The sequence below is a fragment of the Macaca nemestrina genome, chromosome 9, assembly GCF_043159975.1.
Source record: "Macaca nemestrina isolate mMacNem1 chromosome 9, mMacNem.hap1, whole genome shotgun sequence".
Classification (NCBI taxonomy): domain Eukaryota; kingdom Metazoa; phylum Chordata; class Mammalia; order Primates; family Cercopithecidae; genus Macaca; species Macaca nemestrina.
In genome coordinates this window covers 10,768,985-10,885,610 of record NC_092133.1, presented here as the reverse complement: position 1 = coordinate 10,885,610, position 116,626 = coordinate 10,768,985, and the positions used below count along the sequence as shown (strand labels likewise).

Sequence of the window (116,626 nt, the reverse complement as noted above, 5' to 3'; positions counted from 1 at the left end):
GACATGGGACCCAAATAGAAAAGCTGTCAGAGGCCCCTGAAGACAGACATGAATCACACCGAGCCAAGGAGTATGAATGTGTGCTAGGGTCATGGGGCCCTCACCTTCCAGATCCTTGTTTTGATTATGTCAGTTCCAGGTTCCAGCTATTCCTGATGCTGTCAGGGGACCGATTCTAAATGACAATCCATTTTCCATTCTTGGATTATATACCAAGTGAGTCCTTTGGACATTCACTCAGGGGTTCAGTGAACCTAGCTGGCCATGCTTCCTGGGCTGGGCTCTGGGGTACTGTCCTGCCTTGCTTCTGAGCTGAAGAAGACTGATATCTGCAAATTACATCTTTCCCAGCTTGAGGCTCCAAGTCTGTTGTGTGCTTGGGAAAGGACACCAATCAGTGTTCATACACAGGATAGCATTATAACTTTAGAAGCCATGTGTCTGCCATTCTCTTGCTCCAATAAATCTTGGAATTGATGACACATGTATTCTCAACTCTAGTTCACATATGCCAGGCTCCAGCTCCATCAGGAAGCCCTGGGCCCTCCTTTCCTTTGCATGCCCTGGAAAATTCTCATGCCACTGTACCCCGGTGATCCCATTCCCCTACACTTCATGTCTACTACCAGCTACATTATCCTCTTGCCGTTTTCCAACACAGTTGACATTTGTTTTCATCCTTCTCTCACCAGGTCCGGCTGACTCTCTTGTGCCTAAGGACAATGGTAAAGTCTTCTCCCCTCTAGGGTCTGGGGCTAAGGATGCTGATGGGGGAGCTAAGAAAGCAGCCAAGTAGGGGAGAAAGAACAGGCTGTGAGAGGGACCTGCTTCTGTGTTTCCACTGAGATCTCTGGATTTCCACCCACTCGCTGGGTTTTAGGAGGTTGGGAAAAAGCGCCTTTGTACCCAGGCTCCGTTTCTCCAACTAATTTCCATACAAAGACCCAGATAGATCATGTTCAGGCACAGGGTTCTCAACATGAGAAATGAGCCATTCATGGAACGTGAGCTGTGGGTAGGATTCCCCATGGGTGTGGTGTGACCTCAAAGGTTTCTTGGAAAAGGATGGGTATAAGTAAAATTAATGAAAGTCAGGTCAAGGGTGGGATGTGAGGAGAGCTGAGCCAGCCCCAGTTGAGGGCATTGTTCATGGTAGTTTAATGAAGTAAAGATATACCCGCACCCAGGATCTACATGACCAGTGAACCAGTTTCTCTTTGTGAGGATTTCTCCATCTTCCCCTTCTGCAGCCCAGCTATCCTGCTTGCCTCACCTCTTCCAAGCCGTTATTGACCGAGGCTATCTCCGGAGGCTGGGCTACTCCTCCTGGGACATCCACTTAAATGATGAGCTATGTCGCCCCAAAGTCATGGGACGCTACCTGATCTTCAACATTCCCTATGGCCACTGTGGCACTATCCAGCAGGTAGGACACTTCCCAGGTGGTGCTACCCTTCTGTGGTGAAAAGTTTGGGAAATTCAACCACCTATTAAAAACCTGTGTAAGGACAGAGGGAAAGTGCAAACCATAACTTCATTTCTGAGTTTGGTGAGACATAGAGCAGCTCACTAGTTTGAAACTTTCCTTCCTTTGGGGAATTTGGGATACATGATAACAAGTAGTGAGTGCTGATGGGCTGATGGATGTGTGGAGGGGTGAATGGATGGATAGATGGTATATTATTTTCACTCCAGAGGCAATGTATTTTCCACACATGCCTCTTGATTGAGCATTGGTGCACACCTACCACGTGCAACTATGGTGACAGGCATGCGGGAAGACAGATTGTCCACTTGCCCATCTGACTGCTAGGTTTCTAAGCAGGTAACTGCATTCCATGATCAAGAAAGCAAACCTTTAGGACATTTCTAAATCATGGCATACATATGTTTATTTAATTTTCCTTAACCACTGTTTTATTTCACAAAACAATGGTATTGAAGTTAAGGAAGCAAGTACACCAGAGATATAGGGAGAGTGTATAACCACAGAAAATTTTTTTCTCAGTATTTAAACAGGGTAACCTGCTCCCAAGCAAGATCCCCATACTGCTTCTCTATTCTTTTACATCCCCTGATTAGAAACAAACATGAGGCCAGGAAACCCTTGACATTGTTAGAGGTTCAATTCATTCACATTTTGTCTATTTCATTGTACAGATCATAGTCATTCTTATCCTTTTTGCTTTGAGAATTCTACTTTTTAACCTCAGAAGTTTCTGCCCCAGAATCCATGCCTCCTGTGTCTGGGAAGTGGGCACCCCCAGGGAAGCTTCTGGGCCATCAGGGAAGACCCTGCAAATGTTCTTTTTGGCCTGGCTGGCTCAGCTTCCCCTGAAAACCCCATGAGCTGACCAGGGTGCTGGGGTAGCAGTCAACAGGATCAGGGAGCACTGATAAGGAAAACACTGCTGCACAGAGGTCCATGTCTGCTTTCAGAGTCAGTGGATGGGTCACCTTCTAGGTACTGGGGACACAGCAGCCATAAGACCAACAGAGCCCCTGCTCCATGACCCTTACATTCACGAAAACGGGGACAGGATTGGACCAAACACAAACCAGGGTCCTTTTTATACCAAAAGAGGTTAAGAAGACAGGAAAACAAGGGAGGGGTAGAAGAGTCATTTGGGGGTGGAAGGGAAGCCATGTGGAGTAGGCTGGTGGCTGGGAAGCTGAGCCTGCGCTGGGGTGGGGCAGCCAGGCAGAGGATGTGGGGATCAGCCAGGGCCAAGGTCCTGTGGCGGCCGCAGCCTTGGGGCTTTCGGGAAGAGACCAGAGGCCAGGAAGCCCAAGATTAGAGTGGAAGGAGGGCAGGACTGTGTGGGTGAGGAGTTTGACTTTTATTCTAAGTCAGGGATTCTCAAGGAGGGTAATGTCACCTTTATGGGTGGCAGGGGAGATAGATACTGGATCTTAGAGGCAAAAATAATAATGTCTTTCTTTCTATCTTTCTAGCTCAAGCGCAGATACACATCTGGTATATAAGCAGTGTACTTGTATTACAATTCATAGACAGGGTTTGAGAGTGGCCAGGATGAGTAAGACGTCTACAAAGGCTCCTTAGTGGGGCCATGGTAGAATAAAGTTGATAAACATTGGCTTAAGCTGACAGGGCAGTTCTTGGAGGTTCCAAGCAGAATATCACAGGATCTGAGTCCCACAAGCTGAGGCTTCTTTGAGCAAATGTTCCTGGGCAGGCTGAGCCTCTAGGCATCTGCACAGGGCATGAGAGGCAGGGACCCCTCCCTGTTGGCCCCAGCACAACCTTACTTCCTGCAAGTCATGTTGGATTTGAAGGCTGGGAGTGAAGTTCAGCAGGGCCAGGCTCACAGCTCACATGGAGCCAGTACTGGTCTGGAGTCGAGGGCAGGGAAGAGACCGAAGAGAGGACAAGAGCCCAGGGGGCAAGGGGGTGTTGGCCTTCAGGAGCCTGCAGGAATGGAGCTTGTGGAGAAGGGGAGCTTGGAGCAGCTGGACCTGCCACCCCAGCTCACAGCTAGTACAACAGCTTGGTCCTCATAGGATGGAAGGGACAGTCCAGACTTGCCCACTGGGGGCTCCCTGCATGCACCCCACATGTCATGTCACCCTTTTGTGGTGTTAAGCACCACAGAGGTCTGGCCCCAGGAGGTCCTCCCTCCTGCAGGTCAGCAAGCTGGCACCAAGTAAGGTGGGAAAGAGAGGTCTCAGCTCATGGAGGCAGGTGTTTGTCAGGGAGTCAAGAGTGCTGCTCACAGCTCTTCTCTCATCCTCACAGGAGCACCTCGGCTCCCTCAGCTACTCCAACTCCATCAGAGGCCGGACACGGGGCCATCCTGGCCAAGTCATCGTGCGGCACAAGGTGCCCAAGCTGAAGTTCACCTGTAGGGTGGACGGTCCATCCACAGTTGAAATCATTCATGGGGATGACGCTCCGACGGAGGGTGCTGGCTACACCGTGTCCATATCCTTCCTCCAGTCCCCCGAGTCCCAGCCTGTGGGAGGCATGGTGCCCTACTACGACAGCCAGAGGAAAGAGGTCTTCCTCCAAGCCACCCTCCACAGCCCCAATCCCAACCTGATGCTCTTCGTGGATACCTGTGTGGCTTCTCCAGATCCCCAAGATTTTATAACCATCAAGTATGATTTGATCCGGCAGGGGTAAGGAAGATGGAAGGCCCTCTGGGTGGACTGTTATATTCACCTGGCATGCCTTTAGGGAACCTGTGGCTTCTCAACTGGTATTCCTACATCAGAACTTTGTGCAGAGTCCTCACTCTGTCTCAGAGGCGCAGTGGGGACCCTCACCATCCTCTGCTCACAACCGGGGACAAATAGTTATAGGCAGGCAGTCACAGACATCCTCCCTTTACTCCCCACAGTCCTGCGGGGGAGCCCTCGCTACCCTGGGCTCTGCTACCTCACCTCACCCTTTCACGTCCATGCCTCCTTCCCTTCCAGTCCCTTCCAGCCGTATGACTTCACTGGACTCCCCATTCATGGTGTAGGCCCTCGAGGCATTGACCTACACTAATGAACTAATAGGTTATCCCAAGCTAAGATCTTAGTTATACTTGTGAGACTTATTCTGGCTCCTTTGGTTAACCAAAAGATTTGCCAAGTTAGAACTTCGGCCAATTGTTTGCCTGTATAGCTCTCTTGTCCCCTAACAGAGGCAAAGTGCTTATGGATGGGCAGTTGGCAACAAGTTTGAAAACAACAAAAATCTATCACTTACTATTCAATGGTAGCTTTAGAGTGGTGAAGACCACAGCACCCTAAAGTCCACCCTGAAGCACTGTGGTACCTGTTTCCAAAAGCCAGGGGAGGGACAGGACACAGCACCTTCCACAGGGAGCGTGAGCCATGGTGTGAGAGGTGCAGGGAGGTGGCGCTAAACTGCATTGAGCCACAGAGGGAGAAAGTTCTTCCCTTTCAACCCCCCTTATAAAGATGTCAGGCAAGAGGCTCAGTTTGGTGCCAGAATTTAATAACTGACGCTTTTTTTCCTTCTGCTTTCTTCAGGCTTAATTTGTTCTTCTTCCTCTAAGTTTTCAAAGCTTAGACTATAGATTTTAGATATTTCTTCTTTTCTAATATATGTATTTTATAAATTTCCCTCTAAGCACTGCTTTAGCTGCATTCCACAAATTTTTGGTAACTTGTATATTCATTATCACTTAGTTCAAAATATTTTTTAATTTCTCTTTTGAGATTTATTTGACCCATGGATTACTTAGAAGTGTGTTGTTTAATTTCCAAACATTTGGGAATTTTCCAGGAATTGTTCTCTCATTAATTTTTAGTTTAATTCCACGGTGATCTGATAATGTATTTTGTGTGATTTCTGTTCTTTTAAATTTGTTAAGGTGTCTTTTATGGCCCAGAATGTGGTCTGTCCTGATGAATATTCCATGTGGGCTTGAGAAGAATTTGTGTTCTGCTGTTGCTGGATGGGGGGCTCTATAAATGCCAATTTGATCTAGTGGATGGAGAGTACTGTTTAGATCATCTATATCCTCACTGGTTTTCTTCCTGCTGGATCTATCAACTACTGTTGGAGGGGTTGGAAGTATCCAGCTATGATAGTGGATTTGTTGATTTTCTTTGCAGTTCTATCTAAAACTGTGTTACATGCTTACACAAGAAAAATTATTGTGGCCAGGCACGGTGGCTCACGCCTGTAATCCCAGCACTTTGGGAGGCCGAGGTGGGTGGATCATGAAGTCAGGAGATAGAGACCATCTTGGCTAACATAGTGAAACTCCGTCTCTACTAAAAATACAAAAAAATCATCCGGGTGTGGTGGCGGGCGCCTGTAGTCCCAGTTACTTGGGAGGCTGGGGCAGGAGAATGGCATGAACCTGGGAGGCGGAGCTTGCAGTGAGCCGATATCACACCACTGCACTCCAGCCTGGGTGATAAAGTGAGACTCTGTCTCAAAAAAAAAAAAAAAAAAAAAAATCATTGTGTCTTCTTGGAGAACTGATCACTTTCTTTTCATGTAATACCCCTCTTGCTTCCTGATAGTTACCCTGGCTCTGAAGTTTATTTTTTTCTGAAATTAATATAGCTACTCCACCTTTCTTTTGATTAGTATTTGCATGGTATATCTTTCTTCATCCCTTTACTTTTAACTTATTGGAGTCTTTATATTTAAAGTGGGTTTCTTATAGATAATAAATAGTTGGGACTTGTTTTTTAATCTACTCTGCCTCTAAATTGGTATATTTAGACCATTTATGTTTAAAGTGATTCTTGATGTCATTGAATTAAAATCTACCATCTTGGTAACTATTTTCTATTAGTTGCATTTGTTCCTTGTTTCTCTCCTCACACTCCTTTTGCTGCCTTCTCCAGTTTTAACTGAGCATTTTATATGACTCATTTTATCTCCTCTTAATGCATCACTTCTTTTCTTTCTTTCTTTCTTTTTTCTTTTCTTTCTTTTCTTTTTTTTTTTTTTGGTGGTTTCCCTAGGGTTTACTAATGTACTTTTAAAAAAAATCTAAGTTTGTCTTCAAATAAAACCACCAACACTTTTCATCTCTCTTTGGACAAAATACAATAGGCCTTTTGAAGGCAAGAGTTCTACCTAGAATTTAATTACTTTTTTTGGTTTTATTGTGTTTATTTTCTAGTTCCTTTCTATTTATGTCCAGGAATAGTAGTTTTTCCACTCATAGTAGTGTTAAAAAGTTTCTTTATGAAAGAAAGAGTGGGTAGTGGGAAGAACTCTATTTGCAATTCAGAGATCTGGGTCCATGCCTGATTATCTGGGTTGCAGTGAACTCATATCATGCTTTAAGTTAATCTTTTTGTCCTGGGGTTTTTCTCCCCATCAGGTGCATCAAAGACAATACCTACATCAACCTCCATCCCCGCCAGAAGAACATGGCTCGGTTCAAGTTCAATGCCTTCAGCTTTCTTGACAGCTATGATGTGGTATATCTGCAGTGTAAGGTTGCAGTGTGCAAAGTGGGGGACTATGCCTCTCTCTGCTCCCGGGGCTGTGCAGGACAGAGTAGGAGAGGTGCAGGCCCCATGGAGACCAAGGAAGAGCAGACTGAGCATTTCCAAATGGTGGGGCCACTGGAGATCCACAAAGTCACTGCTCAGAGGAAGACTCTTGAGTGATTTCTGCAATTTCCATGTGAATCTGTAGAAAGCAACGTCTATTTCTCTTCAGTATGTTTGACCAATCAGAAGCTATCCGCATAGAGACAGGTCAAAGAAACAGCCAGAGGGGACTGTTTCTCTGAGGTTTGTTACTAAATAAATCTTCTCTGATTACTAAACTTCTAAGGCAGTTACTCTCTGTGCCACCACAAATGCTACATTTTCTAATTCTTGTCTTAAAGTGTACAAAATGTTACAAAGAGCAGGGTTTTCTCTCTATACTGCATTGTTCATTTAAAGATTGTCTTTTTAAGTTGACTGTTTAATTATCAGATGCTATTAAGTGGATCTCTGTTTTTATCCTCTGATGGTACGAGGATTTATTTTCAGCTCTTGCCAAGAGTCTTATGAAAAATAAACTGTCTGTCACTCATTTTTTTAAACTTCACTCATTTTTTTAAACTCTACTCATTTTTTAAAATTCTAACTGGCTGCTCGAATCAAGCATGTCATTTACTCATCACAACAAGCTTTTACCATTTTGTTTCAATGGGAATAAATTGGACCTAGGCTTTGTTGGGTTTGGGTTATAGCTTGCAAATGAAAGACTGAAATGCAATCACAGGAACCACATATCTGCTGTCTGAGCTGCTGATGCAGGGCAGGTGAGCCCCAAAGTGGAGCTTAGCCTGCGAGCGTTCTTGGTTTTGCCTATGGAAGAACTCAAGAGCAAGCTAGAGGTAGAAGAAAACAGCTTTATCAAAGAGGCAATGTTACAGGTCCAGCAGTGTGACAGCTCCATGACTGCTCCTGCAGAGCAGGGCTACCCTGTAAGCGAAGAGTAGCAGCTCAGGGCAGTTTTGCAGTCATATTAATATTAATACTCACTTTTAATTGCATGCATATTAAGTGTTGGTTTGTGCATAAATTTCTAGACAAGGGATAGTAACTGTTGAGTCAGTGGGTCATTGACATGGAAAGGGGCAGTAACTCCCAGGTGCTGCCGTGGCAACAGTAAATTGACATGGCACCCTGGTGGGCATGTCTGATTGAAAGCTGCTTCCACCCCAGCCCTGTTTTAGTTAGTCTCCAATTTGGTCCAGTGCCCGAGCTCCACCTCTAGAGTTGAATCCCGCCGCCTCCTTCACTACCAGGAGTTCATGTGGCCATGTTCTCAGTCTGTTTCCCAAATCCTCCAAGCATTTGGGAAACTTGAAAAGTACACATAAAACCTGAAAAGCAAACAAGGGAAGATTAGCTTATTCCAGCATCCTCCCAGAGAAGGAGAGCAGCATCCACTCTCATCTCTCATCTAACTTTCTACCTTAATAGAAAGAGACCTGTGCTAGACTCACTATCCTTGAAGGTGTCTTTAAAGAAACAGACTTGAACATAGTCAGATTTTTATTTTTGCTTGTCAAGAAATATTCAGTAGCAATATTTAAAAGATGGGTCCCCATCTCCAAGGACTAGTTCCCCTCTTAGTCAATAAATGGCATGCACAGGATGGGATGACAGTATTATCAAGTCCCCGATGGAGGAGGGCAGCTTTTGGTAGAGCCTGGGAGATAACCCTGAGGTCCTCAAGGTTAAAAATCTGACAAATGACCCAAGAAAGGGTGTAGCCTGTGAGCCGAACATCTGTTTCTTTACAAATTTTCCCTTCATCAACAACTGTCTTGGTAAAATATACTGGTATTTATTTTAATGAAGTTCCCTGCTTATACATATAAATTGATGAAATGTGATTACTGGACAATTCGGTGAAAATGATGTCTTTAAATCAGAGTTAATTATTTGTCCCTGAGTAGCTCCAACTTTAGTCAAATGAAACAATGATTTTAGTATTTGATGTGTATTTCATGCAAGTGCTTCAAATGAATAAAGGAGCTTTTCCAAGTAATTGTAGGCTGCTAGAGTTTCTACTTTCAAAGTCATCTCCCCATTAACTGTATTTATTCATAGCCCATAGCATGTTGAGGAAGTAGAAGCTAACATCTACCAAAACCTAGCGTTTTATGACTTTTAACAAATCCCTAATATGAAAAGTGTTGACAATGAAAGAACTAACATTTTAATAAACAGGGGTCCAAACGAACTTCCAGATCAGTTCCTCTTGGTGTGTGGTTCAAAGGATGAGATCCAGGAAGCAACCTCCAAAAGCATTCCAGGTGATTCTCAGAAAGGCTGAAGTTGGAAAGCCATGGATCAAAAATACACTTCACAGGAAAAAGCCTGCAATCAGGAAACACCAAGGGTACAGACTAAAAAGAACCAAGAAAAGCCTGCTCTCTCTAGCCAAAGGACCAGCAAAGGAGCAACCTAGCAAGACAGAAAACACTTGGATGAAAACTGTCCTACTCTAGCTAACTGCCCTGGGAAACACTGTGGTCCCACCTTCATCCCAGCCAGCAAACGTTGAGTGGAAAGCCTAGACTTCTGCCTTCCCCCAGCACTCCTTCTCTTCCCCTCCCTCATCCAGAGTGATGTCAGAGAAGGCAAAGCGGGGACTGGGATGCTCATCACCTCTAGGTGGTAATGAGACCCTCACCTGCAGCCCTCATGTCAGGTGCAGACCAGGTGGTGAGCCTAGACTTCCATTTTTACCCCTACTTGGAAGGGATAAGACACCCTTTTATTCTATCCTGGTTAGAAGAGGCCCAATGGAGAGCCAGGACTTTCACCCCAGCCCAGCAGTAATGAGGTGACCCCACCTGCCTCAGGAAAGCAGAGGCAGCCTGGATTCCACCCCGCTGTGCCCCACCCCGCCCCTCTAGTTTGCCTGTGCCTGGTATTCCATTGCCCACCTCTTCGTTTTTAGCTTCTCCAAAACACTATGTTAAGCGAGTCTTTTGAATACAATATAGAGTTACTTTGTAAAATATTCTGAAAATCCATCCCTTTTAGGAGGTGAGTAGAATGACTGCTCTAGGGTGACACCCAGATGTCCCATCAGAGAAAGTCACTCATTCTCCAGGCTGCTGGGAGTGTTGGCGGCTGGCGGCTCTTGGTGCCACCGCTCGCCAGGAATTTCCCTTAGCTCAAGGCTGTTGTCTAATCCAAGTTCGCAGCCCCTCCACCCTCAGGCAGCCCTCAGTCAATGACTGATCCACAGAAGCATAGAAAGGGCTGAGCACCGTGCCTCAGTGGGGCCTCTCGGAAGGACAGAGCGGCCCCAGGACACCCTGGGGGAATGGCTGGGCCCCCGCTGCTGCAGCTACTTCTTTGTGCACCAACTCCCCTGCCTGCTTCTGCTTCCCTTCTGGGACACAGGCGCTGATCCCGAGCACACCCCTGAGGAAGTCTCCTGTATACTAGCCTCTGTGTCAGAGTCTTGTTTCCCCAGAACCCAACCTATACCAGGTGTGGCCCAGGCATATTAGAAGCAGATTCTGGAACAGGATTTTGGAGCTGGCAGTAAGAACTTCTCGCTGGTGGTAAGTGGAACATGGATGGCTCCTAACTGCAAACACATTCTCTTTTTTAATCCTCACCACAGGTGAGGATTAAAAGGTGACCTAGCTCATGTAACCCACCAGGTAAGTGGGAAGAACTAGAACCCAGGCCACCCACCCCAGACCTAGGAACATTTATCACTTCACTTCTCTGGAGTCCTTTCTAAAGAAAGAAAACTTAAATAGTAGCACACATATTGATAATGCATATGCACTGATATTGGAGATATACCTCAATAGCTCCACTACAAATGATCTTATGATTCTTGGTAATATGATTTTACACCATCTAGTGAGTCGCAATATTTGATCATTTTCTCAGCATTACACTTTTGTGCGCGCTATGCATCTGAATCCCTACCATGTTGGCCAGCAGAGAATGTCCAGTCATTTCCTGATAGAGAGATGACTGAAGGGCTGTGACCAGACCAGACTGTTTTACAAGCATTTAACCTGATTTGCCCATTCTAATTAAATGTTTAGGGGTTTTCACGTTAGGTTAAAAAATAACTTTGCAGTCATTCAACTTAGGCTACCTGGATGAACATAAAAAAGAGTAACTGTGTGGCTGCCTGAGATATTAATATTTAGGAGATTGACATGGAGATATTGAAAAGAAAATGGGGAAGATCTGTTGTGATTTGGAGCTAGAAAATCAATCAGTGTCCCAAAGGCATGTTCTGTGAGGGCAGAGATTCTGTCACATCCACCATGTATTCTCTTCAGCATCCTGTAGATGCAATGCATGTTTAGAAGGAAGGAGAATGCCTTTGGGCATTTGGGAATGTGGTTACCTGTTCGGATGCATATTAGAACCTGAAACCATGTGTGTTGTTAGATGATAAGAGAGAGTTATGTTGATCATCTAGGGTGATTAGATTCTATGTTTTCATGTGTAAAATCAGTGCACACTGGGGTCTTCAATTGTATTTGTTCAGCCACAGTAAATGGGAAAGTGTAAACCCAAACTGGCTACTAGTTGAGGACAATGAACCTTTGGCTTTGGCGCTTGATGATGAAGGGGAAGAAAAATGTTTTCATCTCATTAACCCAGAAACGGTATGAAGTTTCTCATTTTATGCTCACATTTGTCTATCCAGAGCCCTTTCCTGAAATGCTTACAGTGAGAAATGGTGAGGCTCTGCATGAAAGCAGGAAGGCATGTGGATCAAGGAGACTGCGGTTCTCCTCATGCTTTAGTTTCAGAAATTGTAACTTTTGATGTTTCAAAGAGTAGCATATTTGCATCTAAAAAATAAACACATCTATCTTTGAAGGCTACTTTTCTTAAGTAAAAATAACCCTTTTCACCTAATATTTGGTTTAAAATGCTTTGTATTTATAAAAGGAGGTGTTAATTCGTGTAAAATTTTTTTTTTTTTTTTTTTTTTTTTTTTTTTTTTTTTTGAGACAGAGTTTCGCTCTTGTTGCCCAGGCTGGAGTGCAATGGCGTGATCTTGGCTCACTGCAACCTCCGCCTCCCAGGTTCAAGTGACTCTCCTGCCTCAGCCTCCTGAGTGGCTGGGATGACAGGCACGTGCCACTGCACCCGGGGCTAATTTTTGTATTTTTAGTAGAGACGGGGTTTCACCATGAGTTCAGGCTGGTCTCGAACTCCGGACCTCAGGTGATCCACCCACCTTGGCCTCCCAAAGTGCTGAGATTATAGGCGTGAGCCACATGCCCAGCCTCATATAATATTTTTGTATCTTTAGTTCCTAAAATGAGAGCCAACTGGCGTGGTATTTATTTCCATCGTCCTGTAATGAAACACGCTGACACAGTGACATGCAGGCCTGTGTGTCACTTTCAGGCCCTTCCTAATTTATTCATAATATATGTAGCCACGAGGTAGCATTTCCTTTGGCATCCTGGAGGAACGTGTCTCACTTAGGGTTGGACCGGTTGGTTAACAGTTCTGCAGCTTCTGGTATTTGTAGTATGCCCGTTGATTTACAAAATGCCTCACTGTGATTGTGGCTACAATCACTACATTCAGAACTAGAACCATGAATGAAAACAGATGCAGACTGTTGAAAGGCTGGTTTGGAGTTTCTTCTGCATGTGTTTCATGCTGAAATCCTAAAATGGGAAACAAGATGAAAATCACTTTTTAAGAAGTGTTAACATTATAAAATGTTGGTAGCTTTTATAATACCTGTACATATCCTATGACTCATATATGAGTTAATGTATAACACACAATGCCACCACAATATAGAGGAACCATTATCAAATATTTGAATTCATTTATATTTATATTTAATTTTAAACTCGTTTCAAACAGTTGACTTAGTTTGGTTTCTTGATATCACGTGAAAAATGTGTAAAACTCAAGCATAACAGTCTAATGGAAATGCAGCTTCACTTACTAATGGTCACTGTTGCTCACTGTTGCCGAAATACATTTTGTCAACAGAAAAAAAAAATTTGTTTGTTCCCTTGAAATAGGAAAAAGATACTTTTCTCATATTGATGGTATTTCCATAATGACTTCCATTTATAAATTTTCAACTAATTTCAGACCAGTGTCTATAGATACACTATGTAAGCCACTTAGTGAATGAGTTTATAAAATTACTGAATTTAACTTCTGTTTGTTTTTCTGTTTTTGCCATAGAAATATTTTGTTACAAATACTTCTTTATCGTGCTAATAATAATGAATAAATACAGAGATCATAAGGTCCTTTAATGCCATTTTCAACTAAAATAACTTCTTACCGTTTTTCTTTCATTAAGGCTTATCTTAAGCCATTTAATTGTGAACCTTCCTTGAGTATTTACCATCATTCCTTTCATGTATCTGGGCAGATCTCAGGTTTCAAGCCTTTCAAAAGAAGCAGGGCTGGCCTATGTTAATATAATAGATTCTTTGTTTTTTTAAAAAAAAAAAACTTTTTTTCAAATAGGCTATTATGTGGAATGCTGGTTCATTTTATTTTACCCATTTAGGAGTTAAAATACATTGCTTTCAATTCAATTATCTGCTATGGCATCTATAATAAGGAGTCAGGAAACTAAAGGAAACTTGTTTTTAGAGATGAGGACATTATACTTAAACTCAAAATCCAAATGAATGGCAAACTATCAGTGTATCATATGCTTACACTGTACATAGTATGCATATTATCAACTGATGGAAATAAATACTAATCCTGTATACTTAAAATTCAACTTATTTGTTAAAGCTCCTATTATAAATCTCTAAACTGTACATGCTTAAGAGTTACTGGATTTAAGCAGCATTTTATGAGCCATGATGTGCTTTTTGATCATGAAATAGCTTTTTGTCTTACCTGAATTACCACTTGCACTTCGATCCCTTTTCAGACGAATGGGTCCTATGATGGAATCTGTTTTCCATTTATATGAAGAAATGTCTCGTTTGCTTCTGGAGACACAACCTTGACTGCAGCGAGACTGGTGGTCACTGCTATCACATATCAAAACTTTACATTGCAGATACACGGAGTTCAAACTTCTCAAGAATTTAAAAGCATTAAACTGGAATCTCCCATAGTGTCCAAATAAGGGATACACCTTACAAGTCTCATCTCGACTACATCTGGAACAGAATTTATGAGCATGTTTAGAAGATACAGACAAATTCAGTCTTTTCCATTCCAAAAATTTTCTCTGAATTAAGTTGTGAATCCAAAAATCTCTCGTGAAAGACGGTGTCTCTAGTTTACACTACAGTGTGTTAAGACTATAGATCTGATTCCTGGGTGAGATAGCAAGGTTCTTTCTAGCTCTAAAATTCCTGGTCCATATAACTTAATCAGAAAACCAATACTTATGTATTGGAAGTCAGACTTCTTTCCTTACATGCTTATCATTAATGTATCAGTACAAATGACATAGTTAAAATCCAACAAATTGTAAGGAAAAAAGGAAATTGTTCCTTTCAAATAAGAACTTTCTACATTTTTTCTTAAGGATGCTACATGTGTTTTACTGATGGTGTTGTATTTTAAAGATAATACACATGAAATAATCTTCTAGGTTTTGCTTCACAAAAACCAAAATGTGCAAAAAACAAAAACAAAAATAGAGCTTTTATAACAAAAATAAATTTGTTTCTACCAGCAAATATTTTGTAAATTCACTTAAAATTCTAGAGGATATAAGCTGTATCTGCATAAATGTTTAAATTTAAATTATTCATAATCGGTACATAGTAATTGTATTTTATAAAATGATTAGAATAAATTTAATGAAATTTCATGTAGTACTAGGAAAAATGTATATATATACAACACAAAAAATTACTTTATTGAAATTATTATTCCACAGGAAGAAATACCATACATACATCAGTTACATTAATACATACCCACTCTTGATTAGGTCATAGGTTGGAGACGCAAGGTCAGAGGTGGGAGAGGCTCTACAGGTATCCAGAAACACCACCAAATTTGGATCTGAGGTGTGCAGACTAACTTGAACAAAAAGAGTTTGGTTCAAATCCACATAATATGGTGACTCGAGTATAGTCTTTTCAAATGAATCGGATTCAAAAAGAGCCATGCTTGTGTTATATTTGCCCAGTGCATTTTGATTTTGTATTACATCATCTTCTGTTATGTATATCAACCCCACTGTAGAATTATGTTCCATTTCACACTTCACAATAATCTGGAGTTGTTTCTGACGGGTGATCACTTCAGAAGGTGAGGATGCAGAAAAGGTGATTATATTGGTGTAAGTAATTGACTGATCTTCTACCTGCAGAACAAGATAGAATTCAATTTTTATATTTTAAATCCAGTAATATTTTAGAGCATAGATGTGGATAACATTTGCAGGTACAGATATAATTTTCTTAAATCACGAGGTAACAGCTTTCATGTCAGAATACTATAAACCTTAAATGTATTTCACTGAAGAAATATTCTAGGAAAGAAAGAAAGAATGAGATGAGAAATACAGCTTGTATTACAGAGACCTGAAGATAGAATCAGACAGAATTTTTTTCAGTTACAGTAAAATCCATTTTGAATGCAAATTTCCAGTCTTGAGAAGACATTAAACCTTACTATATATTGCTTTCCTTAAGGAGCTTTAAGTTAGTGTGGCTAATGGGGCAGTTTCCAAAATATATGTAGACCAAGGGTCTGCTGCAAGAGGAAGGCCCTTAGCTGCCTTCCCTGGGGGTTCACAGTGTAATAAAGCCTACGTGTTCATTTTTAGCAAGATACGATGATTTACTTCTGTCTTTATCAATCCCTCTGGATTAGCCACCATTCTTTTCAATTAGGTTATTATTTAATGTCTGAGGGAAAAGTTTATGGTATGTATCCTAAAGAGACCAAAGGTTGAAAATGTTTGAAATCTTGAAAGGGACTTCTAGAAAAATGTAGAACAAATCACAAACTTCCAGTAATATCCTTCAGGTTTCATTTTTTTTAACATTTTATTTTCTGTCTTTAAAAGGAAAAGAAGAAGATCCTAAAAATTCAGCTAGATCTTCACTAAACACAAGGTGTAAACATTTTGTGCATAAGTGTTACTGGAAGGTTATTAAGCCAACTGCATATAGATGTTCAAACTCTCTTTAGTGAGTTTTCAGAGTTCTTTACCTTCTGGGAAAGATAACCCCACTTGTCCTGAAAATGAATCCAGCAATTTAGCAGCTATGTATGAATGGGTATGTGCACTAATATGTCTTCACATGCTTCTCATGTGGTTAAGCCACTAAAATTTGGGGGCTGTTTGTTATAGCAGCTAGCAAGCATTACTCTGACTGCATTGCTCAACATGCACTCAGCATTTGACAAAATCTAGCTATCAGTATTTCACTTTACCTTTCTGATTGTACCACATCCATTAAGAGGGATAGAAAATTCCACAACATTTGATAATTTTGGTCTGCAAGTTGGGTCTTTTAGTTGTAAGGTATTCCCATTAGAGTTAAAAGCCTCTAGGTAAGATTTGCTTATAATAACTCTCATCCTGTCAGAAGAGCAAGTTAAAGATGCTGTCAGGGGGAAAAAAAAAAAAAAAAAGAATGGTCATGTTTATGCCAGCTAGGAATGTTGGATCTTGAAGAGCTATGTGTACAAGTAAATATATAAGAAGTCAAAAACATTTTGCCCTAAATAGTAACCATAAGTTTGAGATAGCCAAGCAGTTGATTCACATTTTACTGTGTTCATTGTGACCTTGTTTAGAGCTAGAATCTGCAAACCTGATGTTTTTAATTGTGTCTTTGCAGAAAGAATTAAGGGAAACAGTCCATATTATCTGCATAAATTTTTTTCAGGTTAATAAAATCATTAATTTCCTCTTGCATTAAGCAATGCACAGAAATGATTGTCAAGCTTAAGATTATGAATATGTTCCCAAGTATATATGACATGCTTGCAAATAGGAATAGCCACAGGTAGGCTAACAATTAACAGTTTCTATGTATGCAATCTTCAGAGGGCTCAAAATAGCTAAGAACATAAAACATGACTTACTAGTGTTGATGTTTTCTGCATAAATTGAGGTGTAGGAAGCAGAAAAGCCCCGGTAAGAATTGGCATAATCTGTAGACAACACGACAGTCAGAGAGTTTGATGACGATTCGAAGGTGGGAGTCACACGGCCACAGACTTGTCCAATCAGGCCAGAGTTGGTGGAGGGGCCATCATAGATGGCAAGAAAGTCAAATTTGCATTGTTTGTCTATTTCTAGGCTAGAGAATGAGGGCCTCTGGTGAAAAAGAGTTTCAAACCAATTCAATTCTATTTTCTAACATCCCAACAATCCTACTCTTAAGTGATTATGGATTTTTTTTTCCTTCAATGGTATCTCAGGTTTACGAGGACAAACCTGGGGTTTTGATAGTCCCTGACAAGGACCTCAGAATCTTCAGAAAAATAGTCAACTTAGTTCAGTGGAATAGCATCACTGTTTTCCTTTCTTCATCAGTTCTTTGAAAAGGGCCCATATATGGGAATTACATATGATAATTTCTCTTCCCCAAATCCCCCAGTTGCCAGGTGGGTTTACTGCATTTGTTCCAACAGAATTGGGCAGCAGTACTTACAAAATCTCTTTGAAGTTTAGTTTTATCTTGTAACCTTTCTCCACTTGTATGTGCCATACACAATAAGCCAGCTCAGGATGCGGATTTGGGTAATTGGGGCTGGTGAAGGATCCTTCCAAGGTATCCAGGTAACCGCCACAGTTTGGAATAGCTGAAATGGATGTGAAGGTGGTCAAGAATGAACATCAAAATAGTGACTGCTTTTAATTTCTGTGTCGTGCATCGAGCTTAACACGTCTCTCCTGAGTATGATTCCATCTCCGTCTTTCCCATGGGTCACATATTGAGGTTTTCATCCTTTTTTATCATTGAAATTTCTGCCCACTGGTGCAGAGCAGAGAGGGAATCTTTATACTATTGCCAAATGAATCATATTAAAGTTGTGCTGTAAGATGTGTTGCATCTGGAGAGACTCCCATTACCTGAACTGCACCATAGAAAATAAAGTCACACCCTCCCTTGAAGGCTCTTCCTCACTCTCACCAGCTCAGCTTTCCAGTCTCATCAGCCTCTGTTCTATCCTCCCTTTCTTCCCATGACTCCTCAGCTGTCAGCTCCAGTAGAGGTGAGTGCTCTTCCCTGACTCCCCCTCCACCTACCTCACCATGCTATTGTTCAAAGCTCAGCTCAGAAACAGCCTTCATGAAGCAGCCCTTGGTCTCTCCTTTCCCCAGTAAGTACATAAGGAAGCAGCTGGACAGATGAAATGGGGAGAAACAATGCAGAGAGCTCTTTTTGGAGATGGAAATGGTTTAGATTGGCTGAAGCAGAGGGTGCATGCCAGGCAGCAGCTAGAGGCAAGGCTTGAAAAGGTGGCCTGGGTCCAGCTTGGGAAAACCTTGACTGCTGCACTCTGGAGATTGGATGGTACCAAGAAGTCAGTGGTTTCAGGAGGAGAGTGACATGGTCAGCTCTGGGCCTTGGAACGAAATCCACAGTGGAGCTCTCCTCATGAACCCACTTGCAGATGTTCTTGGCATTCTGCTTTGGATCACAGTGGAATGTAGGTGCCGTGAATGCAGAGCCCTGTAAATGTAGCCTCCAACCACCTGACGATCTTAAATTTCAGTAGTGAGACCAGAGATTTCCAGCATGCACTCTCCAATCTTCATTGTCAGAATCATCCGAGGGACTTGTTAAACATGAAGGTTCAATAACCCCAACCAAGATCTAAGGAATCAGAGCATAGGGAGGTGCGGTCCCTGAAGAAGCATTGCAGAAGATACTAGGGTTACTATTAAGCAGGCTGAATGTGGAGTCTCTGCTTTGGGACTCTAACACAGTACCCCTCAACATGTAGCCATCTGATCAGCCCCTTGTCTCTGCCTCATCTGGGAACTGGTTAGAAAGGCAAGATCATGTGCTCCACCCAGAACCAATGAATCACAATATCTGTGATGGGGCTGGGATCTACGATTTCACAAGCTCTCCAAATGATTCTTATGCACAGATGAGTTAGAGAACTACTGCTCTCTCAAATAGAAAAGACTCTGAGAGAATATACTCAGACTGAAGATTATAAGAACCCAGACAGGAGAGGAGAACCCAGACAGGAGAGTGTGTAACCTGTGCTTGCAGGAGATGTGAGTGAAGGCTGTGTAAATGATGACTTACAGGTGTTAGGAGAGAAGAAGTAGTAGAAGACAAAGACAGTTCGTTGAATTCTTGCCGAGTCAGTAACTATTTGAAACGTCAATGTACTGGCTGATGATTCAAATACAGGAACATAGTTGTTTTTACTGCAGACTTGCCCTAGCAGAGGCCCATTACTGGAGGTTCCGTCAAAGACTTTAATGTTTTCACTTTCACAGCTTCCATCTGGATCAAGCCTGTGGACAAAACACAACTGTGGCTGGAGAAGTGTCACAAGCAAAGGGGGTTTGCAGAGCAGAGTCAATTGCTCACCTAGGCATGTAAATTTACAAAGTAGTGGCACATCTGTTTTCATTTAAATGTCTCCAAGACCAATCACCAACCCCACCATCCTCAACATCAAATCACAAACTGTCAATTTTAATGGGCACAGGGAGGTGAACTGCTTTGCCTATGTCTCGTATCAAGTAAATGATGAGGATGGGCCTGGAATCAGAATTCCTTTCCTTCTACCTATTTCTATCTCTCCTATTCCCCATGTCCATGTAACTCTTTAATGAACCTTCTTGTTTAGAATTGTTTCCCATTGACGCTTGATATCCAAGGCTATTGAAAGGTGAAGCAACTCTTCTTCCACAGCCACCTTTCCCAAACCTTAGCACCACCTTTTCCAAACCTTAACCTCCCTAGTTGCTCCTTCCTTCCCTTATATCACCACCACTTCCTCATTCTGAAGGGCAGTCCCATGCCCTGCATTGGACAGGACGGCCCAGGGTTTTAGTTTGCTGCCCATTCTGACAGGGTCTCCCCAAATATCCTCAGAGGACATATGTCCAAACTTACAGGAAGTAATACAACAGTAGAGAAATCTGGGTTCTCTTTCTACTTTAGTCACTTACCTGCTGTATAAAATTAAATCAGTGATTTAACCTTTCTTGGCTTCAGTTTTCTCATCTGTAAAATGGGGATATCACAGCCTACTTCTCATTATTGTGTGAGGTTTATAATATTCTGAATATGAAGCACCTGCCACAGGCCTGGCACACAGGTGTGCAATAGATGTTAAATGTTAATTTCTCGCCTCCCTTGCTCTACCCACACTTTCTCTTCCCCTCTCTCCTTACACAGCAAGAATAGCATATATGTTTCTCAGCAACCATTCCAGTAAATTTGAGGGCTCTTTTGCTTTTTGAAGGATAAGTTAAATTCCAGCTTCAGTGGTACAGGGCTACTATGGTTCTCAAAAGTGTGGTACTTGGACCTGCAGCATCAACATCACCTGGGCATTTGTCAGCTATGCAGATTCTCAGGTCCCACACACTCCAGCTGAATAAGATAATAGAGACTCCAGCTATGGGGCCCAGCAGTTGTGTTTTAACAAGTCTTTCACATGCTTCTGATGTATGATCAAGTATAAGAACCACTAGGACAGGCGTAAGAGTGGGGGCTCTGGAGCCGGGCTGCTTGGATTCAGTTTCTATCCCATTTTTATTATTTTTTAGTCTTGGACCTGGTAAGTGACTTCTCTGGGTTTTCTCATCTATAGAATGGGGATTAGACTGCATCTGGCCAGAGGGTTGTTGAGAGGATTAACTAGAGACAGAGCTCAGGAAACACTGAGTGTCTCTGCAGGGCAGAGTCACGTTCTTAGCTTGGCCTCACACTGGGGTCACCTGGGCACTTATAAAAAGCACTTATAAATGTATACTTATTTCAAAATAAAAACTATAAAATAAAAAATATTGATGCCTGGAGTCTACCTCCAGAGATTATAATCTAATTATGTAGTGTACAGCCTGGGAGTCTGGGTGTGTGAAAGCTCCCCCACATATTCAAATGCATAGCAAAATTTGGAACCAAAGTTTAGTGTTTTAAGGCCAAGAAACTGGAACTAGACCAGCTAGGTTCTAACCGTGGTCATGCTATTCACTATTTGTGTGACCTCAGACAAGTTCTCAACCTTGCTGTGTTCGTAGTACTATTATAGTGCTGACCTTGAAGGACCTCTGTGAGCCAGTGCCAGGCACACAGCCATTATCAGTGACTACCAGCCATCATCCCCATCACCATCATCATCAGGATGGTTGTCAGTGTCACTACCAGCTCTAGCAGCAGCTGAATTCTTTCTACAGAGAGACCCCTACCTAACCCAATGTGGTCAGAGCTTGATATCCCTTATTAGGAAACTAAAGCTTCTACTTACTGGATATAGGAAAAGATAATTCTGATGCTTTTGTTTTCTGGTCTTTCTATTGTCCAGGTGCAGTTCTCACTGGGATTGAGTTGCAGGATCATGGCTTTGTGGGTCTCTGCCATATTGGCACCCCCTAGAGTGACACTGCAGCTTGAATTGCCTGTTAGAGACCACAGATGGCACTGAGGAAAGTCAACAACAGACCCTTTCCCCTCCCTGAGAGATTAAGAATCTACCTCTCACATGTAATATACATAGAAGCAGGCAGCTAATTGTGGATGGCACTTAGCTTACTCCAAAGTAAGTCAAAAGCAGTTGATTTCTCCGTCTTGAACCGTTTGAGGAGAAGTATTTGTAACTTCTCTACATATAGTCCATAAAAGAGACTATATTAGGACCTGAAGAAGGATGGTTTGTATTTTTAATAGGTTTCCATATGAACATGTGTCTTTATTTCTCTAGCACAAATACCTAGGAGTGATATCACTGGGTCATATGTTAAGTGTATATTTAACTTCATAAGAAACTGCCAAACCATTTGCCAGAGTGGCTGTTCTATTTCATAATCCAACCAACGATGTATGAGAGTTCCAGTTGCACCACATGCTAATCAACACACACTACTGTCAGGTTTTTGTATTGCTTTGTTTAGCCATTCTAACAGATATGTAGCAGCATCCCATCATGGTTTTTTAACTTGCATTTCCCTAACAGCTAATGACATTGAACATCATTTCATGTTCTTATTTTCCTTCTATATATCCTTTTTAGTGAGTATCTCTAAGTCTTCTGCCCTTTTTCTAACTTAGCTTTTTGTTTTTATTATTGGGTTTTGAGTTTTTATATATGCTGAATACAAGTCCTTTGTTGCATCTGCAATTTGAAAATATTTTCTCCCAATCTGTATCTTGTCTTTTCATCCTCTTAACAGTGTCTTTCCCAAAATAAAAGTTTTAAATTTTTTATAAAGTCCAATTTAGTAATAGTTTCTTTTATGGGTTGTGCTTTTGGTGTCTTGTCTAAGAACTCTTTGCTTAACCCTAGGTTACAAAGATTTCTCCTGTTTTCTTTTTTAAAATAATATAGTTTTACATTTTACATTTAGAACTATGATCCATTTTAAGCTAATTTATGGATAAGAAATGAGGCTTAGGTTGAGTTTATTTTTTGCATATGGGTGTCCAATTGTACCAAGACCATTTGACGAAAAGACTCTCCTTTCTCCGTTAAATTGCCTTTGCACTTTTGTCAAAAATCAATGGACCATATTTGTGTGGATCTATTTCTGAACTCTCTATTCTGTTTCAATTTTCTGTGTCTATCCTTTTGGCAAACCACACCTTCTTGATTACTGTAGTTTATCAGAAGTCTTAAAATTAGGTAACATGAATGTTCCAACTTTACTGTTCTTTTGCAAAATTGTTTTGGCTATTCCAGTTCCTTTGCTTTTTCATGTAAATTTTAGAGTCAGCATATCTTTATCTATTTAATATTCTTACTGGGATCTTTATTGAAATTGCACTGAATTCATAGATCAACCTGGGGGGAAAAAAAGGATGGTTTTTAAAAGACACTTGATTGCTAGAATGTATAAATAATTCTTACAATAAAATAATTAAAAGGCAAATAATCCAATTTAAAAAGGACAAAGAACCAGAATAGACATTTTTCCAAAGAAGATCTATAAATGGCCAATATGCACATGAAGATATACTCAGCCTCATTAGTCATCAGGGAAATACAAATCAAAACCATGAGATATCACTTCATATGCATTAGGATGGCTAGAGTCAAACACAGAAAACAGCAAGCATTGACAAGGACATGGAGAAACTGGAATGCTTATACACTGCTCATGGGATTGTAAAGTGGTACAGCTGCTATGGAAAACTGTCTGGCAGTTAGTTCCTCAAAAGATTAAACATACAGTTATCATAACCCAGCAATTCTACCACTAGGCATATCCCCAAAAGAAATAAAAACAAATGTCCACACAAAAACTTGTATACTATATTCATTGCAACGTTAGTCCTGATAAGTCAAATATTCATCAATTGATGAATAAATAAATAAAATGTGGTCTATCCATACATTGGAATATTATTCAGCAATAAAAAGAAATGAGGTACAGTTGTCCCTTGGTGTCCACGAATGATTGGTTCCAGGACCCCCTGTGGACACCAAAATCCATGGATGTTGGAATCCCTTATGTAAAATGACTTAGTGTTTGCATGTGACCTATATACATCCTGTACACTTCAAAATATCTCTAGGTTATTTATAACACAATGTAAATGATGTGTAAATAGTTGTTATACTATATTGTTTAGGAAATAACGACAAGGAAAAAAGTATGTACGTGTTCCCTAACCAACTATTTTTTTTCAAATGTTTTCAATTCATGGTTGGTTGAATCCATGAATGCTGAACCCACAGGTACTCAGGGCTGATTGTACTGATACACGCTACAATATATATGAACCTTGAAAATATTATGCTAAGTGCAAGACCATATATTACATGATTTCATTTATGTGAAATATCCAGAATAAGTAAATTTATAGAGACAGAAAGTAGAGTAGTGGTTTACTTGTGCTGGAGACATCAGGAGAAATGGAGAGTGACTGGTAGTGAATACAGAGTTTCTTTATACATATATATACATATATATATATACACACACACACATATATATATGTCCACACAAAAACTTGTACACTAATATTCATCGCAACATTAGTCTATATATATTAGTCTCTATATAAAATATATAGTTATAGATATATTAAACATTGGTCTATATATAGAGACTATATATATAGACTATATATAGAGAGACTATAGACTATATATAGAGACACTATATATATATAGAGAGAGAGAGAGAGACAGACAGACAGAGTCTTACTCTGTTACCTATACTGGATTGCGATGGCACAATCATAGCTCACTGCAGACTCAAACTACCGGGCTCAAGTGATCCTCCCACCGCAGCCACCAGAGTAGCTGGGACTACAGTCATGTACCACCATGCCCGGCTAAAATTTTTTTTTTTAATTTTGTAGAGTCGAGGTCTCTGTTGTTCAGGGTGGTCTCAAACTCTCAGCGTCAAGCAATGCTCCCATGTCAGCCCCCCAAAGTGCTGGGATTGTAGGTTTGAGCCATCGTGCTGAGCCTGAGACCGTTTCTTTTGGGGGTGAAGAATATGTTCTGGAATTAGATAGTGGTAATTGTTGCACGATTCTGTGTATATACTAAAAAACACTAAATTGTATACTTTAAAATGGTGGATTTTATGGTATGTGAATCATATCTTAATAAAGCTGTTATTGAAAAGGAGAAAGAAGAGAAGAAAGAGAAAAGGAGAAGAGGAAAAATAACTGGATCCTAAAGATAAACTGTTAGCAGTGAAATTATCCAGTAAGGGGCTGGGCGTGGTGGCTCACACCTGTAATCCCAGCACTTTGGGAGGCCAAAGCGGGTGGATCGCTTGAGCTCAGGAGTTCAAGACCAGTCTGTGCAACATAGTGAAAATTCTTTTCTATAAAAATTTTTAAAATTATTTGGTAAATTCTTATATTTTTATGTACATTGTCAGATAGGCACACATAAAATTATTACTAATTCAAAATCCCACCAAGATTTTGACTAATGGTCAAAAACCCCACCTACATAGGAACAAAGGTTTATTTTTATTTATTCTCCCATATACTCTCATAACCCCATCCACCCAGAAACAATCATCACTAAAACCTTGGTGTAAATTCTTCCACACCTTTTCCTTTCCTCTTCTATTTCTAGATGTGTAAAACGCTTGAATGTATATATTTCAAACATAAGAACCATCATATGATACAAACTTCAGATCTTTCTTTTTCTCTTAATGTGATCTATGGACACATTATAGATCAGAGTCTTTTTTTTTTTTTTTTTTTTTTTTTTGGAGACAGAGTCTTGCTCTGTCACCCAGGCTGGAGTGCAGTGGCATGATCGCAGCTCGCTGCAACCTCCATCTCCCGGGTTCAAGCGATTCTCCTGCCTCAGCCTCCCGAGTAGCTGGGTCTACAGGTGTGCACCACCACACCTGGTTAATTTTTGTAATTTAGTAGAGACAGGGTTTCACCATGTTGGCCAGGCTGGTCTCGAACTCCTGACCTCGTGATCCACCCTCCTCAGCCTCCCAAAGTGCTGGGATTACAGGCGTGAGCCACCACCCCCAGCCATCATTTTTTTTTAAGTTGCAAAAACCAGTGTTCCATTGTATGGATTTACCATAACAGATAATGAAAATTCGTGTTGTAGTTTACAATTATCTAAGTGCACATATTTATACAGATATCTTTGGACACTTTTATGCTTATTTCCAAAACATAAACTCTTAGCAGTAAAATTACCCAGTAAAATTCTATACGCTTTTGATATGTTTATGGTCATTGTCAGATGAGCCAAATAAAATTAGAACTAATTTAAAATCCCCCCCAGGAGCATTAGAGTACATTTTTCTCTGAACTGGGGCCACTTCGAAAAATTTTGAAAGAAGCCTCTTAAGAGAAGAATTTCTCTGTTTTGGTGAATAAATCTGGTTCAATTTTCTTACCTTCAGCCTCTGCCATTGTCAACTCCGCCAAACAGGAGAGAATTAAGAGGATCAGTGGCATGAGCCTTTTTACAAGCTCCATTTTGGCAAGGGACTGAGCAGCCTTAAAGACTGGCAGCTTTTATAGCCTCTGTGTTACATCAGCTTTCTGGACACCTCCAGGGAAACGTCAGTTCCAGCCATGCAATGGGGTAGATTTGTGTGAGAATAGAGCAGCTGTGTGACTGGTTTCTTATCAGCAGTCCCCACAGTGAGGGTTCCCTCTCCTCAAATCCTTCCCGGAAGGGTTGACACCCAGTGGAAGCTCTTTGTGGGGATCTCCAGCAGCTGGTTCCTAGCAGGCACTGAGTTATTCTCCATGAAACTGATGGGGAGCTGTGCCTTTCTTCTGTGCCTGCACATCACAAACAGGTGGCCTCATCGACATCATTGAAGTCTTCAGGGCTCTGCTTTGAGAAGAGAGCCTGTAGCAGAACAAAGGCCAGTGGGGCAAGGCAGGTGGTGCAGCACCTGGGCAAAATCTGGGTCCAGCTGGGACATTCAGATGCCCTGCCAGTTGGCTAACCCTGTGGGGGAGGGGAAGAGGGTAGGGATGAAGAGAAAAAGAGGACAGATCCAGATTCCCCTACGGGGATTTCTAACCAGTTATGTCTGGAGAGGCTGAAGCAGGTGAATTAGTCTCTCAGGCATGGTGTTTTGCAGCCGAGAGAAAGAAATCCTAGTGTCTACAGTGAGACTGGGAGGAGCAAGTGGTGGTGGGTGGGGGCTGCCCTCTTTTCATTCAATCAGTAAATATTACTTATTGATCTAGGGCCTAAGCAATATAGAATTGAATGTGAGAGACGCAGTCCTGCCCTCATGAAACTTGTATTCTAAGTGGAGAGTTAGACAACAAAAATAAATGAAGAATTCAAATGGTGAGAGGAGCTATGGATACAATAAACAGGCTGACTGCATAGATGGTGGTTGCCTTGGGGTGGGGAGGAAACCTGACAGTGAGAAGGAGGGCATCTTGAGAGATGAAATCGGAACAAAGGCAGAAAGATAAGAGGGAGGCATTCATGGGTGATCTGAGCTTGGGGCTTGCATCTTAGGCAAAAGAGAGGGCAAGTGCACAGGCCCTGAGGCAGGGACCAGGTGGGCACACCTATAACAGCACGGAAGAAAGAACAGCCTGGCTGGACATGAATGGGAGGAATGAGCTGGGAGGGGAGGATGGAGAGGAGCAGGTGAAGGTCAGATGGGGAAGGACCCATAGGGCAAATGAGTCTGGGTTTCACTCTAAGTTCAGGTGGAACATATTGAGTGGACAATGCCAGGACTGGCTACTTTCTGAAGAACCTTCGTGCAGCTCTGGGGAGGTCTGACGCCCGTGTAGGCTGAGTCTCCTAGGGTGAAACCTTCTGGCTACCATCAGCCCCTCTGTGTTGTTCTGACGGTGCTGAAGCCCAGGACACCTCCCTAGGGAGAGCACAGTCCTACGCCGTGACCCAGGGGATCCATTCCTTGTTGGGTCCTTGTAGGGGAAAGGCAGCATCTGGGATGCTCAGGAGGAGCGTGGACATTCCCCAAAGCCCCTGCCTGGCTCTGCTCCACTCCTGTCTGCCCGGGCTGGTTGTGGATGACGCAGGACTGGGTGTCCTGGGGTGAGTTAGCAGGGCACAGGTGTTTGAGACTGGGGACCCTTCTGGTTACTAATCGCTTGCAGTTGTGTCCATGAATACCCACCCCTACCCTGGGCTCTCCCTCTGAACCCCTCTTTGTCACCCATGGCTGGGATCTCCAACATCCCTAATCCACCTCCACTGAGTGTGAGAGTTTCGTGGCCACACTCTTCAGGTGGCCCTGGTAAAGGACCCAGGCTTCCAGGTCCAGTCAGGAGAGAAGCCACCTTGAGGCCTCTGGCAATTTCCTGGGGACCATGGGGTGCTGTGGGGTCACCCTGCATCATCTCACTGCTTTTTCCCTGTCACCTGTGCAAGTCCCCACCTCACATCAAGGACACAGCGGCTCAGATGAGTAAAGGGACTTCTCCTGGTGAAGGCCAAATTGGGATGGGAACTGGGTCCATAGGGCTCTAAAACCCATGTGTGGTGCTCTGTCCTCCTGCTAATGGGGGTATCCTGAAGACCTTTGTCCCACCTGCCTCCCTCACAGCCCCTGCAATACCTGCACCAGGAGTAATCACCCACATGGGGAGGCCCTGGCACAGGCGTCCTGGGTCCAGGCACTGGGCCACCCACTGTGTGTGGTAACAGGGGATTTGTATGTGCTCCATCTGTCAGAGCTTGCTGGTGACAAGAGAAAATCAAAGGCAGGGGACAGAGACAGTGCCCAGAAACTTAAGGGGGACAGGTGACCTCCGGCTGGAGGCTGCCCGGATTTGGCCTCTTCCCAAGCATGCTGGGGCTGGAGGCTCAGCCTCTAGGAAGTGCTCGGCCTCTACAGACAGCTCTTCCACCCACATCTGGCCCGTTTCTGTGCCTAGATGTCACAGCTGTTTCCTTCATTTGCGACTTCTGTTTTCCTTTTTACCCTCTTTTAGTAGATTACCATCTGTTACTAGCTAATAATTCTTCACATTCAGTATACATGTGAAGGTCACAAGCAAGGGTTTAGTTCATGAGAGGAGTGGACATGCGGTTACAGATGGGGAATCATGCTTAGAAAGGGGTTCCAGGAGGCTCAAGCGCAGGAGCTGGAACAGAAGGCAGCTGGGAGTAGAAATGGGGAGTGGTGCTTCCTGTCACCTGTTGTGGTCAGGGAGTCTGGGCTTTGGCCTTTGGCTGGTGGTTGGTGTTACAGTTGAAGATGTTGATGGCTGGATCAACACACATCACTGTTACTGTGATCCACGAAGGAGTCACATGCTCTGGAGATTTGGGGATTGCAGTAGGATGAAACTGGTTTTCAAAAGGTCCTTTTGAGGTCACTGAGCTCAGGCCTATCTTACACAGGTCAGACAACTTTAACACAGGGAGATCCTGCCTGGCTCCTCTCACTGTCTTGGATAAATGGACAGGACAACAGGACAGGTGTCAGGACATGACACCATTTTCTGCAGTGGATGTCAACCATCCAAGCTCTCACGAGAGCTAAATGAGTGACTCCAGCTGGACGAGATCAGCTGGGCGGAAATTGGAAACGTCGTAAGAACAGTGTGCATTTTCCTTCTCAGGTGGGAGATGTGCTGGACACTTTTATTCCAATTCTCTTTCTTCTATTGCAATGCTACAAGCTAATTTCCGCCACATTCCAAAGTGAGTAATAAATATATTTAAACAAAGAATGTTTATAATTAATAATCAAAAAATATTGGCGGCAAAGAGGATTATTTTTAATAGTGTACATTTATTCAAAAGTATATAAAACAACACTGTAAATTATATAATCTCACATAAAAACTCTAGAACTTGATTTGAATAACAAAACAATCTACTAAGAAAGAAATATTGCTCATGAAGATTTTTGTGCCCACCTTTCCCAAGTCAGAGGCCCTCATTTATGTCACAACAGCAGGGTGGCAGGGCATCAAAACTGGCATACATTCTACATCCTTCACAGCACTGCAGGGCAGGACAAGACTCCATGGCAATGGTTTTGGCCTGGCTGTTCTTGGCCCACCACACCTTGTCTGGGTTGTGATTTTTTACAGCCACAGCCTCAGGGTCCTTTGCAGCTCTTGAGAAAAGACACACACAAAGCATAGGCTTAGAATTTTTCTTCTCAGTCCTTTTGTTAGAACTGTTGGGGGTATTGGAAGTTTAGTGCTGAAGCCAGTGAAACATTAACACCAGTCCTACATTAAGGCTCTCTCCCCTGTCCCAAGTTCCTCTCCAATCCTTTCCTCTCCTATGATTGCTATAAACGTAAACTGAGGTTACAAAAGTAAGGGTGAGTGAATTCGCAAGCAAGGTCACCCAGCTGGTCACTGCAGGCCCCCGAGATGCAGGAATGATGGGAAGGTGCTGCATTCAGCTGTGTCCTGGGCTCCGGGATGTGCCATTGTGAACTCCTTAGAATGGGGACACAATTGCATCTGACAACCAATCTTTCTGGTACTTAAAGGGTCTTCTCCCCAAAAATGCAATCTTCTCTTATCTGATCTACCCTCCCTTGTCCACTGTCCCCCAGGTTTTTCACACAGGTCAGCTGTCCCTGAGATCTAGAGCCCCAGTCATTTTCCCCAAGGCCACCAGAAACAAATGGAGGAATACCCTGAGAGCTCCCAACTCAGGCAAGAAGAGATAAATCCAGCCCGTCCTCCACATGAGTACAAGGCAGAGCTCATTCACGCAGTCTCCCCAACAGAATCTGCAGCCTGCAGTGCTCAGGACAGAGGAAGGCTTGGCCAAGGTGCTGAATTAAACACCTGATGGTAAACTTAGTGAGATCCAGTGACAGCCAAGCAGTGCTGACACTCACAGGCCCATGCTGAGAACATTCTAACCACCCCATCCAGAAAGAAAAAACATAGCTAGACTCACCTGTCTTTTTGCCTTTACAAAGCTGCCTGTTCTTCTTGACCTCACCCAGGGGTATGGCCACAGCAGCAAGGAATGACCTTGCTCCAACAGGGAGCCCGGGTATCCCATTAAGGGAGTGTTATCTATCCCCTTTTCTCCATGTGACTCACTTTAGTGCATTGTTTATTTTGAACATGTGACTCACTTTAGTGCGTTGTATATTTTGAAGTAAAGACAGAGCACGACAACTATCAGCAGGAGCAAGGCTGCCAGGATACCACCAGCAATGACAAGCATAATCACTGTACGGAGGTCAAAAGACTTCGATGTACCTAGGCAGAGAAGTACAAGCAAGCACTGAGCCCACGTGGCCTCCCTCCCCACACAACCACCAAGCAATGTCAATGTCAGGGGAGGAGGAAGAAACCCCAAACACAGATCCTTATGTGTGTAAAACACAAATGTCTTCCCAGGGCAGTCTAGGATCCCAAGCTGGCCCAGAGATGGAAAAAAAGAAAAAAAAAAAGTCCATTTGTCAATGAAAAGGAATGGAAATGCAAAGTCCAGAGAGAAGGCTATCAGAAGGACAAACAGTGGGAAGAATCGTTCCCTTTCACAGGTGTGATGTGCAGCTGGCAACAACAAGCAGGCCTGCAGTGGAGCTGATGGCATCACTCCCCAGCGTCTGGGCCTCCTGAGCTATACTCATTTTCAGAGTCAGAAATGACCCCTCACTGGATGTCAGGCTCAAAGCTCTTCTGTGGAAATGACTGTTTTCAAATGTTACTGTCCCAACAATACTGAGAATATGCAAATCCATTTTGTAAATGATGCATATTTTAGGAAAAGAACTTTACAATTCTTCCTCTGACAACCGACATTTTTCCTCCTAAATCTTAAATTCTCCCAAGAAATCCATTTGAGATAAAAAATTAGTTTAACTTTCTGAAACTGGGAAAAAGTGAGCCAGAGGAGAAGAATAAACAATCTGACTGCCAAAGCATACTTACCACCTTTTAACTCTTCATGGCTGGGTGAAAGCCAACAGTAAAAAAAAATTACAATCAAAGTAAACTTTAGGGAACGGGACATCTTATCAGGAATTTCTCAAACTTTTAATTTGAGAAAGAAAATTCTAATGATTAACATCCAAAGTTGAAGACCTCGCTTTTAGAAGCAGTCTTCCAGTAGAGCTAGCAGAATGGATATCCACAATCTAGTTCCAACTTCTGTGCCAATCAGGACACAGGCTGTGTGACATCAACACTCTGGACACCAGCTCTCTTTCATGGAGTTCTGAATTCCATTCCACTTCCAGATATATTTTAGCACCAATGGAAGTAGATATATCTAAATACTCTCTTAAGCCATGTAATATTCAATCTCCCCTTTTCAGGCTTTGTTTCCATCAGAGAAAAGTTTTAGTTAAGAGTCTGATTCCCAGAGATGCCACGTTATATTATTTTAAATGTCCACTTTTCCAAAAAGCCTATAAGAAAGTATGGCCCATAAAGGAGTAGGGGAGCAATAAATAAAAACTTTTTCTAGAAGAAGCCCAGACATTGGCCCTACTAGAAAAGACTTTTAAAGTCTTTTAAATATGTTCAAAGGAATCCATGTCCAAAAAACTAAAGGAAAATATGAAAATAATGTCTCATCATAAAAAATACCAATAAAGATAAAAATTATTAAAAAGAACCAAACAGAAATTATGGCATTGGAAACTACAATGACTGAAATGAAAAATTCACTAGAAGGGCTTAATAGCAGATGTGGATTGACAGAAGAAAGAATCAGTGAACTTGAATATAGTTGAGATTATCCAAACTGCAATATAGAAAGAAAAATAAATGGGTAAAAATGAACACAGGACTTCCGGTTTCTGTGCCAGCATGTGAAGGGCTTAGGAGTCATCATCCCCATATTCACAAGTAAAAAGCTGAATAAACTGACTGAAGAATCAACAACTCTTAAGTCAACCAGAAAACTGGTCACAGGGCAAACAGCCACCACCAAAACTAAAGAGAGAGGTGAATACAGAGAATCTCAGCTTAGGAGCAGAAGCCATTGCCAGAGCCAGCAACTAGTAAGAACACTTACATGGTAACTGATGTCTTCCTGGATGATGAATAGGGACTAGCATAATATTTTAAAACTCCTGAGGGCCAAATTTTGTTTTGTTTTTTGTTTTGTTTTGTTGGGTTGTGGCTCCCTTTCATGAGTCATATCTCCAGGAGTATTGCAGGAAGTCAGGGACCCCGAATGGAGGGATGAGCTGAATCCATGACAGATGAACATAAATTGTGAAGATTTCATGGACATTTATTAGTTCCCCAAATTAATACTTTTATAATTTCTTACACCTGTCTTTACTACCATCTCTGAACATAAATTGTGAAGATTTCATGGACACTTATCACTTCCCCAATCAACACCCTTGTGATTTCCCATGCCTGTCTTTACTTTAATCTCTTAATCCCGTCATCTTCGTAAGCTGAGGAGGATGTATGTCACTTCAGGACCCTGTGATGATTGCGTTAACTGCACAAATTGTTTGTAGAGCATGTGTGCTTGATCAATATGAAATCTGGGCACCTTGGAAAAAGAACAGGATAACAGCAATGTTCAGGGAACAAGAGAGATAACCTTAAAATCTAACTGCTAGTGAGCTGGGCGGAACAGAGCCATATTTCTCTTCTTTCAAAAGCAAATAGGAGAAATATCGCTGAATTCTTTTTCTCAGCAAGGAACATCCCTGAGAAAGAGAATGGCCCCTGAGGGTAGGCCTCTGAAATGGCTGCTTTGGGGGTGGCTGTCTTTTATGGTCAAAGGAGAAGGGATGAAATAAGCCATGGTCTCCTGTAGTGCTCCCAGGCTTATTAGGACGAGGAAATTCCCGCCTAATAAATTTTGGTCAGACTGGTTGTCTGCTCTCAAACCCTGTCTCCTGGTAAGATGTTATCAAGACAATGTGTACCCGAAACTTCATTAGCAATTTTAATTTTGCCCCATCCTGTAGTCTTGTGATCTTGCCCTGCCTCCATTTCTCTGTGATATTTTATTACCTTGTGAAGCACGTGATCTCTGTGACCCATATCCTATTCGTGCACTCCCTCCCTTTTTGAAAATCGCCAATAAAAACTTGCTGGTTTTACCGCTTGGGGAGCATCACGGAACCTGCTGACATGTGATGTCTCTCCCGGACACCCAGCTTTAAAATTTCTCTCTCGTACTCTTTCCCTTTATTTCTCAGACCAGCTGACACTTACGGAAATAGAAAAGAACCCACGTTGAATATCGGGGCTGGAGTTTCCCCCAATACAGGAGCTCACCTGGTTCTTATAATGAAGACTACAGGAAAATCCCTTTATATTTTAGTCTCCACTGACACTGCAGTGGAGTTGGCCTTATTACCACTATGAGATAATAAAAGTCATGAAATTTCACCAGGCCTCCTCTGGTGCCACCCCAGAAGTTAAGTGGAAAGTTGTCTCATTACCTACTGGGTCAGAGAAGAAACCCAGACTCCCCAAGGGGTCTCCACTGATACCACAGGGGTCAGAGTTGAGTCTCTGCTCTTTATTCATCCTTCTCTGACACCACCCTGGTGGAGGGGTGCTTTGGGATACTTCTTTACTGCTTGGTAATAGTAGACTTCTAAGCTCTCTACTCAGTCTTTGCTGGTGGAGTTGGGATAAGGCCATAGTTTTTTCTACGGTGTTTGCCTAGAATGCAGAAGTTATTGTCTAAAAGTTTTCTCTCTTGTTGAATTGCCCATTTCCTGGTCTTTTGGCCAGAAAAACTAGTTTCTTGTTGGGGCTCTTTTGTCTGAACCCATTGGTGTTTCCAAGTTGCTCAATTCTTCAGCTCCAAGTTTAGGAATCTGAGACAAAAAACAAAACTTACGGAACTCACTGCCATGCTATTACTTTGATCCCAAGGTCCCTAGCTAGCCTTCCTTCTTCTCTCCACCTATTCAAGCCTTATGTTTGTTTTCTATATAATATCCATGGATTTTAGTTGTACTTAGGAAGAATAAAAGTATCTCTTCCCCTAATATGTGAAATTTTTAAATCAGTCCTCTGCTTAAAAGCCACAGCCTCTGCACCAACCCTACACTTGCTCAATCCTGAAAATGAGTGTCTCCTTAAATTGTGTACCCTGGGCCCTTCGCATGTGTTATCCAGCCCATATCTCGACATAACATCTTTCCAGCCTCATCTCCCTCTGTGTTACCCCACACCCCATGTATTTTCATGCCTCTGACCTGGTTAGATGGCCCTCCCTGTCCCTCACCTCCTCTATCTGCTGAAATACCATCCCGCAAGACTTCAATAAAATGCCACGTTCTTATAAAACCTTCAGTGATTTCCGTCTTTCTCCCTCTCGTGTTAATTGTCCTCTCCCTATGTATCCATGCCCTTTGTTTGTGCCTATATGGAAATTTGAATTGTTGACTAGGTGTAGTGGTTCATGCCTGTAATCCCAGCACTTTGGGAGGGTGGGGCAAGAGGACTGGATTGAGCCCAGGAGTTTGAGATCAGCCTTGGCAATATGGTGAGACCCTATCTCTACAGAAAATTTTAAAAATGAAAATGAAAATAAATTAGCCAGGTGTGGTAGCAGATGTCTGTAGTCCCTACTTGGGTTCAGAGGGATATAACCCTAAATAAGCTTAGTTATCATTAAGGAGCTAGGGCCTGTGGACCCTCACCATGGGGGTGACTACTTCATCTCTCGGATTCCTTCTATTTCTGTGGTTACTTGATTGCTGTTTGATAGTCTGTGGGCTTGTGCATTTAAAGTTTGCTTTTTCAAGGTGTTTGTGAGCTCCATGAGGGCAGGAGCTCTGCAACCCTAGGTATCAGAGAACCTGCAACCTATTAGGTGCTGGCACATGTTATGATCATTGACTGAAATCTGAATCTTGTCAATCTGGCACTCATCACTTTCTCCAACTGAACCTCTAAATTTAGACAGTGCAGTGACTCAGACATAGCAGTTAAACCCTGACTAATATTATTTCATTGATTAAAAAGAATGCATACTTTCTACATTGCTTATAAGTCACCAACATTTAACTACTTCCAATGTGTTTTAGTAATATCTTTCTGAGTTGTAATGAAGACAACCAGGAGGCAATAACTAAAACCTCTGTTTGAAAGATGAGGAAACCTAAGCTCAGAGAGTGGAAGTGACTCCCTTGGGTCACACAGCAAGTAACTGGCAGCAAAGAAACTAGGACCTGGTTCTATAATCCTTCCCTCCATCTCCTGCTTCCCAAGTCCAATGCTCTTCCACCCCCAGCCTTCCTGAACCTTCTGAAATGATGTGTTGTTCCCCATTCCCAGTCCCCCTAACTCTATTATTCAAAGGCTGTGATTTTGGCTGTCAGCTGAAAGATCTGCAAATAAATCTAGTTGCATTTTATCTAAGGAAGGGGCTGATTTTTGTGTTGATGTTTTCATTCAAAGCAATATCTCACTGATGATTCACATGTGGTGACTACTCAAGAGTACTGAGAGGAACGGGGCCATGTGTTCCAGACGGCAAAAGGTAGGCAGCAACTGTGCTCAGAATCAGTGAGTTCAACTTTGCAAAATGCAATTCCTGATACAGGGGCTGGCCTTTTCTCTATGGAAATTCTCTGTAATTCATATCCACAAGGACTTTCACCCAAGTCAGTTATTTGCAAACTGCCCATCCTGTGACTAACACCTGAGTCAAATGGTTGCAAACGCCCTGAAGCATGCTAAATTGCATCTCTGGAGACAGAAGCATCCTGGATCCAAAACTACATAAGCCTGTGAGCTCCCTACTTGACCCAGTTCCCATCTCTGTGCCTCCTCCACAGCTCTTTCTGCTCTGCTCCCGGAAAACTCTTTACCTTCAGACTCTTGGTGCAGATGGGGACCTTGCTATGGCACTGGCAACTGCCATGAAAAGAGCTGGGTTTTGTCCCAGAGTGAGGATCTCCTTAACTGAATCCTTTATTCTCAGAGAAATAAAAATTGTGATGAACAACATGCAATCAGATTTTATGAACTGCCAAGGTTTGAAGATAGTTTCTGTGTCTTTGTAAAATCTAAATGGCACATTTTACTATATGTCCCAGAACCAGATTACACCTCTCTTCCCATCTCCCATATTCTCATCCAATCATTCCCTCCAAAACTTTATGACTGTAAAATCAGTTTTAAAAGAACCAAAGAGAAAAAACTGCAAACTTAGTGATGGATTAGCATGTTCTACCTTATCAGTGCCTGTCTAGGTGATCCATGCAGATCCCCGAGAGGTGCAGGTATGACAAGGAAGGTCACAATCTGCCATGCACTGTGCTCTGGGATCTGCCGTCTAACTCGCAGGCTTAACTTCCACAAAATGTGACAAGACTGAGTCTGTCAAACCAGCTTCTCATTTCTTGGGAGGCATTCTTCTCCATACTCACATGATTCAAGAGAAGTAACAGTTCATCTTATTTCACCTGCATACATAATGGCTCCTCTGCTCCAGGAAGGGCAAGAAACATTTCAAAAAGAGCTCCAACTTCATCATGGGTCAGACATCCTCTTGTCAGGCATCCTCCAGGGTCTTCCAAGTGCAGCTTCCCATCTCACCATCTCTTAGGCAACTGGAGAAGGGAAAAGAGAACAGCTCAAGAACTCTGTAGCTCAGCAAAGGGGAGATCATTCAGCTTGCCAGTTTTTTCAGTCTATAGTGCCTCAGACAGAGGGAGAGCTCAGCTAACATGCTGAGTTAAACACCCAATAGGAAACTCAATTATTTAAAGTGACACCAAGGCAGTGCTGACACACAGAGCCACCAGGCTGAGAACATTTTATTTACAAGCTCACAGCCCCAAGCCAGAAGGTAAAAAAAGCCAAGAGTGTACACAAACATGCCTTTGCCTTTCAACCTCTCCTGCTGTTCTTGACCTGAACCATATGTGGCTGCCACAGCAAGGAATGCCTCTGCGGAAGCAGAGAGTGTCCAGGTATCCCATTTGAAGGGATGTCCCTCATTGTTAAGTGACTCACATCTTTGCCATGGCACGTTAGAAAGGGACACAATCAGCACAGGGGCAGTAACCAGGACGAGACCAAAACCAACTATAATCTCTGTCCCAAGACCAGCAGTCTCAACGTTTATATGGATAGACACCCAACTTGTGGTGGCTTACTTTGTGAAAAGCCAAATATCCTCTATGAGGAGCTAAGCAGGCAGTGCCAACGATGTTCCCTGTGTAGCAAACAAGCAACCTCTCCTGCTGTTCTTGACCTGAACCATCTGTGGCTGCTGCTGCAAGGAATGACCCTGCTGAAGCAGAGTGTCAGCGTGGGGAGTCAGCAGTGCCTGCCTTCAAGGGGTCAGCCTAGGGGAGGTCCATAAAGCCCTGATTCTGCAGCTCAATCCCAACAAGAATGGCCTTTCACACTGGAAAGACCAGACAGCAAAAGTATCTGAATATCTTTCCCACTTCCAGTGTGTTGAGGCCTCAGTCTCAGTCTAGCCATGCTGGGGAGTCTCCAGGGGTCTCTCCTTTCCCTGGGCCTAAATCAGGACTGCAGAAGCATCCTTACTGGCCCCAAAGGTTCCTTCTCCAGCTCCCTCTCCCCTGGACAGACCCACTGCATGTTGCAAAGAGATGTAGACAGTGATTACGGATCGATCTTCATTTCACCTGGACTGAGAAAAATCACCCTGGGTTACTGCTGCTTCCCTCAGCCACTATACCCCTCCCTCCACTTCCCACCTCTAAACACCAGTGGTCTCATGATGTCCCTAAGCTGCCAGCCCCCAGAGCCAGGCCCAGTCCTGCATTTACATTTCACTGGATGGACACAAACAGAATTTGGTTGCTTGTGACTGTAGGAATGAGGTTCCTATTTCTTGCTGGCTGATGGCCCAAAGCCACTCTTAGCTCCTACAGGCCACCACTCACAGGCCCTCTCACTCCAAGGCAGTTTACTTCTCCTTCCAGGCTGGGAGGAAAGCCTCTCTCTGATGCTCCGTCTCTGATGCTCCACCCACCTTCTGTAAAAGGGCTCACCTAATAAGGTCAGATCTACCCAGATAATCTCTATTTTGATTAGCTCAAAGTCAGCTGATTAGTAACCTAGACACAAGAGTGACATTCCATCATATTCCCTGGTCCAGCCTACCCTTTAGGGGATAGGAATATACAGGATATCTGCATGGGGGAGCTGGAACCTTGGGGGTCATCAGAGAACTTTGCCTACCATGAGACTACTATGCTGCCACTTATAAAAGGGAACCATTTTGGTCCAAAACATGAAGTCAACGAGCTTTGCTGCAATTGAATTTTCACGATTCTTTCTTGCTATTACATAAGTCAGTCTTCAAAGCAATAAATATTGAATTGCTATCTAATCCATTTACACTTCACAACTGGTCATTTCTCTTACTATATTTAAATAAGTTTATAAAACTCAAATTATCAGTACAACGCTGGGAACCTTTACCTCTGCTCTACAAAGGCAGTTTTGCTGTACTTGTGTATTTATGGTACTTAAGTATCCGTCTCCTTGTATTTCTCTAGTTTTGTCATGTTCTCCAAAGCACTCATCATTCAGACTTGCCTCCAGTCAAGTTTTGAGGCCTTAATAACAAAAACAATGTTATAAGCTCTTGAGGAAGTACAGACCCTTCAAACTCACATATCTAGGCCTTAAACTGTCAAACTGAAGCTTGAAAAAGGAACAAAAGAAAACATTATCAGTTTACTTTTATGTCCCCCAAATGGGCTGGAAGTGCATGTCAGTGCCTGCTGACCAGCTGACAACTACTCAGGCACTGGCAAGGCTGGCTCTGAATGCTCAGGATGGCTCCACTGTGCCCCTGCGCATCCCTCCCCATGCACACCTGTGCCCACAGCAGATTACTCCTCCTGCATTCTTGAATGTGCACCTTTGGGTCCTGAAGCAGGAAAGTTCTAGGAACTGGGGGAAGATCACAGAGTGGTTACCCGGGTAGCCCTTACTGTCTGTGGGGCACACAGAGCCCTTGAATCCTTCTAAACATGGTGTCCTCGGTACCAGCGAGAAGTACCCCTTGGGCTGGTGCTCCCCAGAGACTACAGAGGGAGCGTACTAAGGCTTCAGGGCACCCCACCTTCCCTGGCAGTTATGCAACAGACTTCTGTGAGCAAAATCTGAACATGGTTCCTCTAGGGATCTGGCAATATATTAAATTTCCTTAGGAAAGATGCTTTTTTCTTCCTGCAGACATCAGGTTTCCATCAGCAGTTCCTCTTCCAGGACTCAGGACTAGGCTCCCACAGAATTGGCCATCCTTGGTCTCTCTGCATTTTTCGTATGAAAGTGGATAGCACACATACGACAAGGCAGGCCCTGACTGATTCTCCTAGTAAAGATACAGTAATCCACTTCTTGACTCAGGCGGTTTAGTACTCAGACACCAAAAGAGAGATTAGCCAAAGACGTCCCAATCCCTGTTCCACACTCCAAATAGGATGACACCAAACAAAACAGGTTGGATGACTGTGATGTGAGTTGTGGAATAATTTGTTGCTAAGGAGCCAATTATAGACTGAAGCTAAGTGGTTTAATATTCTGAAGCTGTATTCTCATGGAAGCATGGCAGAAAGCTTTATACCTTATCAGAACAGAGGCAGCCATTAGGAACTGACTTTTGAAAGCCTCCCAGAGGAGAGAAGATGGTGAGTGAGAGATGGCCTTGTAGCAGCTCCTTACAAGCCTCTCAAATCCTTCTTGATCCTGGAGGATCAAAGGCATTCCACCAAGCTTCAGATTAACTAGGGTTCAGGCCTCATCTTGCATGGCCAGAAGGGTGGAAAGGTGCAAGGTTGCCAGGGTGCAATGGCAGAGCCATTCCCTTACATACTCTTGTACCAACTGTCATAGGTCAGGAACCTGGAAAACAGACTGACACAGAGGCTTGTGTACAGGAGGCTCCCTGGGGAGTGTATACAAAATCCACCCCTGTGAGGGGTGAGGGAAGCAGGACTGAAGAGTCAATGAACTATGAAGCAGCTGCAATAAAAGGTTCTCACCAATTCTCCAAGACTTTAAGGCTAGGCTGGCCCTTCCAAGATGCCCCATTGAGGCAGTGTGCTCAGACCTTTATATGCCTATATCAACCTGTCACTGGATGAGGAGTTGTTCAAGGACGGTCTGTGAAGTTGTTCAAGACAACTGTCTTGAATTCCTGGAGAGCAGTGGCACGGAGAGCCATCAGCTGCCAACACTCCCGGCAGTTTGTATTTTGTCTGGGCACAGCCCCTTCCACCCAAAATTTTGATCTGACTTTTTTTTTAACTTGCGCACAGTAAAGTTTGCTCTTTGTGATGTATAGTAGTATGGGTTTTAGACAAATGCACAGAATCAGGTATTTGTCCACAATTGTACCATAAAGAACAGTTCCATCACCTTAAAAAGTTCCCTTCTGTGGCCCCTACAGTCAACTTCTCCCCTATATGCCACCACTTGGCAACCACGGATCAATTTTCCATCCTTTTGTTTTGGGTTTGCAGATTGTCATATAAACTAAATCATATTATACTTAGCCTTTTGGACCTGGTGTTGTGCACTTAGGAAAATGCATTTAATATTTGTATATCAATAGTTTCTTTTTATGGTGAAGTAATATTCTGCTGTTTGAATGGACCACAGTTTATCCATTCACACATTGAAGGACATGTGGATTTATTTCCAGGTTTTGACAAGTATAAAAAAGCTGCTATAATACATTCCCATACCAGTTTTTGTGTGAATGTAAGTTTTCAGTTCATTTGGTAAATACTTAAGGGTAGAACTGCTGGGTTGTGTATTCAGTGTATGTCTGACTTTATAAAAAACTGCCAAACTGTTTTACAGAGTAGGTGTATCATTTTTCATTCTCACTAGCAATGAAATTGAATTCTAGCCGCTATGTTTACTCTTCAGCATTTGATAATGTCAGAGGATTTTTTGTTTGCTTGCTTGTCATTCTAACACATCTGAAGTGGTATCTGGCTGTTATTATTTGATTTATTTAATTACTAATAATTTTGAGCATCTTTTCATATGCTTATTTGCCATCCATATGCTTATTGGTAGATACCTTCCTTGATAAAGTATCTTTTTAGCTCTTTTGCTTATTTCTTGAAATTAGGTATTTACTTTATTATTCAGTTTTTAGAGTTTCTTCTTTAATATAATCTGGATATAAGTCCTTTATGAAATACGTGATTTGCAAATACTTTCTCCTAGTCTATGGCTTTTCTTTTTGTTCTTTTAAGTGTGTCTTCAATAAAGCAAGTTTTTAATTAGATAAACTCCAATATATCCTTTTATTCACAGATTATATTTTTGTTGTCATATCTAAAATGTCATTGCCAAACCCACTGTCATACAGATTTTCTATTTTCTTCTATATGTTTTATAGTTTTATATTTTACATTTCGGTCTACAATTCATACTGCTTTAGTTTTTGTAAATGAGGTATATGTTGAGGTTCATTTTTTGGCACATGGACATCCAATTGGTTCATAAATACTTTGCCTTTGAAAATTTTTCAAAAATCATCTTGTTTTTGTGGATCTATTTCTGGGCTCTCCATTCTGTTCCACCAATCTGTGTCAAACTGCATTGGTCACTGTAGCTTCAAAATAAGTCTTAATATTAATAGTGTGAGTCCTTAAACTTTGTTATTTTTCAGTTTGTTTTGGCTATTCTAATTCCTTTGCCTCTTCGTATACATTTTAGAATCAACTTGTAGCTATCTACAACAACTTTCTACATTGAATCTGTAGACCAAATTGGGGAGAATTGACATCTTAACAGTGGATTTTCCTATCCACAAACATGGACTATCACCACTTATTTAGATATTCTTTGATTAATTTCCATCAATGTTTTATAATACTCAGAATACAGATCCTACACAAAGTTTATTAGATTTATACCTAAATGCTTCTTTAACTTTTAGTGCTATTGTAAACAGTATTATTTTCAAGTTTCAAATTCTAATTGTTCATTGCTGGTATACAGGAGCAGTGAATTTTTATACACTGACTTCATTGCTGAGCTCACATTCTGAGCCACTGGACATTCTTTGAAAACTAGTCAGCCGTATCATCTTTCTGCTCTAACAGTACCCATTGATCTTAGAGTAAAATCCAAACTCCTTATCTGACCTACACAGACCTTCATAATCTGACCATTTACCTGCCTCTCTTTCCTGTCACCTCCTCCCATCTTGCTTCCTTTCACTGACATTCAAGCCACACTGGCCCTCCTCCCCTTATTGTGTAGACATGCCCAGTTGCTTCCTGCCTCAAGGCCTTAACCCTTGTCTGCTTCTTTGCCTAACATGCACCAAACCCTCCCCAAGGCCATGTCACACCTGAGTGCATTCCTCTTTATGTCTTTGCTAAAATTTCCCCTTCTCAAAATGGCATTCCTTAGCCATATTATTGAACCCCCACCTACAAGACACCCTCTATCTCATCACCTTATTTAATTAGATTCTAAAGAGCAATGACAATTTAACTTTGGTTTATTTACCATGTGTCTCCCATATTTAGAATATAAATGCCATGACAGCAGGGACCGTCTCTCATGTTCATTTCAATATTCATATTCCTTAGAATAAGACTCAGTAAGTATAAGCATTTTAGAAATCTGGAGGAGAAAGAAGAGAAAAAAGAAAAGTAAATACATGAAGTTATTAACAGTGATTGTCTATAAGTGGTTGGGATTGTGACATTTTATTATTTTTCTTTTCAGTGTATTTCTTATTTTTCTAAAAAAACATGTACTGTTCTTCAAATGAGTTATTTTTAACTAAAAATAAATGAATAAAAGCCTTTGTTTTTAGGGACTTTTCAGCCAATAATAAGCAAAATGATTGTTGCATTATATATGGAGATTATAAAAAATAAGTCAGGTTTCATTACAAACTATAAAAAATAAGTCAGGTTTCATTACAAACTGGGTTTTTTTTTTTTAACACAAATGCAAATAAGAATTCTTCTAGTATAACAATGTTCCTTCTGCCTTATATTTTCTTTGCTCTTTAAGGACGATACATAGAGACATGATAACTACTTTTCTCTCCAGGTGTCCAAATGGGAGAAACCAACTGCTGATGGTATTTAGCTAAATGACTGTGTAAGAATCACCTGTGGAAGGTATATTCCCACTCACTGTGTGGCCAACTCTTCTTAGTACCAAGTGTGGTCTCTATTAGGCAAATCAAGCTGTAGGGCCAGCCTGGGAGGGGACAGCCTAAAGGAAGCCCATGAAGCATTGAACCTGAGCTCAATTTCAATGAGAACCATTACTGAATAGTGGAAAGACCAGAGACAAAGAACCATCTTTCCCACTTCCATTAAGCCAAGGCATTTGGTCTTATCACCAGGACATGTAGCTTTTTGGCCATGTTAAAGAATCTCTATGGAAAGAATTCAGCTGCTCCTACCTACAGGTAACAGTAACATCCACAATCACAAAGTAATAGCTGACAGTACACTGATTGATGATTTCATGCCTGGCACTAGCTCTTAGATATTTCATTCTCTTAAGAGACCCCATGAGGTAGGTAACACTATTATCATCCCCATTTTATTAATGGAGGCAATAACAAATGGGAAAACATGGACATATGGAGGTTGAGAACTTGTCCAAGGCCATACAGTTAGCAGGGAAAAGGGCCAGGAATTGAACTCAGCAAATCTGGTTGCAGAGGCAGGCTATAAACCACAAGACTAGTGGTTAGCAAACTGTATGTGCATTCGAATCAGCTACAGAGCTTTCAAAAGTCTTTTTAGAACAGTTTTCTGTTTATTTTTAAATTGAGTAGGTAGGGCAGAATTCCCATATGGCCCTCTCCCCTGCTCACATACACTGTTATTTTCTTTTATTCAGTCTGTCCTGTTTAGTTCTGTGTTTAATTCCTTAGCGAATACTTCATTTGCACTGATTCACTGAAGTAACAACCTCAAAACTTCATTACCATCCATAGGCATAGCCTCGGATGTTGTTGCCAGGGCTCTTTACCAACATCTCCTGTTTTTCCATTTCCTGGTTTCATTTTCAGGCTGGCCCCCTCCACATACTGGGCCAGTGTCAACTATAAGCCCACATCCTTAAAATCTATGATCTAGAAAGGAGAGAGATAATGTCCTTTTCCAGGGTCCACAAATCCTACAAAAGGAGTTTGGTCTTCCCTGGATCACCTGCCCTTCAATTGTACCAGTCCCTGTGGAAAAAGGGACAAGGGCCCATGATCTTGTTCAGGTCAGGGTCACATGCATTGTCACTGATAACTCCTGCCACAATCACAGTGGATAAGCGGTGAAGCTCATCCCCAAGGGAAAGGGATTCCGAGCCAACTGAAACAACACATGTTCACTGTAGAAAGCAAGAGTGAAAAACATGAAGTTGTTGAAAATGTTTAGCATTACAGTAATTTTATTCTGATCATTTAATACAAGAAAGTCAAATAGGAATTCAAATTTTCAACTTTACTTTTGGTATTGATGAATAATGAAGAACCTTAGCTTCTTCATACTTCCACAGTTCATTGGAGTTAAAACAATCAGGTATTACATATTTCACTTGCTTTTTTAAAAGTTCTCCTAAAAAGCTGTGAGAATTCTACACCAGCATGGGTCACTGTTGCATAATATCACTGAGGTCTGTTGTGTGTACTACTTTTCACCAGCAAAGGAAAAATGAAGGATTTTTTGAGTAACTTTTGTATACATATTTAGGTACTACACTTTTACTAATAAAAGTAACTTTGACAAGAAAAAACATCTTGTATTACTGTGGTGCATGTTACAATTAATGAGACAATATTAATATATTAACTAAGTTCAGTAATTTATATTCAGTTTTCTCACTCTGTGTGTTGTACAGTCCTACAGGTTTTGACAAATGCATGTATCCACCATTATAGTATCACATACAGATTAATTTTGCCCCCAAAATCCCATGCTTCACTTATTCAACATTACCCTTCTCCCTTCCCCCTGCCAGACCCTGCCAACTGTTCTTTTAATTGTTCCTATAGTTTTGCCTTATCCAGAATGTCACATAGTTGGAACCATATAGTATGTGGCCTTTTAAGGCTAACTTGTTACAACTGGCAATGGTCACTTAAGGTTTCTCCATGTCATTTTGTTACTTGACAGCTCATTTATTTTCATCATGGAATAATATTCTATTATATGAAAATACCAGTTCTTTATTTACCTACTGAAGGACATCTTAGTTGCTTCCAGCTTTTGCCAGTTATGAATAAAGCTACTATACAAGTTCATGTGCAGGTTTTTGTGTACCCACAGATTTTCAGCTCAGCAGGATAAATAACTAGGAGTCCAACTGCTGAGTCATATGTACCATTTAAAATTCCAACCAGCAGTGAATGAGAATTCTTGGTGCTATGCATACCCACCAGCATCATTTGGTATTGTCAGGTTTTGTTTTTTTATTTTAGCCATTCTAATACATACTTGTTAACTATGATGTTAGCTGTAGGTTGTTTGTACACGTTCTTTATTAACTTGAAGAAGTTCCCATCTATTCCTAGTTTCCTGAGTATTTATTTTATGATGAATGGGTGCTGAATTTTGTCAAATCCTCTTTTCTGCATCTATTGATATGATTTTTTTTCTTTTATTCTTTATGTGATAGGTTGCACTAATTGGTTTTCAATGTTGAACGAGAAACATACAAGAATACCTTACACACCTGGAGTAACTCCCACTTGGTGTTGATATATAATACTTTTTTTACTTGTTGGATTCTATTTGATATTTTATTGAGGATTTTTGCATCTGTGTTCATGAGAGGTATTGGTCTGTATGTTTCCATTCTCCTAATGATTTTATTTTGCTTTGGTGTTAGGGTAATGCTGGCCTCATATAATGAATTAGGAAGTGTTTTCTGTGCTTCTATTTTCTGGATAAAACTGCAGAAAATTTGTATTATTTCTGCCACAAATGTTTGGGAAAATTCACAAGTGAACTCATGTGGTCCTGGTGCTTTATTTTTTGGAAGGGTAATTATTAATTTTATTTTTTTACTAGATATAGGCCGATTTAGATTATATATTTCTCCTTTCTAAGTTTGGGCACGTTGTGTCTTTTAAGAAATTTATCCATTTCATCTGTCATCAAATTCAGAGACAGCTGCTTGTATTATTCCTTTTTTACCCTTTTTTTTTTTTTTTTTTTTGAGATGGAGTCTCACTCGTCGCCCAGGCTGAAGTGCAGTAGTGCATTCTCGGCTCACTGCAACCTCTGCCTCCCGGGTTCAAGCGATTCTCCTGCCTCAGCCTCCTGAGTAGCTGGGACTACAGACGTGTGCCACCACACCTGACTAGTTTTTTATTTTTAGTAGAGATGGGGTTTCACCATATTGGCCATGCTGGTCTCTTAACTCCTGACCTCAGGGGATCTGCCCAGCTCAGCCTCCCAAAGTGCTGGTATTACAGGCATGAGCCACCACGCCCGACCTCCCTTTTTATCCTTTTAATGCCTGTGGAATCAATACTAATGGTCCCGCTTTCATTTCTAACATTAATAATTTGTATCTTCTTTCTTTTTTAGCCTTCCCAGAGGCTTATCAACTTTATCTATCTTTTCAAAGAACCAGTTTTTTATTTCAGTTATCTTTTCTGTCAATTTCATTGATTTTTGCTGATTTTTATTATGTCTTCTCTTCTGCTTGCTTTACGTATACAGGCATACCTTGTTTTACTGTGCTTCACAGTACTGTGCCTCATAGATACTACATGTTTTGCGAACTGAAGATTTCTGGCAATTCTGTATTAAGAAGGTCTATCAGCACCATTTTTCAAACAGCATGTTCTTACTTGTGTCTCTGCTGTAACATTTTGGTAATTCTTACAATATTTCAAACTTTTGCTTTATTATTATATATGTTATAGTGATCTGCGATCAGCAATCTTTGATGTTACTATTGCCATTGTTTTGGTTCACCATAAATCATGACCCTATAACATGGCAGACTTAAACAACAAATTGTGTTCTGAGTATTCCACTGACTGCCATTCCCTCATCTCTCTCCCTCTTCTCAGGCCTCCCTATTCCCTGAGACACAAAAATATCAAAATGATAACAATTAATAACCCTACAATAGTCTCTAAGTGTTCAAATGAAAGGAAGAGTCACATACGTCATACTTTAAATCAAAAGCTAGAAATGATTAAGCTTAGTAAGTAAGGCACGTTGAAAACCCAGATAGGCTGAAAACTAGGCCTCTTGCATGAAACAGTTACCAAGTTGGAATGCAAAGGAAAAGTTCTCAAAGGAAATTAAAAGTGCTACTCCAGTGAACACACAGATAAGAATGCAAAATAGCTTTTTTGCTGATATGAATAAAGTTTTAGTGGTCTGGATAGAAGATCAAACCAGCCACAACATTCCCTTAAGCCAAAACCTAATCCACAGCAATGCCCTAACTCTCTTCAATTCTGTGAAAGCTAAGAAAGGTAAGGAAACTGCATAAGAACAGATTGAATCTAATAGAGGTCAGTTCATGAGATTTAAAAAAATAAACCATCTCCATAACATAAAAGTGCAAGGTGAAACAGGAAGTGTTGATGTAGAAGGTACAGCAAGTTATCCAGAAGCTCTAGCTAGGATAATTCTTGAAGGTGGCCACATTTAACAATGGATTTTCAGTATAGATGAACACAGACTTCTATACGACAAAGATGCCCTTTAGGACTTGCATAGCTAGAGAGGTCAATGCCTGGCTTCAAAGCTGATTCTGACTCAAAAGGCAGGCTGACTTTGTCACTGGGGACTTATATAGCTGATGACTTCAAGTTTAAGCCAACACTCATTTACCATTCTGAAAATCCTAGGACTCTTAAGAATTATGCTAAATCTGCTCTGTCTTTGCTTTATACATGGAACAACTAAACCAGGATGACAACACATTGGTTTACTGAATATTTTAAGCTCCCTGCTTTGACCTCCTGCTCAGAAAAAATGTTTGTTTCAATACATTAGTGCTAACTAATGCCCAAGAGTTTGGATGGCAATGTACAAGGAGATTAATGTTTTCATGTCTACCAATACAACATCCATTCCGCAGCCCATGGATCAAGGAGTAATTTCAACTTTCAAGTCTTATTGTAGAAGAAATACATTTCATAAGGCTTTAGTTGCCATAGATAGCAATTTCTCACAGTATCTCTTAGGTATGCCTATATATTGCTCTTCTTTCTCTCGTTTCTTAAGGTGAAAGCTCACATAATTGATTTTAGATCATTCTTTTCCAACATGTACTCAATACTCTCCGTTTCCCTCTAAGCACTGCTCTTCTTGAATTCTACAAATTCTGATGAGTTGTATTTTCACTTTCATTTAGTTTGAAATACTTTTAAATTTCTCTTGAAACTTCTTTGAGCTAAGTGTTATTTTAGAAGCATGTCTGTTAATCTCCAAATATTTTAGGATTTTTCAAGTATTTTTGTTATGAATTTCTAATTAAATACCATTGTGATCTGGGAACATACTTTGTATAATTTCTATTCTTTTAAATTTGTTAAGGGGTGTTTTATAGCCTGGAATATGCTCTATCTTGGTAAATGTTCCAGAAGTGTTTCAGAAAAATGTGTATTCTGCTATTGCTGAAGTGTCCTATTAATATCAATTAGATCCAGTGGACACACGGTACTATTCAGTTCAACTATATTCTTACTGATTTTCTGCATGCTGAAACTGTCAACTACTGATTCAGGGTTGTTGAAGTCTCCAACATTAATAGTGAATTTGTCTATTTCTCTTTGCAGTTCTATCAATTTTTGCTTCACATAGTTGATGCTCTGTTGTTAGGTAGATATACATTAAGGATTTTATTTTGCCTTCATTTATTCCTTCTCTGATGCTCTTCCTTTATGTAGATCCAAGTTCATGACCCTGGATCATTTTCCTTCCCTCTGAAGAACTTATTTTATTGCAACATAGGTTTATCACTGACAAATTCCCTCAGCTTTTGTTTGAGAAAATCTTTAAGTATCCTTCATTTCTGAAAGATAATTCTTGCGGATACATTCTAGGTTGGTGGGGTTTCTCTTTCAACATTGTAAATATTTCACTCCAGTCCCTTCTTGCTTGGTTTCTAATTAGAAATATAATTCTCATTCTTGTTCCTCTATAGCATGTATTTTTTCCTCTGGCTCCTTTCAGTGACTTTCTCTTTGACTTTGGTTTTCCACATCTTGAATATAATATGCCTAGGTATAGACTAAGCTTGAAAAACCTACGGCCTGCGGGCTGTATATAGCCCTGGACGGCTCTGAATGCAACTCAACACAAATTTGTAAACTTTCTTAAAACAGCATAAGGGTTTTTTTTGCAATTTTTAAGTTCATCAGCCATTGTTAGCATTAGTGCCTTTTATGTGTGGCCCAAGACAATTATTCTTCCAGTGTGGCCCAGGAACACCCCTAGTATAGACCTTTTGGTATTTATCTTGCTTGGTATTCCCTGAGCTTCCTGCTCTAAGAGCGGGTTTGGTGTCATTAATTTTGGATAATTCCCAACCATTATTGTCTCACATATTTCTTCCACTCTTTTCTCTTTCTTCTCCTTCTGGTATTACCATTATACATGTTATTACAAGTTTTGTAACTGTCCAACAGTTCTTGGATGGTCTACTTTTTCATTTTCTATTTTCTTTGCTTTTCAGTTGAAGAAGTTTTTATTAACAGTTCTTCAAGCTCATTTATTCTTTGGCCTGCCCAGTCTCCTGATAAACCCATCAAAGGCATTTATTTGTCACACTGTTTTTTGACTTGTATCATTTCCTTTTAAATCTTCCTTAGCGTTTCCATATCTCTGCTTACATTACCCTTTTACTCTTGCCTGCTATCTGCTTTTCCATTAGAGCCCTTAATATATCAATCATAGCTACCTTAAATTCCCTACTTGAGAATTACAAAATCTGCATCATATGTAAGAATGGTTCTGATATCTCCTTTGTCTCTTGTTCTTTCTTGCCTTTTAGCATGCTTTGTAAATTTTTGTTGAAAGCTAGACATAATATATCTGGAGGAATGTATAGAAACTGAGGTAATCAGGCTACTTGATTCATGTCAATCTGGCTGGAAGTCAGGCTGTGTTTAATGTTTGCTGTAGTTATCGGTGTCAGAAGCTTCAATCTACTATTCTTGCTTTGAGTTTTCACATTGTCATTGTCTTTGGGTTTCCCCCGAAACTCCTTTTAAATAAAATGTAGTCTGATAATAATGGGTCACAGCTGGCACTAGGGAAAGGCAGTCTCCTAATTTAACAAAACCCTGAAACTGGCGATCAACAGCTTGCCGATAAGATCTCAGGAGTTGGGCAAGTGGGTTCAAGCATGTGCACTAAGAGGCAAAATGGCAGAGTTTAACTGGTATATGACCTTCTAAGAACATTTAATGGGTAAGAGATGAATGCTTCAAGTAAGCACGCATACAACTCCAGTGAACACACTACGCATATGGCCCTGCCCTAGTGCTGGCACGCCACTGAGAATGCGGACCGCCCACCTGAGGGAAGAATTAGGCAAGAAGTAATGCCACCCCGGAAGCCTGTCAACATACAAGACCCAAAGTCAAAGGTCCAACCACGCACTTGATCTCTCAAGGCACTTGCTTGGCCTTCTTCCAAGTGTACTTTTACTTGCTTTTGTTCCATTTATAAAGCTTTTAAATAAATTTTTCCTCCTGCCCTAAAACTTGCCTTGGTCTCTCACTCTGCCTTATGACCCTTGATCGAATTCTTTCTTCTGACAAGAATTAAGGTTGCTGCGGCCCCCTGCAGATTCACCACCACTAACAACGGGAAAGCTAGAGGGGGCTGGAGTCTTCTAATTGTCCTTTCCCTAGAACAGATGAGGCTCTGGTAAAGTAGTTTCCCTTGAGAGAAGGCTTTTGTTACGGAAAATGCTGAGGGCAGTTTTCAAAATGGTTACTTTGCCCCCTCCTTCCGCACAAAGCAAGAGGGAGTTTTAATCCAATCCTTGTCCTAAGAATCTGCTGCAGCTCTGAAAGGTAAAACTCCCAAAAGTGTAAGGGCACCATATGAGTGGTCTCCCAGGAGTTTCTAACTCTCAAGCTAATTCACACTCAGTCTCCAGCAAGTCATCAATGACCATTTTAAGTGTTCCTACCATTTACTACCTCATGAGGATTTCTGTTCCTAGCATGCTGATCTCAGTTGTGATTTTCAGCATTTGCCTATCCAGTTTTGGGGTGGCCATTTGCTTTGTGACCTCCATTATCTGATGGATATTTTAAAGGCTGTTAATGTTCCATTTGTTCAGCTTTTTTCTTGTGAGGACAGTTGTGATTGACTTCTAAGCTGTTTACATGTCACAGATGAAACCAGAAGTGTTAAGAAATAGCACACAAAAACAAAAACTTTCTGGAATATTCAATATTTTGAGGGTAAAAGGTCCTGGGACTAAAGTGTTTGATTGCCACTATGCAAAGGAACTCTGTTAGCAACAGTAGATACATATATGATTCTACTCTAAATTCTACAACAAGTTATATGTAATAAATTTCTCTTTAAAACAGTCAAGCAAAAAAATACATTGTGATATTGGTGGAATGATTTCAAAGATATGCTTTATTCTTTATTTCAAGTGAAAAAATAAAAATAAAGCAAAAAATACCATTTGCCATTCATGACAAGAGTAATTTATTACATTAAAATTGAGGTCACCTAGGCACCAGCACAACACCCTGGCTTTGTAACCATCTGAAGAGTTCTTTCTGCCTGCAACACAAAGACCATGGCATTGTAGTAAAGAAAGAGATTAATAGACATGAGGCCAGCCACACCATGAGGGAGACAGATTTAGTACTCAAATCATTCTCATCCAAAGCTTATAGGTTAGGAATTTTTCAGAGACAGTTTGGGGGAAGCGGTGGAGGTCACTAGGCTTGCTGCTGATTAGTTGGGGCAGAGATCAAATCATAAGGGGTGAAGCTGTCCTCTTGCGCATTGAATCACTTCTGGGTGGGGCCGTAGGAATGGTGGGTGTCAGACATGCAAAAAAACCTGAAAAGATATCTCAAAAGGTCAATCTGCAATAGTGGTGTTATCTGCAGGAATAATGGGGGAAGTTGCATATCTTATAACCTTCTGAATAATGACTGATAATAGCTCATGTCTGCACCTTAGCAGGACCCAGGCTCCTCTCCTCCTGCCAGCCTGATGCAAAAGCAGTTGAGTTTGGGGGAAGGCCTATTATAATTTAAACTACAGCCTAAATGTCCCAAAAGCCCAAGAATAATCAAGGAAAGATTAGGGGTGGGTTAGCTCAGACCTCTTTCACTGTCATAATTTTCTCACTAACTTTTGCAAAGTTTTTTCAGCTTTGAAAATAAGATTGAATTTGCCAGTTTCACCTCTTCCTACTCCTCTCATACTGTGATAGAGTTCCCAAACAACCTCTATTGCTATCTCTATCAATTCCATACAACAAACCTATACTCAATCTCTACTAGGCACAAAACAATTCCTAATTTCAACAACTGTACAGATGATTGGGAAAACAAACGTGAGAATTATTTAGTAAAGCTCCATACCACAAGAGAATTATAGTATCTAAAAACTCTAAGTGTAGCAGAGAGAAATTACTGACAAATTCTCAAACAGTGTGAAAGGCTGTGCTTGGCACTAAATGATGAACAGGATTTTTCTTGCTATCCAAAAGAAGGGGCATTCTAGGTAGAAGGAAAAGCATGTACAAAAGCAGGTGGGTCTAGGAAGCAGGCATAAGCCAAGGATAAAGGGCTTTGTATGTCTGTTAAGAAGTAATGGTGGCCAGGTGCGGTGGCTCACGCTTGTAATCCCAGCATTTTGGGGGGCCAAGGCGGGTGGATCACTTGAAGCCAGGAGTTTGAGACCAGCCTGGTCAACATGGCAAAACCCTGTCTCTCCTAAAAATACAAAAATTATCTGAGCCTGGTGGTGCACGCCTGTAGTCCCAGCTACTCGGGAGGCTGAGGCAGGAGAATCGCTTGAACCCAAGAGGCGTAGGTTGCAGGAGCCGAGATCACACCACTGCACTCCAGCCCGGGTGACAGAGTGAAACTCCATCTCAAAAAAAAGTAATGGTGATGGCGATTCAGTCAGAAAGCATCAAGCACCAGGACAATCGATAAAAGAGTAGAGGGCAGTGCAGAAAATGAAATGCAAGTGAGGAGATAATGGCTATTGACCAGTAAAGAAACTCCTGGAATTGTTCCGATGAAAGCTAGTTATTTCAAAACAGAGGCAGAGATGGAGAAAGACAGGACAGTTTTTCTTTAAAAACCAAAAGTAAAACAAGACTGGGTGATATACTGAACATACGAGATTGAAAGAAAGGGGAGACGACAAGATGCTGTAGGTTTTCCGCCTTATTTAAGGAAGTCAAAAATCCAGCTTATAGTATTGATCTTGCTCATGAAGTTTCAGATAGGTAATTCTAAAAAGCCTATTTTCCTTTAGACTGTCCAGTTATGATAACATGTATCAAAGCTAACTTATGACTACAATGGGCAGGGCATAAAGAACAGAAAGGCTGGTGTACACAACTTAGAATGCATCTGGAGTACAAAAGGAAAAAAGAGGCGAGATCCACTTCCTATCCCATGGGGCATCTGGAAAACTCCCTCAGGCGACCGCTCCATCCAGACACCTGGGATCTTTCTCAGCCTTCTGATTTCTGTCACGAGGGCGTCCAGCACAGTCCTGGCAGCGCCGTAGGATCAGGGAGCATCAGCTGAGATGGCAACTGGCAAAGGCCCGTGTGGCCCAGCACCCACCACTAACGCCGTTCAGTATCTACCTCAACTCCCCTCTAACGCGAGAATGTGTGTGAGGGAGGCAGGGAGAGTTCGGAGTAAAATTAACCCGAATCGACAGCGCGTCTGCCGCGCTAGCTGCCACAAATGCTGCAGACCCGACGGAGTGGAGCCAGAAAAGGCCCTGGCGTCCACTCGGGAGAGAACAAGGTCAGGAGTCCGTCCTGCACATCGTGTAGAGCGAAGAGACCACACCTACCTGACCACAGATGCTCCCCATCCGCCCAGCAACCGTGGTCCATGCTGCCTGCTATTTGTCCACCGCCGGCGTCGAAAAACCACCCTGGTGCCCACGCGCAGTGTACCGCGCCTGCGCATAGTCTCCAGAGGCTGAGCGCGGGTTGCCAGTGCGCATGCTCGGCTCTTTCCCGCTTCGTGGGCACCTTTTGAACTCCGTTGAGTCCAGTTGGTTTATGCGCATGCGTGTCTCTGGTGTCTGTTCTCACCAAAGCCAGAAGCGGCTGGCGTTTGAAATGGTATGAGCCGGGAGTCGCTCTGCCTGCCCGTTTCTAGGCTACACTGGCCGACACTCAAGCACTGGCAGAGAGGTTCCAGGGCTGGCCTGGCAGGAGGCGGCGCAATGGACACGCGGTCCGAGGACGGGGGCCTCAACCGCCAACCCACGCTTGCCTCTTCCTGGGATGCCATCTGCAGGCGGGGCCCTGACTCACAGCCTCCTCACCCGGGCGGGTCTCGGCGCCCGCGACTTCGACTGGGAAGAGCTGCTGGCGCCACCTGCTCCAGGGTGCGCCGGGCCGCCGGGGACCCGGGCGCTGCGCTCTGCGACTGCCGCGCTCCTCGGGGAGCCGTGAGGGTCTGAGCCCGGAATCCAGGAGAGCAGTTGGTGTCAGGTCTCTGCGGGGAAGCGGGGCTGCGAGGTAGGGGCGAGGACCGGGGTGGGCGGAGGCGGGGTGGGTCTGGCCAGGAAGTACCCGAGGCCCCGGGGCATGAGCGAGGGAAGGTGACCAGGACTCGGAATTTCATAAACGTCCCCGTCAGGCGTGACAGGTCGTCAGGGCTGCTAAGTCAGTCCGCCCATCTACCCTGAAACAAGCCACCTCCTCTTCACCAAAACAGGCTGTGTAAAAAGCCCAGCTGTCGACGACCGCCGTTGAATTAATTTCGAAAAAAGATACACTTTGTCTTTTATTGTGTTCTGTTCCTACTGCTATGCACACATTAGGGGTCCAGTAATTTATCCGAGAATCAGTTGCAGGGGACTGAGTAGAAGGTTGATGATTGAGGAAAAAATGGAGGGGGAAGCCCTGATGTGTGATGTCTCCATTTCCTTATGAATTCTGTGTTGAGCATTTGTTAGAGTAAACCCCATGGCCTAACAAGTGGGTTATGAGCCATGTTCAGAAACTATACTGTGTGATGTTTTCACCTGTTTTCCTAGCCAGGATCTGGTGATTTAGAAGAGAAGCTTGAACAACCAAGATGAAAGCCCCTGCTTCCTTTACCTGAGGTGTGGCCCCGATGGAGGTGAAGAAATCGCTTCTATTGGCATTTTAAGTTCAGCAAGAAATATGGAAGTGTACTTAGGAGAAGAGTACTGTGGAACCAGTAGGGGCAAGAATGTTTGTACTGTCCTGGATGACAGGTGTGTGGCTTGTACACGGGAAAAAAGTGTTCTTCTGAATTGGTGTTTTTATTTTCTTCACCTTTTGCAATATTGATTGATTCTCTGACATTAATGCTTACATTAGAGAAGAGAAGATAAAAATCTACTATGGGCATAGAAAGTTAGACCATTAAAGCATCTTCTAGGCAATCTAGTTCAGCTTCCTCATTTTTAGGAATGCAGAAATTTAGAGCTAATAAAGGGAAGGTGAGACTGGAGAGGGTCATACTAGTTAAAATGTCCAGGCAAGAGTGCAGTCCTTATTTCTGCTTCTTGACTCTCTCCATAAACTCACGATGGTCTGTTTTTCAGAAATTAATTTGACAGTCAGTCTGGAACTTTGATCACGTATTTTGTAAGGAACCTACAAGCCCAAGGTTGTGCCACACCAGCCTATTTAGTCCATATTCAATGTGTTATAGTTTGATCTTTTCTCTAGTCCCTTATAGGAATCATCTACACTAATCTCGCCTTAATATAAATCAAAACGTCAATTATTTTATATATTGTGCATATTAGAAATGATAAATACATGACACAGTGTTATTAATGAGGTCACTTGAGAAGGGATCTCAACTGTTTGTCCCCTACCAGGCAAACTGAATCTCAGGATTTAAGTAATGACCTGGAAACAATTTATTTTTTACTGCAGCTGTTTAAAATGATAATTTATACAGGTGAAAAAATAATTTTTATTCTATTTTATTTTTAGTAAACACGAAATTATTTTCTACAAAAATTACTTAATAGTGGCATCCTCCACTCATGCCTGTAAAATAAAGGTAGGTCATCATTAAATTTTAACTAATTTGACAATTGTAAATGTTTATGTATAATATACTTATGTACTGTTGGTTTGTTCATACAGTTAGTCCAACTTGGCCCTGTTTATCTTTATATGAAACTATGGTGCCAAGAAAACCACATTTTGGCTCCATTATATTTTAAAAGACAAGAATTAGAGAAGTTGCAGAGAAAAGCACCTAAAATCTATTTGGACTGGTACCCTGAATATGAAAAATATTGTTGAGGTGAACTTTAGTAATGTCATCAGAGTCTAAGAGTACTGAGCTACAAATAGCTCAAAGTAGTAATGCAATTCTGTTACTCACTGGCTGAGTGAACTTGGGAAAATCTCTACATTTCCTTGGACCTACCTCATGGGTAAATTAGAGGACTAAAGAAAATAAAACATTGTATTCTCTTTGTCTGCACATTACTTTATACAGGATTGTGAGACTTACTTTAAGGAAAAAGTTGACCGGGCATGGTGGCTCATGCCTGTAATCCTAGCACTTTGGGAGGCCAAGGCAGGGTGATCCCTTGAGCCCAGGAGTTTGAGATCAGCGTGAGTGTCTCAGGGAGACCCTGTCTCAAAAAAGAAAAAAATAATAGAATAAGGAAAAAGTTAATGATTTTTATAGCAGGCAGGTAACAAACTTACAGATCAGATTGTTCCAAGACATTGTTTGAGGTAGTATATATTAATAGCTTCCAAAGTCATTTAAATAAAGTGATTTATTCAACAAATATTTGAGTGCCTACTGACAGTAGCAGGCATTTAGGAAGCAGCAGTAATAAAATAAAATGGAGCGACTACCCTTGTGTTGCTTATATTCAAATGGAATGAGACAGGTAATGAGCACACTCTGAGTAAAACTGTGTTTTATTTGGTGGTGAGAAAGGCTATAAAGATTAAGAAGCAGAAAGGGGATAATAGGGAGGATGAAAGGCGAGTGTTTAAATTTAACAGTGCTACCTTAATTGTGAAGGACGGTCACGTCTTTGGTGCCATGGGTCGGGATTGACCTGTGTCTTTGGGTTACATATGGTTCTGTGTGTCTCTCTGAAGATGAATATTTTTTGTAACTATTCTATGGAAGTATGTGTGAGTACAAAGGGTCATTTCATTTAGGAAAATCCCAAGCCGCCTAAAGCTTGTTCTGAGGCAGCAGAATATGAAAGTTAAAAAAATAGTTACTGATGCATATTTTCAAATACTTACTCAGTGGTAGGTACTGGAAATTTTAGCACATAATCACAGCCACCATGTGAAATGATTGATATTATCCTCCCTTATATTAATTCTGATTCGTGTTTTGGCATTTGCCCACGATCATACAGGCTATACAGAGCAAACTCATAATTGAACTCTGGTTTATCTCATTCTAAATCCTGTTTCCTTTCCACTTTGATACTGTTTTTGGTGCCACACGTGAAATGTGTTTTGGTTCATAAACATGGATGAAGAGAGGCAGCATAAAGCATTGGAGAGGGCACTGTTATAACAGCCGGAAGAACTAGGTTCTAAGCCAGACTTTTACTAATTGGGTAATCCTTTGACAAAGTAGAAAATTACCTCTAACTTCATCTTTGTAAACCAGTGGGTTACGTGAGACCATCTTGACTCTGCCTATAGTTCTAAATGGCTCATTTATATTTAGTAATTCAGTAAACACTTTGAATAGGCTTCTAAACACCCTTATTTTGTGTTAAAGAATACTACAGTAAGCTGCTGTGTGTTAAAGTCTCAGATTGACATAGTTTATTTTGAGTTGCTTAAATAAATGCAACTTTAATTTTACCTTCTTTTGTGTATTTAGTATTTTTTTTAGTTTGAAAATGATGTTCTTTTATATAAATTGTTCTACTGAGTTTCATAATAAATTGAAACCTCTGACCATTACTGTATTAGGGAAAACTTGAAAATATATTTAAAGTTTATATTTGTTTTCCTGAATGCTTTACTCTTGCTGATAATACAAAGAAGTGACCTTAAATGGTGAATATTGTTTAATATTATTATTTGTTTTTCTGAAGTTTGTATTGTAATAGTTGCTCTCCTTTGGTGAAAGGCAGTGTGTGTTCATCAGTAAAGCTGTGATACACATGAGAGGAGTTTGAGCAAATTCTTCAACAAGCTCTCTGGCTCTAAAATCAAGAGTAGACCTAGACAGGATCCAAACCATAATGGAGTCCATGGGGTCAAAGTTATGTCCTGGAGCTCAGCAATTGATGAATATGGTTAGGTTTCAGCAGTGGGTAAGTAGAAATGGATGACTTTCCAGATACCATTAAAAATTTCAAAGTAATGGCTTTTTATAAGTACATGTAGTGATGTAAATTTTTTCTTTGAAATTTTGTAATTGATTTAACTGTTATCCTTATTTACTTGTGTAAAAAATAACATTTCATAGACTTACCGTCCTACAAAATATTTTGACCACAAATCTTCACACTTTTTCATTAATTCATTCACACATTCATTCCACAAGTATTTATTAAGCACCTTAGTGAACAAGGCACTAGTTTGAGTACATTTCAGGATGCAAAGATGATCAGTTTATAATTTGTCTTTAAGGATTTACATTCTAGAACATATAAGTGGGGAAGGATGAAGAAGATTAGGAAAGGCTCACTAAAGGAAGTGGTATTTTTATCTAGGCCTTTAAAGGACAGGATTAGGCAAGTAAATTTGGAAGAAGGCCAATTCAGACAAAAAATTGGGTGAATAAAATCTTGAATGCTAGAAGAATTGGATGTAGCTGAGAAATGAGTAGTAGTTCATTTCTCTGAAAAAGAAGGGTAATAGGGGAAGTTTAAAGTAGATTTCAGCTGGGTCATAGTGAGAGCTTTGAATGCTACTTCATTTATTTTTTGAGATGGAATCTCGCTCTGTTGCTCAGCTGGAGTGCAGTGGCACGACCGTGGCTCGCTGAGAATGAGGGTCTAAGATTGAACATAGTAACATGATGCTGGATGGTGAAATGCTAAAACAATGAAACTGTTGGGACTTTACAACTAACTTGATATTGGTGTTGTGGGAGAAAATAGAATCAGATGTGAAATTGAGGCTTTAAGGATGGCAACACCAATAATCTAAATTCAACCCAAGGAAGGAGGATGCCTGAGGGGAAGAAGTTTAGTTTTGGGAATATTGAGTTTTAGCTGTGAATAAAACATTCCCTGGAAGGATGTTGCAAACATCTGAAAACAGAGGATTGGGAGAAATGGAATGAACCGTCAGTGGCTGGAAGGGAAGTTTAGTGGTGTTCCCACAGTAGCTGACGGAGTGTGGTAAAGGGAGGAACTGAAGCAAGGAAGAGAGACCCTTGGAGAGTAGCTGCATTTGTGCAGATATAGGGAGAGGAAAAAAGGAACCAGAAATGTAGAAGGCAGCAGTGTGATAGAGTAGCAAGAGAAAGAATTTGATGTTAGGTAAAATTACCTCAAGCTCTTGTCCTGTCTCCTCTTAATTCCGCATCCTTTGGGCAAGTTGATTCATTTTTTTTTTTTTTTTAACACGAATTCTTCATGTACAAAATCTAAATCTGATATACATTCTTCTTTCCAAACCCTTTCCTGATACATTTAAAGTGTGAAATGCTGAGGTTCCCCACTGAAGGATTAAGACATATGAGTCAAGGAGATTGCAGTTATCTCTGGCAGACTTAATTTTCAGAGATTGTAACTGTTGTGTGTGTGTGTTGAAGAGTAATATATTTGCATCCTAAAAATAAAGGCATCCTCCCTGGAAACTACTTGTCTGAAATAAATAGAAATATTGTCTTTTTATCTAATATTTGTTAAGTTTTTTGGTTTTTTAGATTCAGGGGGTACATATGCAGGTTTGTTACATGGGTATATTACATGATACTGAGACTGGCTTCTAGTGATCCCATCACCCAAGTAGTGAACATAGGACCTAATAGGTAGTTTTTCAACCCTCCCCACTCCCATCCTCCCCCTTTTGGAATCATGAGTGTTTATTTGCATTTTTGTGAAGATGTTTGTTTTTGTGTAAAAGGATGTCTTACACTCATTTAATATTTTGGTGAATTTACATGAGAACTAACTTACAAAAGTTTGTTCATTTATGACTCTGACTCGGACCTCAGTGACATGAGAACGTGTATGTTATTTTTATCAGACTCATCCTAATTTTTTTTTTTTTTTTTTGAGACTGAGTCTCGCTCTGTTGTCCAGGCTGGAATGCAGTGGCGCAATCTTGGCTCACTGCAACCTCCGCCTCCTGGGTTCAAGCAATTCTCCTGCCTCAGCCTCCCAAGTAGCTGGGACTACAGGCACATGCCACCACACCTGCCTAATTTTTTGTATTTTTAGTACAGATGTGGTTTTCACTGTGTTAGTCAGGATAGCATCCTAATTTTTTTTTATAACATATGTAGCCATGAGGAAGCATTTCCTTCAGCATTTGGGAGAAATGTGTCTTAGTTAAAGGCTGAATGAACTCTTTAGTGTCTGATAGTTGCAGTCTGTTTTTTGATTCACAAAATGCTCCAGTATAGTTATAACTAGAACACATAAGCTATATTTTATAAAATAATTAAAATAGTCCTGTTTGTAATACAGATAATTCCAATGAGTTTTAATTCCTGATCTTCAATTTCTTCATTTTTACAGGTTAATGAAGACCTAAATTATATTTTATTTATATTAGAAATTCATAGGTATTGATTTTCTTGTGTTATTATATAAGTGCTATACGTATTTATATGTGTATAATTGCTTTGCTAAAATTATTAGTCCTAAGAAAATTCTGCCTGAATTTGCTCAACTAGGCAAAGTAGAGCACAGCACTTACAAAATCTCTGTTCAGTCTTTTTCTCTTATAACTTTTCTCTATTTGTATGTGCTATACCCAGTAAGCCAAGTCTGGATGCTGGGAAGTTAGGGCTGACAAATGCACCTTCAAAAGTGTCAAGGTAACCACTCCAGTTTGAAATAGCTGAAAAGGATGTGTGGGTGATCAATACGTTAAATCAAGATACAGTGTATGATTTTAATTTCTGCATTGCCTCCCCCTTGAGTGTGATTCTATCTTCCTCTTCCCCATAAGTGGCATACTGAGGCTTTCACCACTGGGTTTTCAGTCTACCTGATACAGGGCAGAGATTGAGTTTGCATGCTGCTGCCATATAACTCATCTTAAAGTATGACTGAAAAGATCTGTCCCAGCTGTTGAGACTATAATTTGAGGCTCTTGTAAGGGCACCCTATTCAACAAATGATGCTGGGATCATTGGCAAGCCACATGTAGAAGAATGAAACTGAATTCTCATCTTTCTATACAAAAATCAACTGATCAACTCAAGATGGATCAAAAACTTAAATCTAAGATTTGAAACCATAAAAATTCTAGAAGATAATATCGGAAAAACCCTTCTAGACATTAGCTTAGGCAAATACTTCAACACCAAGAACCCAAAAGCAAATGTAACAAAAACAAAAATAAATAGATGGGACTTAATTAAACTAAAAAGGTGCTGCACAGCAAAAGAAATTATCAGGAGAGTAAACACGCAACCCACAGAGTGGGAAAAAGTATTTGCAAACTATGCATCCATCAAAGCACTAATATCCAGAATCTACAAGGAACTGAAACAAAAGAAAAAAAAACATAATCCCATCAAAAAGTGGGCTAAGGACGTGAATAGACAATTCTCAAAAGAAGATATACAAATGGCTAACAAACATGAAAAAATGCTCAAAATCACTAATTATCAGGGAAATGCAAATCAAAATCACAATGTGGTAACACTTCATTCCTACAAGAATGACCGTAATGAAAAATTGAAAAATAATAGATGTTGGCATGGTTGTGGTGAAAAGGGGAATGCTTCTACCCTACTGGTGGGATGGAAAACAGTATAGAGATTCCTTAAATAATGGAAAGCAGATCCACGATTTGATCCAGCAATTCTACTACTGAGTATCTACCCAGAGGAAAAGAAATCATTATATGAAAAAGACACTTGCACATGCATGTTTACAGTATGCAATTCACAATTGCAAAAATATGGAATCAGCCCAAATGCCCTTCAGTCAATGAGTAGATAAAGAAAATGTGGTTTATTCATACTACTCACCCATAAAAAGGAACGAAATAATGGCATTGGCAGCAACCTGGATGGAGTTGGAGACCATAATTCTTAGTGAAGTAACACAGGAATGGAAAACCAAACATCTTATATCCTCACTTATAAGTGGGAGCTAAGCCATGAGGGCACCAAGGCATAAGAATGATACAGTGGAGTTTGGGGACTCAGGGAGAAGGGTGAGGGAGGGTGAGGGATAAAAGACTACACACTGAGTACAGTGTACACTGCTTGGGTGAGGGCTGCACCACAATCTCAGAAATCACCACTAAAGAACTTACCCAACCAACCAAACACCATCTGTTCCCCAAAAACCTATTAAAAAAAAAAACCTTTGTTAATAAAAAGATAAACCATGTGATGAAAGACTTTTGAGAAATTATAAAATAATAAACATTAAAAAAAAAACAGATTGGAGCTCTCCTCATGAACCCACTTGTGGAAGTCATTGGTCATAATGGAATGTAGGCGCTGTGAATGCAGAACCCTGTACATGTAGCCTCTGACCAACTGCCTGACAGCCTTAAATTTCAGAGATGAGGCCAGAGATTCCCAGCACGTACTCCCGAAACAGTCTGCTTTGTCAGAATCACCTGGGGGACTTGTTAAACATGAAGGTTCCACAGCCCTAAACGCAGATCTAAGGAATCAGAAAAGAATGAGATGTGGTCCCTGAAGAGCCATTGCAGGAGATACCAGGGCTATTATTAAACAGACTGAATATGGAGTCCCTGTTTTGGGCTCTATGATGGTTAATATTGAGTGTCAACTTTATTGGATTAAAGTATGCAAAATATTGTTCCTAGAGGTGTCTGTGAGGGTGTTGCCAAAAGAGATTAACATTTGAGTCAGTGGACTGGGAGAAGCAGACCCACCCTCAATCCAAATGTGCACCATGTAATCAGCTGCCATAGCATCCAGAATAAAAGCAGGCAGAGGAACTTGGAAGGACTAGACTGGCTGAGTCTTCCAGCCTACATCTTTTTCCCGTGTGGGATGCTTTCTGCCCTCCAACATCAGACTCATAGTTCTTCAGCTTTTGGACTCTTGGACCTTCAATACAGACTGAAGTCTGAAGTCTGCACTACTGGCTTCCCTACATTTGAGGTTTTGGGACTCGGACTGGCTTCCTGGCTCCTCACCTAACAGACCGCCTATTATGGGACTTCACATTGTGATTGTGTGAGTCAGTTCTCCTAATGAACTCCCCTTTATGTATTCATCTATCCTATTCTGTCCCTCTGTGCCTCTGCCTCCCCTGGGGAGATGCTTAGAAAGGCAAGTTCATGGACTCCCCCCACCAAACCAATGAATCAGATCTCTATGGTTAGGCCCAGAATCTGTGATTTAACAAGCTGTCTAGATGATTCTTATGCACACATAAGTTAGAGAAACCCTGCTTCAATAAATGGGTAAGTCTCAGAAGAAACAGACTCAAGATTCCAAAAACTCTGAGTAGGTGACTGTGCAACCTGTGTGTGCAGGAGATGCTCCTGAAAGTTGCTGTTTAAATGAGAACTGTGGGATCTAGAAGAGAAGTAGGAAAGCTCTTTGATTTGTTGAGGAGTCAGAAATCTTGAAACATGATGAAACCAAGTGAAGATTCCAATTGAACAGTCATTTGACTGCAGACTTTTTCTAGCAGAGACCCATTGGTAAAGATTCCCTCAAAATCGTCCTCACTTTCACACCTTCTGCCTGGATCCAGCCTGTGGGCAGAACACACCTGTGGCTGGAGAAGAGCCACAGCAGAAGAGTTAATTACTCACATTGGCATCAACAGTTTTCCAAACTGTGACACATCTGTCCTTGTAGAAACCTCTGAGACTCTAACAGCCGCCACCGCCATCATTGTCAAACCTCACACCATTCATTATCCCTTCACTTTAGAAAAGAAGCAGCAGGCTTAGGGAGGTGAACTGCTTTATTAGTCTTGGTATCAATAGATGGTGAGGATGGGCTTGAAATCCAGGACCCCTTTCATTTTCCCTATTTCCATCTATCCTGTTCCCCATGCCCATGTAGAACCTTCTTATTTAGAATTGATTCTCTTTCACATTTGGAATCAATGGAAAAGTGAAGCAACTCTTCTGCCATAGCAGCCTCTCAAGGTAAAGCAAATGCTAGCATCTTCCCAGTTGTCTCTTCCTTTTCTCATGTCCCTACTTCCTCATACTGAAAGACAGTCCCGTGCCTGAATTGAGCAAGGAAGCCTAGGATTTTAGTTTTCTGCCTATTCTGACATAATCTCTTCAAATCCCCTCAGAAGATATATGCTCAAGATGGGTTCCAGGAAAAAACACTAGGAAAAGAAACGTGAATTCTCCTTCCACCTTAGTCAGTTACTTGCTATGTAACTTTGGAGAAGTTATTTGACCTTACTTGACCTCAGTTTTCTCTTCTGTAACCACTGGTCTATGTTTAAAAGCACAGGCTCCCCAGCCAGATTGCATGAGTTTCTTCCTAAAATCCCAATAAACATCTTCCAAGGGTGTTCCGTAACAGGCAGGAAAAAATATATATATAAGCTTATACTAGAGCTCTAAGCCCTGCATGTTTGTATCCTTAGCCAGTTTTTCCCAAGTCCTCTCCTGCCATCTCCCCTTTCATGCATCTCCAGTCAAATGGCCTTTTTCTTGTTCCTTGAACACACCAAACTTATTCCATGTTCAGGGCATCAGTTCATTGTCTCTTCTCATTCGGGCATGACTTTTCTGGTTATTGGTATTATGGGCGATTTTTCATTGAATTGTGGACATTTTGACTGTTATGCTAGGAGACTCTAGATCCTATTTAAATATTTTATTTTATTACGTAGTCACTGCCTAGGTTTAGCATGCAGGTCCTGGCTTACTTTTGTGGGATTAGATGCCAATGACAATTTAATTTTCAGAGGTTTCGTGGTCCTATTTTGGTCTACTTCATTTATCTGGTGCTACTGGGGCTTCTAGGTCCCCAAAAGTGCTGCCTGAGGGACAGAAGGAGGGCCCCCAAGCTGGAGTCCAGGGGGGTCTCTAGCACATGGGAACAGAGTGCTTTCTGGGCTAGGTCACTGAATGTAGTCAGATCCCCCTTTAGGGTCTGAGGAGGGGAGTCTCAGGACTAGCAAGGAAGATGAGCACTGCCCCTGCAGACTTATTGCCAGTGGGATTCGCAATCCACCCAACTTGCTACTGCTGCTGGGAAAGCCTGGGGTTGTCAGCAGGACTCACATTAAATCCGGGAGTGGAATAAGCTAGCTTGAGCATTGGAAAACACCAGATCTATCCACCTCCCCTGTTCTACTGCTGTGGAGCTTACCCAGGCCTGGGGTCCCTAGTAGTTTGCTTTCTTCTTTCCAGTTTCAGAGTTCTCCTTTGTTTGATTCGTGTTATTTCCAGGGATAATAATTATGCTTAGCAGGGAGAAACATGTCCACACAATCGTCCTTGAACCTGGTGTCTCTTCATCTAATTTTACTACACTGGCTGGATATGAGTACCTTAAAAATCATACAAACCTAACTAGAACAGATATCCTGTTCGACTTTCATTTTTGTACTTCTTTTAACTATAAAGCATTAAAATCGTTCCATGTCAATGGAAGTGTGCCTGAATCCTAGTAAATGGCTCCATATTATTTCACTGTGCAACGAAAATCTAAAGTCTAACCAGTCTTCTATCACTGAACATTTAAATGTAAGATTATTTTACCCTTCCCACATTTCTTTTTCTTTTATTTGCTAAATTGAGATCTCAAACTTGCTTTTGATTAGCAGTCAAACTCCAAAAATTAATGGAAGGGAAATAAGACCTGAAAAGGTAAAAGACTTAGAATTAAGTGATTCAAAATAGTATTTATATTTCACAAGAGCAAAAATATGCCTATGGAATAGAATTCAGAACTCCATGAAAGAGAGCTGGTGTCCAGAGAGCTGATGTCATACAGCCTGTGGCATGAAGGTTGGAGTAGGCCCATTCTACCAGCTCCGGCTGAACCTGAGCCTCCAAAAGTGAGCTGAGCTGTTCAACCTTGGATCTTAATTACTCCTAGCAGGGATAATTAGATCCCTCTTTCGCAGATTACAGGTTTGAGAAGTTCCAAATATCCCATGCCGTAAAGCTTTTTTTTTCCCCTTAATTTTATTGTTACAATTGGCCTTTATCTAGCTCTGGATGGTTGAACTGTAGTAAGTATGCTTAGCTCCCAGATTGGTTATTCTTCTCTCCTGGCTCACTGTTCCCCAATTTCAGAGTGTTAGATTAAGCAAATTACTTATTCCAAACAAACTGCATTTCCTGGGAGAATTGAGTATTTATTAAATAGGCAGAGGTAGGCCTATGTTCTACTAGGAAGACAGAATGAAGGACAGGGGCTCCTGGATAAGCTGGCTCCTGGTCTCTGCAGACCACCTCCCATCTCTGAGCCCTGGCAGGGGTTTGGCTGGAAGTGTCAGGAATCTCCTTAAACCCTGAGATAACCCAGCTGTCGGTGGGAAGATTGAAAACTGTTTTTCCCAAAATACTTATCACTTACAAAATAGATTTTCATATTCTCAGTATTGTTAGACAATACTTTTTAAACTAATTATCTTAGCTTCATAAAATAATTTTAAACCTAATGTACAGTGAGGGGTGACTTCTGACCCTCGGAGTGAACATATTTCAGGGCCCAGGTGGTGGGGAGTGAAGCCATCAGCTCCAGGGCAGTCCTGTGGTCATTTCCAGCTGCACATCATGCCTGTGAGAGGGAAAGATTCTTCCCACTGTCTGTCATTATGATTTCCTTCCCTCTGGAGTTTGCATTGAAGTCCATTTTTATCCATAAATAAACCCTTTTGTCTACCCCTGGGCCAGCTTAGGATCCTAGGTGTCTCTGGAAAGATTTGCTTGCAGTTTACATGCATAAAGATCTGTGTTTGGGGTTCACTCTTCGTCTACTAACGGAAGCTTAGTGGCTGTGTGGGGACGGAGGCCATGTTCTGCTTCCCTGCACTTTCTCCCTAGGCGTGGGAAAGATGTTTGATCTCAGGACGAAGATCATGATCGGCATTGGAAGCAGCTTACTGGTTGCCGCGATGGTGCTCCTAATTGTTGTGCTCTGTCTTTACGTCAAAGTAGCCAAGGCACTAAAGTGAGTCACGTGGGGAAAAGTGAATCACACCTCCTCAAATGGGATACCTGGACTCCCTATCTGAGCAAGGTCATTCCTTGCTGCTGTGGCCATACCCCTGAGTGAGTGAGGTCAAGAAGAACAAGCAGTTTTGAAAAGGCAGAAATGGCAGCTGAGTGTAAAATATTTTTCCCTTCTGCCTGGGGTTTGTCGAATGTTCTCAGTTTAAGGTTGTGAGAGTCAGTGGTGCTTGGCTGTCACTGGACCTCAAAGAGTTTACCATCAGGTGTTTAATTCAGCACCTTGGCCAAACCTCCCTTTGTTCAGCGCCGTGGCCAGTGCCTCCCTCTGTTCAGCACCTTGGCCAGTGCCTCCCTGGGCACTGTAGGCTGAAGACTATAGGGGAGGCTGCATGAATGAGCCTCTGCCTTGTGCTTATGCGGTGGACGGGCTGGATTGATCTCCTCTTGCCTGAGTTGGGAGCTCTCAGAGTGTTCCTTCATTTCTGGTGGCCTTGAGGACAAAGAGGTGGACTTTTAGGACTCTAGGACAGCTGACATATGTGAATATCCTGGGGCACAGCAGAAAAGGGAATGTAGGTTGAACAAAAGACAATTACAGTTTGGGCAGAAGACCCTTCAAGTACCAGAGAGGTTGGTTGTAAGACACAGTCCATTCTAAGGAGTTCACAGTGACACATCCCGGAGCCTGGGGCACAGCTGAATACAGCACCTTCCCATTGTTCCTCCATCTCGGGGGCCTGCAGTGACCAGCTGGGTGACCTTGCTTGCAATTCACTTACCCTTACTTTTGTAACCTGAGTTTACATTTATAGCAATCGTAGGAGAGGCAGAGATTCAAGAGGAATTTGATACAGAGGAGAGAGCCTTAATGTAGGGTTGGTGTTCATGTTTGATTGGCTTTAGCACTAAATTTCCCAGATACCCCCAACAGTTCTAACAAAAGGACTGAGAAGAAAAATTCTAAGCCTGTGGTTTGTGTGTGTCTTTTCTTAAGAGCTGCAAAGGACCCTGATGCTGTGGCTGTAAAACATCACAACCCAGACAAGGTGTGGTGGGCCAAGAACAGCCAGGCCAAAGACACCACCATGGAGTCGTATCCGTCTCTCCAGTGCTGTGAAGGATGTAGAATGTATGGCAGTTTTGATGCCCTGCCACCTTGCTGTTGTGACACAAATGAAGGCCTGTGACTTGGGAAAGGTGGGCACAAAAATCTTCATGAGCAATATTTCTTTCTTAGTAGAACATTTTATTATTCAAGTCAAGTTCTAGAGTGTTTACATGCTATTATATAATGTACAGTGTTATTTTCTGTACTTTTGCATAAATGTGCAATATTGGAAATAATCCTCTGCCTCCAGTATTTTTGTTAGTTATAAACGTCGCTTATTTAAATATGTATGTTACCCACTTTGGGATTTGGGGTCACTAGCTGGTAATATTACATTGTGGTAAAAGAAAGTTAGAAAATGAAAGTGTCCAGCACATCTCCCACCCTACAAGGAAAATGCACATTGATATTAGGACATTTCCAATGTCAGTCCCAACTGATCTCCCCCAGCTGGAGTAGCTCTTTTGGCTCTCCTGAGAGCTTTGGTCGCTGGCACCCCGCTCCTCCACCACAGATAATGGTCCATTCATCCAAGACAGTGAGAGGAGCCAGGCAGGGCCTCCCTTGCATTAAAGTCATCTGATCTGTGTAAAAGAAGGCCTGAGCTCAGTGGCCTCAAAGGGCACATTTGAAAACCAGATTCCCCTGCTGCCACCCGCAGAGTGTCAGAGCAGGTGCCTCCTTTGTGGATCACGGTAACACTGATGTGCGTTGATCCAGCCATCAGCATCTTCAACTATAACAGGGACTCCCACCAAAGCCCAGACTTTCTGGACAACAGTGAGAAAGCAAAGAAACTTTATCTGAGGATAACAGGTAAACATGATGAGGAATATGTTTAATTATCAGGCCCAGAGAGGAACTGAAATGAAACAGCAGTCATGTCTCACTGCCCCCTTGAACTAAATAATAATTACATCCTGAAGCCACTTGCTATATGGGCTCTGGACTGATGCCAAGAAGCCATAAAAAGCCATATGCTGGACACCAAAACTCACACCCCATAATCCAACCCTTTAGAACCAATCACTAACCAATGTCATCTCTATAAAGCAGTGAGAATTCCTGTTAAACAACCCTGTATTAGCCACTCCTGATCACTTTTGCCTTTTTTTTTTTTTTTTTGAGATGGAGTCTTGCTCTGTCCCCCAGGCTGGAGTGCAGTGGCATGACCTTGGCTCACTGCAGCCTCCACCTCCTGGGTTCAAGCTATTCTCCTGCCTCAGCCTCCTGAGTAGCTGGGGTTATAGGCATGCGCCACCATGCCTGGCTAATTTCTGTATTTTCACTAGAGACAGGGTTTCACCATGTTGGCCAGCCTGTCTCAGACTCTTCACCTCAAATGATCCACCCACCTCGGCCTCCCAAAGTACTGGGATTACAGGCATGAACCACCGTGCCTGGCCCCCTTTGCCTTTAAGAACCTGCTAGTAACAGGCCAAGCAGAGCATTTCCCAAAGCACTCTTGAAGTGCGTTCCGGCCGCGGTCCTCAACCTTGGACCAAATAACCTCTCTATGTTAATTTTGCTTCAGTTTCTTTCCTTATGTCAAGGACAGCAACACGCAGCAGGAAGCCCCCCTTCACTTCTTTTGCTCCCAGCTGCCTGCTGTTCCGGATCCTTCCCCTGAGCCTCCTGGAACTGCTTTCAAGCACGAGAAAGGCATAACCGCCATGTGCACTCCTCTCATGAACTAAACCATTGCTTGTGAACATCACATGTAGAAAATATAAAGAATTATTCTAGCCTGGGTAACATAGTGAGGCCCCGTCTCTACCAAAAATAAAAATAAAAATAATAAAATCCCATGTCTCATTTTCTGCCTCTGAGTCTCTTCTTTGGCCTCTTGAACCTGGTGTCATCTCCATTGGAGTTGATAGGCGTTCGGCAGGACAGTGACCCAGCTGGACCCAGAGTTTGCCCAGGTGCCATGTCCCCACCTTGCTCTACTGATCCTCCGGCCTCCCACAGGCTTCCCTTCCCAGGCCAGAGCTCCTAATGCCTCAGATGTCACTGAGGCCTCAAATGTCAAAGGCCTCAAATGCCAGTTCATGATTTGCAGGAACAGTGCAAAGGTCCAGCTTCCTGTCATTTCCACAGCAAATTTCTCAATGCCTCCTAGGTGGCAGCTGCTAGAGATCCCCACAAAGATCTTCCACTGGGGGTAACCCTTCCAGAAAGGAGTTGGGGAGAGAGAACCCTTGTGGGGACTGCTGATAGGAAACCAGTCACACAGCTGCTCTATTCTCACACAAATCTACCCCTTATATGGATGGAACTGACATTTCCCTGGAGGTGTCCAGACAACTGATGAAACACAGAGCCTATAAAAGCTGTCGGTCCTTAAGGCTGCCCAGCCCGTGGTGAAGAAGGAGCTTGTAAGGAGGCTTATGCCTCTGGCCCTTTTCATTGTCTCCTGATTGGCAGAGTTGTTGATGGAGGCTGAAGGTAAAACTTTTTTTTTTTTTTTTAAGTCAAAATACTGCCATTCAAAAGGTCCCTACCAGATATTTTAGAACTTCTTGAGTCCTCTGCTGGCCCCTGTGTGGAAAAAAAATTACTCTTAAATATTATTAGTGGGAGATTAAGTTAGTATCAGATTCATTCATGGTGATACTGCAATACATATAAAAAGCACATGGAATTTAACCAGGTAATTTTACTTCTAAACACTTAGCTTGGCCGGGCGCGGTGGCTCAAGCCTGTAATCCCAGCACTTTGGGAGGCCGAGACGGGTGGATCACGAGGTCAGGAGATCGAGACCATCCTGGCTAACACGGTGAAACCCCGTCTCTACTAAAAATACAAGAAAACTAGCCGGGCGAGGTGGCGGGCGCCTGTAGTCCCAGCTACTCGGGAGGCTGAGGAAGGAGAATGGCGTGAACCCCGGGGGGCGGAGTTTGCAGTGAGCCGAGATCGCGCCACTGCACTCCAGCCTGGGGCACAGAGCAAGACTCCGTCTCAAAATAAATAAATAAATAAATAAAAATAAACACTTAGCTTTAGAAAACGACTATAATAGTGTCCAAAGATGTATGTACAAGCATGTTCATTACACTATATTAATAAATGTAAGAAATAACAAAAATCTCCATTTATTATTAATCTTATGGTAAATACATACAAAGAACACTGCATGGATTTTAGTTTTTAAAGGACAGTGATCCAGGAGGAGGAAACAGAGAAATATGGCAGAATAGAAGCCTCCACCAATCATCCTCCCCACAGGAACACCAAATTGAACAACTATCTACACCAAAAAAGCACCTTAGTAAAAACCAAAAATCAGGTGAGTGATTACAGTACCTGTTTTTAACTTCATATCACTGAAAGAGGCACTGAAGAGGATGGGAAAGATAGTCTTGAATTACCAACACCACTCCCTCCCCTATCCCCTGGCAGTGGCTACACGGTATGGAGAAAAAAATCTGTGCACTTGGTGGGAGGGAGAGTGTAGTGATTATGGGATTTTGCAGTGAAACTCAGTGTTTCTCTGTCACAGCAGGAAGCAACACCAGGCAGAGCTCAGCCAGTGCCCAAGGAGGGAACATTTAGACCAACCACAGCCATAGGGGAATCACCGCTCCCAGTGGTTGGAACCTGAGTTCTGGCAAGCCTGGACACTGCAGGCTAAAGTGCTCTGGGTACAAAATAAGCTTGAAAGGGTGTCTAAACCACAAGGACTGCAATTCCTGGGCAAGTCCTGGTGTTGTGCTGTGCTTGCAGCTAGTGGACTTGGGGGGCATGTGACCTAGTGAGATACCAGCTGGGGTGATCAACTTGCACCATGCCTCCCCCAGCCCCAGGCAGCACAGCTCACAGCTCTGGGAGAGACCCCTTCCCCTTGTTTGAGGAAAGGAGAGGGAAGAGTATAGAGGACTTTGTCTTGCATCTTGGATACTAGCTCAGCCACAATAGGATAGGGTACCAGGGAGAGTCCTGAGGCACCCAATCCAGGACCTAACTCCAAGATGACATTTCTAGACACAATCTGCGCCACAAGGGAGTCTGCTGCTTTGAAGGGTAGGACCTAGTCCTAGAAGAATTCATCACCTATTGACTAAAGAGCCCGTGGTACCCAAGCAGTACTTGCCATGGGCCTTGGGTAAGACTCAGAGACAAGCTGGCTTCAGATGTGACCCAGCACATTCCCAGCTGTGGCAGCCATAGGGATGGACTCCTTCTGCTTAAGAAAAGGAGAAGAAATTACAAGGATATTCACTGGGGAAGTGATAAGTGTCCGTGAAATCTTCACAATTTATGTTCAGAGATTACAGTAAAGACAGGCATACGAAATTATAAAAGTATTAATTTGGGGAACTAATAAATGTCCATGAAATCTTCACAACTTATGTTCTTCTGCCACGGCTTCAGCCGGTCCCTCCGTTCGGGGTCCCTGACTTCCCGCAACACCACTATCTACTTTATTAACAATATCAAGTATTAAGGAAAGGTATTTGAATTGTAATACATAGGTATTGCTTTCCTAATTAATACATGTGGACTCAGAAATTTGTAGGCTTAACGGAACTTTGCTATCTTGCAAAGAGAACAAATCCAAAGTGTTAGCTCACATTAGTCTGAGCTAAAGGTTTTGTCTCTCTGTAAGTTTTTGGGTTCACAAACTGGACAATTCAGAGAATGGTATCACCTTTTTCAATATTGAAAACATGAACCTTTGTACATCTTGTAATGCGACCACATTCTGTTTCAGATGTAACTGAGATGAGACTTGTCCCTTATCTGGACATTACGGAAGGTTTCAGGTGTAATGTCTTTGAAAGGAAGATACAGAAAAGGCACAGAGATGTCTCATATATTCCCTATCCTCACATGTGCATAACCTCTTCTACTATCAACATCCTCACCAGAGTGGTACATTTTTAACAACTGATGAACCTTCATTGACATCATTATCACTCAAAGTTCATAGTTGATATTAGGATTCACTCTTGGCATTGCACACTCATGAACTGAAGAAATGAATGAATTTTGTGTATCTTCAGTGTGAGATTGTGTTATGTGATAGTAGTGACCATCAATCTTGGCTGCAATCAAGGCGTATCTCTAAAAGGAAACAAGACATTTCTTCAAACTGATTCAAACATAGGACCTACGGATCTGAAAACAGGTCAAAGTTCAAGTAGCAGTTGAAGTAAGAAAAAAGCTATTTCATGAATTAAGAACTCATTATGGCACATTAGGCTTAAGTGAAGCCCTAAATATCACTTTTGAAGTGTTTTTTCTTTCATTAAGCATGCACAGGATTTTTGTCAGTTGATAATATACAAATCACTAACATTTTAAGACAAATATACACTGAAAATTCACCATTACCTGCGTGGCTTTTGACTAACAATATAATGTTTTTATTTTTTAAAACAACACGTAACTGTTTCTTCCCGACTCCTTATGACAGATGTTATTATTAGGTAACCGACTCAAAAGCGATGTATTTTAATTCCCAAATGAGTAATTAGATAAACCAGCAACTCACACAATATTTTTAAAGAAAAAAATTATTTTTAAAATAGAGAAATATTATCTTAACACAGAAGAATCCTTATTTTTAAAGGTCAGGAATCTGAATTCTGACATTGCATGGGACAGAGGGAATGACAAATGCACTCAAGTGATAACTGTATGTTGGCTACATTGAGTCATTTTCTCCACATGACCTAAATATCTTATACTGAATGTATTGAGCTTGACAGATGTTTTGTTTTTAAGGATAAATCACAATTAAACAGAAACTGTTTAATAATTTATCTTAGGAGAAAATGATCCTGGCTTTAAAAAAAGAAAATTATCCTGGTATACAATAAGTCCTGTAATGCCTAGCTTTTTATCATTATTTATATGGACCATGAAGAATTATAATTCTGATTTATAACCAACTATTTTTATGTTAAAACAAAACAAAAAGAAATAGGCCATGAGAAGACATGGAGGAAACTTAAATGAATATTGCTAAGTAAAAGAAGGCCAATCTGAAAAGGCTACAGACCATAGGATTTTAACTATATGGAACTCAGGAAACAGGAAAACCATGGAGATGGTAAAGAGAGCAGTGGCTGCCAGAGGGATGAGTAAGTGTAGCACAGAGGATTTTTAGGGCAGTGAAACTAGTCTATATGATATGATAATGGTAGATACATGTCATTATACATTTGTCCAAACCCATAGACTGTATAACACCAAGAGTGAATCCTAATGTGAACTGTAGACTTCGGGTGATAATGATGTCAATGTAGGCTCGTCAATTGTAACAAATGTACCACTCTAGTGAGGATGTTGATAGTAGAGGAAGTTATACACATGTAAGGACAGGGAATATATGAGAAATCTCTGTAACTTCTCTTAATTTTGCTGTGAACCTAAAATGGCTTTTTAAGTCTGAAATCAAGAAATTAAATGTATTAACTTCTATAAACATATTCACTGCAAAGACTTGCATAATGCATCTGTAAGTTTGAAAACAGTTGAACATTTGTGAATGTCAATATGTAAACATCCTAGTAAAATACTGTTTTTCAGTTTCAAGGAAGGAAACTAATCTCCCTGTTAAATGTTTTGGCAACTATGAAAAATACTGACCCTTAATAAATGACCCTGCATGGCTCCTTAACTGTAACACTTTTTTTTCTGTAGAGACAGGGCCTCACTATGTTTACTCAGGCTGGACTCAAACTCCCTGCCTCAGCCTCTCAAAGTGTGAGCCACCATGCCCAGACAGACTATAATAGTTTAATTTCAGAAGTTTTCTACCTCACACTGGGAAGCCAAACTAAATCAGCCATTTGAAATAGAAATACTTCTAGGGGCTGGGTGCGGTGGTTCACGCCTGTAATCCCAGAACTTTTTGAGGCTGAGGTGGGTGGATCATTTGAGGTCAGGAGTTCAAGACCAGATTGACCAACAGGGTGAGACCCCGTCTCTACTAAAAATACAAAAATTAGCCAGGCATGGTGGTGTGCGCCTGTAATCCCAGCTACTCAGGAGGTTGAGGTAGTTGAATTGCTTGAACCCAGGAGGCGGATGTTGAAGTGAGACGAGATCGCACCACTGCACTCTAGCCTGGGTGACAGAGTGAAACTCTGTCTTAAAAAAAGAAAAAAAAAGAAATACTTTCAGGGATATTTTGTCTTTGACTTTTAACATAAACACTAAGCTAATTCAAATAACGGTTCCTCTATGTTATGCTGGCATTGTTCCAAATAACAAATGCATAAGAGTATGTAGAGAAATCACAAATTTATCAAATTTCAAATTGCCAAATATTACTCTTTAAAATTATTGTGATCTTGCTTCCCAATTACTTCATCATCAAATGCATGCAGAGGGAATTCAGAATTGGCCTTTCAACTGTCTGCCTCTAACTTCATTCATCATCCTTGCTTGGAATACAGTAATTGCTACTACATCATAGCGAGGCACTTGGTGAATCAATGAACAGACTGCAACTACCACAAGATGCAGGACTATCAACTAACAGATTCAAACTTGAGACAGACTTCTCAATGAGAACGGAGATACTATCTTATATATGTTATGAACATCCCATAAATAATGGCCCTTCAAGGACTAGCAAAAGGGATATGCAAATCCTGACATTACTATGGTCACAGTTTGTTCCATATACTGTATCACCTTTGTAGTATGATAAAAATGAACAAACAGCATATAAATTAGCCCTCCTTTTGTTACCAACAAAGCTGGTCCTCCAAAAGATGGGGTCTTTCCCTGTTGGGTGTCACAAAGCCGATACATGAAACCAAAAAAGAGTGACAAACAGTGCAGGTTTTATTCAATTGCCACAGAATTGAGAAGCAGGAGCATGGCTCACAAATCAACTTTTCAACTAATGAGGAGTGAGGGGGTTAAAATATAATTTCTCTAGTAAAGGTGTTTCACATTAAAGCAAAGGGAGGAATATTCATGGATTTTTCAGAAATGGGCAGGGAACTTCCTAAAACCAGAGTGCTGCCTTCCTTTTTGTCCTTTCATGGCTTCTTCTGGTCATTGTCATGGCGATTGTCAACTGTCATGGAGCTGGTGGGAGTGTCATTTAGCACAGAAATAAGATTATAAAAAGGCTGAGGTCTTTTAAAAGTCATTTGGTCAGCTATCGCGGTTGTAACCAGTCTCCTCTGGTCTGGTTACAAAGGGAACTTTTCAACACAGGCACCCTGTTTCTTAAAGATAAGCAGAGTTATTGGGGCAGGGTAAAAATTCAGTTATGTCACGCAGGAATTACATCAGGTAACACTTTTAAAGAAGAAATTTGCCAAAACATTAAATGAGTATTCAAATAAGACATTTGAAGTAAAGATTAGTTGAAAATAAAACAGTTCTACTAACTAAAGACAAGTAGTTCCCAGAGCAGGTGCATTTATTTTTATATGCAAATATATCACACTTCAATGCATATACAATAGTTACAAGATCCAAAACCTAAGCCTATCAGAGAGAATTGCAATCCCTTGACTCATATGTGTTCATCCTTAAATGGAGAGCCTCAGTATTTCATACAATAAACATGCCAGAAAAGGATTCTGGGGAGAAAACCCGTATCAGCTCAAAAGGAGAGGTTTTCTTACACTGTCTGGAGTTGTTACTGAGGTCAAACAAGATGACTGCATCTGTTTTACAGGAAACATCAAATCCAAAGTACTAATCATAACAAGGACTAGGCTGGTTCTGATGTTTACTTTCCTACCTACAGCTACTCTGTAATGAAACAAATAATATTAACAGCCCCAGAGTGAACTAATTTTACACATGCCAAATATCACATCTTATTCATTATCTCAGATAAGTAATACAAAACGTAAACTGGTAATCTGAATTAAAGGCTCCAAGTCTTAAGTATCCAATTTTCCAAGACAATTAGAAAAAGAAAAAAATTCAAATACTCTAAGCATTATTTTTCATACTTCTAAGACTATAAGATATTCATATAAATAAAAATTATACTTAAACACATATACAATACAAACTAATGAACTGTATTAGAAATCCTCAAGCATTTTGAACTCAACACAAGTATACATACATTTCTGTAAGACTGAAAAATATCGTGAGCAAAAATAATTTGACTGTATCATATTAACTCGGTGTACAGTACTGGATTTAAAATAACAAGTGTAGTAAAAATGAAAACTGAGGTCACTTTGTGTAAGACAATGATCCCTCAAAGGACATTAAATACTTGCTTTTTATAAATATTTTTGGGTTTTGGCTTTGTAATAAATATGTAATAAATATCTGCAGTACACTGTTTATGTTGAGAGCTTATCTTTCTCCATTTGAAAGTCTTTCTCCAGAGTCATAATGTCTCAGAGGTATCCCAGTGGGCGGGGAGTTGGGATTTTGCAGCAAATCCATTAACAAAGCAATCTTATCATCAATGTGCTCCTGGAGTTTATATATTCGCTGGTCAATGTAATCCATAAGTTTCTTTTCCATCAGTTCCATATTTTTAGAAAGAATCTTTTCCAAGTAGGAGCAAACAGGTTGCTCTTCCATTCTAAAAATACATTTTTAAAAATATGTAAATTTTCCCTAATATTACAACAAAATCAACCAAGTTTATAAAACGAGCAGCCAACATAAATTGCTGAGATTTGTCTCCACAGCGTGCTCTGTCTTCTTACAATGCATTTCTAGGTTCTAATATACATCCACAATAGGCAACCACAGCCCTAAATGCCCAACACATTATTGTTTAATTCTTTTTTAGTATACAATTGAACAGAAATATAAAAGTGAAAAGGAACCCCCAAAGAGCAAGTCTTTAGAAAGGGTCTTTTTGATTTTGAGCTCCACATCAAAACTGATCTTGCCCAATTTTCTTCTAAAGTCAACGTGTGTATTTTCTAATACTTCCCCAAGCAACCCTATAAAGTTTTTCTTCCTTCATACAAACAACCTTACTAAACTACTAGAAGGTTATTTTTTAACCTGATATAAAAACACTTGAGAATTTAACTAGAATGGGCAAACTAACAAAATAAATAAAAAGAACATCAATTTCTAACGTTCACCATGAACATTAGAATAGTAAGTCTCAGGACAGGCACGGTGGCTCACGCCTGTAATCCCAGCACTTTGGGAGGCCAAAGTGAGTGGATCACTTGAGGTCAGGAGTTCGAGACCAGCCTGGCCAACATGGTGAAACTCTGTCCCTTACTAAAACTACAAAAATTAGCTGGGCATGGTGGTGGGCGCCTGTAGTCCCAGCTACCTGGGAGGATCGCTTGAACCCAGGAGACAGAGGCTACAGTGAGCCGAGATTGCGGCACTGCACTCCAGCCTGGGTGATAAAACAAGACTCTGTCTCAAAGTAAGAACAGGAACTCTCAGAGAATGTGGTCCGCAGAACCTTGGGGTCTCCATGATTCTTTTGGGAATTCACTGAGGTCACAAGTAGGTTTATACTAAGATATTATTTGACTTTTTCATCCTCATACTCATGAAAGAGGCTACAAAATATATGTTACTGCTCTGATGACTAACAGAATCTGTAGTCGTGTATTCTTCTCTTTCCTAAAATTTCACAAAGGAGTAGAGATTTAGTGTATAAATATATGCTTTTTCAGAGATTAATCCACTCTGTTCTCAGTATTCCTACTGTACTCTTACTAGTTATATTTGACTATACATGTATGATTCAATATATATAAGGCAGCCAAAAGCTATTATGTATAGATTCACGTACATTTAAAATAATACTATTCTCAATAAAATTTTAAAATCTGGCTTTTTTTCATAAAGACTGTTATTTATGTTAATACACAGTGGGTTTATTGTTATTTTTAAACAAATATTTTTATGTAGCCTACATAAGTTTATTGGAGTCCTCAATTATTTTTAAGAGTGTAAAGAACAAAAGTCTGAGAACTACTACTCTAGAATACACCAAAGAGAGTTTTTAGGAAACTCTTTTATTTTGAAATAATTATGGATTCACAGAAAGTTGCAAAGATACTAGTTTCTCAGTGCCCTTTATCCAATCCTCCCAATGGTTACATCTTATCTACCTATAATCCAATATCAAAACCAGGAAATTGATATTAGTATGTGTGTGTATAGTTCTATGCCATTTTATCACATGTACACATATTTATTTAACCACAACCATAATCAAGAGGCAGAACCATTCTTTAACTACAATGATCTCCTTCCTGCTACCCCTCTATTGTCATATCTACTTCCCTAAAATCTTCTTTCCCTAATACCTGGTAACCATCAACATGTTGTTCATCTCCACAATTTTATTATTTTGAAAATGTTATAGAAGTGAGATCATACAGTATGTGACCTTTTGAGATTATCTTTTGTCACTCAGCAAAACGCCTTTGAGAGATGTCCATGTTGTTTTTTACTGCTCATCAGCATTGCATGATATGGATGTACCACAGTTTAACCATTCACCTATTGCTAAGACATTTTAGTTGGGACTTTTGGGATATTACAAAGAAAGTTTCTAATTAACAACTGTGTACAAGTTTCTGTGTAGACCTGAGCTTTCATTTCTCTGGGATGTCCAGGAGTATAACTGCTGGGTTGTATGGTAACTGTATGTTTAGTTTTTAAGATATTGTCAAAATAATTTTTAGAGTGACTGTACCATTTTATATTCCTACCAACAATGTATGAGAGATCCAGTTCCCACACATCTTTGTCAGCATTTGGTATTGTTACCATTTTTAAAATTTAGCCATCCAAATATGTAGTGATACCTTGTGGTTTTAATATGCATTTCCCTAATAGTCATGAAATCAGTGTTGATCAACTTTCCGTGTGCTTATTTGCTACTTGTATATCCTGTCTGTTGAAATGACTATTCTTTTGCCCATGGTTGAATTGGATTATTAGGTTTTATTTTTATTTTCTTTTAACAGAGTTTTGAGAGTTCTTCATGTACTTCAGATACAGGTCATTTTCTGGATTTGTACTTTGCAAAGAATTTCTCCCAGTTTGTATTTTAATTCCCTTAACAGGGTCTTTCACAGACAAAAGTTTTACATTTTGATGGGGCCCAATGTATCAGTTTTTTATTTTATGGATCATGCTTTTGATGTCATATCTGATAACTCATTTACTAGTCCTAGGTCCCTAGAGTTTCTCCCATAGAAAAGCTTTATAGTTTTATATTTTACATTTTAGTCTATAAGTAATTTTGTGTTAATTTTTGCATAAAGTATAAGGTTTAAGCCACAATTCATTTTTTGCCTGTGGATATCCAACTGCTCCAGCACATGTTAAAAACACAGTTCTACCTCTATCGAATTATTTTTGCATTGTCAAACATCAGTTGGTGTACTTGTGTAGTTATTTCTGTGCTATCCATCTATAAGTCTATCCCTCTGACAATAACAGTGTTGAATACTGTGGCTATATGTCTTGAAATCAAGTAGTGATTTCTCTTATACTTTTTCAAAAATTTTTACAGTTCATCTTTTCATTTAAAAAAGTTCCCCATTTCTAAATTTTAGAATCATCTCATTCATATTTATAAAAAATCATGCTTGATTTTTCATAGGAATTGCATTAAATTTATATATTAACTAGGAGAGAATTGAGGCTTTTACTATGTTGTTTCTTCAAATCCATGAATATGGTATGTCTCTCCAGTTTTTAGGGCTTTTCTTTCCTTCATCAGTATTTTATATTTTCCAGTTTACATATCTTGTATATATTTTGTTAGGTTTATAAATTTTTTCATATACTGTATAAGTACTGTTTATAGATTTACATATTTACATAAATTTACATGTATTTTTGTGTATGTTAATTTTGGGGGGCATTCTAGTTTGGTGTCAGGCTAATACTGACTTCACAGAATGAGCTGGAACATCTTCCCTCCTCTTCTAGTTTTTGAAAGCATGTAAAATTGATGTTCTTTAAATGTTCAGTGGAAACCTCCAGTATAGCCATCTGGGCCTGGATATTTCTTTTTCATGAGCTTTCCAATCATTAATTAAGTATTTTTAGTGGTTATAGGACTATTCTATTACTTATTTCATGTTGGCTGAGTTTGGTTGGTAGTTTGTAGTTTTGGGGAAATTAATCCATTTCTCCTAAGTTGTCAAATTTATGAGCATAAATTTGTTTGTAATATTCCCTTCCTTGTTATCTTTTAATGGCCTTAGGATCAGTAGTGACATCTCATTACATTCCGGATACTGATGATTGTATCTTCTCTCTTTTTATCTGTTGATAGTCTTGTTAGAAGTTTATCAATTTTATTGAAATTTTCAAAGAACTGGCTTTTGGCTTCACTGACTTTGCTTGTTTTCAGTTAAATTGATTTCTGTTCTTTATTATTTCCTTCTTTCTGCTTGCTTTTAGTTCAGTTTGCTTGGCTTTAAAATTGTAAATTCAATTTCTTTAATGGTCATAGGACTATTCAGATTATTTTATTTTGGTTGAATTGTAGTTTTATGCTACTGATTTGAGAACAATCCTCTTTTCTAAGGTAATCATTTAGTGCTATAAGTATCCTTATCAACACTTCTTTAACTGCATCCCACAAATTTTGATGTGTTGTATTTTCATTCATTTCTGTGTAATACGTTTAATTTCTATCTAGACTTTTTCTTGAACCATAAACTTAAGAATACTGTGTAATTCCCCAAAATGTGGAAATTTTGTTGTCTTTTATTGATTTCTAGTAAGATTCATTTATGGTCAGAAAACATACATTGTATTATTTCAATCCTCTTGAATTTGGTCACATTTGCTTTGTGACTCAAGATATAATCTATCTTTGCAAATCTTCCATAGATGCTTGAAAAAAGTGTATATTCTCCTATTGTTGGTAGAGTTCTCTACAAATGTCAACTCAATCCTGCTGGTTGTTAGTGGTGTTTAGTTACAAAATAATCCAACTACCTCATTTTCAAATAAAATCTCTTATGCTAAAGAATATTAAACAGTGTGGCAACATGTTTAAGCCAAAACCACACCTAGAGTCCTGAATTCTAGTCTAGAACACCATTTTGACACACTATATATTAAGCAATTAGGAACATACTAAATACTTAGCTACCTCTTAATCAAATATGTACTGCCAAAATAAGGGATTAAGAGACTGGGGATAATAGCCTGTTAACTACAAATTATTATTATCGTAATATAGTTTTTTAATAATTCAGGAATTTGCCTAGATCAAACATAATCTTCAAGGAAAATGTCATAATGACATGCTTAACATACCCAGGCACAAAATAGTACAAATATATAAAAACAACATAAAGATTATGATTCCCACAGCTCCCTTCCATTCATGCAAATTACTTTCTATTCCAACTGTGAACTAATACTTGTGACCCTTCCACAAAATGCCTGAGAAGTGTGCAAAACCTCCAGTTATAGGGACTTCTTTCAAAGTAATCCATTAGTTATCCCCTTTAAGTGTTAATGGTAAAATGTAAAACTTGCTAAAATTTTCTCTGGAAACGCATTTTAGGAGTACTCATTGAGACAAATCTGTTTCCTTTTATCTGATTTTTCCACCTACCAAATCAAAACTTCATATGTCTTAAAATAATACTTACCCAACACCAAGAATGCGTTTACCGTGCTTGGTGATGTTTTCCTGACACTCGGTCTTATTTCCCACACGGAGATGATTAACTTGACTACATAAATTCTGGAGAAAAGGTAGCAACTCAGAGTTAGGTATATTTGAGTTGTCACTTGCTTTCTTTGGTAAGAAAGAGGACACTGCATTTTTAAGATCATTTTCAAGAAGGGAATGGTTTTGAGGCACAATTTTACACTCATCAAGCTTGGTAGAATTCTCTCCACCATGTAGTTGTGTACTTTTATCAATGTAAGTTTGTAAGTTTTCAGTCACATTCCCAGATGTCAATCCAGTTCTAAAAGGAAAAGGTGTGGAGGATGACTTGTCTAAGGCTCCTAAGGTAGATGAGGATTGTAGTCCAATCATATGCTTGTATCCAGAATTGCCCAACACCAACTGAAGCTGCTCTCCAATGGGAATACAATTCTAAACAAAGTAAACAAATGTTAATATTAATAATACTGACAGCTAACTTTTGGAGTAATTACTATGAGTTGGGCACTGTGTATTGTTTCATTTGATCCTCAAAACATCCTTATAAAGTAGGCCACTAATACTATCCCAATATTAAGCTGAGGAGACCAAGGCTAAAGGTACGTAGCCAAGGTAACCAGCCAGTAAGTGGCAGAATTGGGACATGAATGCAGGCCAATTAACTCCAGTCATGACTTTCAATTATTTCATTGTAGTTTTTCCCAAAATAAAATATTAAATAAATACTAGCATGAATAGTCAAACTGCACTGACACTAACGTTTCCACTACAAATTCTCTTTATGATAATAAAATGTACTACTCTCAACTGAGTCACAAGAACAGATAAGTTTCTTAAAATTCAATTATATCATTCCCAACTGTCAAAATATGGTAAGTCACTGACTTTTATCCAGTAGACTCTTTTGCAATGAATTTTTCCTGGAAACTACACAGATAATTACGCTATTTAAAGTTAGATGCTCTATGGATACATTTGTGACATTTTCAATGACTGAAATTAGCTACTTCTGGCTGGGTTTAAGAATTCCCAGGATAATGAGAGTTGTTTTGCAGCCTCAATTCAACTGCTTATGCAGTATTATTTCCTGAGAAGATTCTGGCTTACCTTGAAAGGATGATTACAATATCTCCCTTTTATGCTCTTTAATTTTTCCATTAGATAAAAGAAAATACCTCTAGCCTAAGTGTTAAGGCATATGGCTCTACTCTAAATTCAAAACATAAAAGTCTACTATAGATTCTTATCAGGGGGTATCATCCCACACTTATTGCTGTTCAACAGCTGATGGAACAGACGGAAAAAGCAATATGTAAATTAGCTGAAGAAACTCAGTTCATATACTTACAGATATTCTAAAAAGTTATTACTAAACTAAGCCAGAACAACATTCATTTATTCAACAGATATTTACCAGGAATCTACTCTGTGCTAGGTGTTGTTTCAAGCACTGGAAATAAAGCAGTGAACAAAATAAATTAAAATCCCTGACCTCACAGAACCTGTATGACAAACTACAAAAGAAAAGAAGGAAAAAGGGGAAATAAAAGAAAGAAAGTAAGAGAAAGAGAAAAGAAGTGAAGAAGGAAGAAAGAAGAGAAAAAAATAAAGAAAAGAAAAGAAAGAAAAAATGTATCATGAAATGGAGATGGTGATAAATACTTTAGGGAAAAATAAAGCGGAAAGGAGAAAAATAAGGGCCAGGGAAGCTGGGGAAAGATTTGTAATGTCATGTCCCCATCTAACTTTTTACAAACTGCACTTTGGAAAAGTGCTCTTTATAGAGAAATGTTAACCTATTGTAAGTTTATCTTGTTTTATAAAATGCAAGTTTTGAATAAACCTGAATATTTAAATATTCCTGGAATAAGATGAATTAAGTAAAATTACAAAATGTTAACATTGGACAACTCCCCATAAGCTCAAAGGAAGTTATTCAGTTATAACAGGAAAGTCCATTTATTTCTCTATGACATTTCAAAACAAAATGTACAGTGGAAAACTACATTAAAAGTAATAATATTTACACTACAGTCAATATCAAAATTACGGGTGAACATTAAGGAGGCAGAACATTTAAACAGAAAAATCTACATGTAAAGGTATTTGCTATGTAAATTTTTCCTTTCTGACATATAATATTCTGTTTATAAAAATTCACTGATTATGAAAATTAGTCATTGGTTAAGAATGTAAAATAGTACAGTAGTGATGAAAACCAGTATGGAGGCTCCTCAAAATATTAAAAATAGAACTACTATATGATCTAACAATCCCACTTCTGGGCGTATATCCAGAAGAACTGAAATTGGGATCTCAAAAAGATTATCTGCACTCCCATGTTCACTGCAGCAGTACTCACAACCGCCAAGATACAGAAACAACCTAAATGTTCACTGACTGATGTATTGATAAAGAAAATGAAATATCATTGAATGAATATCATACAATGAAATACCATTCAGCCTTTGAGAAGAAGGATATTTTGTCATGTGACAATATGATCAATCTGGAATACATGCTAAGTGAAATAAGCCAGGTACAGAAGAATAAATAATGGATGATTCCACTAATGTGACGTATCTAAAATAATTAAATTCAGAAAGAGAGAGTAGAATGGTGGTTGCTAGGAGATGGGGGGAAGGAGAAACGAGGAATTGCTATTCAATGAGTATGAAGTTACAGCTTTGCAAGATGAATCTGTTTTACAGACCTTCTGTACAATAGGGTCTATAGTTAACAACACCATATTGTACATTTAAAAATTTGTTAAGAGGGTAGATCTCATGTTAAGTATTCTTACCACAATTTTAAAAAGGTCATCTTCTGAGATGAGAGCTCTTTAGATGATCTTTTCTCTTTGGATTAAATATCAAGAAATTCAGATACGTCTACATGCCACCATAGGAAATGAAGAATTCTCAGGTGGCCGTGTTGGTTAAAATTCATGGTGAAGAAAAATTACTTATAAATAAAACTATAAAAATTTAAAGACATGGCCAAAATAAAAATACATCTAGTTTTATTTTTTCCTAAAGTCAAGATTTTAAAATAGAGAAATCAGACAGTAAACTAATATTCTCTAATTGTTTCCAAAATTTGTTCACAAACAATTGCTTCCTTTTAAAAATCTTCCATTAAAAGAGTTATTATTAAACTACAATGTACATAAAACTCACTTAGACATGACTGTTTAAAACACTGATTCCTGGACCCCACCCTCTGGGAATGAGTAGTGAGGGCCAGGAATCTGCATTTTGAAGACCTTCCAAAGGATTCTGACACAGGTGTTCAATGATGGACTGTACTTGAAAAAATACACTGCCCTAAATAAATTCTTAATAAAGCTCAAATCTCACAACTTGTCAAAGTCTTCATTTATCTTCAATATTCCTTTACAAAAGTATCTTCTAATTTCCTCTTTATCTCTAAACTTGAAAAAAAAAAGCCGTGTGCACTTAGTAACTCCCATATACCCAGTTACTACCTAAATACCTTACTACCTAATCCCTCACAACTTGGTTCATGTCTCGTCACTATTCATACTTACTCCCCGAGGATCTCCAAGAAACAGTTGATCAATTCAATAGGTGTGTGTGCATATACACACATACATACATGTATATATACATGTATATACACACATACACACACACACATATATATGTATGTATGTGTCACATTACAAAGTTTTGGTCAACAATGGACCCACATATGACAGTAGTCCCATAAGATTATAATGGAGCTAAAAAATTCCAGTCGCCAAGTGGCATCACAGTAACACATTACTCACATGTTTGTGGCAATGTTGGTGTAAACCAACCTATTGCACTGCCAGTCATATAAAAGCATAGCATGTTTTGGGAGGCTGAGACGGGCGGATCACGAGGTCAGGAGATCAAGACCATCCTGGCTAACACGGTGAAACCCCCTCTCTATTAAAAAAAAAAAATACAAAAAAACTAGCCAGGCGAGGTGGTGGGCGCCTGTAGTTCCAGCTACTCAGGAGGCTGAGGCAGGAGAATGGCATAAACCCGGGAGGCGGAACTTGCAGTGAGCCGAGATTGTGCCACTGCAGTCCAGCCTGGGCAACAGAGCGAAACTCCGTCTCAAAAAAAAAAAAAAAAAAAAAGCATAGTATGTACAATTATGTACACCATATACTACACAGTAATAATAATAATAATAAATGACTATGTTGCTGGTTTATGTATTTATGATACTATATTTTTAGTCTTAAAGTATATTCCTTCTGCTTATATATTCTAAAAGTTAACTGTAAAACCACGTCAGGCAGGTCCTCTGGGAGGTCTTCCAGAAGAAGACATTGTTATTATACAATATGACAGCTCCATGGGTATTACTGTCCCTGAAGATCTTCCAGTGGGGCAAGATATGGAGGTGAAAGACAGTGATACTTATGATCCTGACCCTCTGTAGGCCTAGGCTAATGTGAATGTTTGTGTCTTTGTTTTAAGCAAAAAAGTTTAAAAATTAAAAAAAAAAAATACAAAAAAAGCTTAATAGAAAAAGGATATAAAGAAACCAAATATATTTTTACAGCTATATAATGAGTTTGTGTTTTAAGCTAAGTGCTACTACAAAAGAGTCAAAAACTTTTTTAAAATTTAAGTGTAAAAAGTTAAAAAGTTACAATAGGCTGGGCATGGTGGCTCACGCCTGTAATCCCACCCAGCACTTTGGGAGGCTGAGGAGGGTGGATCACCTGAGAACCTGGAGTTCAAGACCAGCCTGGCCAACATGGCAAAACACCATCTCTACTAAAAATAAAAAATTAGTCCGGTGTGGCGGCATGTGCCTGCAATCCAGCTACTACTACTAGGGAGGCTGAGGGAGAAGAAAGGCAGAGGTTGCTGTGAGCCAAGATCATGCCACTGCATTCCAGCCTGGGCGACAGAAGAAGACTGTCTCAAAAAAAAAAAAAAAAAAAAAAAAAAAAAAAAATTACAATAAGCTAAGGTTAATTTATTATTGAAAAATAAAAAATGCTTTAAAAAATTTAGCATAGCCTACATGTACAGTGTTTATAAAGTCTAAAGCAGTGTACAGTAATGTTCTAGGCCTTCATATTCAGTTACTGACTTACCTAGAGTAACTTCTAGTCCTGCGAGATTAGTTCATGGTAAGTGCCCTACAGAGGCGTGCCATGTTTCATCTTGCATACTACATTTTTACTGTACCTTTTCTATGTTTAGATACACAAATCCTTACCATTATAACTGCCTAGAGTATTCTGTAAAGTAACATGCTATACAGGTTTGTAACCTAGGTAGAGAGTAGGCTATATGATCTAGGATTCTGCAAGTACATACTATGATGGTTTCACAACCGTGAAATCCCCTAATCACCTATGTTCTCAGAACATATCCCCACTGTGAATTGACGCATGACTGTGTATATGTACTTGGAGCCATAAACAAGACACATAAGTCTTGTTTGCATGAAGCTTATCTTTTAGTGAGATAAACATGCAACCAATACAAAAACAACAACAAAGTGGTCAAAAGAGCACTGATGAAACTGATATGGATTTGGAGGTACATGCTACTTTACACTGGTTGGCTAAGAAAGTTGTCATTAACGATGTAACATTAAAATGAGATCTGAATAAGAAAAATGCAGATACAGAAGTATCACAGAGAGGGGGTTCTGGACACAGAGAGCAGTTATGAGTGCAAAGGTCTGGAGGTGGGAATATATTTAGATATTTATGGAATATAAACATCAGAATGTCTGGAACAAGCTACCCAAGGAAACATGGCAGGAGATGAGGTTGAGAAGGCAAGCAGGGCCTACATTTTAGAGATCAAGGTAAGGTATCAGGATTAACTCTAAGTACAAAGGGAGGCAAGCAGTCAGGGGGCTTTGCACAGGAGAAGGATGAGATCCAATTACCCTTTGAGGTCATTCTCGGTACATTGTGGAGAATGGATTGTAGCAGGGCAGGAGGGCCAGTTAGGAATCTCCTGAGGTGTCCAGGTGAGAACATGGTGTGGGAGGAAGAAAAGTACACATTTCCATCTTTTTTGAAATTCTTCTTTCTGTGGTTTCCATAATCTTCAGCTCTCCTGGTTCTCTTAACTCAGCCCATATTACAATACTGGGACATTAATATTTGTGAACCACACAAAATCTACAAGGAGTTCTTGCATTATTTAAAATTTTCACATCAATTCTGTGATCCCTACAGTGTTATCATTTAGATTTTGTATATGAGGAATTCATATTGAAAAAAATATGAATCAACTTGCCATAGGATGCAGAACTAAGAAGAGGCAGGACAAGAGCTTGAAGTCACTTTGCCTAACATCAAATCCTTTCTCTTGCTACTCTATCACACTGCTGCCTTCTACATTTCCGGTTACCTTTCTCCTCTCCCTGTATCTTTACAAATGCAGCTACTCTCCAAGGGTCTTTCTTCCTTGCTTCAGTCCCTCCCTTCACCACAGTACCTGTTAGCTACTGTGGGAACACCCCTAAACTTCCCTTCCAGCCACTGAAAGTTCATTCCATTTCTACTAATCCTCTGTTTCCAGATGTTTGCAACATACTTCCAGGGAATATCTTATTCACAGCTAAAACTCAATGTTCCCAAAATTAAATTCCTTTTTCCTCCAAGCATCCTCCTCCTTTGGGCTGCATTTATATTATTAGCATCACCATCTTCAGAGCCTCGATTTCATGTTTAACTTGTTTTTTCTATCATAATACCAATATTAAGTTAGCTGTCAAGTCCCAATGGCTCCATCATTTTAGCATCTCACAATCCAGCATTATGTTACTATGTTCAATCTTAGACCTCATTCACTCTTATCTGGATGAGGGGAATAACGTGCAGCTTGTCTTCTCCTTATAGTCTCACCTTCTTCAGATTCACCTTACACATGACAGTGGCTTAACATTTCTTGAAACATAAGTCAAAAACATCTACAAATTTAAAGTAGGATCCAAAGCTCTTTATGATCTAGCTGAAATCTACTTTAAACTTCCCCTATTACTGTTTTGCTTCAGAGAAATGAACTACTATTCATTTTTCAGCTATATCAAATTCTTCTAGCATTCAAGATTTTATTCACCTTATTTTTTGTCTGAAATGGCCTTCTTTCTAATTTACTTGCCTAATCCCACCCTTCATTTTAAAGGGCTAGATAAAATACCACTTCCTTTAGTGAGCCTTTCCTTAGTGTTTTCATCATTCCCCATTTACATGCTCCAGAATGTAAAAATTCTTAAAGACTACAGACTAACTGATCATCTTTGCACACTCAAAATTGCTCAAACCAGTGCCTTGTTCACTGCAAGAAAAAAAACTTGCTGAATGAATCAATTCATAAAAAGTATGAAAATGTGTAGTCAAAACACTTTGTAGAAGGGCAAATCTATAAAGTTAACTTCTATAAAACTAAAAGATAACAGTTAAATCAGTATAAAAGGAAAATTTTAAGTCATACATTTCTTTACAAAAAGCAATCGTTCTGAAATTGTCAATGGCATCTGGAAAGAAATCCATTTCTACTTACCCGCTGCTGAAATCTAACCATATCCATCAACTGCTGAGCTCCAGGAGATAACTTTGACCCCATGGATTCCATTATGGTTTGGACCTTGTCAAGGTCTATCCTTGATCCTAGAGCAGGAAAGCTTGTTGAAGAATTTGCCAGAACTGATCTCATGTGTACCACAACTTTACTGATGAACACACGCTGCCTTTCGCCAAAGGAGAGCAACTATTATAAAACAAAAGTTCCAGAAAATAATGATATTAAAAACAATCATCATTTAAGGTCACTTCTTGGTATCACCTAAACAAGAGTGAAGCATTCAAGAATCTAAAAACTAACTTCAAGTATATTTTAAACTTTTCTCTAGAACAGCAATAGTTAGGAAAAATTCCAATTTATCATGAGGCTCAGATGAACTATTTAAATAAAAGAGTCCTTTCAAAAATTAAGACTTCATGTACAATAACAAATGAGGTGGTTAAATAAATGTTTACCTATTTAAAGAACTAAAAATAAACTACAATAGTCCCTCTTTACCTGTGGAGAATGTGTTCTAAGACCTCCAGTGGCTCCCTGAAACTGCATATAGTACCAACCTCTATATTTTTTCCTATACATACATACCTATAATAAAGTTTAATTTATAAATTAGGTATAGTAAGCGTTTAATAATAAAACAGAATAATTTTGACAATATAATAAAAGTTATGTATATGTTACTGCCCATTAGCCACTTATAGCCAAATGTATCATCAGAAGGTCAATAGTAGCCTAGTGCTGTATTACAATGCCTATGTCATTCACCTCACTTCATCTCATTACCCTTCCTGTAATGATGTGATATGGTAAAATGCCTACATAATGAGATGGAGTGAGGTGAATGATATAGGCATTGTAATACAGCACTAGGCTACTACTGACCTTCTGATGATACATTTGGCTGTAAGTGGCTAATGGGCAGTAACATATACAGTAGGGATACACTAGACAAAAGGATGATTCATGTTCCAGACAGGACTGAGCAGGATGGCAGGAAATTCCATCATACTACTCTGAATGAAGCACAATTGAAAACTTATGAATTGTTTATTTCTGAAATTTTCCATTTAATATGTTTGGACCTCAGCTGACTGTGGGTAATGGAAACCGGGGAAAGTAAAACCGCAGATAAAGGGGAACTACAATATACCTACCAATCTGAGACCTTAACATACCACAACTTGCTACTTAACAAAAAATAAGACTGGCCAGATGCCCATGCAAAATGTTTACTGAAATAATAAGTAAAATTCAATCCTTTCAAATTCAGAACTATAAGAGAATATCAGAATGATGTAACATAGCTTGCTGGATTACACATAGAAATGACGACTTCAAGGGTGATTTTCTAACTTGTTAAAGGACACTCAATTAGTAAAGGACCAGCTTGAAACCTAGCTCTTTTGGCTTCTATCCCTGTAGTTTATCCAACATTTTATTCTGTCCATATTTCTGAAACAAGAGACATTTCATTTGTGGTACAGACAACAGAGTAGCAAAATTGAAAGGGAACAGGCTTTAGAATCAGACAAACCTGAGTTTAAATTATGACTCTGGTACTTACAACCTGTGTGACCCTGGGCAAATGCTAAATCTGAGTCAGGATTAAAATGAGAGAAGACAGTAGCAATGATTTCACATAGTTGTTGTGAGGATTATATGTTAAAATGTCCAGTAGCGACCACTAAGTGCTCAAAAACTTGTAAGTGCTCAAAAACCTTGCGTCAGAACAAGCTTTCCTATCAATCCTAGAGTTTCCCTGAAATAACCCTTTGCATTCCCATGTACTTTCATAGAACAGTTTAAAAAAAAAAACCATTCACCTTCAGAGACACACACAGGTTCATATATCAAACAAGGACATAGGTCAATACAGACTCATGATCCAAGATCTCTTGAGTGTTGAACCAAAGACGTGACTGTCTTCAACATTTTAAGGAAACACCCTATTAACCTCCTACCTCTCAACTTCTCTGTAGTTCCCCTTTCTCTTCTTAACCCCATGGCCTTTTTCAGCATTAAATATAATACTTATTATACTCATTGGTCTCCTTATTGTCTGTCTCGCCCACTAGAACACAAGCAACATAAGGGCAGACATTTCAGTTTATTTACTTATTGCTAATTCCTAAATGACTGGTATAGTACCTGACATTAAGAGGCACTCAAATCTTTGTTGAATGAATATATCACTTTATTCAAATGGTTTTAGAAGTTATTTAATATATACTATCCAAAACAACATCTTGGGATAATCAGTTCTGTGAGTTTGCTATCTGCCTGTGAAAATCACTTATTTTTTCTTATTGTAAAAATAAGTTTCAATCTTCTATAAGTAATGATAGTAAGTACAGAATTTTAGAGATAAAAAAAATCCAAGAATTTTCTTCAGCTAATTTTACCCCTGAGATAGGTCCAAAATTTACCCAAGACTAATCCACTAGTCAGCGACAGAACTGAATTAACACTCAGGGCTGAGGACTTCCAACTCATTACCTTATCCCTAGACTCTGAAGACACAACTAACAGTTACCTTAACAATATTTTTCATGCTGAAGACAACAGTCTAATCCCTTAAACTTATTGGTTCTCTTGCTTGAAACTTCTCTAATTTCATTCTTTTTTTCTTTTTTTTTTTTTTTTGAGACGGAGTCTCGCTCTGTCGCCCAGGCTGGAGTGCAGTGGCCGGATCTCAGCTCACTGCAAGCTCCGCCTCCCGGGTTCACGCCATTCTCCTGCCTCAGCCTCCCGAGTAGCTGGGACTACAGGCACCCGCCACCTCGCCCAGGCTAGTTTTTTGTATTTTTTAGTAGAGACGGGGTTTCACCGTGTTAGCCAGGATGGTCTCGATCTCCTGACCTTGTGATCCACCCATCTAAGCCTCCCAAAGTGCTGGGATTACAGGCTTGAGCCACCGTGCCCGGCCAATTTCATTCTTTTATAAATGGGGCCAAAACTGCTTATGGGTTTTTGCCACCACTATACAGAGTTTTTAAAAATGTTTTTTTGCTCAATTTCCCAACACTTCAAAATACACAGCACTACTATATTAACAATACATTATCCAAAGTTAATAAATGGTCAAATTCTATTTTTATTATTTTTTTAGTGAGATGGGGTTTCACTCTGTTGCCCAGGTTGGTCTTGAACTCCTGGGCTTGAGCAATCCTCCCACCTCAGCCTCCTGAGTAACTGGGATTATAAAAATGTACCACTGCACGTGGCTCATCGTTAAATTTTAAGAGAAAAAGTCTACTCCCTGGTCACCGGGTGAAAAATTAAAAAAAAAAAATTTTTTTTAATACAATGTTAAAAAGGGCTGATAATTTTTTAGAAAAGCAATTTCTTTTTATATGTTTACTAAGTATTTCTGAGCCTCATCTCTACTAAAAATTAAAAAACACCAGGCATCGTGGTGCATGCCTGTAGTCCCAGCTACTCAGGAGGCTGAGGTGGGAAGTTAGCTTGAGCCGGGAGATGAGGTTGCAGTGAGCCATGATTGTCCTGCTGCACTCCAGCCTGGGCAACAGAGCAAGATACTGTCTTGAAAAAAAAAAAAAAAAAAACAAGCAAGTTGGACTAATTGTATTACTAATCCAAAAGAAAACAAGCATACACAGAGTACAAAAACAACTTAGTTGTCAAATTAGTTAACAACTGACAACTTACCTTTATTTTACAAGCATGTGTGGAGGACTCCAATTTTAGATATTTTTTGTACAAAATAACCTTTTCATGTTCACTAAAAATAAAAAAAGAATTAATTTTTTTTACTTACGTATGTTGTCACTTTTAATATTTACACTTACAAATAAATGTTTCCAGAACAATATTTAAATCCTAAGATTCAGTTTTCCTGGTGAGGCATGAAGAGTTGGGATCCATTACTGAAGCACATTGCCTATGACTACATCTACCACTTTCTAGGCTCAATGAGAAAATTACATTATACAACATAGGTACAACCATGTAGCCAGACTGTATTTTAAAGCTCAATAAACACAGCAATTGTTTCCAACATGCAGGATACAAAACAGTCATATTTTGGGTTACATTAAAGACACACTGGGGAAAAATCTTCATAAGAAAAAAAATTACAAGTTGCGTTACAGGTTAATAAATAGGTTTATGTAGCACAGTCTTAGATCCCTCCACCATTTCTAATGGGCTTCCAAGAAGAAAATGTGTTCAAAGTTCCAGACTGACTACCAAGTTAACTTTTGGAAGACAGACTGCTGTGAGTTTAAGGAAAGAGACACACCTCTCAAAATTTCATTCTAATAAAACTCTTCCACTAACTAGCTATGACCTCCTACCAATTCACCTCCACTGTTAGTTCTAAACTTCAACATTTAAAAAATAACCAGGCTGATCTACACTGTCTTTAAGATCTCTAAAGTTCTAAACTTCTATGCCTACTGGCACATTTTTATCTTTTCTCCCATAACATATGGCATCAATGTCAGAGAATCAATAATTATTGCAAAAAGTGAGAAAACTCAAAACACTAATTCAGAAGAACATTTTCCCGTGTACAAGCCACACACCTGTCATCCAGGACAGTACAAACATTCTTGCCCCTACTGGTTCCACAGTACTCCTCTCCTAAGTACACTTCCATATTTCTTGCTGAACTTAAAATGCCAATAGAAGCGATTTCTTCACCTCCATCGGGGCCACACCTCAGGTAAAGGAAGCAGGGGCTTTCATCTTGGTTGTTCAGGTTTCTCTTCAAAATCACCAGATCCTGGCTGAGAGGAAGATTGGTGAAAACATCACACAGTATACTTCTCTGAACATGACTCATAACCCACTTGTTAGATCATGAGGTTGCTTTCTTCTTCTTCTTCTTCTTTTTTTTTTTTTTGAGACGGAGTCTCTCTCTGTCGCTCAGGCTGGAGTGCAGTGGCCCGATCTCTGCTCACTGCAAGCTCCGTCTCCCGGGTTCACGCCATTCTCCTGCCTCAGCCTCCCAAGTAGCTGGGACTACAGGTGCCCGCCACCACGCCCGGCTAATTTTTTTGTATTTTTAGTAGAGACAGAGTTTCACCTTGTTAGCCAAGATGGTCTCGATCTCCTGACCTCGTGATCCGCCCGCCTCGGCCTCCCAAAGTGCTGGGATTACAGGCGTGAGCCACCGCGCCCGGCCGGGGCTTCTTTCTTCTAACTCACTTTCACTTGCCCTTGAGGTCCAAGCACCTTCCCAAGCATCCAACAAGCACTCAACACAGAATTCACACGGAAATGGAGGTGTCACACATCAGGGCTTTCCCCTCTCATTTTTCCCTTAATCATCAACATTGTACTCAATCTCCTGCCATTGACTCTCGGATAATTACATAAATTACTGGACACCTACTGTGTGCACAGGAGTAGGAGCAGGGCACAATAAACGACAAAAGTGTATTTTTTTCGAAATTAAGTCGACGACGGTCGTCTATAGCTAGACGTTTTACACAGCCTATTTTGGTGGAGAGGAGGTGGCTTGTTTGAGGGTAGGTGGGCGGACTGACTTTGACAGCAGCCCTGAGGAGCTGTCACGCCTGTCCCGGACGTTTATGAAATTCCGAGTCCGGGTCACCTTCCCCCGCTCACGCCCGGGAGCCTCGGCCCCTTCCCGGCCGGACCCACCCCGGACCACCTCGCAGCTCCCCTCCCCCACTAGAGACCCGGCACCAACTGCTCTCCCGGATCCCGGGCTCAGACCCTCTCGCCTCCCCTCACAGCTCCCAGAGGAGCGGGACAGTTGCCGCGCGTAGCGACCCCGTCCCCGTCGGCTCGGCGCACCCTGGAGCAGGCGGCGCCAGCAGCTCCTCCCAGTCGAAGTCACCGGGGCCGAGACCGGCCCGGGTGAGAAGGAGGTTGTGGGTCAGGGCCCCGCCTGCAACATCCCAAGAAGAGGCCAGCGTGGGGCGGCGGGTGAGGCCCCGGTCCTCGGTCCGTGTCTCCATTCTGCCGCCTTCAGTCAGGCCAGCCCAGCCCCGGAACCTCTCTTCCAGTGCTTGAATTTCCGCCGGTACAACGTGAAAGTGGGCTGCAAAGCGACTTCCGGCTCACTCCGCTTCAAGTACCGGCGACTTCTGGCTTTGGTTGGGAGAGCAGGCACCAGAGCTACGCATGCGCATGTGCCTGCTGGACTCAGGCGCGGCGCTCGTAGTGTGCGGGGCAGCGGAGGAGAGCGGAGCCTGTGGACTGGCGGACCCTCGCTCGCTCGCTCGCTCGCTGGAGACTATGCGCAGGCGCGGTGCACTGCGCGCCGGCACTAGGGTGTTTTTGCCGTTGGCTGTGGAGAAACAGCAGGCGGCGTGGACTGCCGTTGCTGAGCTGGTGTGGAATGTCTGTGGTCAGGTAGGTGTGGTCTCGTCGCTCTACGCGGCGTGCAAGACCGACTCCTGACCTCGTTCTTTCCCGAGGGGACGCCAGGGCCTTTTCTGCCTCCGCTCCGTCGGGTCTGCAGCGTTTGTGGCAGCGAGCGCGGTGGAGGCGCTGCCAATTCTGGTTATTTTTACTCCGAACTCTTCTAGCCTCCCTCACACATATTCTCGCGTTAGAGTGGAGGTTGAAGCGGATGATGAGGTTTTGCGGTTGAAGGGCGTCTGTGATGGGCATTGAGCCATGCTGGCCTTCGCCGGGTGCCCATCTCAGCTGACACCCCCTGACCCCATGTGTGACCTGCCCCTCGGGCCGCGGGAACCCTGGCAGCCAGGACTGGACGCTCTGGGTGACAGAAATCTGAAATGCAAGAAAGACCCAGGGACCGAAGGCAGGGGCTGCACCATGAGTAGTGTGGAAAGGGGGTCTCAGGACTCTGTTGAAGTAGAATGTGAATTCAGTCTTGAAGGAGCTTAAGGCTATGGATACAGAATAGTGGGAGCAGATGGAACTTTCTAGATGCCCCACAGGATGGGACTGTATATAGTGTGCCCCCTCATCCTCTTCCTGTAGAGGCTTGTGCAGATTATTTTTCTGTCTTTTGAAAAAAGGAAACTCTGAAATTCCACTCGTCTATAATCTAGAGTTCCAAAGTTGTATTTAAGGTGGTATCCTCTCTAGGAAATAACGTTTTTGCTCACCCATAATCTAATTTTGTTTCAGAGCTGTCTATTCTGGGTTCATGACTCAGTGCACATTACTTTAATCTTTTTGCTTATGTTTTCATTTGAGTTTATGTACTAGGTCGTGTGCCCTCTAGCTAAAAACGAGAATAGAGTAACCTTTGTATTCTGTTTACCTGTGTCAAAGCAAGAAAAATGATGACCAACTGTATTTTTCTATAAGTAATCACCAGAATGTATGTATGGTAGGTGAATTCACCAAGATTGGAAGAGAGAAATGTCACCAAAGGTCTATCATAGCAGAATTGCAAAGTCCTCGTTTGCAAAGGTTTTTTAATATTTCAGACTCATTCTAAGTTGTCTTTGTCATTATTTTTGTCGTGTACTTCCTGCTTCTTGTGGTCATAAGTTAACATTGATCCTAAAAATGTGGACAGTCAGAAGAAAATAGGCTCTTCAGAAACTAATCTGCAATTTCATGAGCAATATCAATATTGTAAACTGGATTTTGACTTCCTTAAATAAAGCTGAATGGCTAGGAATCAGAAAATGAAAGATTCCTATGGTCTATCCTTTCCTTTATTTCCATAGAGACAATAAACCACCAGTCTTCATTTTCCTAAAGAAAGATTTTCCTATCTCGCTTTTTCTGTTTCCAAGCACTAGCTTCATCTGAACAATTTCAGGAGTTTCTGTCAGTAGCTGTCATTTTCATTCCTTCCATTTCATTCTTTGCACTGCCCTTTTCTCCTTCTGATGATTGATGTTCCTGACTGAATCAACACCTTCACTCCTTAGCATAGCAGGCAGAGTCCTTTATACTATGAACCCTGCCTACCTTCCAGTTTCCTTTACCTAGAATGCCGTTTTTTTCAATAGTAGGAAAAATCCTATTTATCATGTGAAACCAAGCTTACTTCATCCTGCTATAGAATTAAACAAATTCCTCTGTGCTGCACTTACCACTTTTTTAGGTAGTATAATTCTCCTTTGGTGTCAGACTTTGCCAGTTTATATATTTGTGTTCCCTACTATCTGCATGCTTGCTGAGATTAGGCATTATGTTGAGTACAGGTTTGTTGTATGGAATTGATAGATTGGTGACAGCTTTTATCACATAAACTAAGAGCAGCAGAAAAAGGAAAATTAGTACATTCAATCTTAAGCTTTTTTCCAAAGCCAGGGTGGTTATGGTTCAAAGCTGACTTCAATCTTAATATGATCCATTATTCTTGTCATGAATTACAAATGAGTTTTTTGCTTTACTTTTCCCTTTGAAATAAATCATAAAATATAGTTGGTGATATGGTTGGCTGTGTCCCCACCCAAATGTCATCTTGAATTGTAGCTCCCATAATTTCCACTTCTTGTGCGAGGGACCCCATGGGAGATAACTGAATGGTGGGGGCAGTTTCCCTCATACTGTTCTCGTGGGAGTGAATAAGTCTTGGGAGATCTGATGGTTTTATAAGGGGAAGCTCCTTTCACTTCGCTCTTATTCTCTCTTTCCTCTCCCTTGCTCTTCTGCCATGAGTGCGAGGCCTCCCCAGCCACATGGAACTGTGAGTGCATTAAACATCTTTTTCTTTATAAATTACCCGGTTTCAGGTATGTCTTTATCAGCAGCATGAAGATGGACTGATACAGTTGGAAACTTCCCACCAGTAATGATATGCAAGAACTCAATATTTAGGAGCATATTTCAAATCTGTTTTCAGAATATGAGCCAACACACATTTGAAAGGTACATTTTAGAAAAAGTAACTTAGAGTACTAATTTTCTTGAGCACATTCATTTAGTAATGCCACAGTTTAGATGTTTTGACTATCTTAAGTAGAGCGAGTTCTTACTGTATATGCCCTGCCTTTTACACAGGAGTATACTTCCCAGCAAGGTGGTTATAGGAACTTCCTTCTCAGGACCACTCGAGTTGTACCTTTTCTCCTGCTTTCCCTCTCTTCTGGTCCTTGCAGGTCCCACAGTTGCCAGGAATTCCTTCTCACCCTGCTTCAGTACAGGGCCTGCAATTAAGGGAGGAGTGGAAAAGAACAACCTCCCTATCTTTTTCTCCCACCTTCATTTATAGCTGCTTTCTACCTCATTTTAACTGGAACCTCTGTTCTAGTTAGAATCATTGTTAGACTGTATATCGTTTTCAATACAACCTTTCTGAGGAAATATAGAAATGCTGCAGAGGCTCTTGAACTAGAGCTGAATCTGTGCCCACATCCATGGTTATCACCTGTATGACACCTTCTTATCCTAAAACTCTTACGCAGCAGTCTATGGTCATACCACTCTGAACACATCCAATCTTGTCTAAAACTGTTATGCAATAAAGGGTTAACTCAGGAAGTCTGGGAGGTTCAAACCCTGTAGCTTCCAAAGAAGTTGGCTCTTGATCAGCTTCGGGAAGATGACCACTAACCTGTTGGAATGCCCTGCCTGATAAGAGTGTCTTTGTATACCTAGCTAGCTTATATCAACTGTGTGATTTATATAGTAAGGCCACGCTTGAGCCACACTCTATCAGTTTGATCTCTGGAGGTCAATTTTAAATAATTATTTAAAATTAATTAAATAATAATTACTCTATACCTATCTAGATACAAAGAAAGGTTTTTGGGGGTGAGGTAAGTAGGAATCACATAACCATAGCTTGCTGCCAACTGTGGGCTTTGTAACAGAGTTCCTTGACACTTCGGTTCCAGAGCCCTTTTACACCTTTACATCTTTCTAATTAAAAAATCAGCAACATTGTTCTTGAGTCTATAGGAATGTACACTAATGGGAATGAGTATTTTTAAAGAGTGGATTGAAAAGATAACCACTAGGTCCCTCCCCCAACAAGTGGGAATTATGGGAGCTACAATTCAAGATGACATTTGGGTGGGACACAGCCAAACTATATCACCAACTACATTTTATGATTTATTTAAAAGGGAAAAAGGAAAAATCCACTTCAGCTTCAGGACACCTGGCTTAAAATGAACTTTCTTAATGAACCCATTTCGTAAAATGGTTTTATCCTGTTTTCTTAGGAACTTGGCAATAACTTAGAGGGTTTTAGAGTCTTAAAGGAAGGTCTGGGTGAACAAACTCTTTTTTTATGTTAATGAAGGAAAGTAGCATCCAAGCTAAATCAGCTGTAGGATTTGTTATGTTTCGTTATGCATTCATGGCACTTGCACCTTCAGAAGACGTAACTCATCAAAAATTCTACATAATATGCTGTCAACTCATTTGTAATATTGCACGTTTCCTACAGAAATAACCCATCTTTATGCAGAATGATAGAATTTTGAAGTAAGTTTATTAACCTCCCTTCAGGAATATGTTGTACTGTTGGGTTGCAGGTTAAGGGGAAGCCATAGAGTCCTTTTTACCAGTTTTACTTTTGATAGCCGTGCTTTTATATACAGCATACAATGATGTAGTGTAAATATACCTGACAGCAATACCTTAAGCATGCCCTTACAATGACCCTGCATGGCAGATGTACCTGAATGTGTGTTCTGAGCTAGGGAATCCAGGGCGTGGCCAATCTGGAGATTCGTTGATTATTTATGATAAACATCTGATGCCCCGGCCTTTCCCGCGGAACTTGGGCAGCACAGGGGATTGAGGCCCTGAGTTTTGAGTTAGATGAAGGTTGCCAGGTAGAGGTCATTATGGGGAGATTGTTAAGTGAAAATGCCGTATAAACTGCATGTCTTTGCAGGCAGTTGTAGTTTTCATGCCCAGCCCCTGCCACTGGGCTGTGCAGTTATGTTGTCTAGTCTGCCACCACTGGCCTCTCCCCTGTATGTAAGCCCCTGATAAAACCCATGTCTCATTTGCTGGCTCTGGGTTTCTTCTTTAGCTTCTTGAACCTGATGCCTTCTCTAGTGAGGTTAATGGGGCTTCTGCACAACATATGAACAGCCAAAGGTAAGTTTTATTAATTTTTAATTATATTTTTCTTTACTTATTGTGGACATTTTACTTTTCTCACTTTCTCTCTTCAAATCAAGTGTGAGCTTTTTAAATAGCAGCAGCTGTCTTTAGTTACATGTGAATCCCCAGCATTTAATGCATTGTCTGGTACACAGATATAAAGTGAATATTGAATGAGTAACAGCCTTAAAATACAAAGCCCTCTTATTAAACTGTTAAATTGTTTATAATTACTTTATAAATTATAATAATTTATAATTATAAATTTATCTTTACAGTTACTTTAAACATATAACAGTGGTAGGAAGTAAGAACACAGTGAGAAAGCAGTGGAAATCTGTGGGAACTGCTTTTTTCCAAAGTTGTGTTGAAAGCTTCAGAAACCACGGAATTAAAACCTATTACATCATTGTTTCTAAATAGCAGAGGTGGATAATAGGCAGATCCTTCATTAGCAGAGATGGATCTTGTAGCTTTGTTCTTTCCTCAGACATTTTGGTGGTTCTTAGGGTTACTGAGATTGATGATTCTTCTAGGTCTACCCACTTTCAGCAGATTTGGTAATTGCTTTGAACCTCACAATACCAGGAACAGAGTAATCTTGGGGAAATAAACACTAGATATTGTCAGATTAGTTCAAGATATAGTAGTGTTTGACTATCTGGCTCACATTTTAGGATACCTTTATGATGTTTTTATAAAAATTCAGTAGGAAGATAAGACTGGTGACTTGAAAATGATTCAACTGCAAATAACATTGATGTTGAGTTTTTAAAAAGGGAGCCATTATCTTATAAATTTTATATGGACCTCTATTTTGTAGGAGGAGTTGTTGAAATGGGTGTGAGCGGTACCTCATCAGAGAGTAAAATAGGAAGTTCGTTTTCACAGGCCCATGAATTTTTGGTGGCCAAGGGACAAACATTTATTAAATGTCCACTAAACTATAAATAACATGTTTTAGACCATCTCAGCAACTAGAAGTGAGATTTTTGCAGAGGTTATGAATGAGTCATGCTGGCAAAGCAAAGGTGAAACAGTTTGAGGCAATTTTTTTTTTTTTTTTTAACAGAGTCTTGCTCTGTTGCCCAGGCTGGAGTGCAGTGGCGTGATCTTGGCTCACTGCAACCTCTGCCTGCTGGGTTCCAGCGATTTTCATGCCTCAGCCTCCCAAGTAGCTGGGGCTGCAGGCGTGCACTACCATTCCTGGCTAATTTTTGTATGTTTAGTAGAGATGGGGTTTCACCATGTTGCCCAGGCTGGTCTCAAACTCCTGGCCTCAAGCGATCCACCCATGTGGGCTTTCCACAGTGCCTGGATTACAGGCGTGAGCCACTGTGCCTGGCCATCCAAGGTATTTTTAAAGGTGAAATTCTTTTTGTAACTAGAGTTTCAGAAAGCTTAGCTATATGAATTGGTAAGGAAGGGAAAAGGTGGGCAAAAGTAGTTGGGGGTGGAGTTTTACTTGCCATTGCTGTGATTAAGAAAAGCTGGGCTTTGGCAGCTAGACTGTTAGCAATTTCTGCTACCAATTACAGAACCCTATTGCTAAGTTGATAGAATACTGTGAAGGAAACTAGAGGAGAAAGCCTTCTTCTAAAGATACTGGGGATGGCAGAGGTGGAATCTCAGATTTTCTAAGATGTCTGAGTGTCCTTTTGAGGATGTCATTCATTTTAGATATCAGGGTATTTAGACTCAGAGTTGTCACCTTGCTCTTTCTGCTTATTCCCGGATGAATACAGTTCCCCTTAAGGACTATTAACATGTTTGGAACAGGAATCTATATCAAAGTAAATGGAAAGCTTTCTTAGGAACAGCATGGGAAAATCTAGCTGAGGCTGAAATTGGAAGTAGGTGCTGGGTACTTCCTGCAGCCTATGTGGTAGTCAGGAGACCTAAGAGGTAAGGCAAGAACCTCATGCAATGCCCAGGGCCCTAAGTGGCAGCACTGAAAGAACAGCCAGTAAGGTGAGGTGGGTCAAGTAGCCTTACCCTGAATTCAAAGCAGAATGACTATTCCAGCACGAAGCATTACTACCAATGTCATTGCTTCTCTGAGGATCAGAAGGGATGGAATGATGACAACTGAAACTGAACTTACTCAGTGACACTGCCTATGTGACTTAACCAGTCTAATATAATTGTGATTTAAATCAACTTTAACAACAAATCTTTAATAGGAGTGACACATGCCCCTTCAGGGTATATGTTTGTATGTGAGGAAAGTTGGCTTCATCTCCACTGGGGATGAGGATTGCTTTTTGGCTCATTTATTGCCCCCTATAATTAATGGCAGTGACACCAAAAACCAGGTTAGTCCGAACATGAGTACTTGTACCCAACAGAGCAATAAAAGTTTGAATCCCTTTCCTCTGCAAAGTTCCTCAGCATACTCAATTTTTTCCTTAAAGCAGCTAAAGTTTAGGTAAAGAGAGAGGCAAAAGGTGGCACAAAGGGGCAGAGTCACTGAGTGCCAGGAAGCAAGATTTACTTTAAGATTCAGGCTGGGCATGGTGGCTCATACCTGTAGTTCCAGCACTTTGGGAGGCTGAGCCAGGCAGATTGCTTAAAACCAGGAGTTGGAGACCAGCCTGTGCAACATGGTGAAACCTCATCTCTACAAAAAATACTAAAATGAGCCGGCATGGTGGTGTGTGCCTGTGGTACCAGCTAGGAGGATCTCTTAAGCCTGGAAGGCGGAGGTTGCTGTGAGCCAAGATCGTTCCACAGCACTTCAGCCTGAGTGACACAGCGAAACCATGTCTGAAAAAAAATAGAAGCAAGCAACTGCCTGCTCAGGCACACAAAATGAACTGCTTTACCTCTGCCCAAGCTGTATATCTTCATTGATAACAACACTTCTTTGAGCTTTGGGCACTTGGTGACATAGTAGCCACAACCACATTGCCTATCAGCTGGGGGTAAGTAGGGATTGCTGTCTCTTTGTCCTGATAACATTCCTTCCTCTTCCCACTCAAAGAAGCAGCAACCAAGTTGCCATTTAGGCAGCTTGTTTCAATCCTGCCTCTTACCACTCAGACAATAAAAATTTAACAAGTAGGATGCTGGTGGACTTTTACCCTTCACCTATCTACAACTTGGACAAAAGCATTTGTTTCTAGGTCTTGGGTAGTTTTGAGTATCCTAACTCGGCCCACAAGGACCTTTTGTTCTTTCTTTTCTAGAAAGCAACTGCATTCTATCTTAATCATCATCATTACCAAAACTGTCATGAACTATATAAGGTCTGAGATTTTACCCTGTGTACTTAGCTTACTCACAAGCTAATCAGTTAGAAGCTGTTACTCTTTCATGATTAGTGGCAGAAGATGTAAGACTCCTGGGTCAGAGACTAAGGACTTTATTACTCACAGCAAAGCAATAATCACAGCTTCATGTTGGCTTTTTCTATTTCCCATTCCTTTACTCCCACAGTGATGACACAGGGGGCCCATGATTGGTGCCTATATACTCAGGGAGTTGCACTGCAAAACAGAAACACTGTGTTTTTTGTTTGTTTGTTTGTTTGTTTGTTTGTTTTGCAAGATCCACTGTGTTTGTAGCAAACAGGAGCAAGCTTGCTTTCTGTCTGGAGGAAGACATGATTTCATTTCTGAAAATTGCTCACTGCACTTCATCTCTCAAGATTGCTGGTTGAAACATCATCCTAAGAAATAACTTAGGTGTAAAGAGCAGTCAGGGTTTTATTATCGCCATACTAAGGGCAAAGGGATACTAAGGGCACATAGAAAATTGCTTCTCTCAGCAAGTATAATCTTTAATGGAGGGGAATTTGGCAATATCTAACAAAATTGCATATGCATTGGCCTTTTGACTCTGCTCTTGTTTCTAAGATTTTTAACCTGAAGATAAGTGTTAAGTAATACAGAAATATAAACACGCAATATTTTTTATTTCAGAATCATTTTAAAATGTTGGAAACTTAAATGTCCAGACATAGGAGAGTGATTGAATTAAATATTGTACATCCACATAATAGAGTACTATGCTGCCACAAAAAAGAATGAAGATTTCTATGAAGTGATACAGAGTGATTTTCAGGATATACTTTATGCAGGGGGAAAAAAGTAAAGTGAAAAAAATTTATATAATGCTACCTTTGTATAAGAAGGAAGGGGGAGTTTAAATACATGAGCCTATTTTCTTTTGTTTTTGAAATAGGATCTCGCCTTGTTGCCAAGGCTGGAGTGCAGTGGCACAATCACAGCTTATTGCAGCCTTGACTTTCAGGCTCAATGATCGTCCCACTTTAGCCTCCCAAGTATCTGGGACTACAGGGATATACCACCGTGCCTACCTATTAAAAAAAAAAATTCTCGAGACAGAGGTCTTGCTGTGATTTCAGAGTTGGTCTCAAACTCTTAGGCTCAAGCAGTCCTCGTGCTTTGACCTCCCAAAGTGCTGTGATTACAGGTGTGAGTCACCACACGTGGCCTCCCAGGCCTATCTTTGCAAAGAAATACAGGAAAGAAATCAAAATAAAATGTGATTGGTTACCTGCAAGAATTGGATAGGAATGGCATAGAGAAGATGGAAAGTAACCATGTTAATGTTTTGTGTACTTAAATATAATAAAAGTCAACAAAGATAAGGGACAAAAATAGCCCAGGGAACTTCTGAATGCACTATTTTGAGCACCAACCCATTCATGCGCAGGGGGAGACATTTCAGCTAAAATAACTTAATTGAAATTTGAACAACTTTTCATTGCAGGTAAGACAGAGTGAGTTTTTAGTTTTATTTCTGCCAAGTTAACTGTTTTCTTTTAAAAGAAAAAATCAATTTAAAAAATCCAGAATCTGTACAGTATATCATGCACAATGTTGAGAACATAATCCAAAATTACTTGATAGACAAAACACAAGAAAGTGTGGCCCATTCTTAAGAAAAAAGACAGTCAATGGAGGAAAGTGAGAAGTCAAGAGCTGTGGTTTGAATGTGTTCCCCAAAAGTTCATGTGTTGAAAACATGATCCCCAATGTGACACTATTAAGAGATGGGGTCTTTAGGACATGATTCATGAGGCAGATCCCCCATGAATGGATTAATGCTATTATTGCAAGAGTGAGCTGTCACAGGAATGGGCTCCTACTGAAAGGATGTTTGGCCCACTATTCTTTGTCTCACATGTTTGCTTCCTCCTTCTACCATAGGATTACCCTCTCCAGATGTTGGTGCCTGGCTCTTGGACTTCCCAGCCTCCTAGAACTGTGAAAAAAAAAAATTAAAGAAATTAACAGGAGGTGGCCAAGATGGTCAGCTAGAAGCAGCTAGTGTTTGTGGCTCTCACAGAAACGAATGGAAGGAGAAAGTAAATACAGCACCTTCAACTGAAACATGCAGGTACTTGCTTTGGGAATAATCAAGGAAACAACTCAACCCACAGAGAACAGAGAAAATCAAGGCAGGAAAATGGCCCATCTGGGAGCAACACAGAGCCAAGGGAACCTCCCCTGCCCAGGGAAGTGGTGAATGAGTGTGTCACCCCAGGAAGCCACACTTGTCTCATGGATCTTTGCAACCCTTGGGTTGGGAGATGCTGTCGTGAACCCGTTTCACCAGGGCCTTCAGTCTGACTGACACACAGAGCTACAGGGAGTCTGAGCAGAGCCCCCACAAGGGGATACATGGAGACTTGAGAGCGTTAGATACTAGATGGCTTTCTGGGCATCCCAGCAAAAGCAAATGCAACTCCAGCAAACTGGGAGGTGAGACACCCCAACCCATATATACTCCTAGGAAAAAGGCTGAATCCAGGGGGCTGAGCAGCAACAATCTACAGGCCCCACTTCCACAGCACCTCACGGGACAAGACCCACTGGCTTGGAATTCCAGCCAGCCACCGGTAGCCAAATTGGAGCTCCTGGGGGAGGGGAAGGGCACCATCTTTGCTGTTTGGGCAACTTAACCATAGCAACCTTTGGGCTTTGGAAAGTCCAAGCTAACCAGGGGCGGAAGGGATTCCCCAGCATAGCACAGCTGCTCTACAAAAACACGGCCAGACTTCTTTTTAAAGTGAGTCCCCGATCCTGTTTCTCCTTTCTGGGTGAGGCCTCCCAGCTGGAGTCTCCAGCCACCCCTGCCAGTGTTCTTGGGCCAACAGAGTTTTGAAACCTCCCTGGGACTAAGCTTCCAGAAGGAAGGGCGAGCTGCCATCTTTGCTGTTTGGGTGACTTAGCCATTCCAGCCTTCATGCCAACCAGAGGGTAGAAGTGGTACCTAAGTGCAGCACAGCTGCTCTATGAAAATGTGGCCAGACGGCTTCTTTAAGTAGGTCTCTGATTCTGTTCTTCCTCATTGGGCAGGACCACCCAACTGGAGCCTCCAGCCACCCCTGCTGGCATTCTCTGGCCATTAGCACCTGCAGGGAGACAGGAACCCCTGTATCCACCAGCACTCTGCTGCAGCTGCCACACCATAGCACTCACCAGCACAGTGGACCCTAAACCATGAGGAGCCACAGGACAATGGCAGGGCTTGATGCAAGTCCCCCAGAGTTAGAGAACGCAGTCCAGGAGTTGGAATCTGAGCTTTGGCCCCCTAAAATCTCTCAAAAAATGAAGCCAGTTGACAGAATTCATCTTATACCACAATCAAACCCTCAAGGTCATCAAATAGGATAAAACAAACAAACAAAAAACCCAAAGGTCAGCAGCCTCAAAGATTGAAGGTAGAAGCCCACAAAGATGAGAAAGAATCAGCACAAGAATGACAAAAACTCAAAAAGCCAGAGTGCCTTCTTTCCCCCAAAGGACGGCATCACCTCCAGCAAAGGTTCAGAACTGGGCTGAAGCTGAGATGGCTGAAATGACAGAAGTAGAATTCAGAGTATGGATAGGTACAAAGTTCATTGAACTACAGGTGTATGTTGTAACCCAATACAAGGAAGCTAAAAATCATAAAACATAGCAGGAGCTGACAGACAAAATAGCCAATATAAAGAAGAACATGACTTAGCTGATAGAGCTGAAAAATACATTACAAGAATTTCATAATGCAGTCACAAATATTAATAGTAGAACAAACCAAGCAGAGGAAAGAATCTCAGAGCTTGGAGACTAGCTTTCTGACATAAGGCAGACAAGAATAGAGAAAAAAGAATAAAAAGGAACTGAAAAAACCTTCAAAAAATACGGGATTATGGAAAGAGACCAAATCTATAACTGATTGGTGCACCTGAAAGAGATGAGAATAAAACCAACTTGGAAAACATATTTCAGGATGGCATTCATGAGGACTTCCTTAACCTAGCTAGAGAGGCCAACATTCAAATTCAGGAAATGCAGAGAACCCCCAGTAAAATACTTCACAAGATCATCCCCAGGACATATAATCCTCAGATTCTCCAAGGTCAAGATGAAAGAAAAAATGTTAAAAGCAGAGAGAAAGGCAAGGTCACATACAAAGGGAAGCCCATCTTATTAATGCTGGACTTCTCAGCTGAAATCCTACAACCCAGAAGAGATTGGGGGCCAATATTCAAAATTCTTAAAAGAAATGCCAACCCAGAATTTCATATCTGGCCAAACTAAGTTTCATAAGCAAAGGAGAAATAAGATCCTTTTCAGACAAGTAAATGCTGAGGGAATTTGTTACCACCAGACCTGCCTTACAAGGGCTCCTAAAGGAAGCACTAAATATTGAAAGGAAAGACCATTTACCAGCCACTACAAAAACACACTGAAGTACACAGACCAGTGACACTATAAAGGAACCACATGTAAAAAGTCTGCAAAATATCCAGCTAACATGAGGACAAGATGAAATCCACACATTACCAACACTAACCTTAAATGTAAATTGACTAAGTGCCCACAATTAAAGGACACAGAGTGGCAAGCTGGATAAAGAACCAAGACCTGTTGGTATGCTGACTTCAAGATACCCATCTCACATGCGGTGACACACACAGGCTCAAAATAAAGGGATGAAGAAAAATCTACCAGGTAAATGCAAAACAGAAAAAGGCAGGGGTTTCAATCCTAGTTTCTGACAAAACAGACTTTAAACCAACAAAGATAAAAAAAAAAAAGACAAGGGCATTACATAATGTTAAAGGGTTCAGTAAAACAAGATCTAACTATCTGAAATACATATGCACCCAACACATAAGCACCCAGTTTCATAAACCAAGTTCTTGGAGACATTCAAAGAGACTTAGACCCCACACAGTAATAGTGGGAGATTTTAACACCTCATTGGCAATATTAGATCATCGAGACAGAAAATTAACAAAGATATTCAGGACCTCAACTCAGCACTAGATCAAGTGCACCTGATGGATATCTACAGAACTCTCCATACCAAAACAGTAGAATATACATTCTTCTCATTGCTGCATGGCACATACTCTAAAATTGATCACATAAACATTAGCAAAACACTCCTCAGCAAATGCAAAGAACTGAAATCATAACAGTCTCTTAGACCACAGTGCAGTCAAATGAGAAATCAGGACTAGGAAATTCACTCAAAACCATACAATTATGTGGAAATTGAATAACCTGCACTTGAATGACCTTTGGGTGAATAATGAAATTGTATTGGAATTCCTGGCCAGGGCAGTCAGGTAAAAGAAAGAAAGAAAAGGCAGGAAGAGAGAAAGTCAAATTATCCCTGTTTGCAGACAACTTGGTCCTATATCTAGAAAACCCCATAGTCTCAGCCCAAAAGCTTCTTAAGCTGATAAATAACTCAAGCTCAGTCTCAGGATACAAAATTGATGTGCAAAAATAACTAGCATTTCTATACACCAATAACAGTCAAGCTGAGAGCCAAATCAGAAATAAACTCCCATTCACAACTGCCACGAAAAGAATAAAATATATAGGAATACAACCAACTAGGGAGGTAAAAGAGCTCTACAAGAACTGCAAACTGCTGCTCAAAGAAATCAGAGATGACACAAACAAATCAAAAAACATTCCATGTTTATGTATACAAAGAATCAGTGTCATGAAAATGGCCATACTGCCCAAAGCAATTTACACATTCAATGCTATTCCTATTAAATTACCATTGAGATTCTTCACAGAACTAGACAAAAACTATTTTAAAATTCATATGGAACCAAAAAGCTCCAATAGCCAATGCAGTTCTAAGCAAAAAGAACAAAGCTGGAGGCATCACACTACCTTACTTTAAACTATACTACAGGGCTACAGTAACCAAAACAGAATGGTTCTGGTACAAAAACAGACACGCAGACCAATGGAACAGAATAGAGATCCCAGCAATAAGACTGCACGCTTACAACTATCTGATCCTCAACAAACCTGACAAAAACAAGCAATGGGAAAAGGATCCCCTATTCAATAAATGGTGCTGGGATAACTGGCTGGTCATACGCAGAAGATCAATACTGGACCCCTTTCTTATACCATATACAAAAATTAATGTGGAGTAAAGATTTAAGGTAAAACCTAAAGCTATAAAGATTCTGGAAGACAACCTAGGCAATACCATTCAGGACATAGGCACAACAAAGGCTCCAAAGGCAATTGCAACAAAGGCAAAAATTGACAAATGGGATCTAATTAAACTAAAAGAGCTTCTTCACAGCAAAAGAAACTATCAATGGAGTAAACAGACAACCTACAAAATGGGAGAAAAGGGAGTGCTACACACTTTTAAACAACCAGATCTCGTGAGAAGTCACTGTCATGAGTACAGCAAGGGGAAAGTCCACCTCCTTGATCCAGTCACCTGTCATGAGGCCCCTCCTCCAACATTGAGGATTACAACTGGACATGAGATTTGGGTTGGGACACAGAGCCAAACCATATCAGACATGAACACTTTTCAAAAAAAGATATACATGCAGCCAACAACCACATGAAAACAGGGTCAGCATCACTGATCATTAGAGAAATGCAAATCAAAACCATAGTGAAATACCATCTCACACCAGTCAGAGAGGCTACTATTAAAAAATAACATGCTTCTGAGGCTGCAGAGAGAAAGGAACGTTTATACACTGTTAATGGGAGTGTAATTAGTTCAACCATTGTGGTAGACAGTGTGACAATTCCTCAAAGACCTAAAGACAGAAATACCATTTGACCCAGCAATCTCATTACTGGGTATATAGCCAAAGGAATATAAATTGTTCTACTGTAGAGAAACATGCATGCGTATATTTGTTGCAGCACTATTCACAATAGCAAACACATGGAATCAACTTAAAGGCCCTTTAATTATATATTGAATAAAGAAAATGTACATGTACAGCATGGAATACTATGCAGCCATAAAAAAGAACAAGATCATTCTTTTTCTTGCAGGACATGGATGGAGCTGGAAGCCATTATCCTTAGCAAACTAATGCATGAATAGAAAACCAAATACTACTTATTCTCACTTTAAGTGGGAGCTAAGTGAGAACACATGGACACATAGAGAAGAACAACACACACTGGGGCCTATCAGAAGGTGGAAGGTGGGAGGAAGAAGAGGATCAGGAAAAATAACTACTAGGTAGTAGACTTAATACCTAGCTGATGAAATAATCTACAACAAACCTCCACAACACAGATTTACCTATGTACAAACCTGCACACATACCTCTGAACTTAAAAGATTTTTTAAAAATATAAAAGGTTGGCTGGGTACAAGTGGCTCACGCCTGTAATCCCAGCACTTTGGGAGTCTAAGGCAGGTGGATCACAAGGTCAGGAGTTCAAGACCAGCCTGGCCAATATAGTGAAACCCCATCTCTACTAAAAATACAAAAAAATATTAGTCGGGTGTGGTGGCAGGCGCCTGTAGTCCCAGCTACTTGGGAGGCTGAGGCAGGAGAATCACTTGAAGCCAAGGGGCGGAGGTTACAGCAAGCAGAGATCGTGCCACTGCCCTCCTGTCTGGGCAACAGAGAAACTCCTCCTCAAAAAAATAAAAAAGTAAAAAGTTACGAGTCAGTGGTTTTAAACTAAAAAATAAACTAAGAAAATTGACACAAAGAACTGGGCACCATTGGTCAAGCCTGTAGTCCCAGCTACTTGGGAGGCTCAGTTGGCTTGAGGCCCTGGAATTCGAGGCTCTAGTGTGTCATGATATTGCCTGTGAAAAACCACTGTACTTCAGCTTGGGCAATGTAGCAAGACCTCATCTCCATTTAAATAAATAATTTTTTGTGGAAAAAAAATAGTACCTAGAAATGGGGCTCTTGCCGTAACAAATACCTGAATATGTGGAAGTGACTTTGCAACTGAGTAGTAGGCAGAGGCTGGAAGAGTTTGGGCTGGAAGAGGCTAGAAAAATGACTGTATTGCCATGAATGGAACATTAGGGGCAATTGTAATGATTGTTTAAAAGAGGCAAGCTATAGGAGAAGTCTGAATCTTCTTTTAAATTACTTATATGGTTGTGACTGGAATGTTGGTAGAAATGCGGACCGTTGGCCGGGCGCAGTGGCTCACGCCTGTAATCCCAGCACTTTGGGAGGCCGAGGCGGGTGGATCACCTGAGGTCGGGAGTTCAAGACCAGCCTGACCAACATGGAGAAACCCCGTCTCTACTAAAAATACAAAAATTAGCTGGGCCTGGTGGCACATGCCTATAATCCCAGCTACTAGGGAGGCTGAGGCAGGAGAATTGCTTGAACCTGGGAGGCGGAGGTTGCGGTAAGCCGAGATCGTGCCATTGCACTCCAGCCTGGGCAACAAGAGTGAAACTCCGCCTCAAAAAAAAAAAAAAAAAAAAAAATGCGGACCGTAAAGACCATTCTGATGAGGTCTCAGACAGAAATGAGGAATAAGGTATTGAAAACTGGAGTAAAGGCCATCCTGTTACAAAGTTGTAAAGACCTTGACTAGGTTATGTCCATGCCCTAGGGCTTTATGAAATGGAGAATTTAAAAGCGATGAACTAGGATATCTGGCAGAAGAAACATCTAAACAGCAAAGCACTCAGGCTGCTGTGCGGCTACTTTTAACTGCATTCAATGAGATGTGAGAGCAAAGCAATGATTAAAGACAGAATTTATAATTGAAAGTAAAGCAGAAAGATTTGGAAAACTCAGAGTCAAGCTATTGTAGAGTGAACTTTACAGAGTGAAAAACTGTTTGGGAGAGATTGCTACGCATGTGGGCCAAGTGCTGTTTGCTAAAGAGTTTACTGCTATAAGGGAGCCAGATATTATTCATCAAGATAACGGGAGAAGAGATTCAAAGGTATTTCAAAGATCTTTGAGGCTTCCCCTTCTACCACAGGTCCAGAGCTCTAGGAGGGAAGGATGTTTCTGGGGGCAGACCTGGGACATTCTCCACAGGCTCACTCTTCAGAGCTGCCTTGGGCCCCGCTTCCCACATTTCGCTGCAGTACCTCTTGGCCACCCCAGCTGTGGCTCAGGCAGGCCCAGGTGTGGCTCAGCATACCATTCTGGAGGTTACAAACTGTAAACTTTGGTGGCATCTACATGGTACTAATTCTGCAGGTACACAGAATGCAAGAACTGTGGAGACATGTCTTCCTTCACCAAGACCTCGAAGTCATGGACAGCCTGGGTGCCCAGGCAGAGATGTATCACCAGAGTGGAGCCACTCAGGCTCACCAGGGCAGTGCCTAGTGGAGCTGTGGAAGTGAGGCCACCCCCAAGATCCCAGAACTTGAGGGACACCAGTCTGCAACTCCAGCCCAAGAGAACTGAAACATGGACTGAGCCCTGCAGAGCCATAGGAGCAGACCTGCCCAAGGTTTGAGGGGCCCAACCCCTCACCCCCAACAAGTTATAAGCTGTGTCTAGTATACAGGACATAGAGTCAAAGGAGATTACTCTCTGGTTTTAAGATTTAATGCTGTTTTTACTGTTGGGTTTTGAACTTAGGACCAGTTACCCTTTTCTTTTTGCTTATATCTCTGTTTTGGAATGGGGATGTCTATCCAGCGTCTGTCCCACTGTTGTGTTTTGGAAGTAGATAACTTGTTTTGATTTCACAAACTTAGAGCTGGAGGGAGTTTGCCCCAGGTGAATCAGGCCTTGAGTCTCACCCATATCTGATTTAGATGAGACTTTAGACTTTTGAGTTGATGCTGGAACAGGTTAAGACTCTGGAGCTATTGGGATGTAATCACTGTATTTTGCATTGTGAAGACATAAATTTTGGGGGCTGGGGCAAAATGCTGTGGTTTGTATGTATACCCCAGAAGTTCATATGTTGAAAAATTAATCTTCGATGTAACAGTATTAGGAATGATGAATGCTTTTGTCATGGAGGTGGGTTAGTTACAGTGGGAGTGTGCAAAATACATTGAAATACATCAGGCGTTTCACAGGACAGTAAATACACACAGCCAAAAAACTGAAGGAACAAGTGAAGAGGTGTTCAACGTTGTTAGTGATTAGGGAAATGCAAATCAAGGGCACAATGATATTTTATGTCCATTAGATTGGTAAAAGTAAAAATCAAATGTTGAAGAAGATGTAGGTCTACTGGGTTTTTAAAATAAAATATTAACAGGAATGTAGATTGATGGAATCATTTTGAAAAATAGTTTGGCATTATCTCCAAAATTTCAAGTCTAGCAGTTTTACACCTAAACATGTACACAATAGTAATTGTTGCATACATACAACTGGGGACATATACAAGAATGTTTATTGTAGCACCATTCACAATAGCAAAATATTGAAACCATAATGCCCACCAACAAAATGAATAAATTATGATATAGTTACATAATGAAATATTCAGTCAAAATTAATGAACTACATCAATATTCAGTACTATGGATGGATGACTCCCAGTAATAAAAGTGAAAAAAGTTACATCGTAAAAGATTACAAATAGCATACCATTTTTGTAATTTTTTTAAACATGAAAAAGCGTTTCAGGATTGTAAGTACAAGAAGAGGATGAACATGGGATTTCAAATGATGGTTATTTGGGGTGGATGAAAATATGCCAATTTCATTGCAGAAATATTAATGCATTTGATTATTAATATATGTATTAATGTATTTGAATATGTATTAGACACCCACTGAGCATGTAATGTATTATACGTATTGCCTACCAAACTCTAAAATATTACTAATTTCAAAGTACATCTGGATACAGTGGTTTCAGTTAAGAGCTTGTGAATCTGTAGAGGCCTGGAATGAAAGGCAGCAATGGAGATATATTTTGAAGATAAAATGGAGAAGACTTGCAGATAAACTTGATTTGGGGGTGAAGAAGAGGGAAGAATCGAGGATGACTACTAGATTAGCAGGGCTAAAGGTAGTGTCCTTTCTTGAAATGGGGAATGGGAATGTGGACTACATAGATCTGGAAGGGTAATCACATTGATCTGGTATTAATAAATGCTTAAATCTGTAACAGCTGCTGTTGGACTGACCTTGATGTAATTTTCAAATACTATTTCCCTGTACATTCCTTCTCAGCTGCCCTGACTCTAGGAGATG

At 40.6% G+C, this 116,626-nt stretch overlaps 5 protein-coding genes across 9 annotated transcripts in view; 2 read left to right on the top strand and 3 right to left on the bottom strand.

Annotated features, from left to right (window-relative positions):
* LOC105471404 (scavenger receptor cysteine-rich domain-containing protein DMBT1) overlaps positions 1-7,375 on the top strand; it is a 33,425-nt gene extending 26,050 nt beyond the window's left edge. Inside the window, exons 21-24 of the mRNA XM_071068707.1 lie at positions 693-725; positions 1,251-1,426; positions 3,758-4,140; positions 6,825-7,375. Coding sequence (XP_070924808.1) covers positions 693-725; positions 1,251-1,426; positions 3,758-4,140; positions 6,825-7,116 — 884 coding nt within the window. The 3' untranslated portion in view covers positions 7,117-7,375. The remainder of the gene's footprint in view (positions 1-692; positions 726-1,250; positions 1,427-3,757; positions 4,141-6,824) is intronic.
* A 4,967-nt stretch (positions 7,376-12,342) lies between these two features.
* On the bottom strand, positions 12,343-26,498 carry LOC105469936 (CUB and zona pellucida like domains 1). The gene is made up of 9 exons (XM_011721554.3): positions 25,976-26,498; positions 21,388-21,538; positions 19,206-19,420; positions 17,592-17,742; positions 17,020-17,237; positions 16,363-16,535; positions 14,892-15,283; positions 13,852-14,120; positions 12,343-12,635 (listed from the first exon to the last, which is right to left on the bottom strand). Exons 1-9 carry the CDS (start codon positions 26,055-26,057, stop codon positions 12,463-12,465), a joined length of 1,824 nt encoding a protein of 607 aa, XP_011719856.2. The 5' UTR covers positions 26,058-26,498; the 3' UTR covers positions 12,343-12,462.
* A 2,791-nt stretch (positions 26,499-29,289) lies between these two features.
* LOC105469917 (family with sequence similarity 24 member B) lies at positions 29,290-37,058 on the bottom strand. 3 transcript variants are annotated; one of them, XM_011721537.2, is made up of 3 exons: positions 36,926-37,058; positions 30,647-30,773; positions 29,290-29,656 (listed from the first exon to the last, which is right to left on the bottom strand). In XM_011721537.2, the coding sequence occupies exons 1-3, from the start codon at positions 36,933-36,935 to the stop codon at positions 29,464-29,466; spliced, it is 330 nt and encodes a 109-aa protein (XP_011719839.1). In that variant the 5' UTR covers positions 36,936-37,058; the 3' UTR covers positions 29,290-29,463. The 3 variants fall into 3 exon arrangements, with proteins under 3 accessions (XP_011719839.1, XP_070925076.1, XP_011719821.2); XM_071068975.1 differs by having other exon boundaries at positions 29,351-29,656; positions 36,890-37,028; XM_011721519.2 differs by lacking the exon at positions 36,926-37,058 and adding an exon at positions 31,452-31,627 and having other exon boundaries at positions 29,464-29,656.
* A 17,995-nt stretch (positions 37,059-55,053) lies between these two features.
* On the top strand, positions 55,054-69,293 carry LOC105469938 (family with sequence similarity 24 member A). Of its 3 annotated transcripts, XM_071068976.1 has the most exons (6): positions 55,054-55,190; positions 55,712-55,915; positions 56,649-56,718; positions 58,792-58,978; positions 67,821-67,947; positions 68,944-69,293. In XM_071068976.1, the coding sequence occupies exons 5-6, from the start codon at positions 67,832-67,834 to the stop codon at positions 69,134-69,136; spliced, it is 309 nt and encodes a 102-aa protein (XP_070925077.1). In that variant the 5' UTR covers positions 55,054-55,190; positions 55,712-55,915; positions 56,649-56,718; positions 58,792-58,978; positions 67,821-67,831; the 3' UTR covers positions 69,137-69,293. The 3 variants fall into 3 exon arrangements, with proteins under 3 accessions (XP_070925077.1, XP_011719876.2, XP_011719866.2); XM_011721574.3 differs by lacking the exons at positions 55,054-55,190; positions 55,712-55,915; positions 56,649-56,718; positions 58,792-58,978 and adding an exon at positions 66,614-66,826; XM_011721564.3 differs by lacking the exons at positions 55,054-55,190; positions 55,712-55,915; positions 56,649-56,718; positions 58,792-58,978 and adding an exon at positions 66,622-66,902.
* Positions 69,294-76,837: 7,544 nt separating this feature from the next.
* C9H10orf88 (chromosome 9 C10orf88 homolog) lies at positions 76,838-97,157 on the bottom strand. Its single transcript, XM_011721618.3, has 6 exons — positions 96,994-97,157; positions 95,754-95,957; positions 94,876-94,948; positions 91,186-91,392; positions 83,622-84,076; positions 76,838-78,586 (listed from the first exon to the last, which is right to left on the bottom strand). Exons 1-6 carry the CDS (start codon positions 97,155-97,157, stop codon positions 78,352-78,354), a joined length of 1,338 nt encoding a protein of 445 aa, XP_011719920.1. The 3' UTR covers positions 76,838-78,351.
* Between the last annotated feature and the right edge of the window lie 19,469 nt (positions 97,158-116,626).

Bases quoted from the DNA above. Each gene is read 5' to 3' on its own strand.
- C9H10orf88 (XM_011721618.3), bottom strand. From the start codon at position 97,157: ATGGAGACACGGACCGAGGACCGGGGCCTCACCCGCCGCCCCACGCTG. The intron at 95,958-96,993 runs GTGCGCCGAGCC...TCTTCCTCTCAG, and splicing joins CTGGCGCCGCCTGCTCCAGG to CCAGGATCTGGTGATTTTGA. The intron at 94,949-95,753 runs GTGTGTGGCTTG...TTTTATTTTTAG, and splicing joins TGTACTGTCCTGGATGACAG to TGAACATGAAAAGGTTATTT.
- LOC105469936 (XM_011721554.3), bottom strand. From the start codon at position 26,057: ATGGAGCTTGTAAAAAGGCTCATGCCACTGATCCTCTTAATTCTCTCC. The intron at 17,238-17,591 runs GTAAGTACTGCT...CTCATTCTCTAG, and splicing joins CTAAACTTCAAAGAGATTTT to CCTAGAAATAGACAAACAAT. The intron at 15,284-16,362 runs GTAAAGTGAAAT...CTTGTTCTGCAG, and splicing joins GATGTGGTACAATCAGAAAG to GTAGAAGATCAGTCAATTAC.
- LOC105469917 (XM_011721519.2), bottom strand. From the start codon at position 31,533: ATGTCCCGTTCCCTAAAGTTTACTTTGATTGTAATTTTTTTTTACTGT. The intron at 30,774-31,451 runs GTAAGTATGCTT...TTCTCTGCCTAG, and splicing joins CCATGAAGAGTTAAAAGGTG to GTACATCGAAGTCTTTTGAC. The intron at 29,657-30,646 runs GTGAGTCACATG...TCTTTTCTCAAG, and splicing joins AAAATATACAACGCACTAAA to AGCTGCAAAGGACCCTGAGG.
- LOC105469938 (XM_071068976.1), top strand. From the start codon at position 67,832: ATGTTTGATCTCAGGACGAAGATCATGATCGGCATTGGAAGCAGCTTA. The intron at 67,948-68,943 runs GTGAGTCACGTG...TCTTTTCTTAAG, and splicing joins AAAGTAGCCAAGGCACTAAA to AGCTGCAAAGGACCCTGATG.